Source organism: Mauremys reevesii, linkage group 15, assembly GCF_016161935.1.
Source record: "Mauremys reevesii isolate NIE-2019 linkage group 15, ASM1616193v1, whole genome shotgun sequence".
Lineage (NCBI taxonomy): Eukaryota > Metazoa > Chordata > Testudines > Geoemydidae > Mauremys > Mauremys reevesii.
In genome coordinates this window covers 32,796,434-32,933,711 of record NC_052637.1, presented here as the reverse complement: position 1 = coordinate 32,933,711, position 137,278 = coordinate 32,796,434, and the positions used below count along the sequence as shown (strand labels likewise).

Sequence of the window (137,278 nt, the reverse complement as noted above, 5' to 3'; positions counted from 1 at the left end):
ATATAAAAAGAATGCTACAAAATAGGCTTAGTGGGATTGCTTGAAAAGGAACTTCATCCAAGGCTGATAATAAATAAAGTTACATAACCTAGTAGGTCATAGCTCTAACTAAGCATTTTATGGACCATAAATCCACATTTATTTCCTGGATTTTATAGCTTCTGTTAAAAAAAGATACTACGTGACTGGAATAAGCCTCAAAGTCTGTACTCTTGTTTATAGATACAAATACCATTCTATAAAAACCTCAGTTGTCTGCCCATTCTACTAACTTATAAATATGTATGATGGGCATTCCCTTTAAGCAGGCACTTCCTGTAAACTGAGAGATACCAGCAGCAAAGGATTGGAAGCGAAGAAGGTAAACAGTGAAGAGGTATATGTTATAAACAATGGCTTTTGGTCAAAGCTATTAGCTGCATTAAGGTGACATGGAGAGAACACCTGCTTTTCCAGGTTGTGTCCTTACTTCAAATTGTGTGTGAACCTGGAACACTTTGTGTTTGAAGGTAAGATGTTCATCAGAATAAAAGCAAAAACGAACTGACTTTCAGTGTCTTGAAGTTATTTAAAGATCTCAGTGTCTAACTGCACACTGTTTTATGAGCCACTTTGGGGTGTCTTTGTTTTGGAAATTATCTAAAAACATATATTGTCAAACATATTGACTCAAGGATTATCGAATCTGATTCACTGGTAAATGCCATTACAGGGAGAAGTCAAGCATAACTTTAATCCCTGAACTGTAGCTTGCTGTTACAAATGTTAGGGAGTCAAGTGAAAAGCAGGAGTCCAAATATGAACAGGGAAATCTGTTGGTTTTGGGTGAGGGGGAGATCTGACTACAAACCCAGTTTGCTTCCAATTGAGACCACCTACACTGCAGTTCTCAAAGTATCCCACAGGGAACTCCAACACATGCATAGCTTCTAGATAGAAGCTTTTCAACCTTGTGCTGAAGGGCAGAGGATGGGCTCCCATGAAAGTGACCAAAGGTCAGTAGACATCTCTGGACTTTTGAGCCTCAATCCTGAAAACACTTGAGCACACACTTAAAGTTTAAACACGTGACTTCAGTGAGACTCTTTGTGGTTAAAGTTAAGTGTGTGCTTTAAGTGTTTGCAGGAGCAGGCATAATTCTCCAAGCTTCAGCACAAGGATATGTAAGAGAAAAGGGGAGGTAAGGTTTGATCTGAGAATACAATTTGTTAGTTGATTCAGAGTAGCGTTGGCATCAGTCTTGGAAGCGGGGATTTATCTGCCATCTAGACAGGAGGATGAGTGCAGCAATGGCAATTTTAAACCTAAAGGAACTTTTTTTGGGGGGGGAGGGGAGGGGTTTTGTTTTTTCTCATCACTCTTATCTATCTGCTTTTTTCAGTTCGATGACATGATTGATTTACAACTGATTGCTGCTGGGAAATGAGAAAGCAGAGTCTGCTTTCATCTGCGATACAATTTTTTTCCTGTATTCTTTAGTTAGAATACCAATCTTGATACTAGGAGACAACTTGCTGTAGAACAGCAACTGCCATTTAGAGTTCTGGATGGGACTGCGTGTCCTGCGCCAATCTCTCATTACATGTGCTGGCACGAAACTAAACTATGGCATTGAAGTGTGTAATTTGTAAGGGTGCATGAAGCAGGTAGTGATACCCAAATGAAGTAGACCCATACAAGTAGATGCACAGGATGTAAGGAGAGTGACAGCAAGTACATGGATGTTATCAATCTGCTGTGCAGTGCCTGTTTCCTGTACTGAGAAAGTATTATTAAATGTACATCAGAGGCGCCAACTTTCCAATGTGCTGGGGGATGCTCGACCCCGGCTCTGCACCAGGCACCTCTTCCCGCCCTTGCCCCACCGCCTCCACCAAGCACGCCTCACCCTCGCGCCTCCCACTCCCACCCAGCGCCTCCTGCATGCTGCCGAACAGCTGATTGCAGCAGGTGGGAGGTGCTGATTGGTGTGGCGGCTGGTGGGCAGGAGGTGGTGGGGGAGGAGGAGGAGCTGATTGGGGCGGGGCTGCTGGTGGGTACTCAGGCCCCCCCATTTTTTCCCCTTTGTGGGTGCTCCAGCCCCGGAGCACCCACAGACTCAGCGCCTATGATGTATATCGTGTGTAACACTTTGTATCTATAGTGACTTTCACAAAAAGAGCTCTGAACACCTCTGGGAACACTTTCTCACGCCATCCAGAGGAGGTAGATTAGAGTTACCATTATTTTCCAGATGGGGAATATGAGGACGAGAAAGGTGAAGTTGCCCAAGGCAACACTGAATCAGTTCCAAAACCTGGAATAGAACCCAGGAATCCTGAATACTTATCTACTGATCAAACTCTTCTGCTGCTGAACCTGACAGCAATAGAAGGCTGCCCAGCTGACAATTTGGGTTGGTTCAGAACATCTGTAGTGTCTACTTGGACAATTTTTAGGATACATTTGTCTAAAAAGAAAATCATTTCCTGGAATGTGTTGTATAGTGAGATGATTCTGGCTGCGGAGTCAACAAACCTGAATAGAGAACTTTTATAAAGCCATTCAGACTAGAAACTGGAATCCTAGACTCCAACGCCAGAAGGGACCTTTGTGATAATCTAGTCTGATCACCCATATAAAACAGGCCATAGGACGTCCCCAGAATAATTCCTAGATCAGATATAACCATGTATACCTGTTGTGAAATGTGTTGAAGCGATGTTACTTCCCAAAGGGATTTATAGAGGGAGAAATACTGAGACACATACATTTATTCATTGTGAAGCTCTGTGGTTCAGTGACAGGCAAGCCATATGGGATAATCAATGCTATCTTCCATAATCGCAATCACTTGTCCAATTAGACCCATGTCAAGCTTCTTAACAGGCCATATGGAGGAGTTATTCTTCTCCAGAATGCTAATGAAGAGCATTTGCTGAGATAGGATGGGTGTTACTTCACTTACCAGGGGTATAGCCATAAATAGGGAAGGTTAGTCCAGCCTAATCACAGAGGTAAATGTGCATTAATAGCTTACTGAATGTGCTAAAAACTAAGCCTTTCAAAAGTAATAAATGATTTTGGGGTATCCAAATTAAAACATCTTAAAGGGGATCTGATTCTTGCCCATTTGGGGAAAAAAACAGGTCCTCTAAGGTGTCAAGCTGGCACCCAAAATCACTCTCTTGAAAATCTTGGCCTAAATGAATTTTTAGCCTAGTTTACTATTGCTTCTAGAGAGCTGCCATCATCTGGTGGCACTGTATTATGGACAAACAGCGCTGAGACCAAAGGTCTTTCAATAGAAAGAAAAACCTAAAGTTCTCAAATTAGCAGCTTAGTACAGAGGTAACCTTTTGGACAGTACATCTGGACAGTAACTTGGCAAAAGTCAGTACATAAATATTAGAAAACCTGTTTTGTTCCTGGTCAGCAAAACCTGCTCTCAGAGATATGGTTAGGCCAAAACTGTTCAACGGTAGGCACCTAAAGTTACGACCTAAAGAGTGAGATGTTTTCCAGAGGTACTGAACTCTAGCTCAGTGCATTGTCCTAGGTCTTCTACAACACAAAGTAAACAGATAGTTCCTGCCTTGGTCTCCCAATCGACCTTAATTCACAAAATATGTATTGGAAAACTTTCCTTGTCAATATGGACTACTAACATATTTGCTAAAACAAAATTTAAGCTTTTAAAACTCCTTTTGAGTATTTCATCATTTTGTTCCTATGTGCCAAAGAATAAAATATAAAACCCAGCATAGCATGACCTATTGGATAGACTATTCCAGTGGTTCTCAACCAGGGGTTCATGGCCCCCTGGGGGGCTGTGAGCAGGTTTCAGGGGGGCTGCCAAGGCAGGCTAGTATTAGACTTGCTAGGGCCCAGAGCAGAAAGCCGAAGCCCCACTATATGGGGTTGAAGCCTGGGGCCCTGAGCCCGCCATCTGGGGCTGATGCCAAAACCTGATCAATATAGCTTTGCGGGGGCCCCTGTGGCATGAGGGCCCAGGCAATTGCCCAGCTTGCTACCCCCTAACAGCGTCCCTGGGTTTTATATGCAGAAAATCAGTTGTGACACAGGTGGGCCGTGGAGTTTTTATAGCATGTTAGGAGGGGCCACAGAAAGAGGAAGGTTGAGAACCCCTGGACTATTCTTCTTCTTTCCTTGTACAGCGGAAATAAGTTGCATTATATAGGTCCCAACAGAAACTTGATATGGATTAGAAAATCTGCTAGTGCTCTTCCATCTTCACTACCAATGCAGAGTGCTGCTTTCTTAAAGCACAGTTACTGTTCTGTTCACTCTAATGTTGCAAGTCCCAATTCATGGGTCTTCTGTCACTTCCCTAAGGATACTATTCCACAGTCTAATAGATTTCCCCCATAGTCAGCTACTTAATTTAAATAAGCATGAGCTGTCATTCGAGAACATACTCCAGCTATTTACACCCAAACTCTTGGCACAGGAGTATAGTCTTTAAAACAATCACTGAGAGTGGACAGAAAAAATATTTATTTTCCATAGTTAAAGCCTGATACACTGAAGTTGATCAATAGCTTAATCTGTGTCCACTGCTTAGTTTAACTAACATTTCCACGAGATGCCCTTTAGAGGGAGCTCTGACATCTCTGTCCCAGGTCAACCTTTGTTGGACACCACTAAATCAGTAAGAGTGAGTACTTGTCATTTACCTTCTGGGTCTAAATGCTTTCTTTCTTACTGGATGTGTTCTATTTAGCGTTCCCTTTTTTTATTAAAAATTACCACTATACAAAACACATGTGCCTTGATAAAGAAATGGCTAACACATCTCAAAGTAGGGTCAATAGGGTCATTGTAAGAGGGTATTTCTAGTGTTCTGCAGTATTTGTACTAGGCTGAATGCTATTCAATATTTTCTTTAATGATCTGAAAAAACACTGCTGATTAAAATCTGCAGATGACACAAAGACTGGCAGAGTGGTAAATAACGACAGGGCAGTCATATAGAGTGCTCCGTATCATTTTGTAAGCTTGGCCCAGTCAAACAAAATGTGTTGTTGTTTTTTAAATACAGTCAAGTGCAAAGTCACACATTTTAGGAATAAGGAACACAGGCCATTCCTACAGAATGTGGAACTCTTTCCTGGAAAGCAGTGACTCTGAAAAGGATTTAAGAGTCAAAGTGGACAAGCACTTGAACGTGATGAGCTCCTAGTAAGATTTTGTGGCAAAATGGGCTATGTGATCCTTGGATGTACAAACAGGGGAATAGTGAGCAGAAGCAGGGAGGAGTTGATTTATTTATTTTATTTTACTACTATTGGAACAAACTACCAAAGGAAGTGGTGGATTCCCCATCTTTTGATGTCTTCAACTCATGACTGGGTGCCTTTCTGGAAGCTATGCTTTAGCCAAACATGTTATTGGGCTGCTCGATACAGGAATAACTGGGTGCAATGTAATGGCCTGTGTTAAACAGAAGGTCAGACTAGCTGATCTAATAGTCCCTTCTAGTCTAAAACTCTATGAATTTTCTCCAAGTCTGTAAGAAGAAAGCTGACACAATTTCATTGAGTAAGGTTAGCACAAGAGCTTCAAATTTAAGACACCATTGTGGGTTGCCACTTTAGTTTATCACACTATGTAGATTTCCATGCAGCATATGGTTTATATTCAATTGTGGATAATGTAGATCTCCTAGATCTACACTAGACTCAGACTGCGTAATTTTTACTCCCATTAATCTGGCCAATTGAGATTCAACAACAACACTCAGTCATGACTCCTGCAAACTTAGAATTTGGTATAACATGCCCCCTCCAATTTGTCTTCCCGCTTCCACCCAGTGACAATGGCCAACTCCTGCATCATTAGTGGACTCCACTGAGCATGTTCAAGGCTTTCCCTCTGTGATGCAGACAGGGATGCTGCAGAGGAGTAGTAAAGAGGTTTTCTGGTAAGAGGCTGTGTAGGTGCACTTTCTTTTTTTAAAGACTGATCTCAGTTTTACACCTAGGTAACACATTGATTTTTAGTGGAATTCCTGATTCCCACTGGTGTAAGTGGAAGGAGTATCAGATTCTCTCTCTTTGAGAGTTGTAAACACTTTACTCAGCTGAACAGTGCCAAATCCAACCTGCCTCCATTGGCTTCGGAGCCTGAGTTCCAGCCTGAGCTGCGTCAATTTACACAGCTGCTTTTAAGTGCCTTAGCACGAAATGGAGTCTGTAGACCCAGGCTCTGAGACTCATTGCTGCTGGTTTTAAAACGCAGTGTGGATTTACCCACAGACACTTAAGAACCTAAGGGTAACATTTTCTAAAGTCCTTAAATTGCTTCTGAAAATAAGACTTTGGCACTTTTTGAAAATTTTACCCAAGCTTAGTCTCAAAGCTGCTCACTATGACACACATTGGGAGTTGGCAAGAAGAGATAAAAAATCAGACCAAAACAGGATATTAAAGATTAAATTGTGACGTTTGGGGTTTAATTCCCACTTTTTGGGTTGGCACTCCTGTCTAGTATTGGATAGGCAGTCAGTGCAGATCAGAAAGTACTGGTGTCATCTGTGCCCAGAAAGATATACCCTGTAGCAAAAGGAGCTGCTGAATTTTTGTTCTATTTCTTCTCCCTTGTGGGATATGGTCACACTCACTCTATGGTCAGTAATGGAGAATTCTCAATTTGTTCTACCATTTCTGCAGATGAAGAATGAATCCTTTTTCTAAGTGAATGAAAGTGCCATTGAGAGCAACACTATCCTCTTATTTAAGCTACATTTAATTTTATAGGATGGGGCACACACATCTCAAAATTGCCCTTGCAGCCTGATTTTTCAAAGTTGCTCAGCACTCACAGCTCCCATTGACCTGAAGGGTCACTGGCCTTTATGCTACTGAAGGAACTCAGTGTTTCTATAAAACTCAGCCTGAACCTCGCCATACAAGTCCCTATGTCATAAGCAAGTGTTCCTTGGGGACATGGCAGGTTAAAAGCATATCTTTTGTTATTAAAAATCCTTCTTTTAAACCATCGCCTACTATTAAAACTGAAAGGATTTCAAACGTTTCCCCCTCATCCATGCCTCAGGTTCTTGTACTTCTCTCCGCTTTAACAAAGGAAATGTATTAGTCAATTTCACTTGTTTTTATGTTCCATTTCTCATGGTCTAGCACAATGCTGTAATGTCTGAGTTTAAGCTATTCTGTTTGGTTTAATAAGTTGGCTTCCACTGGAAGTGAAGTGGAAACAAACATTTAATGATATGTTAAATCATGTTAAATCCCAACGGGGCCAAATTCTGTGGCGGTAGCCCCTAAATTCCACAGCAACCTTAATTTATTCGATTGCCATAAAATGCCTCTTGTTCCTGTTCCCTCTCCCCATCACATATGCACCTTGCTGAATAGTCATTGACCTAAAACCTGCTGATTGATTTCTGCCATGATAAAGGAGGATGTGTCATAGCTCCACTCCCTGGGCCTCTGCTCCCATGATATTGACCAGTCAGACCACCTCAGAACTACCTTCTTTAGTCTTGGGTACATCCACACTGTAGCTGGAAACATGCTTCCCAGCTCTGGTAAACAGATGTGCTAGCTCTACTAAAGCTGATGTGCTAAATATAGCAGTGTAGGCAGAGGCGTCGGCCCATGCTACACCCAGCTACACTTCTGTTTTTAGCATGCCAGCTAGAGCAGAGCTGGGGAGCACTTTCCTAGCTGCAGTGTAGAGATACCCCATATGTTCCAGGGTAGCTTGTGGGTGACTTCAGCAGTTTATCTCCCCAGATCTCAACTGCTGCACTGTCCTCCGAGCTTCTTAGCTCGCCATATTACACTTGTCTCCTCCACTTCTTGGTTGCATACTGGAGTGTAGCTCATGCTCCCACTCCCTGCTGCCTGGCTCCATGGAATTATCAAGTCCACAGGGCTCTGATTTGAGATAAATGGGGCAGGTCATACCTCTCAGAATGCTTGTTTCAGGATCTCTGCAGATAACACTGTATCAGTTTGCGCTCAGCTCATGTTTGAGGCTTCCTGCAATCATAGGGGCTAGAATTTTTATTTTTTTAAAGTCTGGTTCTGGAGCATGATTTTGCAACTAAGGGGAGAGTTTGTTAGCAAATTTCATGACTTTGGAACACCCAAGCTACTGACTATAACACTTCAGTCCGTGTCTGTCTAGCACAGTGGTTCTTAACCCCTGGCCCGCAGGCTGCTTGCGGCCCAATCAACACGCAGCTGCAGCCCATGTGACATCCTCAGAGCCATACAAGTAATATATACATTGTGTGGATGTGGCCCACATAACACATAGAGGGCTGCGTATGCAGCCCACAATGGTAAATAGGTTGAGAACCACTGGTCTAGCAGCTTTTCTTCCTTCACAACCGTCTAGGCCTGTCCACACCTAACCATATTGCGTAACCATGATTTTTGAGTGGTGGGACAGTCTGGGCAGCTATCCTTTAATACTTCAGCCACTGCTGGTCACCTGAAGGACAAAGTCTTTTTTTCCCCCCAAAGCCACCTCCTACTACCCAGGATTATGGCATTTTTAGTGAACTTTAGGGGTCTTTAATCACAACTTCTAATGACTTTTTAATGGGAGCCACAAAACTAAAATCCTGCTCCATACCTAGAAGTTTATGGTTAGTTCTCATATCCACACTGAAGTTCTCTGTAGAAAGTATGGCAGGCTAAACATTTGAGTTGAGGGGATGGCAGTTGCTTCTATGTTTAAATACTGCCACCTTTCCAAAAGGGTTTATAATTCACTACAGCAGTGTTTTGTGTATCATGGAGAGCCAGTTATGGCAGAATCTTTGCTGGAGAGATTATAGATAGTGCTGTTTCATTTGTTCTCTCAGCTGGATGTGCAAGGGGCTGAAAGTTTGCCTGATATATACCATATATGCAAGAAGACTGTCTGGACATGTCAGGAAGTCACCACCTTAGCCCAGAACTCATCTTGCTTTTTTCAGTTTACATGTCTCTTTAAAATGTTAAGTGGTTTAATGTTTTGTTTGCTTCAACTACTTGAGCGGTAACTTGCATTTCAACAAAAAGCGGAGTCTAAAAAACCCAGTAGCCCTCCCATTTTGCATGAGGGTTGGGTGGGGGTGTATGGCCTAAAAATTTGGAAATATTTTCTACCTGGAATATTGGCATTCTAGGAAGCACCAACCACACTGCTTCCACGTAATCACACTTAAACGTTGCCGGTGCTGTGATTTCCTAGCATACCTGAGGCTAGGAAGTATTCACAAAAGCAACTGGACTGGCTCAGGCTCATCTGTACTTGCTTTTCTCCAGTTAACATGAGACACAAGACTTGCATTTTTGAGCACTTTTAATAGCAAAAGGCAGCTGGCCTGTGCTCGGGCTGAAAAAGTGAATTCCCCTCGGCGGTGGAACCTGCCAAATTCACCGTGGCTCTTACTCACCCCTCCAATTAATTCCTAGGAGTGTCAGCAGGCTCGAATCAATGCATTAGATTAGCTCATCTCCCTGGTAAGTCCTGATTCCCACTGCTAGAAGAATTAAGCAAGTGTGGTGATTCACAAATGAAATTAAGGAGGCGGGTGGGGGAGGGAAAGAAATGCTTGTTCTGTAATGCTGCCTGGAGTCAGTGTTGATGCTTGACATCAGCAGGCTTGGGGCCCAGCCATACATAATCTATTTTCAGCCATGGAATGTCAGGAGCCCAGGACACACTGTCTAGGTCATTAAAACCATGTGACTTTCCTATTGCTAGATAGACACTCGCTAGATGTCCTAAGACACTCAAGTGGTTAATTCTGAACTAGAGTATTAAATGGATCATGTCACTGTTATTTTTGGTTCTCTCACTTCTAGTGTGGGGCCTGTGTTTTGTCTTTTTGGTCCTGTGCAGTTTATTTTCAGTTTCTTATTCCCTTTTCCTAAAGTCATCGCATGCACCAGGTGGTCAGCAGCTGGTGAAGTATTTTAGTCTCTGCAAAGCTAAACTAGATTGCTTTGAGGGGAGTGGGGGGGGGAATGAGGGGTTCAGTGGCTTAGACATCAGTGAAACAAGCAGCTGAGCTCTCATTGGGGTAGCAGGTGGATCCAAAATAAGAGCTGAAGTGGACTTAGCAAAAACCCAAGTGCAGTGCAAGTTCCAAACATTCAAGTCTGTTCTGCTGTCTAATTTAATAAGAAGAGAGAACTTAGTCTGTTTCTCAGCTGCAGAGGCCACTCACTGTATCTAAGCTTAGCTGTCTCCATGGCTGAATAGTTTCTGTTGGAAACCTAGAGATGTGGGCGTGTTGGTCTTGGCTGTTTCCAGTTGCATTGGGCTGAAACAAAGAGGTCAGGAATTTTTATTTATTTATTGTAATAGCTTGGGCTGATACAGTTGCGTGGCAAACTCTGCAACTGTCTCTGTACTACATTGCCATGGATCTGCAGGGCTGCCTTTCCTCCTAGCTGCAGGGCAAATGCAGCACCAGGCTGTGACCAGTGCATGAGGCTGGATTATGTGAGGGAGAAATAGGGGATGGTCAATGTTTTTGAACACAATGCCACTCCCATCCCCCCAACTCCAGCCAGTTACCTCAATGCTGAGTCATTGCCTCCAGGATGTTAGGATCCTTGGCATAGGCCTGAGAAGCTGTGCTGGATGAGATCAGGAAACCCAAGCTAAGGGCCAGAGAGACAGGAATGGAAAAGGAATACCCTGCTATGCCACTGATGCACAGTACCAAAATATCTGCAAGTATCATAACTCACAAGTAACCCTGCAGGATGGGGTGGGTGGCTTGTCTCATAGATGGTGCGGGGAACCTCCTACTAAGAACTGCCCCTCTCCAATATTCAGCTGACCCTCCAGTCTGGTTCCCGTCCATGCTCCACCAGTCCTCCCAATTGCTTCCCTAACCCATCTACATGGTTGCCAGTCTCTTCTACCCGTTACTTCTAAGCTCCCTTCTGCAATTGCACTGTAAGATTCTTTCACGTCTCACCCCACAATTCCCCACTCTCAGGACAGAAGTTTATCTGAAAATTTCTAAAAAGATTTAAGACATTGGCAGTGGAATGAGACTTTTTTGTACAGAGCCAAAGCATCTCTTCTGGTCTGTACAAGTTACTGAGTGCTAAATATGCAGGACTGAGGGGCAGGCTGAAATCTTGCTGTAAAATTTTACAGTACAAAAACCTATACTCCATTAGTGTCTATTGCTATATATAGGCTATTGTGTGTGTTTACAGAAATATCAGTCAGACACGTAACTAGCCATTCCTATACATAATTAACCATTTTGCACATTGGGGAATTATGCACAGGAATGTCCTGTTTGCGCCCATAATTATAATAACTGCACAAGCAAATCAGGTGTGCAGATGCACTTGCATTTTTGCACATGTTTAATTACATACAACTGGTTTCAGCACCAGAGCACAACAGAAAAAAACTTAATGGCTTAAGTGAGTAGACAAGACAATCTGTACATGCATGGGTAACAAGCAACGAAAGTTGCGTCCTCTCCAAATGTATAACAACACTTCAAGAAGACTTCCTGTAGAAGCTTTGGAAAGTCTGTTTCTTTAGCTAGCATAGAAGAATTTTGTTGAGTGAAGCACGTCCATTCTATCATAATACATGATAGAAAACAGTGGCTGCACATACCGTATGCATTGAATGACACTTAACCATACTTATCAATGACTCTGTAATTGCTACTTAAGGAGCTTAAATATATTTGAGGTGGCACATGACGTCTGATTACCTTGGGAATTTGGCTGAGGCTTACCTAGCAATGAATTTCTAAACTGTCTCCTGCAACATATAGTTTAAGGCCAGAAGGGATCACCAGATCATCTGTCTGACCTCCTGTACATCACAGGCCACCAACACCACCCAGCACTTGCACACTAAACCCCGAGGTAGAAGAGGATGGGACCAATTATAGATTAAACAAGCAGATGCAACTGCAGGAGTGGGGTGGAGGGAAGTGGAGTCTAAAATCGTAGTGGTGTTTGTGGCCTGTATAACTGACGGTAACATTTTAGTGCCATGAATGCAAGATTACATAGGCATGTATGTATGGGTGATAATCTCTATCGCATGTACCAGTCATACTGGGGAAAGGACTCTCAGTCATCATATTTCAGTTAAATCCTCTCATATCAGCTTCAAGAACTTCTTTCCAGTTTTTTCCTTTTTATTGCCTCTGATTTTTATTGCTGTTTTATATCAACTAATGCTGTAGATTGGGTTCATTTAGTGCAGTTTCTATGATCTGGCTTCCCTGCTGTCTGCTGCTGGCTGTTGTTACAGATACAATAGGTGAGACAGTTTGTATTTTCTCCACGGGATTATACCAGCTGTGGGACTCCATCAATCTTTGTGAAGTGATATTCAAGTTTTAGGAGCAAGTATTGGATGGTTATGATCCAGATAATATTAAAAAGTAGCATAGTATTATTCTTTATTGACTGGTACATGATAGTGATATTAACCCTATTAAAACTGCAAACTTATTTATAGCACCAATAGCACTGAGACGAGGGCACCACTGTGCCAGGCACTATATGAACACACAGAATAATCCCTGCCCCAAAGAGATGCAATCAAAATAGGCAAGACCCGTAATTTGCAGAGGAGGAAACATGCGCAAAAAGCTGAAGCTGGTAAAATCTAAGTCCCTGGGTAGTTCCCTTATCTAAACTTCACTTCACTATGAGGTCCTTATAATAGACAGAACAATAGGTCCTTTTGGGTGGCATAGCCATAGCGTTCACTATATGCATTGTAGTCTCCTAAGAATTTGTTAGAATAGCAGTCTGGAAAATGCTGATAAATAGCAAAGATTTATTTGCACTGTAGTAGCATCTAGGACCAAATTGGACGAGGCACTCAAAAACATAGAGTAGAAAGACTATCCCCTTCTTCGAAGAACTTACAAGCTAGGTTATTGAACAGAATTAACAGATGGATGATGTTCCCGATAGGAATGGGGAATTAGTTTGGGTAAAACACAAAACGTGCTGCACATCTCACCACAAAATTTTGCTCTAAATGCCAACATAAAACTTTTGTAGGTCTGAAAATTTAACTCTGCTTCTTGCATCTGGAGCCACTTCCAGATACTGGATGAATCCAGAGATTGGAAGAGGGGGAAGGAAAAAACAAACAAGCGACCAGCCTGACCAGAAACAGGAAGTACTAGAAATCCCATGGGTTAGTTTCACCCCCAGTTCTGCTAAGAGCTTCCAAACTTGGACTTTTGTCTGCAACCTTTGAGAATGACCCAACAAGAACTAGTTAAACTGCTCGCTACCAAAGCAGAGGCAGCAAATGAAGCAAGTCAGCTATTTTTAATCAATGAGTAAAATGAAAACACACATCTTGAAAGGAAATGGTTACTGATAAATAACTCCATGCTCTCATCCAGAATAGAACCAACTGCTTAGCACTTAGAGCAAATGAGAGAGATTTAGTATAGCATTGATCGTCAAAGAAACATTAACTGAACCCACAATACCTGGGAGCAGGTATTACACATGCACACCCTTCATCCCTAACCTCTTTTCAAATAAAAAATAACTATCAAAATACATTCTAATTAAGATATTTTTTGCATGTGTTATCAGGATTAAGGCATATTCTAAACCAGGCTGCCTAAAGCCATATTTCTGAGTGTTGCTGACTTCACCTGTTTCTCTACTCCTACATTAGTTATCTCTAGTCATGTTAGTGTCTCAGGCAGAGAGCAAGTTTTGAGAACTTGACTGAGGAGGCGGTAAAGCAGTGGTGGATAAAACCAACACCTAAATAGCAATAAATCATTTATGAGTCCTTTTAAGAGTAGGGTAGGAGGAATCCATTCCACTAGGATCCCTGACTCCAAGAGCTCTGATAGCTACCGGATAACTAGTTGACAAGTGCTGTGAAAAACAATAATTCAGCCCCCAAGAGTGGAACTTAAATATACATTCTGGCTCAGTAAACATGCTTTTCTTTGGGATACACTTAAACTTGATTGACATATTTTACATAAAAGGGGATGTGTGTAGGTAAAAAGAGAGAGCTTGCAAAAAAATCAGGGTAATTAATGTTTATCATGAGTCTCACAGTAGTTTTTCTTAAAGCTCTAGCTCCTGGAATCATGTGATGGCATCAGAATCTCTGCTTTTATTTTTAAGTTAGTTTCTAGCCATCATAGTTAGAGAGAGAAGTCTTGAAAACAAGAATGTCCAAGGCTCAAACAGAAGGGAAATAAAAACCCGGAACTCATTTTAAGTCTCAGTTATTAGGAGGCCTGACTCATGACTCCTGAACGCTCTCAGTTGGCCTTGCTGAGAAATGAAACCCAGTCACTCTTTCTCTTTCAACCCAGTGACCAGGGCATATTTTCAGGATTATCTTTGTAAGAAAACAAGCTGGGTTGGTTTTTTTTTTTGTTTGTTTGTTTTTAAATGAAAGTGAGATTTTCCTTCACAAGTCCCAAAAGCCAAGTTCTGCTAAAGACTCGCAGGCAAGCTTCCTCCAGCTCCTTGGTCAAAGTTATAATTAGTCTGGCCTGATCTGGCCCTAGCTTGGTCTCTGAAATCAAGGCCTCCTGCAATGGAAGTTTATTACCATAGCATCAAAGTGGGATCAGGTTGGTTTGTTTGGATATTCTTTCTCTAACTCCCCTCCCCCCAAATCAAATGGCCTTTTACAGACAGCATGAGCAGTGCCTGTCAGTGCTTGCTGTTGAGTCAGCTGTGTCTTTTTGGATCCAATAGCATGATATACAGAGTCCACAAGTCTCATTTTCCCTTGTCATCATCACAAACAGCTGTGCTGTATATCACCAGAAAGAATAACTTAAACATATAAGGGTAGTAGGACAGTTCAGGAAACACTTGCAACTTTCAACTAAATACAGTAAGAATAGTCAACTGTTTACCTACAATTTCAGCTATCCAGTGGGACTGGAGCAAGTCACGGAACGCAAATATTTGGAAAGATAGCTTAGACAGTGCTCAAAACTTCAGCATGAAGACTGGTCAGCAAAATGCAAACCAAAACAGTTTTCTGTATTATAATGGGTCTCATTTCATGTATTTATCCAACCAATTACCAGTGTAAATGTTTCTCACCAAACATCACCTTGATGCTACTTAAGAACTGACTTTGCACTTCATACTGTTCACATTTCTTAAGACAAAGCTGTGGCCAGAGCAATCCACTCGTTTCAAGCAGCCCCCAGAATTTTGGAGGTGTTTAATCAGGCTCTCTATTGTGAGCCAAACTAAAACCCTAGATCATCTGATCTTCTCTGAATGGTGGTGAAATGTGGATCTGTGTCTGTTTAATATGGAGCCATTTACTTCAGATGTATGATGAGTGTCCATGGAAAAAGATTTCTCTGGGTATTACTTCCAAACCAAGCATAACTTTTGAGTGAAGAATTTGGTCCAGACAAGTTTTATGACTCCAACTCTTTTGGCTTTTCAGAGAAAATGAATAACTAGAATGAGACAGTTTTATGAAGGCGATAAATAACCTCTAATTGGTACCATAGTAAACCTCAAACAAGTGTCTGCTACTATGGATAACCTGAAAATTGCCTTCGTCTGAGACTGCATATTTAGTAGCTGGAATTTTCCAAGGAGCCAAAGCGTTATGCATCCAAATCCCACTAAAACTCAATAGGAATTGAGCACCAAACTCCTTTTAGTCTCATTTGAAAAATCCCAGACAGTCTTTACATACAAAAGGGAGGTAAGTCTTCCACATTAAACACGGAAATAAAACTACCCTGATTTATTTGTGGGAGAGGATAATTATATAGTGAGTTAGTAACAGATGATGATCCAGCAGAAGAAGTTATCAAGTCTTGCTTCTGGGCTTTTTCCTGGCTGGTTGAAAGTGAATTCCACTTTAAAGAGGGAAGTAAGTTTGAAAAGAACACTAATATGACTGGGGATGACTTTTTGGTCCTGCCTGCCAAGTACTGTACTGGCCACCAATATTGTTTGGCATAAGCCACTTGTTTGAGGTGGGGAAGGAAAAGAGATTAACCTGGTAAAATCCTCTTTAGAAGCCACCATCTGTGTCACGTAAGCATCCTAGCTCTGCCTATGGTCAGACATTGATTGTTGTTAACATTTCATCTGTAGCTCCAGCGAGGAAAAACCTCACAGAAGGGCTAGTATTTTCTCAAAACTACTTCTTAGTTAATGGTCTTGAGGGTTGAATTATATAAAGCTTGTGAGGAAGCAGGTGGACTGCAGCTTGCTCGTTGCCTGAGAGGGAAAGAAAAAAGTTTAAAACCACCCCTCCCATCTTAAACTTATTTTTAGTTTGACACATCTGTGCTCACCAAGGCTTTTGCCTGCATCAGCCCTCAGTAGTGCAGCAACCAGCCCAGAACAGTAATGGTGGTAAAGCACAGGTGCTAGTTGCTCTGGGCAGAAAAACAAGAAGTATATTCTGCTCTATATGAAGTTCCAATTTGTGGATATGCGATTCTCCCTCTCCATTTTCCTGCAACCCCATCAGAAGGAAACAGGAGTAATTTGTTAACTTCCTTCCCCTTGACTGATTTCAACTACATATATTTTTTATAAATAAAACTGCATAGGTGCAACCAAATTAGAAACAACATTATGGAGGGGGGGATATGAATAAGGAATAACATGGCATATAATGTCTACATTTAGGATTATGGTTTGTTTTTAAAGTAAGGAAAAGATGGAGACCATATTTCACATTGCATAAGATGATAATTTGCATTTCACAGCACCCTTTCAGAGTGTTTTACAAACACTGACTGATCTTCACAACGCCAGTGGGAAGTAGGTAAATAGTTCCCCATTTTAAAGACAGACAAACCAAATGCTACACACACAATTCTCCCCTTGTGGAGAGGATGAGGAACAAGTTCATTAAGTGACACGAGTAACATTTGTCACGACTGGAAGGCGCTCAGAATATTGTGGTGATGGGGGTAACATAAGAATCTACATAGAATAGAATTGGGCATTATAGAATTTTAGAAAAGTGGAACCCATCTGAATTATACATCTGTTCCTCTAATTTACATTTCAGCTGATGAGCTGATGGGGCATCAGCAGGACTCATTTTAATAATTTCTTTATAGACATTTTCCAAGTAAGACTGCTAGTGATGGGTTGATTAATCTCTTTTTAATGATAATCCCAATTCCCCCTCTAGTCCCAGTGTCTGATTGCTGATCTGCGTGCTGGAGAGACACAGCTGCCATGCAGGCTAGCTCCAGTCCATCTGCTGAACACTGCACATGCTGTTTGCTTGACTTGGGGTGGATTGAGAGGAAGAGATATGAAAATGGATGAGTGACGAGACCACAGGACAATTAGTCATTCCCCCCCACTTTTGTCTCCCAGCAGACTCTCAAACTGCAGTAGCTTTTCTCAATTGAGAGGAAACTATATATAATGCAGTACCTAGACTCCACACTCCTTGGGGTGGGATTGTGTCTTTACAGAGAAGAAAGTGTTATAATGCTGTGGGCAATGAGTACAAATCTTCAAAAGCCACCTAAACCCATTGATGTCAATTGGAATTTTCCTGTTGATGTAAGTGGACTTTGAATTAGGCCATTTATATTTTGGAATAACAGGTTATGCTAACAGACCCTCATTCTTGCGGGTGCAGTCTCAGTTCTTAGCAGGTATTTTTCATAAACAGGTCGATTTCAGTGAATAATTTAGTGAACACATTTTAACAAATCTAGCCCTTGTAACAGCTCAGAGAATATTCATCAGCAAACTGCCATTTTCTTGAGTTTATTTAACATTCAATCCAGAGTAAAACATTCATCAAATAAGCTTGACTGTGAATGCCAAATTCAAGATCAGTTGCAATTGATCAGATAAATCACATAGTATTTCTGATCCCTATTTGGACAAAGATATAAATGCTTCTGGAGTAGGATTCCAGGTGTCCGGTTTTCGGGTAAACAGTGAGGTGGCAAAGTTTACAGGTGATACAAAATTACTTTTGATCCTTTAAAGTATCTGGCACTAGCTACTGTCAGAAGACAGGATACTGGCCTAGATGGACCATTGATGGGACCCACTATGGTCATTCTTATGTTCCTAAATCAAAACATAAAAATAGCACAACAATTTCAAAAAGAATCCTAAGAGCTGGCAGAAGTAAAAAAGTAAGTTAAAATGGCCTAACAATGATTCCATTACAGGCACAGAGGAAGAATAAGCAGCCTTCTATAACTATAAAATATCAAACAGTATTCACTGGCAACACATTGATTCTCCTGAAAAGGAAACCTAGGATAAATAGATGCAGTCATGCAGCATGTGTGCACACAGGGGAGGGTATAACTATGACAGCATTTAAGAAGTATCTGATCTCTAAAAGCTCAGGGCCATGTGACCTTTAACAGCACTCAGGATTAAATGTCTGTTTGGGATGTTGTTAAACAAGTCAGGCTCCTCAAAAGGACTAGAACACAGAAGTAACCAGAACTATTTTGAAGCGCAATCAGAAAGATGTGAATGAGGAACATCATAATGCAAAAATACACCCTAGGATAATGATTTTACTGGGCGTCGGGCTTACTGTTCAGGTTTTCTTTGGTATGTCTTAATTGAGACTGATGGTTAGTTTCAGCAGTTCAGGTTTTCCCCCAGTATTCCAGGGGACACTGATTATGAAGGAAAGTTCTCTCCTCATGATGACTTATAATCTTTGATGTAATAATGAACTGATAGCCGCCTGACTCAATGTACTACACAGCCTGGCATACAAATAACTTTGAATCTATGAGGCAAAACTAGATCAACTGGAGTTGTCCTTAAGACCTTGCGTCCTGGCAGCTGAACTTTGCACTCAAATGACTTTGTGATAGCTCACTAGGCTTGAATCTCAATCCCAGGTTTGGAAGGTCAGACTTTTCCACTATCCTGTCCATCGTCTATAGTCTAAAACTAAAGATGAGAGAGTCTCGCATTGCTAGGCAACTTACAGGAGGTGCATTTAAAAAAAAATCTACTCTATATATTTACTTGGCTGTAAGCCAGACCACTTAAGGTTCTGCCATGTACTCTATATATTGTGGCCTTTGTTACATAAAACAGCACCATGTAATGTAACCAAAGCACAATGAATTAATAAATTTTAAATTACAAGTCAGCCAGATTTGTTTAATTAGTAGTAAGTATATCCGTATGATCATGGAAGGATGTCGGTGTATTTTCATCACATCATAAAACTTAACTCAAGAGTCAACAGTGAAAGGCCAGGACATCTCTTCCAGTCACTGATTCCATATGAAATCTAGGCAAGTAGCTTTCTGTTACTGTGACTCAGTTTACTCATCTGTAGAAGGAGGCTAATATTTCCTAAGTCACAGGGTGTTGCAAGGCACCTTATTATTTAATATTCATAATAATCCGGGTTATTTCAGAATTGCTGAAGGACCAAGCAAGAACAGGCCCCCATTTTGCTAGGCACTGTACAGAGTAGTAGATAGATTAGTCTTTTCAGAGCAGAGACTAAATAGACCAGACAGACACAAGGGGAGGGAAGGGGAAGAACACACTAGCAGAGTGAACAATGTAATGGCAGCAACACGTTATTTCCATGTTTTGTTTTGTTTTTCGGGAGGGCATAGTTAGGAGGGGGCAATCTAAATAGAAAGAAAAGTCAAGGGAGAGGAGATAGGGAAGGGAACTGAAGGGGCAGAGGGGCAGCTATTGAGTGAAGACAAGGTGAAGACTGTGAGGGAGGGGGATGGTTGGAGCAAACAGCCAATCAGCACAGGGCAGAGATGGTCCAGTCAAAACTATAGAAAGTTCTCTGAAAGCCCCTGTGTTGGTTGGTTCTGCAGCTGTTTATGCAGGCTGGAGTTTCGCAGGTTCTTCTCTGCACTTATTCCACAAGGTCACATGGTTGGAGGGTGGTGGGAAGGCAGACATCTCCTGGGTCCTAGTTTTTCCAGAGTGGAATGAGGGTGGGATCTCCCTTGTACAATTCTGTTTTTGGGAGGAATGCTGTGAGGAAGGCTGGCCCTGGCTGAGTCCAATTCACAATATTCTTAAGACACATTGAGAACCTCCAGAGAAAGGGTCCTTGAAGTGTGAAGTAACTAGCACAGCTCTTCATATACAGTGCAAGAAGATTTTCCAGTTAATTTGACACACTGGATACACCAAATGTACTTTGCATAACAGGAGGTGGGAAGGAGAAAAAAGAAGTAATTTATTGGTTCAGTGACAGTCAGTCTTCAAAGTTCCATGAGGAAGGAACCATGTCTTGCTCTGGTTTGTATAGCTCCAAGAGGTGGGAGGGATAGCTCAGTGGTTTGAGCATTGGCCTGGAAACCCAGGGTTGTGAGTTCAATCCTTGAGGGGACCATTTAGGGATCTGGGGCAAAATCAGTACTTGGTCCTGCTAGTGAAGGCAGGGGACTGGACTCAATGACCTTCAAGGTTCCTTCCAGTTCTATGAGATAGGTATATCTCTATATGTTAATACTAAAACTCCTCATAATGGTGAATGTTTACAAGCTGCATTATATGTAGTAAACGTGGTATACCTCTCTGGTCCAGCCTCCTTTAAAGCCATAGCCTACTGAAAAAAAGCTGCTTAAACATACTCTTTTAAATAAAGCTTACCATTTCAGGACAATGCTATTGCTAAACTCCAAGAACTGATAAGCCCGGAGAGCTTTTAACCTTTGCCCTAGCAGGCAGACAGCAAAATGGGGAACCCCAACATCTCAAACTTCTGATGATCCCAGAGACATGTCTGTCTATGAGTAAACCAAATTCTCATAAGCAGTTTATGCTTTGGGCTCAGCTCCACCAGGGTCTTCATTCTAACACAGTGGAGAGCAGCATGGTTGGTTATTTTCTAAGGGGGAAGAGGGTGACTTTTGTCCATATGTTAAGGAAAGAAATAGGATGCACAAACTGTAGAAAAGGCAAAAGGCAGACGAGTTAAATGTGGCACAGCACACAAGGGTGGTATTGTGGAACTGTACTTGGAATAGGTGTGCACTTTGGGGTGCCTCAGTAGATAGACTGTTGAACTGTAAGAAGGCAACGATAGATAAGGAGTTTCATGGTAGGTAGGAAGACTGACATTCATTGAACAGTGGCTCTCTAACCATGGTCCATGGAGAGACCTCTTAGAGGATGGAAGTGATAGCTATTGAAGGTGGGGAAAATATATAAGGAGGGAAGATATGAATTGCTGGACTGAATATGGGACTGGTAGTGAGGAATGAATGCTGGTTCCAACATGGACTCCCTCTGACTCTGAGCAAGTCTAAACCCTTCTGCCTCTGTTTCTTCTTCTACAAAATGTGGCTAAGAATTCTTTGGCTCACAGGAGCGCTGAGAGAATTAATTTGTTGGTAAAGTGCCTTGAACATGAAAATGTAATCACATTTACCAAAATGGAGTATAGATTGCCTGCCTTTCTAACATTAAAGACTTGTCTTAGGAGTCTGGTTTGATTATTATGGGTTTGGACAAGCCATGGTTTCAGATCTATTGTTTGAGTTTTCCCAGGTTGGTTATCCTGATGCCTATGACTTGTTAGTTGGAGGCCCTTTGGTCCAAGTTCACTTAAACACTAGCCCAAAATCTAATCTTAAACTCCATGGGACCATATCCAATTTCTATTTTATTATTGACTACAGAAGACAATATTGCAGACTCCCCAACATTCTTAGGAATCTTTTAATTAGTGCCGATCACAGAAACTTGGTAGATGTGCAATTAATTCTTTTAAATGGTCAGAGCAAGCTATTTCAAACAACAAAAGCCAAAACACGAATGGCACTGCATCTTAATGAGAACAAGTGCAGCACAGCTGAGTGTCTTTGTTCTTGCCTTCCTTTTTTTTTTTTTTAACTGGCTTCTGCTTAGGAAAGTGAACACATTCTTCACAATGTTGGCAAGGTTCTAAGAAGGAAATTCCTCCTAAGCCACAGAGGTTGAGCCAGCTATGCAATCCCTCCTTCCTTTGGATTGTCTAGTCTCTCATTTGCCAGCTCCCTTGCTGCTTATTCCACCCCATCACACCACCAGGACCAGTGGTGCTGTTTCTGGAATTCCTTCTCCAATGGCCTTTATTCAGGTTCCGCCCTGGGACCACACTGACAAACGGTACCAATTCAGCAAAACATTGCATGCTTAACTCGAATTGACTGAGATCTTCAGCATGTTAGAAGCATGGAGAGGAACAGTCTCTTCCTCACACCTCAACAACTGACTCCGTTCTCCAGTTCAGTAGTCCACCTCTACTCAGCAGATCACTTGACTGTCTAAAGTTAAGCACATGCTTAAATGAGCCAGACTGCTGAATTGAAGAATGAGGCTCTATCCATGTTTCTAAACAGGCCAAGAATCATGCTGAAGATAAGCTAATCTAACAAAGCACACTGGATAACTTGCAATTCTATAGCACCTTCCATCCATAGATATTCATTAATTAAGCTTCTCACCACAGGTTGGTAGTTATTGTGCTTTGTTTTCAGACAGGGAGACAGTGCTGCAGAGAGGTAAAGAATTTGATTTTTCAGGACTGCTGGACCTGTGTAGTTGCAATTGAAATCAATGGTTGCTGTAGGAGCTCAGTGGCTTTGAATTTCAGGCGTAAGCGATATGTAAATGGTTTCAGAGAGGGGAATCAAATGCTGGAGTGGCCTCCCAGTCCCCTGCTCTAACTGCTAGACTACACTTTCAGTGTAATAATATTGGACCTGTCCACTGATATGGAAAGTTAAATGGAGCCCTTCTAGAAAAGACGGGTTTTAAATCAATTCAAATATTTTGGTTCTGAAGTTTTGATGGGAAAAGTCTTTTTAAACATGTAAATTAAGAGATTTGTAATTTTCCCAGTTTAGATTTTGTTTCTTAAATGAGAAATCATATCAGTGCATCATAATCAAACAACGCCAGCTACAGAGCAGCAAAGTGCTGCACTCATGGAAATAAACAGTGCATCTGCAAAAGCCATAAAGATAGTAGAAAGTACACAAATGCAGACAGGGGACTGTGTGAAATACAGACAGAATAACTGAGAAGCCCCTGATAAAGAACTGAGGGATGTGTATAGGAGGAGGGGTTGCTTGTGGACAAAGGATTACTTATGTACCGATAGAACACAATGTGACAGGGCACTGGGGGAGGGAGGGGAGCTGAAAAAGCTATAGAATGTGGCAATCCTTCCAGTATAGGAAACTCAATATCAACACATGCGGATAGTGAAGTTCTGAGAGATTTTCTCAGAGAGCTATATGAAGTGAGACCCACATACTAGGTGGCTTCAAGCTTTCCCAGTATAACAGGAGCCACCTCTTTGCCATTAAAAGACTTAATATTAGGGGCAACATGTAAAGTACTAGGATGTAGGCCCAAATTAGCCATTTTTGCCGTGGTGATAATTGGAACATAATTCTTATTGCTGGGTGCTTTCACCACAGTTATCTATCACCAGATGTCCCTTCTCACCAGTAATCTTTAAGCCCTTCAGTGATTTAGCAGTTACCTGACCTTACTTCCAACAGTAGAAGTTTTGCTATAGTTCAGGACTGCATAAAGACTTCAGAATTTAGCCCTAAATTTGCACCAGAAGCAGAGAATGTGGCCACGGTTGTCAATCAGTAACTAGGATATGTCTACACAGCACACTAAACCTGGGCCCGCATGACCTGTGCCTAGGGTGACCAGACAGCAAGTGTGAAAAATCAGGATGGGGGGGGGAAGGGGAATAGGAGCCTACATAAGAAAAAGACCCAAAAATTGGGACTGTCCCTATAAAATCGGGACATCTGGCAACCCTACCTGTGCCTGCACACTTGGTATTTTCAAGCCTGCCTTTGAGCATCCACACTGCATGGGAAACCTGGGCCTTACAACCAAGCTGGTGCATCCATACTGCACAATGCAGACTTGAGTCAGAACTTCAGCTGCTGTGGACATATACCATCGTATCCCAAGAGTCCTTGGTGAGTTGTGGGAGAACTTGTCTGTTCTGAGAGAGTTGGCTGGAAGTGCGTTTAGCCTGCAAACACATCCAGTCAAGCCATTTTGCATCTGCATGCCCTCAGCAGCCACAGCCCAAGATGGATCCTGACACAGTGGAAGAACTTCTCCATCTTATACTCTGTCCTGGTTTGGGAAACATGCAGACCATCTGCAAGATGCTGGAGGACATTTCACTGGCAGTTTCTGAACTGCCCAAGGCACCTCTCAGAGGGGGATACTGACATGCCAGCTGCTACCCAGCTGATGCCAGTCATGCCTGTTGCCTTGGTCACATTCCCCTTTTGTAGACCGGCGCTTCTGGAGTGGGGCCACAAGCACAGACTGGTGGGACCATGTTGTCACATGCACCTGGGATGACCAACGCCTAAAGAAGCAGACATTCCTGGAGGTTTGTGATCAGCTTGCACCAACCCTCCAGCACCACATGAGGGAGGACAGGCCAATTCAGAAGCTGGTCCTTATAGCCATCTGGAAGCTGGCTTCTCCCAGACTGCTACAGGTCTGTGGGTAACCCGTTTGGAGTTGACATATCAATTGTGGGGGTGGTTGTGGCAGAGGCTTGTGAGGCGATCAGGACTGTGATATATCCAGAGGCGATGGGTGTTACAAATGTTCCTGAAATAGTTGCTGGGGCCACTGATGTAGCAAGGAGCACATGAATACATAAACCACCAAGGGTATTATTCCATCATTGTGCAGGCCCTGGCTGACCAAAGGGCAGATTCATAGACACTAATGTGGGATGTACAGGCAGGGCGCATGGTGGCAGGGTTTTCTGGAGATCAGGACTTGACCTTCATGGACAAACTGAGACATTATTGTTAGAAACAGAGTCACTGTCCTCACTGTTATTCTAGGGGACCCCACTAACCCCCCGCTGCCGGGCTTATGAAACCAGACCTATCTTTCAGAAGACCTGGCAAAACAGAAAGTTCAGCTACATGGTCAGTAGCTGTAGGATGGTGGTGGAACATGCATTTGGCAGACTGAAATCCTGTTGGCACTGCCTTCAAAACTGTTTGGATGCCAGTGTCATCAATGCAGTCTGCATTATTGTGGCCTGCTGTGTTCTGTACACTGTCTGCCAGGACAAGGGGGAAGCCCTTTTCACCAGGAGTTGCCTCAAGACACTGCTGGATTTCTGAACTGGCGCACACAGCTTGACAGTGCACCTGTCATCTCACACACACACACACACACACACACCCCAACCAGAAATCAGGGATGCTTTGTGTCCCCACATAATGGGTTTGCACGGTCCACGCATGAGGAAGAATGAACTGGTATTTAAGGTGATACTTTGTATGGATGTGGCAGCTGTGGGGTGTTTTTTAAATGTGTTGGTGTTATCTATTAAGAATGTTGTAAACCCTTTCATGAAATGTCTGGAGATGTGTTGTGCATTTTATAAATACTGGCCATGTGCTACAACTCACAGTTTATGGGTTACTGTGATCTCATTTTGTAAATATTTATAAGGAAATGTATTGAGAATGGGCACATGATGACGTTCAGTACCGTTTGTGCTACTTTTAACATTAGACATAATAAGCTTTCTATTGTATCGTGTGCAAATTCAACACTTTTATTTTACACACTACATATGGGCATTTACATACCAGAAAAGCAGACCAGTTGCCGTCAAAACGTACAACATAATCAGCTCACTGCCAAAACAGTGAAAGGTGAATGTTCCCAAACATATCCAGCTATTCCTGGATGTCCCCTGTCCCTCTGTTCTCCTTGGCCCTTCTGGTGCATTTTGCATGTGTGGGCCACAAATAGCCTGGCGTGGATGAATGCACAGGGTACATCTGTCCATTCCATATGCTACTGTTCATTGCACATGACAAGGTGCAGCTACTTCCCGAATTGTCCAAAGGCTGCAGGACACGATAATGTGGAGAGTACTCAGACTGCTTTAATTCAAGGTCAAAAGATTTTTTTTTTTTAAAAATCAGTGAGCTTTATTGTATTCACACAAAACACCAGCCACTTCAGATATTCTTTGGAGCAGCACTGAAAGCCATCACACATCATGGGAAAAATTCAATTGAAATGATTTCTACAACCTCTTCATTTTTGGTGGGGTGAGGGGGAGGGGGACAGGGGGGACGGAGAACTTATGAGTGGCCTAGTCACCAGCTGTGGTTTTTCAATCCTGTCAGGCAGGGGAAGCTCTGGAGAATATGGATATTCTGGAGGTCCCCAAGTGGAAGTGTGAATTTCAGTTTCAGGACAGCCATCCATATGCACTAAGGGTGCATATTTAGGGTCTAGTGACGGACCAGCACATCTCAGAATGGGCGGGGGGGGGGGGGGGGGAGATGGGGGAAGAGGGCTTGTGAGTTACAATGTGGCCATGGCTGGCTTATAAAGTGCGCTGAATAGACAGGAGGGGTATGTGAAGCTACTAATTGTGAAGCTCCAAACCTTACTTATAGCCATCAGTAGCTAGTACACATTTCATGATAACTGCTTGTTTAGCGTCCCCGCCCCCTGCTCTTTTCATGGTGTCCATTTTGAATCTCCTGTGGTTTCAGAGAAAAAGGAGAGGGTGGAAGGGGAATGTTCCACCCTAAATGGAAGCACACCAAACCCACGGTTTGTGTTAATAACTTAATAGGCCCAGAAGCTGGAAATCTCCCATCTACATATTAATACAAACAAACAGAAATGTACCAGGCTCCAGCTCTGGGGCTTGCTTTGACACCAGTTCTGCAGCCTGCTTCTCCCCAGGGCCATCTCCAAACAACTCCTCTGAGTACAGACCTGGGATGTGCTGTAGCTGCTTTGGCAGTATAGCCAGGGCCGCCCAGAGGATTCAGGGGGGCTGGGGCAAAGCAGGGGAGCTGCGGCACTTGTACTCATCCGGCGGCGGTCCGGGTCTTTGGCAGCATTTCGGCGGCAGGGGGCCCTCCAGTCACTCTGCGACTTCGGCAGCACAGAAGCCCTCCCCTGCCCCCGCCAAAGATCCGGAGCGACTGAAGGCCCCTCCCCCCCCCGCTGCTGAAATGGATTTAAAGGTTGCAGTGGCAAAGCTTATACAATGAAGACGCTTGTGGATGCTAAGCAACATGAATGCAGATGTTAGTTGACTAAAGATCCAGTAATAATTCCTAGAATCAATCCAATGAACAAATAAGAATAAGAAAGCAATTCTGAGAAGACTGATGCATTGAGGTGTGGTGTGTGCTGCTTGTTTGTTCCCTGCCCCCACTTTTTCTTCCCCACTCCCCACTCCAGAGTAGCTTTCAGATCTACTAAGCCCTTTGGAGTTTTCAGAAAAATCGGTCTTTTAGGATGGCTAAGTGATTTCCTTAGAGAGGCTTCACTGCACCCAGCTCCAAGGAACACTGGCCAGATGGCTTGCAAAACACTCTCCCAATCAACTATTTTCTAAAAATTAGACTGAAAAGGTGGAGTTTCAGGGACCATGGGTTATTGTAGATCTCGATTACATTCTCCTTTGCTCAGAATGAGGCTTTTGCTGATGCTAAAAGACAGCTTTGAGACCTGAGTGTTGCCTCGAGAGTACAGTATTCAGTCAAGAGGCGAGTGAACTATGAAGAATATTTTTATGTTCTAAGGAGGCTGAGATTTTTTTTTTTAAAGCCAAGAAACCTGAAGCAACAGTGGCAACTCTGTCATCCGCTTGAGACAAGACCGAAGCAGGCTAATTTTAGTCACTATGCACTATGTAAGCTGAAAAATAAAATAACTGAACTAGAGAATGTTAAAGTGCTGACACTGCTGAGCTCTGTGCTGGACCCAAACAAAAAGGCCTTGCCCTAAGGCATTTATAGACTGAGTTACAAAATTAGTTTGTAATTGAAAATAACATTCAGCTTCCCTTTGTGATCCCCTCACTACTGTAAAAGAGAGAGTCCCTGTGGTGTGGGCCCATTTGAAGTCTACATAGTGTACTGGAAATTGAATTGGACGTATCAATGACTGCAGAATGTATATTGCCTAGTTTGTAACTGAAAGTAACATTCTTGTCTGTATGGTCAGACACACACTTTATCTAGCTATCTTTTCCTGTCATTCTATATAGATCACATCACAGTATGAAAAGTAACATTAACCAATTAACATAGATAAGGCGTTCCTCAGTTATATGTGCTCACTGGCTATTTTCACACAGCCATATAGTAAAGAGATCTGTACAGTTTAACTGTGAATGTTCAGTAGTTTAGTATTAACAATGGATTTTCCCCTGGTGAAAAAAGAATTAAAGAATATTCCAGGGTTAGGCTAGTTGGGCAGTGGGTGAACAGTATTGCCAACTCATGGTTTTAAAATCATGAGTGTTCAGTTCCCAGCTCATAGTCAAGTGTGAATCTCAGCTTTCATTTAATAATAATAATAATAATAATAATAATAAAAAATAAAAAATTCTAGCCTTCATTTGTGGAGAAAGGCTTGAAAAAGTGACCTGAGTGCACACTAAAGACTCAAAAGAAAGAAAAAAACCCCACACCAAATCTTACTATATTTTAAAATCACATGTTTTTTCCATCCTAACTCATGTTTGAATGCTTCAGGTTGGTAGTACTGGGTTTAAGGTCACTGGCAATTGAGTTTCCTGAAGGAGGGCCCTGTAGCCCACCCCCTCCCATTCTAGTAGGCAGCCTAGACACTATATACATTTTTCCCCCCAAAAAATCCTTCTGATAAGTTAGATACATAATAGGCACAATACTGCTCCCAGTGAAGACATTGGAAGGGTTCCCATTGACTTCAGTGGTAGAAAGACAATGCCCATTGTGTGTGTATAAAGGAAAACAAGTAGCTCAATGTTTTGTTTTAAATAGTACCGTCCACATATTTGGTATTATTACAGAGTCCTTAGAGAGCTTTTATCGATACTGAACTTTGCTGGTGACAATATTTAATCTGATCCTCTTACGAATTGGTGTGTTTAATTTTAGCTTTGTTATTAACCAGGGCTTGACAGTATATGAGTAAAAGATTGTGGCAGATACAGAGGGATGAAGTACAGTTGACGTAATGCAAGTTATGGGTTACAGTAAATACACAACTTTATTAAGGGTTATCAGTGATCTATTTTTACACAGAGGGGTTCAGAGTTCAGTGCATCTAAACACAAGCAGTAAATCATTCTCTTTAATAAAGGCCCCTCTAATATTAAAGTTACCAGAGGATCTGCAATTCATATTGTCCCTTCTGTCAAAAGTCATTTTATGTTTTTTTTAATTACTTTGTATTTTAAACAAACTACTTCTCTATTCTGTACTTTCAACATTGTGAATAGATTTCAGATTTTTTTTAAACTTTGCTAATAACCGCTTCCAAGTTCAAATATTTCCCACCCAGACTATAAATGACATTTATTCTTTCACTCATTCCGTGAGGACTGCATCTGTAGTTCAAGTGAATACTAGAGATCAACTCATGCAAGGAAAAGGGAATCCAGAACTAGGCAGTGAGCAAAAGGAGGAACTGTTTTTGAAATATAGCATTCTCCAAAATGTAATTTACAATACACACCTACATTCGGTTAGTGACGCTGGACCTTTAAGAGAAGTTCTTGGAAGTTTGGTAAACGATCTTTGTACAGTGGTCAGAATTTCTTCCTAAAATGGGGGAGGGAAGGCGAGAGAGAGAGCAATCTTCACTCACTCTAACGTAAGTCAGTACTCTAGCTGAGTGCTCAGTCTCTTTCTGTACCCTAAGTGTTAGAAAAATGTTTCATAGTATCCTTAACCAAGTCATGTATTTTAGGCACATAGCCTCTCCCAAGGTCAAATTTCTCCCTGGTTATGTTTATGTGGAATGTCATTGCTAGAGAATTTTGAGTTTTATGGCCATTGTTCCCGATGAAGCTCACATTGAAGGACCCATGCAACCAAAGTTAAAACAAATATAGAGCTATATGTAATTCACAAGAATAGCAAACGGAGCATGCTCAGTAGGTGCCCAGCTACCACAGAAGTGGGCCTGGAGTAAGAAGCTAGAGGCAAGATATGTTTAACAATAATGATTCTAAAACAACAGGACAGAGTTGCTATCAACCCATGTGAAAATAAAGCACCTGTGCTTTGGCAGAATTGTAAGGAATTCAGTCACTCCAACTTGCCACTGGATGTCACTGGTCCTTCACACTAATAGCAGAGCAGGGACTGTATTGTTGAGACAGTAGAATATAATTTCAACACTTGGGGATTTCTGGAGCACCTCACGTAGACCCACATAAAATGATTAATCTAGTTATCCACAGGCGCTTCTGAAATATCATTAGGTGTAGGCAGCGTATTCCGTGTCCCAAACCTAAGAAGACAGAGTACGTGAGAAATATTCAAACTGAGATGAAGCTTTCCATTCCATTGGATGTTTTAATGAGACAAATCCACCCACTAACCTTGAAGAATGCTTGTGATCTATTTCTGTACACTCGTCTGTCTCATTTCATTATCCTCTGGCTTCTTGTTCAGTGTGATCCTACCACCATTTTTGATTGGGAAGAGCTTCACCTGCTTATGCTTTAAAACCATATACCAAAGAACTCAACAGATTCACAAGTGTGTCTGGGAGTAAATGTAGTCTAGATTCTGCACTATCATCTTATCCTTCACAAGCACACTTGCATCTGCTCATATGGCTGTGCCTATGGCAATTTGGCAGTGCCACTGCTTGCAATGTGGGGCCATTGTCGAGCTTAAAACCTAACTTGTATCTCATTCCTTCATATAGTCATGGAAGTTAGAAAATGAAAATGGGCTAGTAGGTCCCATCTAGTCCTTCCTCCCTGTTGGTACAGGAACGAGCAGACACCATGGTGATCCAAGCCACGAATACATACCCCAGAGAACAAAGTTACTTACAGCTCAGATTCTCCTTTCCTGTCGCACAGATACTTAAAGCCATTCTTAGGAGAAGGTTTCTTGGGAAATGAGGGTGGGTGGGGAAAGTTGCTTTCAGTAGGTCAGGCACCATCCAGGGCTCGCAGGATTGGGTTGAACTAAGTAGGAAACTAGTTGTTTTTTTGTTTATTTTCTTATTTTGGTAACGTGTCCCTTAAAAAACCTTGCCGGCTGATTTTTTTTCTGCTGAGTCATTCCGTATATTTTTCTACTGCTTTATCTGGTCTCGTTTGAAACATCAGCAGCACTGGGGCTCCTTTCATGAATTTCTTATGTGACTTCTGGTTGCTCTTGTAATAGTCAAATTTAAAAAGAACAATGCTAAACCTGTTGAGCTTGGTGAATTCCGACTGAGCCAGACGCTGCGGCTGGATTTAAAATAAAGATTTTTTTTTTTAAAAAAAGTAAAGAATATGGATAGGAGTCACAAGACGTGTATTCAAATCCCATGCCTCAAATTGTAAACCGATTTGCCAATGGGATCAGGTAGGAATCCTCTTCACCCCTATCTGTACAACTGCCTATCGGTCTAATTTAAAGTCCTTTGAAATCAATGGAACAATCGCTACTTCTCTGTACTTTGGGTCATAACTTATGAGCATTAGTGGTTGGGAGCTTGGCATCTTCACCTTCCTCTGAAGCATCAAGTATTGGCCTCTTCCCACAACAGGATATTGTATCTACCGAAGGTACTTATATGGCCTCCCTTACTGTAGTATCCGAGTGCCTCACAAGCTTTAATGTATTTAGCATCTCAGCAGTGCTGTGAGTTAGGTGAGTGCTATTATTCCACTTTACAGATGGGGAACTGAGGCAAAGAGAGAGACTAGTGCCTCACTTAAGGTCACATAGGTCATGTTTATACTATAGCTGCTACAACAGCATAGTTACAGTGCTGCTGCTGTAGCACCATAGCCTAGATGGTCCTTACATCAACAGAAGGGTTTTCTCTGTTGCTGTAGTTAATCCACCTCCACAAAAGGTGGTAGCTAGGTCGATGGAGAAATTAGTCTGTGGACTTATATGTATTTACCACGGGGTAGATCGATCGAACTAGGGCGCTTAGGGTGCAAAATTTTCTACAGCCCTGAGTGTCACAGCTAGGTTGATCTAATTTTTAAGTGTAGACCAGGCCAAAAGAAGTGGAAGAGCAGGAAATCTGACTGTGGTCTAAATCCCATGCTAATGCCCTAATTACTGCATCAAATTTCCCCTCATATTGGACTTGAGGGACTAATGGTTTGATCCAACGTGACTACTCCTAAAAAGGTGGCCAACACTTCAGGGAAGAAACAGTTCCCCTTCTGTGTAATTTTCCAGTGTGTCTTTATTACCAGGTACTAAGGCTGGGATTGTCAGAGGGATTAAGGGAGTTTTATGTCCAACTCCCATTGAATTTCAGTGTGATGAAGTGGGTATTCACCCATGAAAGCTTATGCTCCAATACTTCTGTTAGTCTATAAGATGCCACAGGACTCTTTGTCGCTTTTTACAGATCCAGACTAACACGGCTACCCCTCTGATAGTCTGAGTTAGACATCTAACTCCCCAAGGCTCCTATGAAAATCTCAGACCCAAAGATAGACTTGTGACTAAGGCCCTACTTGAATTGTGGGATGATCTCCAAATAACTGCGGCTGAGTTGCGGACAAGACATGGAAAATCGTGGAAAAGTAATAATGGACCTTTATTAATAGTGGTAATTTGGAAAAGCCAGAGTAGACCTATTGGCTTAAGAAAAATTTGCTGGAATGAAATAAACACTCAAATATTATGTTATGCCTGCAAATTTTTTTTTTGATAGCCAGACATTTTGCTGTAATTTTTTTTTTAATGAAAGTAATACAAAGTGACCGGTACAATATAAAATGCAGAAGACTAAAACACAACTGCAGTAGAAATTGAGTCCAATCACTTTAGCCTTCTCCATTTTACAGGCATTGATTGTTAGTGCCGCGCTGGTTGTATACTCAAACTGTATGCAAAACTGTGGACTCTGCAAAGTAAGCTAATTAAAATTAAATGGTGGTGAAAGCCTAATATTGCAGGAGCTGCAATATCACAAATGAAGTAGGGCCTTACTCATGGCCTATCCTGGTAATAGCTGAGAAAAATTCTCCTTTAGCTTGAAGCAGAAGGAGCAGACTTCTATCCCAAGTCTAAACGGGTGCCTTAAAATTCTGTGGCCATTGTAGTCGCTTACTAACAACTAAAGTCTTAGATTTCTGATAAATTAAAGAAGAGCTGGATAATTTGTGGGGGAGGAAAGTGTATATATCAAGGTACACACACAATAGTTAGATATGGACCTAAACGCATAGTTTGGCTACTTTCTAGCCCAATATGTTGTGCAATCCTAAACACCAAGCAACTGCAATTAGACTATAATCTGCTTTATTCAAAATAACCACCAGTTAAAGGAGATTTTACCACAGAACTGCAGTCACAAGACATCATGGTTTTCAGGGGGGAAAAAAATGCATGTAGTTTTAAAGCAGAACTGTAGACTGACACAAGCTGCTTTGTATTCAGCTTTCCTGCAGATCCACTGAGCTTCAAGGGCATCGTCTAACTAAAGTAATTGCAAATTACATGCCGAACATGAACGCTAGATGGGAACTGAAAGTTTAGCTTTATTAATAAAACAATTAGCACTCACATGCTTTATCTTAAAGCACATTTCAAATAGTCACTAGTCTTCCTTATTCCTGTGAAGAAAGTCAGTATTATCACCCCCATGTTATAGAGGAGGAAATGGACAGGCAGTTTAAATGTGTAATTATACTAGCAATAGATTGGGGGCAAAGGTGCTTTTTAAAAAATGACTTGGCCAACAGGATTTGAAACATAATTTAGCACGGACGCAGTTTAAACAACTTTATAGTAAATTTAGCTGATTGTCACTAATGGGAGCCTAGATTCAACACAAAGTTAACAGTTGTAAAAGGTGGCATTTTAAACACTTTTTTCCTCTAGTCTATTCCTTGTACAGACAGAACCTAATCAGCATTCAAGAATATAAAGGTCAGGACAGGATTAGTCACAGCCAGGATTAGAATAAGGGTTTCCTAGCTGCCATTCTTGGGCCTTGTCTACACAAGAAAGTTTCACTTTTTTTTTTAAACTAAGCTGATTTAGAAACTAATTAAACTGATGAACCCTCCTGTGTAGACACTTCTTTCATTTTAGGAGTGCCCTATATTTTAGCTGAAGTTGGTAAGGAATCAATGTAAAATAATTTGATATGATGCATTCTTCAACCGAAGTGTTTCCCTACAAGGGAGTTGCATCAGTTTAACTAAAGTTGGGTTGGGGGAAAAAACCAAACACACTTTTAGTTAAAGTGGGGTAAGTTTGTGTAGACAAGGCCTTGCACTCAAATCACTAGCCAACACCTCTTTCCCACTCTCATGTCTGACTTGTTACTTGTCCTATTTAATACACTATTGTTTGTGTGGCTTGGGTGGATCACTGATTGAGAATACACTTCCCTCTTTGCACTAACATTCATGAATTGTTGCAGAAGACACAGTTGCATGCACAGTGATGTGCCACTAATCTTTTCAGTTACAGCTTTGACCTTAAAAAAAAACAAAACAAGCCAAGCTATTTATAGCTGAGCTAATTATTTTGATACCATATGACAGTGTTGGAGTCTGTTTTCCCTTCACTCAGTTAATGCCAGTGGAAAAAGCATTCAGTACCCTTTTAATAGCACACATCAGCTATAATACAAAGACTTTGCTTGATGTTTAAAACTGCAGGATTTTGCAGTACAGCAAAGCATGCAGAAAAGAGCACAATGTGTTGTATTTCTGGGTTGCTATAGGAGAAAGTACAGTCTGTGTGGATGTGAGTAAACAATAATGGGATTGCTGTGTGTTGGGGTTTTTTTTTAAACCCTCTTTATTTAATGAGAGGATAACAAGGACCAAATCTGTGTAAACCATAGATTAACATGGCACTAGAAACTGTCTGCAGCTTCTAGAGTTCTTTCACCTGTAGATCTCAAAGCATTTTATGAAGGTGGTTAAGCTATTGCCCCATTTTACAGATGGGAAAACAAGCACAAGTGAAATGAGGTCACACAGGGATGACAGAATGAGGAATAGAACTCCTGACTCCCAGCCCTCTGATTAATCAATTGAGCCTCTTTCGGGGGTGAGGGGGTGTTTGCAGGATTGTGTACTTTCATCACACAGGGCCCAGTTCTCAGTGCAACAAAAAAGGTGCCTGGACAGGTCTCAGAACAGAACTTTTTAAAAACCAAAATGCCGAATTCCTCCTTTAGGATTAAGCAAATAGTGTATTTTTTTCTCCTAAAAGGAAATAAATGGGAGACTGATTTTATCTTGCACCAGAGCATTTCAGCTTACAAAGAAAATATTTCCTGCTGGACTAAATCAAACTAAAAATTGCTGCATTCCAATGACTCAGCAGCGGCCTATGGGGTGATGAGTTTGGAGCTCAGTCTAGTTGGCACCAGTTGAGCTCCCTGCCTAATTTCCTTCCATACACTGTCCCCTGTGCAGTTTTAGCTGAAAAATATAGGGCTGAGTGGGTATGGGGTGGTGACAATTATGATAGAGGCATATTGGTGATACATCACGGGGGTGGCTTGCCCTGCTCCTGCCTTCTGCTTTAAGTTCTGTGGCTAAGTATTTCAGACTTTCAATACAGCACCTGTATTGCTGAAGCTTTTAAATAAAACCAGAGCCAAACTGAACCTGACAATGAACAATAGTTTGCAAGAAGAGAGCGTTCATGCTGTTTCTGAACCAGTTCACCTACTCATAATTTATTCCAAACCCTTACTGTACTTTCCCCAAGGTGCCACGTGTGTGAGCTGCATTTATTTGCTATGTTATGAACTTGCTGTCGAAGGACCTTGGGTTCTCATACACGAGAAGACGATGAGAAAAACAAAGCGGGGTGGGGAAGGGTTGAGAGGCCCCTATCCCTCTGGAAGGGAGAAGAATGGATTCAAAATGGCATGTTTTCTCCTTCCCTAGAGCTGGTGGGTGCCCATCTACACAAGTCTGTGGTTTCTGGGATTGAAACTTGTAGGGGCAGCAAACAAAGTCATTTAAGCTCAGGCAGCAGAACAGGGTGTCTATGCAGCATGATCCCCCACCAACCCACTGGATTTTCTTTGTAGAAATCTGCAGGAGAGTTAGTGGGCGTGGGAGAGTTGTGTGTACTTTCTAGCCTCCTGAGGCAGTAAGGGGTAGTCACAACTATGGAGGAAAAAGCTAGCAGCCCCAGCAACATGAATCTTGGCATCCAAAGATAAGGACAGAGGAGGTACCTGTGTTAGAGTGAAGCAGGACGCTTTCCCCCATCCCATGAGAATGATTCTGAAGACTTTTCCCACCCTGAATTGGGATAAAAAGTAAAATTTTCACAAACCAATAATCCAAAAAAGGCATTTCAGATCACGTCAATCAAGGCATTTCATTTTGATTTTAATTTATAGTGTTAAAAAAACTAATTAAAATTTTGGAACAGTCATTTTGAAGCAGAAAATGAACATTTTGAACTGTCAACATGGGACATTTAGACAATTTTGAAACTTTTTCTCAAAACATTTGGAATTGAGAGATTTGTCAAAACAGATTCTTTCCTGCAAACAATTTTGGTTTTCGATGAATTGGCAGTTTCTGAAGAAAAATGTTCCAACGATGAATTCCTGACTAGCTCTATCTAAAAGTAATGCCCTCTCCCCAAAATCTGTAGAATAGCTTTTCCCATAGATCCTTGCCCTCTGCAAGGCTTGATGGTCATCATGCCTTCTTCCCCATTACAATAACCTCCCTCTGGAGGATATTCCATGAATTAGAAGTCCTAGCACTCTCCCGCTGTTGCAAGAGGAAAATAAATATATACACAACCTTTAGGCTTTAACAGACCTTTACGTTCTGTGCCTTTCCTAGTTTGCTATTTGTGGCCTTTCAAGCTTTCAAAAAGCAGGTGCTGTTTGTGAAGCCTTTCTGTGAATATTGCTTTGTTTTCATTTTATTTATCTTTTTAAAATCATGTGGGTCAAGCAGCTGCAGGTACCGTGCAATATTCATGACAGGCACTGATTTATGTAGGCATAAAGCTGTGCAGCAGAATTACAGGTTCCTGAATGTTATATGCAGATTTAATTTCTTTTTTATGACCACCGGATACAAGCAGATTTTCTTGAGGGCAAAATTTATGAGACATTCATTCATACGAGTTTTCAGGGGGCATCGCATTTATTCCTGGCAAAGGGAGAAAGGCAGGCAAAGTAATGGTAGTCCTACTTCCTGCTGAATTTGGGTGACCAAAATATGATACTGTACAGAATGTGTCTGAGGAGAACCTGTAGGAGAACACTTCAACCTCCCTGGCCACACAATAGCAGATCTTAAGGTGGCCCCCCCCAAAAAAAAAAAAGGACCAGACTAAAGAGAAACTGCTGAGCTTCAGTTCATTTGCAAATTTGACACCATCAGTTTAGGATTAAAAAAAAAACAAAGAAATTGCTGAATGCAACCAACCAGTTTCTCCTCCCTCCTCCTTCCTCACTCACAACTGCTAGAACCTCATCCTCCTCTCCTCCTGATGATTGATCTAATCTCTAGCTTGCTTCTGGCTTGCTTATTATGCTTACTGCCCCTGGAATCCTCCCATCCGCACATCCGGAGCATTTCACCCTCCACACAGCTCATGCTGCAAAACGTCTGTTAGTCTATAAGGTGCCACAGGATTCTTTGCTGCTTTTACAGAACCAGACTAACACGGCTACCCTGATACTTGTCTGAACAGGGATAGGGAGATTTCCTAATATCAGCTTTGCAACATGAACATTTTAGCTATATTCTTAACAGTGCTCACCACTGGAACATCTGAACACCTTTGGAGTATTTGTGGCTTTACTCTCTCAATCATCCTCTGAGGTAGGTTTTATCCCCATAGTACATAAGCATAGCATCCATTCCTAATTTCAATTTTGAGTATGAAACTGGATTGGATATAATTCAAGTTATTAAATGCAACCACATGGCCCAACAACTTGTGCTTGTCTAATGTGGTGACTTATTTATACTGCCCTGTGAAACAGTGCAACAGAGAGAGGGAAAAGGTATTACCCCTTTAAGGAGCAGGCTGGAGTGTATAGCCTGAGGATAATCAAGGCCACCCTGCCCTGGGGTATGAGCTATATAAACAGGAACAGGAAACAGAACAAGGAATGAGAGGAGGAGCTAGAGCCTGGTAGGCTGCAGCAGGTGCACTCGTAGGAGTCGGGTACCTGGAGACAAGCCTACTCTGATTCAGAGACTTGATGTAGACTGTAAGTTTGGGAGCTGTGAACCCAGAGCCTGATGAAATGTGTGTTGTAAGGATTCCTGGCCTGACACCTGATTAAAAGGAGATGGTATTTTGTTGATATGTATTGGCTTCTCCTTGACCCTGAGCTGTTAAACTGAAACCTATTGCTGCTCCATTTGGTGACATTAAGGTGCACAGGGCTGCAAGAGTGTGCTCAGGAACCACCTTTACAAGCCTCTTCCAGCCTCCTGGAGCCCTAGTTTCATATACTTACACCTAGCTTCAGTCCCTGAAGTCTGTTCCATTCTAGGAAGGGGAGCTTTTGTATTTTTAGTTGCCTGGGGGAAACTGCAATCCACCTGTCCAGTACTCTCCCTTCCCACTGGGGTCCTGCTCAGAGGTTCCCACTAAACACTGTCTGGTCACTGTGTTCAGCTGCTGCAACCTGGGGGAGGGAGGATACAAAGCCTATTCTAGTTTCTGCTTCCCTAAGCGAAATGGCATGTGTCCGGTTTACCAGCCAGTTCACAAACTGTTAATGCACCCATCAGACATTGCTACCTGCAAGGCAGACAGTCCAGTTATGTCCGGTGCTATTATGTCTGCAGGGGCCTAGTACAATTCAGTGTAACCCTTTCCTGGAAAGGGGAGTGAAGCATGGGCTCTCAAATGGGCACTGACCCCCATAATGTTGCTGCAGTAGATCACAGAAATGTGGGGCTGGAAGGGATCGTCAGAAGTGATCAAGTCCAGCCCTCGGTACTGAAGCAGGACCAAGTAACCCTAGGAAAAAAAGCAGTGCCAAGTGTGGTAGCTTACTAGCCTCTCTGCAGTTATCACAATGAGTCTGTATTTCTCCAGAACAAGGGGAGCTTTCCCTTCACTCTCCGTTCTCTAGCGTGCTATCCAAGACAACAAAAGGAACCGTTAACATTTGTTTTTCTCTCCACCCACGTGCAGGCTCTCAGTGCTCTATTAAAGCCCCTTCCTACACAGGGTGTAGGCAGGCTTACGCCACATACATCTCAGTATATAATTTTTTCCTATCTCTCGGGAGCAACATTTGCTATGGTGACTGGCAGGGGGTTATTTTTGTTCTTTGCCAGGACTTTTGTTAACATGCTTCTCAGTCTCTGATTGCACCCACTCCGCTAGTGATCGTACCGTATAGCGTGTAATGGCAGGTCTATCATGGAAGATGAGGGAGATGCTGAGAGTGGGTGGAATTGGATTGGGCAACGTATGTAGAAATTTCACGTTGTTAAAACTACACTCAGGTGCATTTACTTTCACCAAGAGTTACTAAGGAAACAAGGAACTGAGCTGCAAAAAAGAGCAGGCATTTCTTCTGATCAACAATAATCTATCCTGTATGCCAGAGTCCTTTAGATAGAGGGCTTGATCTCCGGTACCAAGCGGAGCAGCAGGCTTCTCAGCTACGTCCTTGTGCTCTTGTAGCAGTACTCCCACTGCGCCCCATAGCTATGGCAGCCTGCAAAATACATACCATAGAAGAGGTGAGGTCTGAGTAATTAGGAACTGAAAATTTCACCCTCAAGCTTGACACATTCTGCTATCCTCCCCTCCCCATGGAAATGGGATCACTTAATCAAAAGTTAGTGTTAAACTGATTTTGTTGCAAACAGAGAAAAGCACCACTGTGTCAAATTTGGTAGAAAAATTTAACTTGACAGGCATGAAACAAAAGGGCAATGCCTGGCACGTAAGAAGCTTTGCAGAAAGTTGTTCACTTGTTTCCCCAAGCTCTAATAGAGATCACTGACTAGCTACTCACATACTGTGCAATTTAGCATCATGGTAGGATGGTAGTGTGGAAATAATTGTGTGAATTCCCTCTCCTGCACTGTAGGGCCATAATACCTTGCAGTAGATGGTCCCATGTGTGTTGAGCGTTATTTTGCTGTAACAATGCAAGAGCTGGCAAACATACAAGCAGCAACCCAAGTGCCCTCTGAATTAGTACACCTGCTCTGTGTTGTCTCAGCTGTAAACTACCCTTTGGAGTCTAGTTTTTCCCCAGGCTATCTGTGTTAACATTAGATTTCAGCTAAGGCTTGTTTTAAAAAAAAAATTCATTGACTGTCAACGTGGCAGGGAAAAGAGTAGAGATCTGCCTGCGGGGTACAAAGTGTTAAAGGTATATTAGACACCACAGTCTAAAGTTATTGCTATGAGAGCCTCTCCGTGTGAGGTTTGGAGTCGAATTTTGCAAATTCAAGGTTTGCATAGTTCAAATAAGTATCCAAACAGCCTGAACTCTGACCCTTTGAGGTTCACCCATCAAACTAGTAGAAACTAGTGTATAAATAACGAAGAGTACTTGTGGCATCTTAGAAACTAACAAATTTATTTATAAACAATAACCAGAATTAGACTTGGAGATACACCAATATGATTAGTAGCACCAGGCATTGATAGCAATGCCCAGAATTTTTAGCCACATCAAACCAGAACTGACTTTAAATGATACAGCCTATAAAGAAAAGCAACCTCTTATTACATCATGAACCTTTTGTTGAGCAGTCATAAATCTAAGTAGCTTTTATTGCTCAACAGCAAATTTGGGAAGTTCTATAGGGAAACATTATCAGGAGCAACATTTTTATTATGGAAGGAAGAATGTTTTGAAAAGAAAGCATAATCCCTGACTAAAGTTATCCAGGATTGTAGCAGAGAACAAACAATTGGATTTACTTAATGGACTGTTTAGTTTCTGGGGATATGACATCCTAGTATATTTTCCCACCATGTAGAAAATATTCTCACACAGATATTAAAACAAACAAAAAAACCCACATAGTATCCACTGTAAGGGTTATGCCACTTTAACCATACCAGTTTCAAACAGATTTAAACAAACAAAAACAAACAAAACACCTCTGTAGCCCTAGCCCTGAATTTCTCTGATATGGACAGCCATCCCCAAGGAACTGGTGAGATATTAACACTACATTTCATATAGACTGCCAAATGGCCATCCCATTGTGGCAAGTTTTTGGTCCCTGACAGGCTGGGAGAGATTAAAACTAGTGACCTAGAGGGAGAACAGCTAAAGAAAAGGCCTCTTCTCTTGGCAGCCTTGTTGCACTACCTCGGTATTCTAAATTTTGCTCTTTGGGAGGTACTTCTCCACATGAAATGTCCCATGCAGTCACACAGTAGTTCCAGACATGCAAAAATCAGATCCAAACTATGTTTTTTTCCACAGGATATATCAGAATGAGGAACCTACAGTGGTAATTCTTTGAATTTAGTGGTGATTGTGTAAGAAATTTAACTTATACTGTCGGTTTGGTCATTTTTAAATGATTTATTACCACATCCTTTATAATCTAGTCAGTGTAATGTGTAAATATTTCCATAGCTCTGCCAACATTTTACCTGATCCTTGCGCAAGCAATGAAAGTTACAAATCAGTGAAAATTACAGGATCTCTATACTGACATCTACTTTGGCAAGCTAGCAAAAGAAAAACCTGCTGAATCTGTCAGACCTCTAGGGCTTTCAGAATGAGCGGTGACTGAAACATTTTTAGGTGAGCTAGGATTCCCATTGGGGATCCCAAATATTTCAAGAAGTCCCACAGTTAAAAATGGTTTCTAAATTGCAGAACCAAATACTGTGCCATTAACACCTAGATGGCCATCCACTTTTTAGCAGCAGCAGATCAATATGATGCAGGGTTGAATGTCAAACCCAGAGTCAGTGAGAACATAAATTATGGTTTACACTTAAAACACTAATGAAGTTTTCATAAACTGATTTTGTAGGTTCTTTGTTAGAACCATGGCACTTCTAGAGCAAAACACAACTCTAGTCTGAAATTGAAAAAGGGCAAACTTTTCAAGTGACTTGGCCTCCTAAGTCACTTTTGAAAACAGGACTTGGTCATTTTGAAATTTTTACCCTGTATCTCTCAATGAATAAAAAGACAATTGTCTAATGAACCAGTTATCTGAAAGTGTGGTGGTCTTGCAGAGATGACTTGCAAAGTTGCTATGATTTATGCGGACTGTCCCTATCCATCCAGCACATACCATCTTGGATTCCATCCATTTGAGGAAGGGAATCCTTGACAGATTTTTAGAAACTTTGAGAAGATTCATGTTAGTTTACAAGTGTCAGTGAGTACTGCCTCTGCTGAAAGAGGCATTTTAAAATAAAGCAAAGCTTTTAAACCTTCAAGAAATGTCAGCAGAAAGAAAAGCTGCCATCTGCTGCAGCTTTCTCTTCAGGGAAAGCGTTTTAATTTCACCCTGACAAACGGTGGATCTACACACTCAGCTATGCTGCCCATTTGCAAAGATTCCCTGACCTGGGATTAATCACATATACCAAGCATGTGCATTAGCAAAAGCCTTAAAACACAAACCATGTAACCACCTGTAAATCTTTTAAAGCCATTCTATTGATACTACATTTCAATAGTTCTGTGTATTTCTGTCTCCATTTGCTCATGTTAGATTTACTTTTACACAAGCTTTCTTCAGAGTTCTTCTGTTTGCTATTTATAACATAACCTTAGCAGCCATCAATTTGTTAAGAGAGATGATGTGGATGATGGACTTACATTATCAGGTAGGGGACAGGCGCTAATGTGTTTATGAAACAGACTCTGTTTTCATGCACATGACCCCTACAAACGCAGTGACTGAAAAGCTAGTCAGGTAACATGCACTAAGCAAGCAGAGCTGTCCCTGATAAATATGGTTTTCAAAATCTTTTCCATAAGAAAGTGTAAAAGGGACTTTCCTACTATGGCAAATGTGAAAAATGTACGTAAGTAATTTACTTGGCTCCCAGTAGAGATGAAGAGTACTGAAAGAAATCCATGAATATTTAAATAACTGACTGAACAGGCCCCTTTTGTGTTTGCCTTCCACAAAACAGTCTAGTGATCAAGTTTACTGACAGGATGTTTGTGGGAGCAGTGAATTTTAAAACGAATACTAGAAAATATTGATTTGAGGCAAATTTAAGTTTGCATTCCACAAGCACATGCAAGAAAACCCAATTCTAAGATTTATGTCCAGCCAGAATAGAAACATAACATGCAGCTTAAGGTTACCAATCACAAAGATCATTTTGATAATATCAAATATTCACAACAATCCACTCACTAATGAACTCCACACCAAGAATTTTTCATAACAGTCCCTTGGTAAAATTTCAAAAGCAAATTTTGAGAAAACAGATCTATTGGCAGACAATTCTCAGTCAGAAGAAAGGTGAGATCCGATAAGTTATTATGAATTCAAACAATATATAATAGTAAATGCAAGTTTCTTTTTAAAGAAATAAAAATATTCTTCCTCTGCCTGAGCCTATATCAGAGTCATTGATATAGTGTTACAGGAAAGAGTAAGAGATCAGTGCATCAGAGTAAGAGGACACATGTCAAGACATGAATCTGGCCCATGATTTTTGCCTCTAATTGCCCTCTTCCCCCCAGCCCCCCAAGTTGGGACAATTCTGCAGGTATTTATACCTTGCCTATTTACATCAGGAGATACGGTACAGAAGTTAACTTGCTGGAAGAACCGATTAGGGTTTCTTCCAGCCAGGAGTTAACTACTGACCCAATTGCTACACAAACATTATGTACTAGGTTAAAACAAATCCTGGAACAGCCACGTTTTGTTTCGTTTCAGGTCACCGAGTCTTTCCCTCCAAGCTCCACATCAGCCCAGGTTTGCTTGAAACTCTGACAACCTGGCATGAGACTTTGAAGTGTGAGTAACCAGAGACTTTTGCCTTCTTGTTTTAGTTCCATTATGAAAGTGTTGCATGGTACACTGATGGAGGTGGCAAGTGCTCATTTACAATAGCTTGATCTTTCATAAAAAACATGTAAAAATATATAACTAATTATAAAACACTGGTCAATTTCATGTCTAATCAGTCTAAATGGAACTATTTTGAATTAAATTACATGAAAGATTGCTAGTCTTGTATGTCACATTTTATATACTGTACAGGACAAAAGCCTGTATATATGCCCAACCTTCTACCAAACCGTGAAAAGTTAAGAATGCAGCATATATGAAATGAATTCTCATTGGTACACAAGAGGGCAGATCTGGATATATTTTCCTAGGGAAGCTCACTGCCAGTGTACATCTATGAAAGATCAGATTTTATTTAATCATCTCAAGACCAGCACCACTTGCTTGTACGTGGCAGTGTCTGACCAAAGAGGCTGTGCAGACTGAATGTAAACATGCTGGTTTCCTACAGAGGGCACTCATTATCACAGATGTGTTGGGTTAGGAGTCCATAAGACAGAGTGTTATTTGTTCAGGGAGTGGGTGAGAATGATAACTTTTGATTGGCTCAGAGTTGGTTTGCCGGTGCTGAGAAATGAAGGTCATGAGGTAACTATATCTGGAGTTATTTATAAACCAGGTGCTCGCTGCTGAGAACAGCAACATTTGATCAGTGACCCTTTTCATTGCACAAAACCCCCAGAATGCATCGATCACCAGCAGTTAAACCTCCATTCTTCACTAGCAGAACGGCCTCCTTTCAGGACCTTACCAGAGGGCTAAATGCGTGAGGCAGAACTTGTCTGACCCTACAGCAGCAATTCAATGGCATCAGTGATAAAACTTAAAAAATAAAAAAAAGGCCAGAATCAGCTCTCTGTATCTAAAGCATCTTTCATCCGTATCCAAACGCTAAACTAGCACTAGTAACATTTTCTTTTTTTAAACCCCACAGATCTCTTGCCCTCAGTTTAATTATTTCCTCAGGGGTTGTTTTTCTTCCTCTTCTCTAGACTTTTTTTTTAAACCACTTTCTAGAACTGTTTTTTCTAAATGTGTGTTTTGAATTTACCGCTTGTGAAAGATGCCGGGCTTTGGAGACCTTGCTACTAGGTTCTGAGTACTAACTGGCCCCCAATTCAGCAAAATGCTAAAGCATGCGCTTATCCTTCAGGATGATTCCGCAAAGCGCCAAAGCATATACTTACGACCATGCATGGACTTAAATCCATTCCTATTCAGCAAAGCGCTTCACAATTAAAGTTAAGCGCAAAGGTAAGTCAATGAGACTTACGCACATGCTTAGGGCCCAAAGAACACTGGCTGCCTGTCTATACTACCTCCCTTGCCATTGACAGCATCACTACAGCTGCAGCACTGCTAGAGCAACAAAGGGAAAATTTCATAGAAGTCTGTGTGTAAACAAGATCCTATTTTGCTGGAGAATAGGTCCGGCACAAGCAATAAAAGTGCAAACTTCCATGCACCCATCCTCAACTCTGACATGGAGGAACTGTTCCCAGTCAGTGATCACTCAGTCTCAAGTGACTGTAAGCTCTTTGGGGGCAGGGACAGTGTTTTTATTCTGTGTTTATACAGCACCTAACACCAGGAGGTATCCTGGGGCCATGACTGTGGCTTGTAGGCACTACTGAAATATAAATAAGTGTTTCATCTGATCCTTTACCCCTTTGCTGGAATTGCCTGTTGTGGGGGTACTCTCCTGTAATGCAGCATTGTTTAAGCATTTATACTACTTGTGTGTTTCGGTGTAGGACCTCATTAGTCAAACAGGTTGGGAAAATTCTGGCAAAATACTGTCGGAATTTGTGGATTCAAAACATTGTGGCGATTGTTCAGTTTCGATGAAGCTCGGACAGAACCCTGCCTGGTTTCCTGCCAACGTGCCCATCTGTTTCTTCAGCAGCCTACCTGCTGGATTAATCCATGCCTGGGGAGTCAAGGTCTTAGGCTGTGGTGCAGCTCTGCCAGGCTAGCTGCCCTGACTCCTGGGAACTGGCTGCCTGAAATCCCAGCAGGCTGCTACAGAGTGGCAAAATATCAGAACAAGACACTACATTTTTGGTTTGTTCTTTCTTTTTCAGATTTCTGCTTTGGAGAATTTCAAAGTTTTGTTTTAATTCCAAATCAGAATGAAAATTTTTGAAGTCTCAAAATCCTCCACAAAATGGAATGATAATTCTCCATCCAGCTCTATTCATTAGTCACTTAAAATTGCTGCAGCAATAGAGATGGAGCCAAGCTTTTACCTTTGTATGGGAAATCTTTGGATTTAGAATCATCTGTGGTATTTCTACTTTTATATCTTGCCTTAGCTTTTGGGGATTCTTTTTCCATGTCCTTTGGAAACTCCCCAATATTATATTTTCATAGAAAAATCTGCTAGGTTTTTCCACGACTGGTGTTTCTTATGACAGTATTGCCTGGGTTATGCAATGGCAGTGAATTCTCAACACATCTGTATCATTCAAATTGGTCAAAACTTAGGTGGCCATCTGGACAGCACACTAACTATTGCAACAGAACAAGAAAACCATGCAAAACTCAAGTTTTAATTTTTCAGAGGTTCATGCCGCTGTTTTCTTTGGGTTCAGTTGCAGTGAATGTGACATCTCAATGTGAAACTCTGTTGAAACAATCAAAACTCCACAAAGCAGCTAAATTCCAATTCTTATTTCTTATTCTACTGCACCCTTTAGGTGTATAGGGCATCCACATGTTTCTGACACTTATTTTGGTCTTGTACTGCTCTGTTCAGGCTTCTGAGTGTCATGTTGATGGATCTAGTTTCTTTCTGTATTGTTCTGAATAATGTTTCTCTAGATCACCCTCTCTCTTTCTTTTTCCAGGTAGTGTCCATATTATCACTTGATGGGGAAGTCATGTTAGTGGCATCCTCAAAGCATGACCTAAATATTTCCATCGTTGTCGTCCTACCGTATTTGATTCTGTAGATTGGTGTGCTCTACCGAGAATTTCTGATGTTGTAATGAACTCTTTCTAATGAGCTCTGAAGATATTCCACAGGCATTTACTTTGGAATGAGTTGATCTTTTTATTAATTTCTGTTGTAGATTTCTATGGAGAGTGCTCTATATAAAAGAACAGACATGATGCCAGTGTTAAAAAAAATAATAATTTTTGTGTCCGTGCCAATTATACTACTTTTCCAAATCTTTTCAAGTATGTGAAAGTTTGTTGCTTTTTGGGGGAGGGAGGTGTTATCTAGCATGTCGTCACCATCACCGCACCTCCCTCTCCCTAGGTAGATAAAGTGACTTACTTCTTCTGTGTTTCTTTATCCACTCTAACGATGTCCATATACTTCGTCTTTCCTTTGTTGATGAAGAAACCAACTTGTTTTGCGGTATCTGCCAAAAGTTTCCATTAAGTCATGTGTTGAACTAATCAGGGCAATGTCATCAGTAAAAATGAGGCCATCCAATGGTGCTTTATCATTTGTCCATACAAATTCCTTGGTTGCCTTCTGTGGTTACTTTCCTCATGGCATAGTTAATGACCAGTGCAAACAATAGTGGGGACATAATTCACCCTTGCCTTACTCCAGTTGTCTCTGCAAACCATTGACGGACATCACCATCGCTGACTGTACACTCAGCATTATCATATAGATCCTTGATGATTCTAATTATTTTTGCCTACACTGTGCTATAATTCTCCAGAGACTGCCTTTGTGTATGCTGTCAAAAGACTTCTGGAAACCTATACAATTTATCACAAGAGGTGTTTTCCACCTCACACTCGGTCCTAAAATATGTCTGAGAGCAAAAATATGGTCTGCACATGATCTCAGTGGTCGAAATCCTGCTTGTTCCTCTCGAAGTTTAAGGTCTATTTGTTTCTTGATACATTCCAGGATGATGATGCACATGATTTTCCCCAGGCACTGAGAGTAATATGATTCCTCTCCAGTTATTGCAGATGGTAGGGTCAAGACCATGCATCGACAGGGCACAATTAAAAGACCCAAACACAAAAAGTGCTTTTCATCTTGAACTGAAGAACTGGTTTAGTGTTCTTATGGAGTTAAACTGAAGAAAACCGTGACATTGATATTCTGTGGAAAAACAGAATGTGCCATCTAAAATGTACTAAGAAAGTTTTTTAACAAACACCACCACCATCTTAAAGGGAAGAATGGACTTTGGTAGTAGTGGAAAAGTAGTATAAAGCAAAAACTCATGGATGCTAAGTTGTGAAGAGACAAACAAGTGGCAAGGAGAATACAGAGCTCTAGACAGAGGTAAAAAGGAGTGCTACAAGAGGCTGAGGATGCTAGCCAAAGAGGTGACTTTATAACCTTGTGTAAGACAATTAAACAACTGACAGGAAACTTTAGCAATACTGGGTCCCCTATTAAACATGCAAATAGAAACTCTTAATACTGAAGAACAAAAGAAAAGATGGCAAACCATTTTCAGGCTGTTTTAAATAGACCAAGTCCTAGTCAACTACTACAAATACATGATGAAGACCTAGCACTAGAGCTTGATATTGATTTAGGAGATATTAAAATGGAAACAGTTAGAAAAACCATCAGTAAACTCAAAAATAGGAAAGCAATGAGAGAGGATAAAGCACATGATGAAATAGACCTCCAGGCTTTCATTGTGTTTTTAGATAGAATATGGAAAGAAGTAAAGAACTCAACTCAGTGGAAGAGAGACCATATTGTATAACTGCTAAAGAAGGACGACCTTACCAATTGCAATAACATGATTACAGTGAAAAACCATAAAATCAGCCCAGCTTTGTTAAAACAATTTGCTAACTTTCAGTGAACTTGATCTGAATTCCAGTGAATCCTGAAACTAGGTGAGTGGTTTCAGGTACTACCCAGCTTTATTCATTAGTAGGTATAATAATTAGGGCTCTGATATTGCCCCCAATAGACCCCAGTGCCCAAGTGACGTGCCACTGAAGTCAACAGGGTTCTCGGCAGGTATCAGAGACACTCATCAAGATCCACTTGCAGGGTCAGGGTCTAAATATGGTAGCCGACTCAGATTTCATGGACTGTTAGTAATGTTTTCCTTCTGTGGTTTTATATGTAACTTCTTGGCCCTTCCTTAACTGAGTTAAGGATGTTATTTTTGAAAGAAAATTTGTGGTTCAAACTTTTAAATCAAGAATTGCAGCACAAAGCCTGTTGTCTAACAGACACCAGAAACATGACTGCACTGGCTATGAAGATGTGTCCCCCTACCTATTCTTGTCTGGTATATCCATAACGGCGATAGTAAGTACAAACTGAAAGGCACAGTGTGTAAATGGTCATGCATGTCAATACAAGAATAAATAAAGATTTTCTTCTGTATTAAAAATCTCTTTATTAACTGCACACCTAACACAAATAGCACAAGACATCCTTCCTGCCATCTGCTCCAACTTTGAGATCCTGGACTGTGTGGATGAATGTTGCAAGCATTGGCTATCCTCCTACATGTCCTCATGCAAAATGGTATTAATTGTCCCCATTGTCCCACTTCAGAAACATACAGCAAACATGAGAGGTGAATTGTGTTCACCTGCAGGTGCCAACCTCTGAGCTCAGGGTCTGATGTTCCTCTTGCAATAGCAACAGTACTACTGTCTGAAAGAGACCTCAGCGGGTGTTTCCCGTGCACTTTTAATGTTAATGAGATTAGCCAGTGTTGCAAGAGAAAGATTTACATAATAGCTATTATTCAGTAGATTTTCTCTCCCCCTTGCTTTCCTTCTTTCTCTCTGCCCTGCTCTCTGCTACACTTTATGCTTTTTCCCTGTCCCACTTAATGTCCCCCTTTCACACTCATTGCTTCTTTTGCCATCCTCCTCCCACTCCTAAACAGAATATCCACCACCAACCCAAGACAAAACACACCAGTTTCAGCTGTGCTTTGGGTTCATTCCAAGCACAAAATATGGAACTCCATGGAAAACCCACAGTAAGAGTCCCATCAACACCCATGAAGCAAGGCTGGCAACGGCCATGCAACTCTACCACTAACAAAGGTCTCCAAAACCAAAGAAAGGGCCGGGGGTAGCAGGAGGGGAAGGAAGATTAAGCAGGTCAATGGGCCTGCTAATTTTCAACTAAGGATGGGTCCAAGTACAACCAAGACCATAATGAAGAAGGTCAGATCTCATTCCCAGCCTTGCAGCTGACCCTTATCTCTATTAGCCCTGGATTCTTATCTGTTGAGCCCTAGATCCAAATATCCTTGAACTTTTTGTGTCCAGGCTCCCTAGTTTGCAATTCAGGCTCCATCTCCACTTTCGACTAGTCTCCTGTTTGCCTTGGTTGTATTAAGACAAGGCCCTTTTCTTTCTGCTGAAAGACAAGGTACATTCAGCAAGTCTCTGTTTCTGACCATATTGCCTCATTGCAAAACTTGAGGCTATATCTATCTTTTAAAAAAAAAAGGAAAAAAAAACCCTTAAAATAAAAAAAGCTGGTTGTGGTGTTAACACTATGAAATGAGCTAAATCTTTGCCATTTTTAGCAACCCTGAGACTGAGAGAATCAGAGGAACTGAAAATATATGCTTCATCACCCCTAGGAAACTCTGCCATAATATTTTTGGTTGCATAAGCAAACTAAACTGGAAATCTGGAATATGTTCAAGACCTTTTGATCAGGGAGCTTTGCAAGTGCAGAAAAGTAAAAACACAGACAGATGGGGATTAGAGTTGAGCATCAGGAGAATAATTTCCTCTTTTAATTTCAATTCTGCCAACATATAAAAAGCATTAACAATCCAGTTACATAACCCACATCATCAGAACCCCTCTATACTGAGCAGTAACGCTCAATGTAATTAAGCCATTGCATATTCTATGTTTGCTTCCCAGTGGTAGGCATCTTTTCACATGCGCAAATGAAATGCACTTTGAAAATCTGGACAGACAGATGGATCAAAACCAGAACCATTTATTCAAACCACCAAGAGCTTTGGGAGTTCAGATAAAATGGAAACAGGTTCCAAGCTATTGCTGGTTCTACAAAACCTGACTGACAATCTTTTGCAAACCCCAAGCCACCCCTGTTTTTGTCAGTCTCTACAATTAGATTAATGTTATTGGAGGAGGAAGGTTAGGTTGATGAATAAGCCTAAGTATTTTCACCAAGCGCTTGCCCTTTGTAAGGGTAGTCCTCAGTATATTTTGCATTATTCTACCACCGAGTATGATCTTTGAGACAAGGCAGCACAGTATTCAGAAGCTGGTAATAATGCCACAAATTTAGGACAGGCAGACTATGGATGATAGAACAGGTCAAGTTTTAATTCTTGCCAATGTGTCTCTTACCCTTATAGGGAATACTTTTCCAATCTAGTCATTCCCCTCATGACCAAGCCTATTGGTGAAGCTAGTGAAGCAGTGAAGAACCCAGCTTTTGTCAGCTCAGAAAGCAAAGAGTCAAGTAGCTTCCTTCATCACCATTAAATTCCAGGATCAACTGTCCTGGATGCAGTTGACTTCTTTTGAACAGGTTTTGAAGAACGGGTGATATGACACCTGCATTGGGAACCATTTCCAATAGGGAATGGCCATCTTAGCAATCAGCTCACTATATCGTTAGGCCACATCTGCTAAGCAGCTGATTTTTTTTTTTTGCAGATTTTGCTTTTACTCAGACTTCACTGTAGTTATGTGTACTCAGCTGTTCAGGTGGGGGAAGCGAAGAGGACTGAGCTTTCTCAGTCCATTTCAGTTAACTCAAATAGCAAGGTATTCAGTTTCTTGGTTTTGTTTTTATAACCAAAGTTTCAGAGCAGCCTTAGTAAAGTCTTTGCAGAGCTGTTCTAAAACCAACATATCTGCCCACGGGATGATTTCCCCTGTCGAGGAATCCCAGATTGGCATAGGCCAAAATATTGTGACTAGTGTTGTTGGGTGCCCAACCTGAGAAACCTTAAAAGGGGCCAGATTTACAGAAAGAACTGAGCACCCACTTTTGCAAATGAAGCCCTTTTTAAAGTGTCTCATGTTGGATATTCAGGAATGGAGGTGTTTAAAATCACAAGTCACTTTTAAAAATATTGGCTCCAGAGTTTAGTCCAATGTTGTATTTAAATGTTACAAGGGGTAGTGCTTTCATTACTTATTTTCACTGTCTTAGGGGAGTTTTTTCATAGCAGTCAACCTAAACAATTTAAATTTCTTCCCATCACCAATACTCAAACTCCTTGTGCCTCCTTAAGTAATAATCCTCCCTCTTCTGTGTTTCTACACTGCAGATATGTTCCTCATCCCCTGCTGTTGCTTACCCAAGCTATACATATTTAGCTCTTTTAATCTTTTCTCATAGGTCAATCCTTTCAGCCACCCTCATTTTTGTTGCTCCACAATGAAATCAACAGAGATTAGTATTTTAATCTCAATTTTCCCATTCAAAAACCAGGAACTTTATAAATTGAATGTCTTGCTGAGTTTTGCATAGTAACATTTTTTAAAAAGTTTAGATTTTTTCCCTTCTCTAGTCTGTATCCCCTCCTCTCCCTAATTTTTCCTACTCAATGTTTATTCCCTCTGTGGCCCCATCTAGAAACTGCATTTGTTCTAGTTTTAAACCATGCTGAAATACAGTTGTCAGTTAGCATGGACAGAGTTAAAACTACGAAGAGTCCTTGTGGCACCTTAGAGACTAACAAATGTATTATGCCCAAATACATTTGTTAGTCTCTAAGGTGCCACAAGGACTCCTTGTTGTTTTTACTGATACTGATACAGACTAACACGGCTACCACTCTGAAACCTGTCACCATACAAGAGTTAAAACTGTACTTAAAGTGTATAGTTTTGGGCCTGTCCACACTGGGCAGCAGCAGATTTAGCCCGAACCAGTTTTAAACCAGGTTCGTCAGACAGTTCCTGGCCCAGTGCAGACTGGGGATTTGGGACAGTACCATATAGGTATTAAGGCAAAAGAGTTAGTACCATAAGGGCTACCAGTAGTAACCTCACGTGTGCAAACAAGAACTTGTTCTTACCTTGTTTTCTGCTAAGCAGGACAGCATTCAGTTGCTTCTATTTTCCTTCCAGTTAGCATCCCCTTTCTCCCAAGCTCCCAGTTGTAAAATGAAGCCAGTGAGCGCAGCCTAAGAATTACTGTTAACAATCACTAAACTCATAACCGCTGTTTAAATTACAGGGGGAAGGGGGTGCTTACAGAGGCCAGGCCCCCTTATTACTTTTAAGGACTACCTCACTTCTGTCTCTTGGACCTCTTACTTCTGCTTACTGTTTAAATTAAAGCAAGACACTTGACATTCAGCCTCCCCCCGCAACACTTTTCCCCATAATTCAAGCACTGCTCATAATCCTTTCACCTTCCCCTTGTCCCAGTCAGACTCCTCCTGTACTGGTAAAATACAGCTTCCTAAGCCTTGCCTGGGCCCAAGTTCAGGGAGTTGCAAACAGCTTGAATTATCACTAAGGAGCCTCACAGTTGCCAGTTACTGTTTGTTTAGTGACTGCCCTGGGTCACAGAAGCCTAGGATAGAAGGGGCTGCTAGTTTCAAACAAACAAACAAAGAGACATCCCCAGAGTTAGAGGTACTGATTTCTAAGCAGGAGGTGCCTGTCCCTAATATACCAGCTTCATTTGATGTACATGTGCTGTGGCAAGGAGGCCAGTTCCAGTCTCATGCTTCCTTTGCACTCTCTCTCCTGCTTCCCCACAACCCATCTGAATTATTCCCATTCTCTCTCCTCACCCAGTTACCTCTTCTCTCTCCAGAGCTGACATGAATTACAGCCCTTGATACAAGTACTGGTAACATGAGGGGCTGCATGACTGTAATCTTGGAGGGTATCGTTTGTACAAGCAGCATCTTGCTTGTAAAAGTCCTTTCCCCTCATGGTCCTCCCCTCCAGGCATCTCTCCAGCAGTCCTAGTTCACCACCTAGGCCTTTTCTATACAACTCACGTTCTTGGTTGCACGCCTGGCCTTCACATTCCTCATCCCTGTATCCTAGCTCACGCTCCTGTCCTCCCTTGGCCTCCTCACCACCCCAATTCATACTCCTGGTCATGTCCTCAGGAATTGCCCCCTTCCCTCTCAAACCCCTGGCCTCTCCACAGACGCTTGACTAAGCGCTTCAGCTAATCACTCTCCAAGGTGCTTCCTCACACTGCTGCACTGATTCCCACTGTGGAGGGAGTAAGGGCGGAAGCTGCTCGGTGAGGCCTCCTCAGGCTGTGCATAGCGTCTCCCAGCAGGGGCATAGCAGGAAGTGCTGCGGTCGCTGGTGCTATCCTTCTTTGCAACTTGCTTTGTTGGCAGCATGGATCACCAGGCCTTGGTCAGTGGCAGAGGGTGAGTAGATGGGAGAAGGACACAGTAGGTGGGAGGATGGGGAGGATGTTCAGTTTTGTCTCTCCCCCCACTCAATTTTTCTAATAGAGTTGTGGGGAAGACAGTACTGGAGGGAAGGAAAGTTGGAGGAGTGGGGGATCTCACCCCTCCTTCAATTGCTGTGCATATGAATATAGCCCATAACGGCTTCAAAACCACGCTCTGCACCTGAGAGACCTTGAAGTCCCAGTTCTGTGAAGGCTGTGCCCATACAAACCCTTACTCCTACGCAGAACCCCATCAGCTTCCTAGTGAATGGCCTATGTGTGTGAATCCCTAGGATCGGGGGCCTAATCCAGAGTGTGATTTATTTTTTTTTAAAGAGTTCTGATATGGTGGTGCGCCGGCAAGCCGTGGGAGTCAAACCAACCTTAAGCGGTGTTTGAAACCAGTTCAGTTAGTATTGTTTTAGCCCCACTGTACACAAGGCCTCTGATGGAGACTCCAGCCCTTCCCCTTCTTTAATCATATGTAAATGTGGTTTCCACAAGAGTGGGGATACACAGTTATTTTATTATTTTCTATGGACAAGTAGTAATAAAAATGTTTTTTTAGGTAATACCCACCATTAACACACTGCCAGCTAAAATACCCCCAGCCACCAGCAACCAAGATTTTCTCAACCCCAGTCCCCCCAGGAAAAGCCTAGTTGAATAGGTGGGCGTTTGCAATGTGGCAAAATTTGGACCTAGGTGGGAAAGCAAATTCTAGAGTTCAGGGCTCTCCACTATCTCCAGCCCCAAGATGTAGCTGTCCAGTGTGCCTGTCCATTCCAGCACCAAAGTTGACCTCCACTGTTGCAGTATAACATGGAGAGAGCCAGATTCTCAGATAACGGGGACCCAACATACAAAAGAGTATTGCATAAAAGTCTGATTCCGTTCTTAGTGAAGTCCATGGCAAAATTCCCGTCAGTGTGGGCACAGTTCCTATTGACCGCTCTGCCAAGGCTTCTCAGTCCTAACCTGCATCTCTCCTATCTCCTATTACAGTTCCAAACCTATCTTTAGCTGAGACTGACAGCTGAGCTAAATTGTTCCATTATGCAGTGACTTTGTAATGAGGAAAAATGTATTGTGAAGGGACCACTTTCTAGATGAGATGGTAGTTAAGTCTTCATGACCAATTCAATCATTGACTTCTGATCTGAGGCTTCTGACTAGGGCATAATTGCAGGGGTGATTTTTTTCTTCTTTTTTTTTTTTTTTTTTGGTGATGCGCATACCTATTGATTATGAAGCACATTGCTTATTTCACTGCTTGCTTATTTCATGTAAACTGCCATTATGGAGAAAAATGTTCCAGTCACTACTGAATTCAGGCAGATTTGAACCAGTGACTTGGATGTGAAAAGTTGAGAGACTAGTGTCCCATGCTATACTTTCTCCCACCCCTGCGATAATGATGTCACACAGTGCTTGTGTGCTGATTTACATGCTCAAAGTACTTCAAAACATCAATCTTGAGCCATAACAATAGGACCATCACAATTACATTTATGGAATAGGACATACTTTTAAATACATCAGATGAATTCCAACCCACGCTTTGGAGCATTAAGACAAGCTCTTAAAAACTGAGATTCTGTCTGCTCTATATGGACATTAAAGATCTATGGCACTTTTTTTAAGTTGAGATGTTTGCCACAGCTAAAATTTCCCTGACCACTCCCCACCATTATGCAGCGTGCCATGTGCCAATTGTCCATCTGGCTGCTATTCTCCACCCCAGGAATAGATGCATTTGAGTGCTGCATGAATTGATTCCAGAATGTCTTTTGTAAAATGCTTTGAGATCCTTCTAGATAATTTCAGTGTGAAACATTACTATGAAGGTACAGCTACAAAAGCAATGGCATGAGGGCCAGGATCATGAAAGAGATGGAAAAGGTTTTCAGCAAAACAAGCTTTTAGAGTTTCTCTCTGTGTATACTTTGAAAGGGGTCAAAGGTTCATTGTATGTTGGCAAGCATGTGAGTGCTGTGTGTACACCACAGGCAGTAATTAGATCATCTTTCTAAATTATGTTATCAGGAAATATCTATAATATTTGTATGGGTCTAAAATGCTCTAGATTATACTCTGAGAATAGAATGTTCTCTGCATAAAGAGTGAGCTTGTATTAAATCAATGAGAATGTACTCAGCAACATCAATTAAAGTTAATAGGATTTTTTACCACAGCATCAGGAAGCTGGAATAGTTTAAAATACTTAAGTCTCCTAACCCTCTTTGCTTCCCTAGGAAACTTAAAAAAAAACAAAAAAACCCCAAAGCTTCTGGGACATTCCTAAGATTTTATAATAAAATGCTTTTTTTCTCTTTTACTCAGGATTTTATATATTGCTCATCTGCATAGTATCTGAATCCTTTATATAGATATCTTTGCTTTTCATCCATAGATCTCAAATTCTAGCACATTTTTTGCAGACTGAACTGCAGAGTGATTAAGGTTTCACGTTTTCAACAGTGTCCACTAATATTAGACACCTCATTCTTTAGGTGCCCACCTTGAGATGCTTGAGGCCTGATTTCTGAGTTGCTGAGCGCCCAACACTTTCACTGACGTAAATGGGAGTTGTGGCTGCTCAGCAGTTCTGAAAATTGGGCCCCAGGTGTCTCAAGATGAGCATCTTAAACATTCCACCTTTCCAAAATGAGCAGACACTTTTGACTAGAAGGTCACAAAACAAATCCATGACAGAGCTGGGAATAGAATCAAGGTCTTCAGATTCCCAGTCCAGTGCCTTACTCACTGCATTCAGTTACAGAAATGGCACAAATCTGGGTACTTTGAATGTGATTAGTGGCTGTTTGTAGTACTAGCAAGTGGAGTTCATATTTAAATGCCATACAAACAATTATCTGTTGGGTCCAATGGACACTTGTTGGGGCACTTGGGACACTAACCTTAGTTTACCTTCATTATAATTTCATGCACCATTCACAGTGATTAATTCAGCTGCAAAATTTGGATCTGGATCTAGATATGAACTGCCCCTAAGCTCAAGGCAGTTCATATCAGAGTGTTTTGATTCAGGCCCAGCTCTAATCTCCAAGTTGCTCAAATAGCATGGTGATGAGCTTGTGATAGTTGGATAGCAAATCCCCCCCCTGGATACTTGGTAGAGAAAGGGCCCTCTGTAGAATTAATAAGCTTTTTCAGCTGAGCTAATTATTCAGCTGCTGGTATTTCTCATTCTCTGTATTATACAGGACAGCAGATTCCATTCACAACTCATACACCAAATGACTTTAGGACCTTCAGTTTTAGTGGTTTGTTTTATTAATATTTGTTTTTTAAAATGCTTTTTCCCTTCAGGCAAAACCTGCTCTCTTTTCGTCACAATCCCTGTAATGAATTGAGGTATACAAAGCTGGTCATACAATACGTATCAGCAGCGCGCGGAGAAAGACTCTTAGGGAAGAGTTTCCATAGAAACACTGACGTCCTGCCCTGCTAACAGGACATCGAGTTCCTTGAACGGGAGGTATGTTTTTTTTTTAAAGGAGCAGTTAGATGGCCGAAAGCCAACCGAGCAGAGCTATGATTGCTTCTCCCAGCAGAATAGGATTTGTAGTTGGGGAAAAAAGAAGCTACCCTTGTATTATAAAATTTATGCTTTGATGACTAAATGATACAATATGTATCATGGTAAATAATTAAACTGCTGACCACACAGTGATCAATAGAGAGAGCCAAAAAATGTAAAAACGGTATTTGAGGCTGTGAAATAATGCTTCTAAAACCCTATCAGATTTTGTCACAGATTCCATCCTTAGGTGCCTTAAATTCAGCACAAACCCACATGACGCAGACAAAAAAGCTCCAAGGGGCATCCAAGGTTGCACCTCAATGGTACAGCCTCCCTGGTTGGCCTTGGATTGAGACAAATGTTTTGCTAATGCTCTAGTTCTATATTTTAAATGGCCTCATGCTTACCAGGCTAAACAGTGGCAGAGCAGCTGTGTCTGGAATATATAGCTTCTAAGGGGAAGCACAGTCAAAGGAAATATTTTTATTAGCAGGGTCAGAAATCATGCAAAATAAAACTGGATTATGCAAAAAATCCACCACTGAAAGCTTTCTGGCAGGTTTGTTCATGCTAATGAGATATTTTGGTACAGAGAAAGACACACAGATAATCGTCATAAATCTGACAAACATAACCTTCTCAGAAAATATGGCCTGGTATCTGCAGTAGTGACCTGATTGAAAGCTCATTGAAGTCAATGGGAGTCTTTCCATGGGCTTCAGGAGACTTTTGCTCAGATAACATGCCTGATCCCCAGTCTGAGAAAGAGAGCAGCCATCTGAGTGAATATCCTTTGGCCTCAGCATTATTAACTTCCTTAGGCTATTTTTGCTTAAACCTGGATATCTTTATCAGAATTCAGACAACTATCAGATGCAGTAAAACACATCTCTATTCAGATTCTTATACTTGCCTAACTCCAGAATATCTGAGCAGTCATGATGAGTTATACAACGTGAGGAATATCTGTCATTTACAGTTCTGTCTCCATTCCTCTCCACAGGATGATATAGTGCTTGTGTGTCTTTTTGTTAAAGGTGATGTTCTATGCAGGGGCGGTGAGTTATATGGGCCCGTGGTGCTTTGGCTCCTGCAAATTCAGGGCCCGGCTCCACCTATGTTGGGGGCTGGGTCTCTTCCCCAGCCGCACCTGCCGCCCTCACACGCCTCCCCTGGAGCATCCCCCAGCCCCGTGCGCCTCTCCCAGGCAGCAGGCGGCTGCCCCCTGCAGTTCCACACTGTGCTCCCTCTCTGGCCGCTGCTGGTTACAAGGGAGCAGTGCCAGGGGCAGGCTGAGGCGGCTGCTGTGCCTGCAGAGGGAGGAAGGGAGGAGGCGCATGGCAGCCCCCCCCAAGCCCCGGCAGGCAACTCCGAAGTGTTGGGGAGGGCTTATCCTGGCTGGACCTCCTGAGCAGCAGCCTGGTGGGAGCTTGGGTGAGGGTCGTACTGGGGGAGCTGGGGAGGGGCCCCCTCTTCCCCAGAGCTCACTGCTGCTGGGGAGAGGGCTGGGGGAGTCCTCTCTGGCCCCCAGCCCTGAGGCAATCTCCCTGCTGCACCCCAAACTCCTTATCCCTAGCCCAGCCCCATGCCTTGCACCCCCTCCTGCACCCCAACCCTCTGTCCCAGCCCAGAGCCTGCAGCAAGCACCCAACCTCCCTCCTGCACCCAGCACCCCAAACCCCCTCCTGCACCCCAACCCCCTGTCCCAGCCCAGAGCCTGCACCCAACACCCAAACTCCCTCCCAGAGCCCGCACCCACCTCTGCACCCCAACCCCTGTCCCAGCCCAGAGCCTGCACCCAGCACTCAAACACTGTTCCAGAGCCCGCACCCGTTCTGGGCACCACCAAAAATTATACAAACCTGCCGCTCCTGGTTCTATGCGGTATGCATTTTTATTTGTGAAGACAAGGTGGAGGAAGAGTCTTTTGCATTTGGACTGGAAAGTGTTGAGGTTTCAGGTAGTTTCTACTTCCTGCAGAAGTGGTTCCACAGTTTGGACCAGCCCCAAGAAGGTTCTGTTTCCTGTGCAAACCATGTCCATTTTATTCAAAAATATTTAATAATTTTGAGTGCCTCAGTTCTTGGGCACTCAACTTGAGACACCTTGATTATTCACCTTGATGATTATCAGAGAGTGATGAGCATCCACAATTCCATCAGAAGTTAATAAAAGCTACAAGTGCTTGGCATCTCTGAAAATTAGGCCCAAATTGTCTCAAGTTCGGCATTCAAAATCAGAGGCCACTTTTGAAAATGTTGGCCTCTGTAGCTTTGTACTTGTCATGAGATGGACCAAGCCCATTGGCTGCAGCCCCTGTAGAGTATGTTTTTTGCATTATTATTGTAGCTACTTCAAACTGTATGGTGAAAATAAAATTGCAAACCACTTCAGAACCCTAAGTTTGTGACAATATTTAAAACTCCTGTTAGTGAATTATAGGAAAGGCTCCCATTGACTTCAGTGGGATCAGTCCCTGTCTGCAGAAGGTAGAACTGCTCTATTTGCATAGGGATTGTTTTAATAAAACCTGTTCAACAAGGTGTACTGCAGAAATGGACACACAAAGGAGGACCAGCAGCAGGTATGTGTCTGAGTTCTGGCAAAACATACCTATTGGCCCAAAAAGGTGATGACAGTAAATATTTTCAAGGGAAAGGTAAGAGAAAGAATCATATTAGATAATAGACAAGACTGCCAAACCTCTTCATAGCAGCTGAAGTGTAAATGTTTCTCTATACATTAAAAGAACGACTTATAAATAATCAAGATAACATGGAAGAGTCACTTTATGTAGAGAAACTTCTCTTCTAAGAAACCAGAGGGATCTGAGGGCTAATTATACTCTATGTTAGATTTTATGTCAGTTTGGAAGGTGTTCGTATATATCTGCATGACAAGTGCAGTTTAAATACTTAGACAGCTAAGATGCATGCACACCATGAAGGGCACGCTCAGACCTAGGAATGCACTCTCCCACAAAAACAAAACAACTGAGTCATGGGTGGAGGCTAAAGGAAACACCTTGAATTGTGATCTCATAAGCTAGGTAGTCAGGTGTGGTCAGTATTTGGTTGGTTGCCACAGGGTGGTGTAGAAAGTCCTGATGACTAGTTAGGTGGCACTCTTCCTTCTAAGAACTTGTCTATGCACACACTGCTTTTTCTATCTTGGTTTAGAAACTTAATACTGTTAAAGCGGGACAACTCCCTGGTGTGAATGCGGGCTGCATGCGGCCCATCAGGGTAATCCACTGGCGAGCCACGAGACATTTTGTTTACATTTACAATCTGCAGGCACGGCCCCCCGCAACCCTCAGTGGCCGTGGTTCGCCATTCCTGGCCAATGAGAGCTGCAGGAAACAGCAGCCAGCACGTCCCTGCGGCCCGCCACTTCCCGCAGCTCCCATTGGCCGGGAATGGCAAACCGCGGCCACTGGGAGCTGCGGGAGGCCGTGCCTGTGGACGGTCAATGTAAACAAACTGTCTCACAGACCGGCAGCGGATTATCCTGATGGGCCGCGTGCGACCCGCGAGCTGCTGGTTGCCCACCACTGCTTTATACCATATAAACTATAAACAGTTTGGTTACTAATCTAGGGCCCCAATTCAGCAAAGCACTTAATCTCATGCTTAAGTGTAATTGAAGCCAATGGGATTTAATGCATATACTTAAAGTTAAGCATGTGTTTAAGTGTGTTGCTTAATCGGGGCCTAAAGCCAGATGTGAAAACTCACCAGCAATTGGCAGCATTGCTCAGGGCCAGCTCCTTTTTCTTTGTTTTTATTGGGAAGTGCTGCTTCATAAAACCCAAAAGGTAAAGCGCCAGAATAGGCATGAGAATGGTTATATGTTAAAAAAGGGTAGATGGCAACAGGAAAACAACATGAGAAGAGGAGGTCTCATCTCTTAATCCTTTTCATATATCTATAACTGTAATAGGCAACTAGGGATTCTCATAGTCCCAAATGCTAGTTTATGTGTCTGTCTAACACTATCCCCTGAAATCTATCTCTTTTCGTGTAGGCCCCACTCCATGTCCATTAACTGCAAAAGTCACCATCTATTTGGTTATGAAAATAATTTACAAGAGGACTTCCAGCTTGCCTTGATTTGTAGTTTTCTCCCCTGCAGTGCAGTCATTTCATGTCACCGTTGTTGAGTCTATGGTCGGCCTTAGAGAGACCCTGTGCGTTGATGACACCAAGCAGCATAGATTGTGTGTAGTTAGTTTGGGAGCTGGAGAATCAAAAAGAGCTGTGGGGTCCTATCTGTGTCCAGGTGCATAAATAAATTATTGCATTTATATTCATTATAGCTGAGTCCTGGCTCTTTTCCACTGTAGGCTGCGTGGCCATCCCTCCTTGTCAGTCTCTGGGGGAGGCCAGGCCTCCCTCACTGTCACATACCTGCAAAGGTGAGCTCAAAGGGGGGAATTAGCTACAACTAGTCTTCTGGCTCTCCAGCTGGGCAGAACAGTATAGCAGCCAACAGTTAGTAGGCTCTGACCTGCCAGCAGGGCAGCGTGACTAAGCAGTCTATGAGCCTCAGGCCCAGTCAGAGCGGCGCACGAATAAAGTCTAGGGGCTCAGGCACAGGAGCCCGAGGTGTGCAGGCTTCCGGGCCTAAGGAGGGGGAGTACTGCCATCCCCAGGGGAGGGTTGAAGGGGGGACATGGGCCCACCCAACTCCACCACATCCCAGCCCAAGGCCCTAACAGTGGTGGAGTCGCCTGCCACTGGGTCAGCAGGTAATCCACCCACAGCACACTGACCTTGTATCTGGCCGTTTCCCAACCAGATGGTTGTCTGGTTTCCATGGGTTGCTTCCTACTCTCCCCCTCAGGTGTACCTGTGTCCGTTGACTCAGGGATTGCTGGCCAATCTGCAGGCAGCAGCCCCAACAGCTCGTCAGTGTCTCACTCGGCTAGCAGCCCGGGGAGATCCAGCCAGGGAAGCCCTGGCAGCTCCTCGGTGCCTTGGTCAGCCAACAGTCCTGGGAGTTCTGACCAATCCTCAGGAGGCAACCCCAGGAGTTCCTCTGCTGGCTTCAGCAGCAAGCGGGACGCATCTGTCTCCTATGGCAGCTCCCACCCAACTGAGCTGCAAGGCCCGCCTTTTGGACTTCCCCTTCCTGTCCCACCCTTCCGTTTCAGGCGGGGCAGACATGACTCTTCTGTTTGGCCCACCAGGGAATGTGTTGCGGTCCCTCCTTGTCATTCTCTAAGGGAGGCTACGCCTCCTCACTACATCCACATTCATCCATCAGCAATGTCAATGATTGAGGGAGCCATCGTACCCAGCCTCATACTTAGTTCCATCTTCTGATCTTTCATCCACAAGATTTGCAAAATGTTTGCGATATCTGAGAATTATTGCAAACTATATGCATGAAATGATTTACCATCTGAAAAGCCTTGGCCAGGAATCATTTAGTCTTTGATAATTTTTTGCTACTGTCAGAAATCAAAACCGTTTCTTACAATAAAGAAAAATAAGTTGCCATCGCAGGCTTGTAAACAGAGGTTTTTGTTTCCCAAACGCGATACAAATGTGGGACATTGAACCATTTTGCTGTGTTACAGTTACATTCATCACAAGACTATTGCAAAGTCATCAACCTCTCACTTCAAATAACAAACCAGAGGTTGACAGGACAGAATGAAAAATAACAAAATGAAGATTACAACATCTTAAAGACAAGAACCTGGAAAAAAAATTAAACATGACAGTAACAATTACAGCCATCTAGTGGGCAAAGTTAAAAAAATAGCTGATAGAAAAATACATGTACATTTTTTAAAAAATTGCAAATGATTTTTTTAATGGGCTGGTGCCATTTTTTTTTTCTTTCTGATGGATAAATAAGACCTAAACGTTTTTTTAAAATGCGCTTTTTTCCTGCTAATTTTTGACCTTGGAAAGCTCAGGAATGCCAGCTTTGGTCTGCCAATTCTACTTTTGTTCAGAGACTTGAGGTTCTCAGAGGATGTATATTGTTAGCGCTCACATTTTAATTGAAAGGACAGAATTGATTCTTTAACAGAGACTTCCTTTCTCCAAATGGTCCATTAAAATGTGAAGTTAAATATGTGCTAACTTAATCAAACAAAAATCAACAAGTTTTAAACAGTGATTACAAATCTCTTCTCCTTTCAGCTGCTTTACTTTCATTCTCTTGGCTGTTGACATAATCATTTCAGAAGACCTCCAGTCATCATAGAGTCTTTCCTGCGAGACCGGATGTAAGTCTCTAAAGTGAAAAAGCAAATAGAATTTATTTTTTTAAAAACCCTTAAGTTTTTTTTGTCTATCAGAAGGTTTTTATAAAAAGTACTAGCCTATTTATTTTCTTTTGCAGTTCACCTATAAATACAAAACATGGGCCCACATTGTAAACTTAAGATCTGGATTCCAAATACCCCAGTGTTTTTATTTGGCCCGTTATAAAGTTAGGAGCCATCTCTCTCCCTCTTCCCCTTCCCCCGCCCCTCTAGGATGACCAGATGTCCCGATTTTATAGGGACAGTCCTGATTTTTGGGTCTTTTTCTTATATAGGCTCCTATTACTCCCCACCCCGTCCCAATTTTTCACACTTGCTGTCTGGTCTCTCTCTCTCTCTCTCTCTCTCTCTCACACACACACACACACACACACACACACACACACACACACACACATATATATATATATATATATATATTTGGGGCAGTCCCTCGGAGTGGAATAAAGTGCTATAGGATTTTTAATCTCCATGACAAGCAATAACTGACTGTGAATTTGGGAAGTCCTCCTTGGCATGCATTCAAGCCAGTATTAATGGAAAACTCCACATGCCAATCTCATGAGTCACCCCAAACAGCGGTTTCTAATACTCATTGCGCATATTGGCTTGACTTCTCGTAAATAAATAAATAAATAAGCAAATTCACACACAATATGTGCATCACCAGTGATTACAAGTCCATAGTTGTAGAGTCTGGTTACTGTTCCTGTTGACTTCAATGGGGATTTTGTCCTTGGCTCCAACTGGAGCGAGTTTGGGCTCTTAGTCAAGTTACTTTACATCAAACTTATTGATTTCCAAAACTTTACACTGCAAAAAGCTTTATGGTGCTATTCCCGACAGTCCCTATCCCTTCATTTCACATTCTAGGCAGAAACCTTTTGCAGAAAATATGTAAAGTTCTCTGTGCACCCATAATACACATTTCTCTGGAGGTAGATCTACAAAGATGTATGCACATGATGCATCTAAATCCCCTCTGTGTCCTGTACTCCTTTAGCAAAAACAAATATCCAAGTAGCAATTTACCCAAAGCTAGAAAACATTTGGCGAGAGAGGGGGAAAGCTATTTAAATAGTGCAATCCCGCAGAACCTGTTTGGTGTGTTGGAAAACATCTTGGCTCTCCCTTGTACAAATTGTGTGGGTGTCTTTTACTTCCTCCTACAGGACTGTAGGGGTGGGGTGAAGGGCAGAATGTCAGTTACCTGAACTGTGAATTTCCTGGCCTTTGTCATTTTTGAATTGCAGCCCTATTTCGGCTGAGGTAACGCAGTGCAACATGTCATATAAACCCCTAGATAGGCACAGAGCTAGATTTTAGATGTAGTCGCTGAGATTTAATTAACCTTTGTCTTGACAAGTGGAAATAACTTGCTGTGACTCAGGGTGCATTTTTTACAAAGAAAAATGGTACTGAAGGTGGGATCGGGTTAGTTGTATAAGTGCTGACCAGCGTGAATAAAACCCAGTGAGAGTGCTTTTTAGGAGGACTGGAATAAAATATATTATTTATTAGACTGGGAAGCCTTTGGGGCAGGGACTGATTCATAGTTTGCATAGTTTTCAATGTAAAAACCATCCCGAGCTGCCATTATTGGTTAAAAATTATTTGTATTACAGCGGTGCCTAGACGCCCCAGCAAAGAATGTGCTAGGTGCTGTACAGACCCATAATAAGGGATGGTCCCCATCCTGGAGAACTTACAATGGTATGCAGAGATGAAGTGACTTGCCCAATATTGCATTATAGGTCAGTGTTAGATCCAGGAATATCACCCATTTGGCTTCCTGAGTCCCAGTCCAGTGCTCTTCCCGCTATAGTGGGCCACACTATTACAGTAACTACGTGAATCTCTTATCAGCTCCTTTTCTTTCTTTAAATGTAAGTGTATATACAGTCCATACAATGTACCCTTCCAAGTGGAAGGAAATATCTGCAGAGCATGTGTGTGCCCTGCTCCTTGGAGCATTGTTCCTGGCTGGAACACCATTTGACAGCAGCGTCTGTTTACTTTGTCAGTTTTCTATTAAAATGAAAAGTCTGAACACACACAAGAGCAGTGGAATCTGAAACCATTTGAAAATGGGGAGGCAAGGCTGCCGTGTGCAAGGTACTTTCGGAGCTTGGACACCGCACTGGGTAAAAATCCTACTGCCTCTGATACACACAAGCTCTCTTTTAGCCCCTGGGGCTGTGTTTCTTGTTCCATAGTCTCCTCTATGCTGGAGAGCCCTGATATAAGAAGGGTCCCTGAGCAGCAGCAGACACAAATCCCTGCTAGTGGAACTCCACTGGGCCATGGTCTCAGGGGGTGGATGCTAGAGCACAGAACCTCCATGTGGATTGCTCCTGCTTCCTGGCCAAATGACAGGATCTGCCACTTTGTTGGTCCCGTGGTTCATTCCTCAGCTGGGAAGCCCTCCCAAATCCATTGGAGGGATCAAGGAGAAGCTCTGCTAGGGGATTCTCATGTGTTTTTCCTCTTCTTTGATGCCTCCTTCCTTCCTCCTCCTCCCTAGGTTTTACTGCTAGAATGGGCAATCTTTCCGTTCTAATGCACGCAGAGCAGTACACGTGCATGGTAGTTGAGAACCACATGCAAACCATGATCCTTGAACTTAATAAAATATAAGGGTCTAATCCTCTACCCACTGAAGTCGATGAGTGCTTTGCCTGTGACTTCAATGGAAAAATAAAAGGACACAGAAAAGCAAGATGACAAGGGGACAAAGACTGGCCTGGCGATCAATACAGAAAGGCTTTGCGAAAGGGGTTGGGTTTAAAGAGGGATTTGGAATGAAAGTACTTGGCACATATAAAGGCAATAGCATGGAAGAACACATGGGTGCTGGGAGTAGGAGTGCTGAGGGTGCTGCTGCACCCCCGGCTTGAAGTAGTAATAACCCAAATACATGGTTCCCACCTTCAACACCCCCAGTATAAAAATTGTGACAGCACCACTGGAAGAACATGAGCTACAGAGAGTGAGAGAAAGCACAAGGAGCACCTAGGAGAGGAGAGTGAGAGGAGAATAGGAATGAGGTTTAAACTATAGATTTGTGCTAGCCAATGAAATATCTGTACTGAACATATACAATTTGTGTAGCAATCAGAAGTTCTACATAATAACCGAAGACATCCCATCTTGCACAAGGTGAGAGGGGGCAAACTGGCAGTGGCTTGGGAGCAAGGAGCCAACATAGAAAAGAGAAACATGGAAAAATAGCCATAGTATGCACTTACCTGGCATTTTCTGTGCTTATCAAAGTGCTTAACAAAGTGCTTAACAAGCATAAATGGGTTAATTCTCACAACGCCCCCGGGAGATAGGCAAGTATTATGATCCCCATTTGCAGATGGCGAAACTGAAGCAGGGAGAGGTTAAGTGACATACCCAAAGTCACACAGGGTTTAGTGGCAGAGCTGAGAATAGCACCCAGCTCTCCTGACTCTCAGCTCCACGGGTCTCATTCTCTATTGTGCAACTTTACCCTGCTCTCTGGAAACATAAAGGGGAGAGAAACAGGATACTGAGAATATCCTCTGGGCAGGCACTTTCCTAACTGGCACAGAGCTGGCAGAAGGGCTCTATGTTGGTATAGGGGACATATCAAGGGTGGTCCAGGAAACTGGATGGGAACAAGCTCATTGCACTGTGGTTATCCTCGGCTTCTTCGCTGAAGCAAAGCATAAATTACAGCAGCCTCCGGCTGCTCCGAGGCCAAGCACACCGCTTAATTTGTCATGGAAGAGGTACCAGGGCTCAAGCAATTTTTTTTTTACTTTCATAACTGATGTGGCAAGCTCAGAAGTGCTGGGGCTATGAACCGCCAAGCCTAGAGGTGCCAAGGCTCAGCCCTGGCAAGCCCGGGCACAAATTAAGCACTGGCCAAGCAGAATCTCTAGCTACCCCAAAATACATGGAGCACAGGGGTGACTTGGAAAACTCTTTTCCCCTTCTCCTGCCTTCCAGTTATTGCCACAGAATGCAGCCCATTGTAGCTCCATGGTCAGCTCATTGACCCAGTAAAACTGGTAACAGCCAGCAATTTTTATTGAGAAAAAGTGACTCCATTGTCCACGATGGGTGCCTTGGAATTAAAAAAAATATATCAACATTTGGCGCTGGTTGCCACTTTCTGAGCTAAAAACTGAGGGCCAGATGCTCACCTGGTGTATATTGCAATGAAGCTATGTCAATTTGCACCAGATGAAGATCTAGCCCCCAGATTGTCAGCTATGCCTATCATAGACAAGATTGGCTGAGGATTCTCCCTACACAGAAAAACGTGACAGACAGGCAGTGCTGATAGAGTTTGTCTTAACCAACCCCAGCAGGCAGTTCAGTTCAGAAAGACATGCTTGGCAGTTTTGCCAATGGTGGCTCCCTGAAACAAAATCGACAGCCATTTCTCAGAATTATTGCCAGGGTATTAGGACAATTATTGCTTTCCTCTAGCCATGGATGTGTAAAAACGTGATGCCTCTTTTTGCAAAATTCTCATCTCCCTCTGTGGCAAAATTTAGTAACTGTCAGTCATTTCTGCCTTGAGGGGTGGGAGGGAATCCTCTGTCATATCAGAAAATGAGAAAATTGTCAGTATCTTAAGTGTATGTGAAAAATAGCAGCCTTTTACTTCCATTTGGGAAAATGGATCCTGGTTGCAACGATTTGCAAATGTTGGCAGCGTCTTATAGTTTTAAAAATGTTAGTGCTTCTAGGTCAGGGGTCGGCAACCTTTCAGAAGTGGTGTGCCGAGTTGTCTTTTATTCACTCTAAATTAAGGATTACGTGTGCCAGTAATACATTTTAATGTTTTTAGAAGGTCTCTTTCTATAAGTCTATAATATATAACTAAACTATTGTTGTATGTAAAGTAAATAAGGTTTTTAAAATGTTTAAGAAGCTTCATTTAAAATTAAATTAAAATGCAGAGCCCCCCCGGACGGGTGGTCAGGATCCGGGCAGTGTGAGTGCCACTGAAAATCAGCTAGCGTGCCGCCTTCAGCACACGTGCCGTAGGTTGCCTATCCCTGTTCTAGGTATTTAAAAATTCCAGAGTTCTCCGTATTAAAAATATTATCTTGCTCTCAGCAGCATTTCTCAGAAGTCTCTGTCCTTATCAAAGATGAACTAGCCTTGTAGGATACTGGGTATATTTGGAAACCAGTATCTGAGCTGGTGTTTTTATGCAGAGTAAACGGATTTTGATAGGACAATCTCTGAGGATAGCCTGTGTATGTGAATTTAGGATAAAGAACACATGTCTTAGATGAGGCATGAGTCTCATGTTTATAAATATTATCAATTTCCTCTCACTAGAACCAAGAACAGAAAATCAGACAATAAGTATATATTTTTTAAAAGTACCTTGAGTAAGTCATCAATCCCCAAGTGCAGGGGTAGGCAACCTATGGCATGTGTGCCGAAGGCAGCACACGAGCTGATTTTCAGCAGCACTCACACTGCCCGGGTCCTGGCCACCCGTCCGGGGCGGCTCTGCATTTTAATTTAATTTTAAATGAAGCTTCTTAAACATTTTAAAAACCTTATTTACTTTACATACAACAATAGTTTAGTTATATATTATAGACTTATAGAAAGAGACCTTCTAAAAACATTAAAATGTATTACTGGCACACGTAATCCTTAATTTAGAGTGAATAAAAGACAACTCGGCACACCGCTTCTAAAAGGTTGCCGACCCCTGCCCAAGTGCATTACACATACTCTTGGTGACAGACCGGTAGAGAGAACAGGAACTTACTGGGCACAGAGCCAGTCTTAGAATTGGTCCCTCCTTTTTCAGGGCTGAGTCACTTCAGTAGGCTCAGTTTTGCCTACCCCAAGCATTCTAAAATCATGAGCGCTCCTCCTCCTCTCCCAAAGAGGCAAGGGCAACAGCATGGGGTCCTTTCTATGCCCAGAAGTGACAGCACAGGCTGACTTCCCCTCAGGCATAGCAGAGGTGGCAGCCGGGATCCCCTCTAATCCCCTGGCGAGGCAGAGGTGGCAACAAGAGGTTCCACATCTTGTTGCAGTATTTTGGAGGGTATTTGTTTAAACGGGTGGGCCAGACCTGTTGCATTCTTCTATTCTGGCCATGCACAGAGTTCTCTCCTGGGATGGTTTGGGTGGGGAGCCCCAGAGCAGAAGATCTGGGAGTTAACACCCCACTGAAATGCATGGGGCAGCTCATACCTCTGAACTATCATTTCAGGCTGCCTGCAGACTCAGTCAGATATCACAGTATTGGTTACGCTCTGTGCACGCTGTGAAGCTTTAAAGTGAAAACTGAGATTCTGATGTAACCGCATGACTCCAGTGGCCTTAGATACTGCCTACCATGCCTGTGCCTTAAACGAGCCCTGCTTAACTGATGCAAGGCAATGGAGAGTCAAGGCCCAGCATCTCATACCTGGGGATGCCAAAGCGTGGTTTAATTCAAGCCTGAAGCTCAGGTAACTAATACCACCTAGAACCCCTAGTGTTAAAAGTCTAAATCTTGTCTACATTCAAAGGGGTTGGCTTGAGTAAGGTGTCAGGAGCCCGGAGTGACTATTCCTGCTATTCGCGCAGTATTATAGCAGCTAACCTTCTTGGTATCCTTACATTTTGCATCTCTCTGTTGGAATATGTGTGCCTTTTGTTTTTATGATCCATCTCTTATTTTTATTCCCCCATGAGATTTGTTTGCCCTGCTCTTTTTTTGCACTGGGCCTCTATGAGTGACTAGAACTCAGGGCTCTCACTGTCAGTACAGTAGACATGACAGAGCAAAACTAGCAGTTGGCATTCAATGGACACCTGCCCTGTGGCCCCCACAAAACACTTAAAATAGCTTTTGTTTGATAAAATATAGTACCTGTAGCTTGAACAATGGACTATGACAAGGTACATGCTTAATGTGCTTATTGTGCCTAGCGTGACTATCATATGCTAAGGTGAGTGTTTACCTGCCAGACTGAAGGTAGAGTGCTGTAAATGGGCCTAGAAGGCCTAATAATGCCATTATAACATGTGCTTTAAAAAATGATACCAATACACTAAATAAAATAAAGTTTGTTTCATTACTTGGACCCCAAAAGAGTGTCTAAGGGAAACATTATTTAAAATGTTTCTTGAACGAAAATCTGAATGTTGCCAATAAACAATGCAGCACTTTACAGGCGTTCTGTGTCTGTCATCTGTTGATGCTGCAGGAACAGTAGATGGTGCTGTGGGAGTGCTACTACACTAAGGAGATTCAAGGGAGTCATTTGTTTGCTATGATAGTGATACTGGCAGCTGGGCGGTTACTCCTCTGCTCTCTCTCCTTCAAAGAAGTGGATATGGTAACAAATGGACCCTTCATTTCCATGCTTTGGGGCAGATGTGATATTTCTGGGCTTCTCCAGCTCTGAAGCTGAAAGTAAGCGTATAGCTGTATGTCTCAGAGACAGATCCCATATCCAGTTCTGCTTCAGTCTCATCTCAGTGGTTTCTACATTGCACTTGTTCTCCAGCAATTCCTGCTTGGCTGGCTGTGGATGAAGAAGAGCAGCATTTTCAGGAACTGTAGTGAGCCGTTTCTCAAAGCTTGGGCTGGACCTTCCACAAGGGAACTTTGTGCAGTTTGCATGTTTTATTTCAAAGGCTTTTTGTCCATCCTGTGTGTTCTCAGTGAACGAAATAACACATTTTATTTGCATTCATTCCCCAGTTCTGAAACTGAACTGCGTTTCTGATCTAATTATCCCGCCTTACCCAAACAAGTGTAATGGCTTTGAAAATTTTCCCTGTCTTATTTTGACACACCCTACATCTGGGTTTTGGTACAATTGTGAGAGACTTTAAACACTACTTGTAGCATGGAAGAAAAGAGGGTGATATTTAGTAGATCTTCGCCTTGACTTTTAAGGGAAAAAAAACCCCAATCTTCAAACTCATTGCTGGCAATTGAGAATGCTGTTAGACTGAACTCTCTTCTGAGTGAACAAACACTTAAAGATCTATTTATACCTGCCCTTAAGCAGACGTACTGTAGGTGGAAATGCTATAATTATTTCCTGGTACTGGTTTCCACTGTCCTATAAAGGTCTCCTGGCAGCAGTTTGTTAAAGAGCTACTGCCAGATGTAGGAAAAGTTAAAACAAACCCAAGCTAACAACTAAACTGATTTGACTAATACCCAGTTTACCAGCTGTAATAAAGGTAAAACACACAGGAGTGCTGCTAAGAGACAGGTCTTTATTGTCTAGCCCTGGTCACTTGAAATGGTTCAGGATTACAAACTGTTCACATGACAGGGATCAGTATCCAATGTCTCCAATAGCTACTGATACAACAGCCCAATAATTTTTCTGCATTCCCTTTCCCATCAGTGCTTATTTTCAAGTTAATTTTGTTTGTAGAAGAGCACCTCTCCTTTAATCAGCTTCCCACTTCTCTTATTACCCCGGACACCTGGCTTATATCTCTGAGCTGAGGACCCACTCCGCCCGCCACCATGTTAAACAAACAAGATCACAAAAGCTGAAAATAACTTTTACTGGCTGCACATTACAACACAGAAGCATCTCGTCACCAGATAGGAACTACAGCTGCCTCCCAGGCAGCTTATGTGAGAGTTACACACATTCCAGTACTCCCAATATTATGGCCACCGGCCATCATGCTGGATATCAGTTCACAAGTTTTATGGAATTGATTGCAGTGTCATAAATACAGTAGATTGTAGGCCAGGTAGGAGGAAATAATTAACAAAAGAGGAAGGCGCTTCTGTTAACACATGGTGGTAGGCCAGCATACACTATGGAAGTAATTTTTAATGTTCTAGAGTGGGATTTTTGTAAAGGTGTCCGGCAAGTTGATTGATTTGTTTGTTTTACGCTACGGTGTATTACAATGAACTGGCTATTGATTATGTTTACCACTGCCCTCTACTGTGTGGAGTCCAAACTGCTCAGCTGTTTGACATAAGACATATACACAACTAAAGATGATTTTCCTTTAGTTCAAATGACGAGAGCCTGTGTTTTTGGAGCTGTAGGATGTGTGTTCTATCACTGATATTGCCATGAAGTTCTGGCTGGTGTGATGTGCAGAGCAGTGGTAACTGTGAATTACTAAAAAAAGGAGCAATTTAGGGTGGTTTTAGTAAAATATATTTTGGAAGATTTGCCAGACGGCTGGCAAAAGCTTATTAAACTCTTGCATTTTTCAAAGCCAGCCATATTGCCATCCTTCAGACAGTCACTTAGGACTGACATTGCTCAGTAAGGCTGTCTTTTATGTTTGCCTTGTTTCTATTTATTTCTAGCTGCAGATACAGATGGCATGGTTTCTTTTGTTTCATTAAAAGATTCCTTGAGCTAAACTTTAAAAGATTTGTCTTCAGAGATCAAAGTCAGCCAAATGTATGTTTGCCATTTTTCTGTTTCTCAAGGATATAAGCTTTCAGTTCAATCGGGTAAAGGTGACACTCTAACAGAGCACCAGATTGAGACATCGGGTGACTTGGCTAAAGTAGTGCTGATCAGCAAATTACAGGATAATAATAAACACCTATATCATTGAGATTATCAAATGTAAATTTAAACCAAGGACCAATGGAAAATTATGCCCCAGCCACCACCAGTTTACACAGTTTACACAGCTGAGTGAAGGCACTGATTACTAACTTCGGAGCCAAACGCTTCCAAGTTCTAAGTCAGGTCTGTCACAATCATTTGCATACTCTTGAGCAAATCACATACAGACAGTTTTTCAAAAGTGGCCATTGATTTAGCTGCCTCGTGCATTTAATGTTTGGGTGTCCAACTTGAGACACATTGGGCCTGATTTTTTAGATTGACTGCTGTATACAACAGCCAGGACTCATCTGTGTCACTCCTTTACATTGCAGGGGAGTGTGATTTTTTTGGGGGTGCGCTGAACGTATTTTGCATCCTGGCTAGTAAAATTATTCCTTGACCTAGCTGGTGCCAGGTACATTTTTCAGAACCTACGATTTGATGGCGCTGCTGAAAGGATTCAATGTTTGTAAAGTGCTTTGCAGATGTAAAGCCCTATAGAAATGCTGAGCATTAATATGGATGGTTTGAGTATGTCTTAGATATAAATCATCTTACTCTGTCTGACCTAGTCTCCTAATTGAGAATCATTTATTCCTTGGCGACTCATCCGTACCACTATTCTACCTTTTCACAATAGAGCAGCAGCATCAAGCTGCAGATGTTTGCCCTGAGGACCCTGATGCCTCATTGCATGACAAATTAGAGGGGATTTAGTAATCTGACATGCTGAATTCTGGTTCCATCCCTAAAGGTGACATTCAATCCAAACCCCTGAGTTTTGCATTTCTTTTTGTCTTAGATTCAGACTAGGACATGGCTCTTCAGTTGATTGTGTGAATTCTGCTTCTGTGTATGCTCCAGTAGGATTAGAAGGCCTTAGAAAGGGATTCTGTTCAAGCCTTTTTGTCTCTGTCATTGACTTTAGACACACTAGCTATATTTTAGGGCATGGAGCACAAACCACAAGGCATAACCAAAGCCGTTGCACTCATTTCATTCTGTGGGTACTGCTGCAAAAAACCTAAATAACCTCCTAAGTCCTTACTAAGAAATGCTGCTACTACTGCTGCCATTGTTTCTGCAGCACTAATTTTAAATACATTACTTCACCTGGATCATGCTGCCTTTTCCTCTGTTTGCTATGGAGGACCGTGGTTTAAAGGACATTCTCTCCTGGAACTTAATTTAACTGGATTCATCACTGCTCCAAGACCACCCTGGGATGAGACCCTGCCCTTTTTGCTCTGGGTATTCCCCTGTATATTTGAAGAATTTCTTTCCAAGGGCTGGTTTTCACTGCAAAATTAACTCAAGTTCTCACTCGAGTCCCGTCCACTCACCAAAACCTCTCATTTGTGTATGATGGTGCTTTGCATTCTAGTTGGCTGGCCCAACAGGGGGTATAGGTTAAAGCTTGAGTGACGCTAGACCTCCACTGCCACCCCACAATTCCAGAGAGGAACAGAATAAAGGAGAGAGGGGGGTGAGGAAGAGGAAGCAGAAGCTGTGATGGAGGCTGCAGTTAGTGGGAAGCTCCTGCAGGAGACCCTTGACCATAGAATCATAGATTATTAGGGTTGGAAGGGACCTCAGGAGGTCATCTAGTCCAACCCCTCAACCAGTGGAAAGAGTTTTGTCCTGGAAGCCAGAGCTAGAGGACACTGTAGAGAGATTGCAGAGAGTGAGAAAGGCTTCTGCAGGGAAGAGATTGGTTTGTTAACCAAGCTTCTGACTTGCTTTCCCTAGAGTGAAAAGAAGATGTATTTGAACACTTCCCCAGACACAAGCAAACCTCCCAAACAAGAAAGTACAATTCACAGCTGCAAAAATACGCCCCAAAAAATGCAGATGGGTCTGAGCTATGAAGTTCAGAGTTTAGTTTAGAGCCAAGTCAGAACTTAGCCAAAGTTCAGGCATACATTTAGTGTTCTGGTTCAAAATCATCTCCGCAATCATTGGCCAATAATTTAGAAAACCATGACATGATAAAAAGACATTTTAAAAGCATCAGGGAAAAAAGAGGAAACCCATATGATGGGGAAATACCACATTCATTGAGATAAAAGACTGTCTGAAGCTTTCAAAAATGACAGAGGAGAGATGCAAGTACATACTCTTCACACCAGTAAAAGGGACACATTTCCAGTCCAGGCTGCATTTGACAGAGAACACACTCATATTATAAGAGGCCTGTTTTCAGCTTCACCACCTAAGACTAAAGAGAGATTCAAGACCCTGGTTTTTTCTGTGTAGTTCCCTTTGCTTACAAGTCCCTCTGCATACCTCATACCCTTCCAACTTTCCTATGTACACTAATCATTCAATCATCCAAACATGACAAGGAGAAGTTTAACTCTCTCTTGTTCTTTTGAAGAAGGGAAATGGGTAGATGACAAGAAAATATGGCCCAGACGTGCCATCAGTAGACTGAGCCATGGCAATCCTTAGAGTGTGGAGGACACCATTTTGCTCCACATGGCGCACGCAAGGTAACAATGCCTTGAGGATGCCATTTGGCTGTACAAAATGACATTCTCCGTGCTGTCTGGGTTCCTGGGATGAAATAATTCATTAAAATGGAGTCATGCCAGCAAAAAGTTTGGGAACCTTCAATCTAGGTATATATTCATCAATCTTAAAATCACCCAAATTAAAGCTTAACTAAATTGTCAGTGTTGAACCAACGCTCCTCAAGTGGCAAAGGAATTCAAAGTAACCCACAGGCAAGTGAGGCCTGTGTGAATAGATAGGCTTCCTTCCATTTCATTGCAAAACCGTCCTGATTTTATGAAAAGTACTCATATTATGTCTCAGAATACAGGATTACAATGAGGGGGCATTTTCAAGCAAAAGGATATTTCCAATGAAAACATTTGGAAACATATTTGCATTTTCACATGCTTTTGAATGGAACAAATGCATTATGAGAAGCTTCACAAATTAAAAATTATGTGACTCAAAATCAAATGATAAGAATGAAATGATAAGCATTTCTAGGGAAAAGAATTAAATGTTGACATTCATGAAGTCTTAGTTATTAGAGGGTTATGAGTCAGAGTCCAGGGAGAGGAGATGAGTTTAGAGAGTTGGGAGTTTGAAAGACCACAGTGGGGGGAATTGCACCTGTCAAGATGACAGATAAATGAACAGATAAGGTTGCAGCAGAAAATTGATCAAGATAATGCAGAAGGAAAGTGAAGTCTTATGACAGCAGGTGGATTTGTAGCATCTAGCCCCAAGAAGTGGAAATAGGACTATGGTGAAAGTAAACAGTAGATTTATTTATTTGGAGCACAGATAGCTAAATCAAGAGCTTTCAACTCTGAACATGAATCTCAAAGAAGTTCCAAGACAGTTTAAAATGCTCCACCATTCACTCTAATCAGAGAGTGAGTCAGTACTCAATTATATTCATCCAATTTTGTATTCCATTTTCTATGTGTTGGTGACAAAGCAGTTGAGATAATATGGTCATATGGCAGAATCATCTTCTTGACAAAAGCTGAGATATATTAGCTAAAATAAAAATTATGTGGCTCTCAATCCTAATGCTCCAATGCATAAGCTAATCATCAAAAAGAATCAGGAAGAAATCTCTCTCTCCCATCCCCAAACCTGGTCTGGTAGTGTATCATAGGGTAGGGTTTATATGCCTTCCTCTAAAGTATATAGTTATTGTGGATAGTTCTCTGAAAATATCCACTCAATGTGCAGTGGCAGTCAAAAAAGTGAACAGAATGTTGGGAATCATTAAGAAAGGGATAGATAATAGGACAGAAAATATCATGTTGCCGCTATATAAATCCATGGTACGCCCCACATCTTGACTACTGTGTGCAGATGTGGTCGCCCCATCTTAAAGATATATTGGAATTGAAAAAGATTCACAAAAGGGCAACAAAGATTATTAGGGGTATGGAATGGCTGCCATATGGGGAGAGATTAATAATACTGTTGGAAAAAAAAGATGCCTATGTGGGGCTATGATAGAGGTCTATAAAACCATGACTGGTGTGGAAAAAGTAAATAAGGAGGTGTTATTTACTCCATCTCATAACACAAGAACCAGGGGTTACCAAATGAAATTAATAGGCAGCAGGTTTAAAACAAACAAAAGGAAGTATTTTTTCACACAATGCACAGTCAACCTGTGGAACCTTGCCGGAGGATGTTGTGAAGGCCAAGACTATAACAGGATTCAAAAAAGAACTAGATAAATTCATGGAGTATAGGTCCATCAATGGCTATTAGCCAGGATGGGCAGGGATGGTGTCCATAGCCTCTGTTTGCCAGAAGCTGGGAATGGGTGACAGGGAATGGATCACTTGATGATTGCCTGTTCTATTCAATCCCTCTGGGGCACCTGGCATTGGCCACTGTCAGAAGACAGGATACTGGGCTAGATGGACCTTTGGTCTGACCGTTCTTATGTTTCTTATGTGCTTGTGGCTACTGTTAGATACAGAATATTGGACTAGACTGGCCATTAGTCTGTTAACAATATAGCAATTGCTACTGTGTTCAAGTTTCTACTTGCTTGTCAATTCAAGAGAAAATATTCTGTTGTAAAGAATGAGCTGGCTTGTGTGTGTGTGTGTGTGTGAGTGTGTGTGTGTACATGTATCACTGCCCTGCACTGGGTAGATTCAGAATTGCTCAGCTATGTATTATAGGCTCTTTACTAGTAATGACAAACAAATCTTCTTCTTTGGTTGAAATGGTAAGGACCTGTGATTTTTGGAGAAGGAGGATCTGAGTTTTATCCTCACTGCCACTAAAGTACCAAGTAGCCATAATGTGCAAAATGGTAGTCATAAAATCCTGGGAGACCTAGACTGGTCGCAACAGATTTGACATAGTGTATTGCCATTACAGGAGGTTGGTGCAGGGTTAGATGGACCATTCGTCCAATCTAGTAAGGTAAATACAGCACTATGTTAATTTGGAAAAAGTAAGAATTAGAAAGAATTAGGGGGTTGGAGAAGAGAGTCAGTGGGTTCACTATACTTTGGAGTTGTTGTAATAAGTGGATGATTTAGTCTGAGTGACCAGTGACAGATTCAGTCCTCCTGTAGTGATGCCTTATAAAAATTGGGAAATAGGACCGTGTTAGAACCTGCTTTTCACCTCTCAGGAAGAAACATGGGACCTGAGTCTTCTCTCCATTACACTAGTTTCACATCTGTGTAACTCCATCGTTTTTAATAATTAGCGGAATTGTGGCCAGATCCGAAGCCCACTGAAGTCAACAGGAGATTCCCATTCACTTCCTGGGGCTTTGGGTCACATCCTTAGAGAATTGGGACCAAATCCTCAGCTGTTGTAAACTGGTGTAGCTCTATTGGGTTCAGCTGGCTCTTTATGTCTGCAGTGGTTATTTCAGACATCTGGAATTTTTTTCTCTATCCCTCACTCATTTCCTTCTGCAACCTGTTTTATCTGCACAGCCCTCTAACAAAGGTACATTTTAACTGGCATGGTTTCATAAAGCAGAGACTCCAGTTAGTCTCTCCTCAAGCTAGTATCCTCTTTGGAGCTGGAAAGTTTGATGGGTTCACAGCAGGGGGAAAAGATAGTACCTACAAAGGAGTCTTAAGTGATGTTCAGTCTTGGAGGAATTGTCCTTTGAAATTTAGTGCCCCAAGTTCAAATCTCACTTTATCTGGATGGAGACTTCCTCATTTAAGGCAGCTTTGAAAGCCTGTTCCTCTTATGAAAACAATTTCCATGCTGTGTGTTTTAACGAGACATTGACATTCAAACTCACTCTACTTTGAAGTCACCATCATTCAAATTGTCACAGCTTGACAGCACAGCAGGTTACTGGAGGCTTCTTGAATTAATGCTCTAAGACTCAGTATTAATGAATGTAACTATCAGCTTTACTGACTATGTCTACTCTGCATGATATCTATTAAGGACTGACTAAGCTACCAAATTCCTGTTCCAGCACACCCTGGGCTGTATATAAAATACTATTAATTATTATTATTTATTATTTGAATTGCAATAGCATTTAAGAGCCCCAGTCATGGACCAGGACATTGCACTGTGCTAGGTGCTGTACAAACACGGAACCAAAAGATGGTATTTGCCCCGAGATCTTACAATCCACGTAAAATACAGGATTAATTCTTTAGGGGCTGTTTCAGAGTGGAAGCCGTGTTAGTCTGTATCAGCAAAAATGTGGAGTCCTTGTGGCACTTTAGAGACTAACAAATTTATTTGGGCACAAGGTGCCTCAATGATTCCTCTTTAAGGGCTGTGTCATCAATAGTTGTTCTAAGATATTGATCAGGAATGTGATGAGATCTCCCATGGACATTACAATTTTTTTTATTTTGCTTTAGACTTTTTTTCTTTTAAATAAACACTGTACAGCAAGAATTCAGTCATCAGTGCTTAGGAAAAGGTCATAAAAGCAGTTCAAACAAGGTGTCTCTTTTACAGACTACATTACAGGAGCAGTTGACTAACAAGCAATGCTTCCTTTTAAAGGTGACGTGAAAAGGAGAGCGGGAAAGAAATAGCGGTTTTGCCCTCTTTTCTTCCCAAGATGAATAAGGCCAGAAGGTTGGGGTTCTCCCATCCTTATACACAGCCAAAAGGTTAGCTTTTTTTTTTTTTTTTTTTTAACATGACAAATTCAGGACATATTTACCTTGTTTTTCCTGAAAGACTAGAGAACAAGGAGAGGCTGATCCTCTTCCCACTGGCTTTATGGGAACGTTGCTAGTGGCTTCAATTGGAACAATTGAAGACTCGCGGCTTACAGGATCAGATAGTAAGGAACTGTTGAAGACTTTTATTCATATTATTTAACACTCTTTGGTTGTTTTATTTTTCTGAAAAAGGAGAGGTTCTGCTTAAAAAAAACAACTCATAGAAATGGAAGGAATATCATGTCTTGTCTGGTTTCAGAGTAGCAGCCATGTTAGTCTGTATCCGCAAAAAGAACAGGAGTACTTGTGGCACCTTAGAGACTAACAAATTTATTTGCGCATAAGCTTTTGTGGGCTACAGCCCACTTCTTCGGATGCATAGAATGGACCATATAGTGAGGAGATATATATACACATACAGAGAGCATGAAAAGGTGGAAGTTGTCTTACCAACTCTGAGAGGCCAATTAAGTAAGAGAAAAAAAAATGTCTTGTCTGTTTGTTCTAGGTCTCTGATGGAGGATCCAGAAGTGTGGACTGAAAGCTCACTGTTTTAAATGAAGAGCCAAGGGTGTTAAAACTTTAACAGAAAAGCTTCTTTCTCTTCTGTTTTTCAGGACTTTGTGCTAAACAGATGTTTAAAAACGAACAAAAATGAAGAGTTTAAAACGTCTGAATGAAAATCACTTTCTCTTTCAGTTATTCAAGTTTCACAACCTTAATATCTTTGATAAACTTACTAGTTTTCCAGGAAAAGAGGGTTTCCATCAAAATACAGCGTAGATAAGACCTGAATTCATAATGTTGAAAAACTGACTAACAACCCCTGGTTCCCTTTAAAGGTGATCTGAAAGGAAGAAGAGACAAGAAATAGGGGTTGTGCCCTTTTTTGCTCACTGAATAACAGTTAGACAGTCACAACTCCATAATTTGGACTATAATCAGGTACCATGGAACTAACTGACCATAAATTGTCATTCTTCCATTTAAAAGGTGCACTATAGAAGAAAAAACATCCTGAGTTTTAATAAAATTTTCCTTAGATGCTGGCCAATCTAGTGGATAAAACATTTAAATAGCAAGCCTTCTAGAGGTGGTTTTTAAAAAAAAGTTTTCTTTCTTTCTTGGCTTGTTTTCCTCATTTTCTACAGATTTTTTTTTTTGCTACTCATTAACAATTCCCCATTTCTTTTTTTATATCATTAATCCTGTAAATTTATATACACCTCTACCCCGATATAATGCGACCCAATATAACGCGGTAAAGCAATGCTCCGGGGGGGGCTGCGCACTCTGGCAGATCAAAGCAAGTTCAATATAACGTGGTTTCACCTATAATGCGGTAAGGTTTTGTTGGCTCCCGAGGACAGCGTTATATCGGGGTAGAGGTATATATATTTCTCTTTGTTATTTTTCTTGATATTTTTATTTATATTCCTCCTTATTCCCTACATTCTCTCACTTCTCTTTTTGGCTGGCCATCCCAGGACCTCCTCCAACACTCAGATTACCTGAGGCTTTCCTGTTGGCCTGTTACTCTAGGACAGATCCTTCCCAGGGAATAGAAAATATGGGAGCTGAAGCTAAATGGGGAGTGGGGCTTTGACCCCTGATCTTCACAAAAGGATGTCAGGTTTGTCCTATTTTTATTCCTCTCTCTTAGCCAGCAACTGAATTCTGTGTCTTGCCCAAGACTATAGTGATTTTTCCCAAGGAAGAGGCAAACTTTGATACATTTCACTTTAGATTAACAGAGAACACCACCCCTACCAGCACACTGCTGATGAATGACAGATCACCTTTTCCTTATAGGCACAGCGGTGCTTTGTACAACAGAGCATATTCCATAGTGGTGTTTAATGGCATTTTATAAAAATCAGTTGTGCCTATCCTGCAAAGACAACACAGGCTTGGAGAAGTTTTTCCATAGTGAACTGATTGCAAGGGGCTGGATGTAACCATACTGGGGTATTGAGGCCTGACCCTTGATAGTCAAGCTCTAGCTCTTGGTAACAATGCATCTAGAATGTGAACCAATGAAAGACTCTTATTGACTTCACTGGATTTTGGAACAGGACCACAGAGCTTCTAGACACTGGACAAAGGTAATTTTTTCTCTTTTGGATACAGTAACCCAATATAAAACCCAAATATAAATCTTGACCTGAAGAAGGCCCTGAAATGAATTGTTTCTAGACCCAAATAATGATCTCTGCAACAGAATCCAATCACTCTGAATTACTTGTTTGAGTGACAATAGAAAATAGAAAATAATGTCTTCATTACCCATCAGTCCTGCTGGTGAAATCTTTAGTGACAGCTACAGAAAAATCACTTTTTCCACATTCCAGAGACTGTCTTTATTTATCTCAGTTCCTACTTCATTATCACCATGGCTGCTAACACCAGCAAAGACCTAAGACTGGATCTCACAATAAAGTCAGGACTTGTCTCATGCAGTCCACCTCAAATCCCTAGAACATCACCACTTTGTCTGAACTCCTCTGCTGTTAGCTATTCCACATTTTATGGGCCTGATTTTTCACTTTGTTAAAGCAGTTTTACAGCAAGGTTCTTCCACTGACTGAGCCTGATCAAAGTCCTTCGGAAGTGGTGGTCAAAGATCTCTTGAAGTTAAGCAGCATCTGATGCAGTCATGTTTATGGAGAAGTTATTGCCTGAGTTGATGAAGTTAAATGTAAGAGAATCTACTCCACATTTCAGGATCACAGTAATAGGAGAAATGTGTGGGAGAGCAATCAGGATGCATGACGGTGGTCACGTTTTAGATAATAGGGATAAGTGTGCTAAAAGCTGCTGCAAGGGTAGAAATGTGTGTGTTGGGGGGGCATACAGGGGAAATACATTCAATATTTTCCAAATCCAAGCTCCAGTCCCGGCTGAAAGGAGAGATTTGCTTCCACAAAGAAAAGCATTTAAAAAGAGACTGTGTCTGCTTCAGTCCTGTACCCTATAAAGCTTTGTTTCATTGTCAGCATAAATGTTATATACTCTGCAAAAATCAGCATTCACTCAGAGGAGAAGATCAAAAGAAATATAGTCACTGAAGATGTGGATAGTGAGAATAAATTCTGTGTGTATATCAATATACTGACAATTCTGAAGATGTTGCTTCACTTAAGCTATCAGTATTTATACAGCACTAGTAATACATTTTCCCAAGATAGTGTAAATCTTTTAACTTGTAATTTGGTACTTGTGGGTTTACCAGTAAGTGAGGACCCAGAACTCTATAATCCACAAGTACCTTTAATATTAATTAATATTTTATGTAAAAGATGCACTATCAGTTATTTTAGGTACCAAATTTAGATTGTATTTTGGGGGGGAAAGAGGTAGGTATTTTTGTTCTAAATGTACACAGTCCTTTGCTGTGTTACATGAAGCCAAACAGCACTAGGCCAGTGCCTGCACTGGAAAGTGACTAGGATTAGAAACAAGCAAAGGTGCAGATCCTTCAACTGAATGTATGTGGGGTAGAGCGCTGTGCCCTTGCTGAATTTCTGGGGCTCTATGTGAGGGTAGGACCTGATCCTAAACCTAACCAATCTATTTATTTATAGTTTGTCCAGTTTGAGGGAAATGTAAAAAATACACACGTTGGAAAGATGAAAAATAAAAGCCTATTCAGGACAGCACTTCTGCATGTGCTTAAATCCCACGGGCTTCAAGTTAAGCAAGTGCTTAAATGCAGTTCTGAATCAAGATGTTTTCCTGAATTGGGGCCTTAATAATTAATGGTGGTGATAGTATTTCTCATTGACAATGTCCTTTATTTAACAAAAAACAAACAACAGTCTCCCTGAAGATAATGCTTTATCCAGCAAGCTTGTGTTCTAGAAAAGTATGTTTGCTGCAGCCATGTTTGTAAATCAATATCAGAATAAAGGCGGATACACACTGTGAGCTTGATTCTCCCCTTCCTTGTATGTCATAGAGTTATTTACATCTTGTGCAAATTGGGTGTAAAACCATTCTGATGTTGTAGCTCTTTGCCCCTACTTTTCACAGATGGAAATGACTACACAAGGGCAAGGCAGTGGAGAATCAAGCCTAGTGTATTAAGCTGGCTCTGCTGAGATTCCGTATTATTAGAGTTCTTTTTGGTTTCCTTTACTGCCATTTGCTATAAGTAAATGAAGTCTCAAGTTCCTCTATCATAGAGCTTGGGTCCCACCTTTTCAGAGACCACCTCTCTCCCTACGCTACTGTAACCCATTGGTAACTGTACATTACAGGTCCCTCTCTGAAGATGTGAGTCTGTTACAACTCTCCACTGTAGAGCTTAGCTCGTTAGTTCAGACTGTAGCGATTCATTTATTTTAGCTCTAGAGGTTCCTGATTCAGTCCCTGGTGTTGGCCAAGATGGCAGCCACCACATGATACTGCCACTGTTGTGATTGGTGGCTAGGCTCAAGATGGAGCTCCCCCCTTTGGTTTAAGAGAGGGAACTGCTAATAGGGCCTCCCCTGTGGCCTTTGACTCTCCCTCCTCCCTCCCCACATTGGTCTGAAATAGCTCTCATATTGTGCTGGTATGTTAGGGAAGAAGATGGGCTAGGTTTTTCAGGAAGGAAAAGGCACTACACATGTTTTCTCTTAAAATTAATCATCTGGTTGGATAACCTTAGTAATGTGGGTGAAGTTTCACTACTGGACTTATTTTTTATTGGTTTTATTTTTAAAGATTTCCCTAGAGCATAGGGATAGGTGCTTTTTTGTTGTATATTAATAAAAATAAATAAAAGACATTGCAGGTGCAATTCCACGTTCCTCGTGAACCCAAAACTCTTGTTTAAAATCAATTGAGGAGTTTTGGTGTGCAAGGAATGCTGGATTAGACCCTGTATCTTTTAAGATTCTGGTAATTCAATATTAAAGCATTATGGAACCCTACTTATGATGTACTATATGTGGAAGGCATAAAATAGTCACTACAGTGTTGGAGTCAGTGTTCTCTTCCTAGACAGATGAAGGACAATGTCAAGACTTCCTTTGGAAGTGGATTTCATTCTTGCTGCTGCTAACGCATCCTCTGAAGAGGTTGAGGTTATGGTTATGGTTAGCGTCTTTTCTTGCAGTGAGAACCATGTGTCCCAAAGAGTAATGATTTTTTCTATAGTGTATGATATTTGCATTACTACATTAAACATTTTCTTTAAACTATAAAAATGTCCATCTCTATCTTTAGAGCTATAAAAGAGTTAAGGATCCCACAGCTGCCTTAATTCTGAATCTGTTTGCTTTGTGTATTTAATTCAGATCACAACAGTTTCATGTATTTAACGTTAGAAGCACTTAAAAGAAAAAGCTTCCATTTTTATAACCTTTTAAGGCTTGATCATCAAGATTTTGTTTAGCAGCCCACCAGCAGAATTCTTCTGTTTTTCAAGACCACTTGCTAAGCAGATTTCCAGTTGGTGACTTATAAATGCAGTGAAAGTACTGAAATTTAGAGGCGGAGTGAGGGGCAGCATTAATAGGGTTAATTCTCATTCCAGCCTCCAAAATCCTGTCTTCACCATTGGACCTAAAAAGAAGCCATTTCCTTTATCTGATCCATGAAGTTGTGTGCAGCTTTTTACTGCTCCCCAACAAGCTGCTTAGATGGGGAAAACTCCTACTTCCATCTCCATTGAGACCAGAATCTTAAGCAAAATAACATGATGGAATGTTTATTGAAGCAATTGACACCTGCTAATCTGTTGCAACAACAATCAATTCCATTTTTTTTGCCCCAAGTAGCCCAATGATATTTTAATTTAAAAAATATAGCTTTGTCTTTTTACTTGAAATTGCTTTTTGCAATTATTTCACATTATTTTTAAATCAAATTGTAAAAATAATAATACCTCCCCCCTCCCCCCAAAGCCCAAAACAAAACAAAACCACACTGTCCTTAAGTCGCATCTGGGGACTAGATCCTGCAATGATTACTCATGGTACCAATATTGCAAAAGCTTGCAATTTTATCATGAGTCTTGTGATATTTGATGATTTTTTAAAACCCCAGCTCCTGGAGTCTTGTGATAACATGAGAATCCCAACTTCTAGACTCCAAAGAGTTAAGAGTCTTGGTGTTTCCTCTGACTGGTACTTTCAAATCTCTCCTGGGACTCATGCAGCCTTCATGCCAAAATTCTGTGTTATTACACAAACACAGAAAAGGAGGGGGAGGGGGCAGCTTATATTTTGTTTTCTAAAGCCTGTCCCTGCTCATTTGGCTTATTGTCAGGTTTGAAGGTATCCATAAAAACTCAGGTTTAAAACCACAATTGGGGCCTAATAATACACACGACTGATGTTAAAAAAACAAGACAGCGGACTGACTTTTGAGGAGCCTGCATACTGAGGGCCTGATTCTCCACTCACGTAGAATGGTTTTAATCTGATATGACTCCATTGAATTAAATGGTACTACTCCTGATTTCCATTGGTGTGTGAGGAAAACCGCTTCTGAATATTTGGACTCTTGACATTCCAGTGCTGCATTCTCTGTTACATGCAATGATTTTTTTTTTTCTTTTTTAGTTGTGGCAAGGCCCCATCTAAAATCATATGCTTCTATCATTAGTCTTTATCCAGTTAAGAGGTAAACAAGTGCTCTGTTTTACTATTGCTTTTGTGGGTAGTGCCTAAAGGCCCAAATCAGGATCTGGGCCCCATTGTACTAAGCTCTGTACAAACATTTTGGCATCTGCCTCTGTTTTCACTAGGGCACACAGCTCATTTTAGATTAGCTGCTGCTGAACTTTCTTAACCAGTTGTGTGCTGCTTTCCTTGCTCCTGGGCAAGTCAGCCCAGTGGCTGGTGTTTTTCCATGGTGTGCCCCTTTAATGCCACTGAATATGGAAAGTGAGGAGATGGCTTCTCCATTCACTGCTTCTTTCTTTCTCCCCCCTCCCTTTAATTATTTCCCCTCCAAACTGGAGTTTGACGTATTCCTCCTAGATACTGAATGACCAATCAGATGGTTACTAAGGAGTGAATCTAGCCAATCGGCCATCGTTGCTACCTGTGGGTAATATTTTTAGCAGGGGGAAAAAAAAGAGAAGGAGAAAATAAATACACAAGACAATTACATTCCAATCACCTGGTGTGTTCCTGGGTGCTGGTTGTGGCTCCCCTGCCTCCCCCACCAAAAAAACTGGTTTTGAACTCTGCCCCTCCCACTTTCCCTACACTTCTGGGGATGTAACTCTCTCTCTTCCCCCCTTCAGCAGGGTGGTGCCAGCTGCAGTGAGCCTGGCCTAGTGTGGCTCATCGTCACGCCTATAGAAACAGGATCTCTGCCTGCTCTCCTCTTTCCTCATCTCCTTCCTCCCAACCTCCGCTCTCTGAGCGACAGTTTTCCTCACCCAATGGCTTTTCAAGGATGTCCCTTCCCACCTTCTCTAGCCGTCTTTCCTCCCTCCTTGCCTACCCCTCTAACTCCTCCCCCTCTCCCTCCCCTCTGACTCTCTCAGTCTCTAAAATGCCGCAAGAATTCCTTGTTTTTGCTGATACAGACTAACACGGCTCCTACTCTGAAACCTTCCTCCTTTGTGCGTTCCTCACCCTCCCTTTTCTTCTCTCCCTGCCCCCCCTCCCAAGGTGACTCAAGTGGCAGCCCAGCCTCACACTGGGAGGAGGAGGTGACACCAGTGGGTGGGGCTGGGCCGGGCCCTTGGTGACTGACACCTCTGGCAACCAGTGGCAGGAGACCAGGAGGTGTGGCTGCTCCCTGCGTTACCACCCCCCCCCATGTCCCTTCCCATGGAGAAGGGAGATAGGGGATGGAGGGGCAGGCCCAGGTAGCCCCCTTGCCCTTGAGGTGGCCGCGAAGGGGGATAGGGTGGCCTAGCAGGCAGCCTCCGCAGTAACACTTCTGGGGGGTGGGGGTGTTGTGCCACATTCACCTCACCAGCTCCCTCCTCCCTAACTGGTTCCCCCCTCCCACTGCCTTCCAGGGCGCGTCCTTTCCAGGCACCCCAGAGATCATGGGAGATGTAGTTCCATGCTAGCTGCCCCCATTACTGAAGGGGTGGGAAAGGGGTGAGGTAGGGTGTTGATGCAACCAGGCTCTGAGACTGGGAGGGGAGAAAGGTGCGGAGGGGGTGAATGAGATGACATAGCAGGCACTCCTCCCTGGCCCCTGAGATGGGGGGGGGTGGGACACAAAGGGAATGGGGGGAGGGTATATGGAACTGGGGTGTGTGCGGAAGCACAGGGAGGAGTAGATAGATAGAGCGATTAGATAGATTTAGGGGGAAGGAGAGAGCTGGGAGGGGATATATAGGGAGGTAGTAGAGAATGAGATGGGGATGGGAGGGAATGTATGGAGAAGGGGAAGGGATAAAGAGCTAGGAAGAGACATGGCTGGGATGGGATGCACAGCAGTAGGGATGGGGGAGAGGGGTATATTAGGGAGGAATTAGGGGATAATCAAGGGACAGAAGCAGGGGAAGGGAGATTACAGGGGGAAGGGAGATGGAGGCAGCAAGGGAATGGCAAGTGAGGAAGGGCCAGCAGGGCAGTGGGAGGGGGAATAGGGAAGGAGGAATCAATCAAGGTGTGGGAAGCAGCATGGGAGAAGTAAGGCAGAGGTAAGGGATGGGGATGGGTGTTGGGTGGGAAAGGCAGGTATATGGGAGAGGGAAGGAGTAGGAGGGGGTATAAGGGTTGGGAGGAGAAGGGGCTTGGGAGGGGGAGGGCGTTGGGAGGGACAGACAGGTATATGGGAGAGAGGGAGGGGGTAGGCAGCATCAGTGGGGTTGGGAGAAGAAGGGGCCAGGCAGAGTGGTGGGAGGGGGATGGGAGAAGCAGGGGGCAGATGGGTTGGAAGGAGAAGGGAACAGGCAGGGTGGGAGTGTGAGGATGGGCAGGGGTAGGGGATAGAGATGGAGGGGCAGTCAGGGAGAAGGAGGGGTAGATGGGTTGGGAGGAGAAGGGGCCAGGCAAGGTGGGGGTGTGAGGGATGGGCAGGGGTGGGGGGCTGAGTGAGCGGGGCAAGCAGGAGATGGGAGAAGTAGGGGATAGATGGGTTGGGAGGAGAAGGGGCCAGGCAGGGTGTGTGAGGGATGGGCAGGGGTAGGGGTCTGAGTGGGAGGGGCAGGGGCAGGCAGGGAGATGGGAGAAGGAGGGGGTAGATGGGTTGAGAGGGAGTGCCAGGCAGGGTGGGGGTGTGGGGAAGGGGCAGGGGTATGGGGTTGAGAGGGTGGGGCAGGCAGGGAGATGGGAGGAGGAGGGGGTAGATGGGTTGGGAGGAGAAGGGGCCAGGCAGGGTGGGGGTGTGAGGAGGGGCAGGCAGGGAGATGGGTGGAGGAGGGGGTTGATGGGTTGGGTGGAGAAGGGGCCAGGCAGGGTGGGGGTGTGAGGAATGGGCTGGGGTAAGGGGTTGAGAGGGAGGGGCTGGCAGGGTGGGGTGTGAGGAGGGGCAGGCAGGGAGATGGGAGGAGGAGGGGTAGATGGGTTGAGAGGGAAGGGCAGGCAGGGTGGGGGTGTGAGGGAGGGGCAGGCAGGGAGATGGGAGGAGGAGGAGGGGGTAGATGGGCTGGGAGGAGAAGGGGCCAGGCAGGGTGGGGGTGTGAGGAATGGGCAGGGGTAAGGGGTTGAGAGGGAGGGACCGGCAGGGTGGGGGTGTGAGGGAGGGGCAGGCAGGGAGATGGGAGGAGGAGGGGGTAGATGGGTTGAGAGGGAGGGGCAGGCAGGGGAGTGGCGGAGGGAGGGTGGTAGGGGGAGGGGCGGCGCTGGCAGTGCGGTGGGAGGGGAAGGCAGGTCATGGCGGTGAGCGGTGGGAGGGACACGCAGGGCACGGCAGTGCGCGGGGGGCGGTGCCCTGAGGGGCGGGGCAAGGGAGGGGATATATATGGGCGCGGTGGGAGCCCCGCGCAGGAGAAGGAGTGAAGCTGCTGTGGCGGAGCTCGCCTGTCCCGGGGTGTGAGCAGCGCAGCCCCCCCACCCCCTTTCCCCGCAGCGAGCCGGTTCTCGGACATGGGGGTTCGGCACTGAGCCCCCCGCACTCTCACTGGAACTGTTTGCACTACCCCCTGCACCCACCCCGGGTGAGTACCGCTCGCCGGGGCCGCGCTCCTGCAGCCGGGTCGGGGGCGAGTGCCGGCTGGGCGGGCTCGCTGGGGCGAGGGGGAGGAACAGACTCGGTGAGGTGGCTGTGAATGAGCTGCCGGCACAGCCCGGGAGAGGCAGTGGAGCGGGGGAGGGGGGGGCTGGCACACCCCTGGGGGGAGGGCTGGCAGGCACACTGCTGGAGGGGAGGACGGCGGGGTGGGCAGGTTGGCACCCCTGGAGGGGAGAGCACTGGAGCGGGGAGGGGAGTTGGCACACCCCTGGGGGAGGGAGGGCAGGCACACTGCTGGAGGAGGACGGCGGGGTGGGCAGGTTGGCACCCCTGGAGGGGAGAGCACTGGAGCGGGGGAGGGGGGGTTGGCACACCCCTGGGGGGGGAGGAGGGGTTGGCACACCCCTGGAGGGGAGGGCGGTGGGGGGGAAGGTTGGCACACATCCATGGGGGGAGGGCACTGCCCCTGGGGGGGGGGGAAGCAGCAGGACCAGGGGTGTGGGATTGGTGGTGTGGTGGGGGGATTGACCCAGCCCCATGGGGAGGGGATCGGATCGGAGGGAATCAGGGAAAAGCGAACGTAGGTAGGGCCTGACACAACTGCATAGAGGAGAAATGGTCCTCCGGCTGGGAAGGAGGTGCTTCGGTCAGCGGCACAGCCAAGGCATGGGGGGTGAGGACCTTCCCAAAGGGGTTCATTGTACGCATCATGGCTCAGAGGGAGTGAGTTTTGCATAAACTGACTAATATATATCGTGCTGGGCATTTTAACCAGTGCTAACAGCCCTCTCCTCTAGGGCCCTGCCAAATAAGAGAAGGTTGAGAGGTGTCACAGGAGTGGGGTGCACAGGAGAACTGGGTTTGGCCTTGCTGGTGCAGGAGAGAGTGCTTGCAGGAGAGAGTGCTTCCTCTCCACTCATCCCTCTTCCCCTTCATTTTGTCTCTTGTGCACTCAGAAAATGCTCTTCCTCCTTCTCTTGCTGCTGGAGCTCCCAGGGCTGTGAGCAGAAATCTAATGAGACCAAACTGCCTGGTTATGTAACTCCCCACACACTGCTTAACGCTCTTGTTTTTAACCCCCACCGCCATTAGAATAATTAACATGCTTAGATACCTTAGAAATGGCGTCCTCCTTTTTAAAAAAACAAAAACAAAAAACCTGTTTGCAGTGTTCAAGCTGTTTGGTTTATTCAGTTGCTTGTTCCAAGGCTCAATTCTGAGGCTTACAAGAATTTGTAGTTTCTGCTCAGTGTTTTTGAGGATCCTTTTCTCCTAAAGGACATTGGGAAGGGGAGATGAAACAGATGGATTAATAAATCATTGTAAGTGTCCCTTTTAGTTACCCCAATCAACTTTTCCATACCGAATTAGTCCCCTTTTGTAAATATCTTCTGTTTGCCCTTGATCTTTCCTTATCCCCACCCAGTGCTGATCCAGCAAATGTTTAAAGGTCGCCTTATCATACAGCCTCTCAGGCTGTTCCCATATCATGTTTGAGGGGGAAGAGGGGGGAGATGAAAGGAAGCTTTAAAAATGTGGTTAAACTTTGCAAAACTACCCAATTGGGGCAGGAAATAAAAATGGGATTGCAGAATTTGGAAATTGGCTTTGACTTTTCCCATTCCTTAATGACTGATTTACTAAATTTTGTAAATAATTGTTATGCTGTGCCAAACAAAAAACTTGAAGTAAAATACTGCTGTAGGTGTTAACTCAAAATGTATTGTTTTTTTCTGCTTAAGCTATGATTGAAACTCCATCTTTAAATCAGACTGTTATACTAAGGTATTGCAGGATTTTCAGTAGTGAGGCATGTTATTTTATATATTGCTCTTGTCCCTTGTTTTATTGTATATTTATGTGAATTTCTGTTATACCCTTAATGAAGGAGGGACTTCCATGGCTCCATTTTATATATAGTATAAAATCTGAAGAAGGAGAGAGGCAATCTCATGAAAATGAGGATTGACCCTATTGGCTATAATAGCTTTATAAAATTCCCAAATATGTTGACATGTTTTAAAATGTGCATTTCGCTGATATTTAAGCAGTTTTATAGAAGATGAAAATTTTTGAACCAGTAGATAGGAATGGATTAATTGACCATTACTACTAGCCATAATTAAGACAGAAAATGTGTATTTGCTCTATTGTGTGTGCACAGTGTGTATTTAAAGTATTCTTATAATAGTTCTAGAGGGAGAGGAAAAGAATCCCTGTCCTTCATCAGTAGACACTTTCTTCAGTTGTATTTTTCATCAGATGCACAGTTGGTGCAGGTGTTTGGCTTTGACTTAAAAAGATATATGTGACATAATTAAATTATCCAAGTGCCAAAATGCATCTAAAACAACCAGTAGATTTTTTTTTTAGTATATCTGTTACTTAAAGCCCAACTGATATGTTTGCAAACCTTAAAATGAGAAGTGGTTCTTTGACTGAGACCTTTTATGCTAAATTAATAGCTTGGTGCTAAATTTTGCAGCTGAGTTCTATAAATCACCCAGAATAGGGGGTTGGTAATTGAACCCCTGACAGGGCTGGCACGGTTAGCATTGCTATGAAGTCGTAGACACACACTTGCTGCTTTGCAAATAACTTAAGGGCTGAACTGCAAACTCAAATGATTTTTAAATTACTTATGCTGTACTCATTAAACACTTTCCTAATGCATCTTCCATAGTATTGTTTGTAAGTTCTGTGGAATGTATTTGAGGCCCTCTGTTTTGAGTCGTGTTGAAGCACAGTATGTTACAAATGTCTTCTGATGAGAAATAACCTATTCTAGGTAGAGTATGAGGCCAAAATATTAGGCCTTGGAGCCTGATCTTATGCTTTCCTTATTTGGATATATTTGCTTTTGTTTTTTCTTAAAGGAACAAGAACACTCAAGGTGAAGGATAATAATCTACTAGAATCAGCACTTTGAATGAAATTTTGTTTCCCTGTGGCATCTTGAACATTTTTTCTTCTTCTTTGGGCTTTGAAACAGACGTTAAACTTTGGCATAGCAGCTATGCAGGTTGAAATCCAAGTAGCACTCAATTTTATTATTTCATATTTGTACAATAAGCTTCCCAGACGCCGTGTCAACATTTTTGGTGAAGAGCTTGAAAGACTTCTTAAAAAGAAGTATGAAGGGCACTGGTATCCGGAAAAGCCATACAAAGGATCAGGGTATAGATGTATACATGTAGGGGAGAAAGTGGACCCAGTCATAGAACAAGCATCCAAAGAGAGTGGTTTGGACATTGATGATGTTCGTGGCAACCTGCCTCAGGATCTTAGTGTTTGGATTGACCCATTTGAGGTTTCATATCAAATTGGTGAAAAGGGACCAGTGAAAGTGCTTTATATGGATGATAATGAAAATGGATGTGAGTTGGATAAGGAAATCAAGAACAGCTTTAACCCAGAGGCCCAGGTGTTCATGCCAATTAGTGACCCAGCATCTTCAGTGTCTAGCTCTCCTTCTCCTCCCTTTGGTCACTCTGCTGCTGTGAGCCCAACTTTCATGCCCCGCTCCACTCAGCCTTTAACCTTCACCACTGCCACATTTGCTGCCACCAAGTTTGGCTCGACCAAAATGAAGAATAGTGGCCGTAGCAACAAGGTCGCCCGCACTTCTCCCACCAACCTTGGTTTGAATGTCAATGACTTGTTGAAGCAGAAAGCCCTTTCCTCCTCCATGCATTCGCTGTATGGGCTTGGCCTAGGCAGTCAGCAGCAGCAACAGCAGAAGACGTCTGCCCTTTCTCCTAATGCAAAGGAGTTCATTTTCCCTAACATACAGGGTCAAGGTAGTACCAGTAGCATATTTCCTGGTGACAGCCCCCTTAACCTCAGTCCTCTCCAGTACAGTAATGCCTTTGATATGTTTGCAGCCTATGGAGGTCTAAATGAGAAATCTTTTGTTGATGGCTTGAATTTTAGTTTAAACAACATGCAGTATTCTAACCAGCAATTCCAGCCTGTTATGGCTAACTAAAAATAAAACAAATGAAATACAAATAAATCCTATTGTATAAGTTCAAATGCACGTACCCAAGGGTGTATCTTTTTTCCACTTCTTGAGACTTTTTTAAAGCTTGTAGTATGAATACATTCAAGCTTGGTTAGATAAATACAACATGCATCTTTTTTCATTTGCCAGCCAAGCACAAAGTTATTTTATACTGACTGTACATTAAAAAAATATACTCAAAATATGGCCTCTTACAGTATTTAAGATATAGCAAGGACATGGCTGATTTTTATATATATATATAAAAAATTGGCACTAATAAGTGGGTTTATTGGTCTTTTTCTAATTGTATAATTTAATTTAGTACAAAGTTTGTAAAATATCAGAGTATATATATTGTTTCTACAACATGGTATTGCATTTATATCTTTTTACTACAGTGATCTGTGACAGCTGCAGCAGCTTCATGTTGTATTTTTTTTACTGAAATTGTAAAATATCCATCTTAGACATCAATTATTCTAAAAAAAAAAAAAAAATTAAAAGTGTACAGAATATTCCTTAGTGGTGGAATTAAAATGTACAAAATATTTGCTTTTTTCAAAAAGAAACACAAATTGTATTTTCTGTTAAAAGTTTAAAGATTTTTGCTATATATTATGGAAGAAAATGTAATCGTATATATTAATTTTGTACCTACATTGTGCAATACTTGAAAAAATGGTATAAAAGTATTTTGAGTCAGTGTCTTACATGTTAAGAGGGACTGAAATAGTTTATATTAAGTTTGTATTAAAATTCTTTAAAATTAAATGGCTGTTGTGGTCTTTGTTTTACTATTGTGCTGAAGATAAGAGCACTGCAGTTATTGTGTTGTAAATGCTAATGATGCAGAAAGGTCTGACTCAGTGTATCACAAAGGGATGATGGAAAGTGGTTGCTGTACTTGACACACCGCAATAATGGGTTGCTTTACCTAAAATAGTTCTGGAAAAGCATACAGCTTGATTAAGTACTTGCCTAGCATTATTTGAACAAACGTTCACAAACAAATTTTCCATATATGCAGTCCTTTACAACTGGATCAGGTGGTGGTTTTTAGTTTACCCTTGAGAATTAAGATTACAAGTTTTTTTAATGTTGAGTTACTGTGTGATATGACATATCTAGAAAGGACTCAGGTGATGCAGTGAAATTTACTTCCCATGTAATCTGAGTGGATTTGAACTATTATCTCTAGAGGTCATAGACAAATGCATCAGCATTACGTTTCTGTATTAAGAAGTAATAGCTCAGAAAGTAGAGTGAATAAAATTTTTGATTTACAGTCAAGTAAACTGGTCCTTAAACTTTCATTTTATAATCTATTAAAAATGAATGTAACTACAGTATTTGACAATGAATAAGTTATATTCCAGAAATAGATGGAACAACTGCTGTTCTAATTTACTGGGCTTCCAAAGCATGAACGTTTTACTTGAGTTGTCCGTATGAGTGGCCAGAAGAAAATTCAGAGGCTGTTTGACTAGCCTGCTGCCTTGAACTGATAAAACAGGTGGACTGACAATATTTTGGAGGTATTTTCCCCCATTCTTGCATGTTCTTTTGAGCATTGATGCTCATTGATTTTCTTGAGGGGTATTGGAACTGTCTTGCATTATTTTTAATCCTTGAAGCAGCTAACAGAATCAACAGTTCGTAAAACTAGAATTACAGTGGGCAGTTTAAACAATGGGAGCAAGTTAATAGAAGTATAATTGACGGTATAGTTCTTCATATTAAAAATGCATTTTAAGCTAAAGCTCGATAGTTAAATTTGTCTGAACCTTGATTTTTCTAAAACCGGCCTTTGTGAATGAGGCTTGGTCCTAGCCCACTTGAGTTTAAAAGACCTGGGCACAAAATCACCACACGGTTTGGTTTAAGTAGAAGAGTCTCGCTTTTTCTGGGAGTAGCCAAGTAGTGGAAGTAAAAACAAGGATGTCTGTTAACACTATGGAGAGGCGTTTGTCCTGCAGTGGAGAGAATGGGGCTATGAAGAAGTATTGGGCTAGCAAAGGGATTTGTTAGAGATGCAGGACTGACAATGCTATCCTAAGTCCCATGATGACTAAGTTCAAACGCAGTAATGGTGTGGGGTTTTTTTAGGCATTCATTCCTCCCTATGTTTAACTAGCTTGTTTGTATTAAGTTCACCATCTGGCTTACCTTGACACTAATCAAGCAACAATGAACAAGTATAAATGAAATTCTGCAGCTTAGTATCCAATTTTAAATGGTGCTTATTTTAAAAAGGAAATAAGTACCTCTCAAAGGTTTTCAAATTCAAATCTGGAAAATGTCAAGTAAATAATACCCTGAAAAATGCACTCTTTAACCTAATAATGCTGTTATGTATTATTCGTGTTCATGTGTCTAGAGTTAAGGTGTCTTTTTTAACAATTATCCAAACATTCAGCCTGAATGATCATTATCTGAGCTTCCTAGGAATAAGGTGGAAAGACGTGCAGCTGGTTTAGGAGGCTTGGATAACTGGGATCATAATACATAGTCGAGTTTTTTCATTCCCCATGTTTTAAATAGGTGATCTTTCCTATTTCAGGCTATTGGGTTTCTTCTATCCTCTGCCCATTCCAAGTCATTCACTTTCATAGTATCCACCTATGGTGTTTTATAGATGGAGGATGATACCAGGTGAGGAATAATCTGCAGGAAGGAGAGACTTTTTTTTATAAAAATCTGGTTTGCGGCCTATTTTATCCACTTAGTTGATCATGCACTAAAGTCTTGGAGTTCAATGTTACATCAAACATTTACATTGCAACATTCTGTCCTAAATGAGTGCCAAGTAAATCTTCTCTTCTTCAGTTTACACATACCCAGTATTCTCCCATCACAGAAATACTTCCTTGTGAATACAGTGAAAAAATTGCCAAAAGGGGGTGGGTGGAGGAAGAAGAATTTGCCCATCTGAGCAAGTTCTGCATATTTTCTCTTCTGAATGTGCAATTTGTTCCTTTAAAATTGCCATCTTTCAACTTCCAAAGATGCCTTTAACATTGAAGAAAGGGGCAAAGGTGTAAGTCTGCTTCTTTCCTCTGTGCATGAGTAAGTCCTGATCTTCTTTTGAGATACTACCAGCACAAGCTGGAAAAAAAATTCCCATGTCCCACCCTTAAAATATTAAACCAATCCAAGGTAATAGAATCCTTAGATATAACTAAGTTTTATAAATTGTGCAGGCTTGCAATTGTCTTGATTTTTGTATTGAATATGCACTAATTAATGCTTGTATAATCACCATTTGTGATGTTTAAGTGCAATTTGTTATTTTAATAGTTCTTTAAAATACTGGCAGGCTGTACATATTTTTCCGTGATCTCACAGACATAAAATATGTGGAGATCCTAAGCACCTCCCCAAGCAGGAAATAATGCAGGCATTGCACATGTGATACTTATATCCTTGTTCAGCTAGAATAGCATCTTTTGTTATAAACAGATTGTAGGACTTCATGGCAGTGAAGATGAATCTGATTTGTGGAGATAAAAATAGAACACCTATCCTCACATATTAGTAGGAAATCTCAATTACTCTAAATAATCACCTATTTTGCCATCCCTGTCCTTCAGGTTGAGCACCTGATGTATCTCTTTATTTAGATCAATATTGTGCTTGTTTTGTACAACTGGGACCAGAGTCTGATTGCCGTTATGTAATCAGATGGTTACCCTGGTGTAAACCTGTAGTGTATCAAAGTAAGTGAAATAACTCCAGATGTACTGGTGTTATCTCCATTGAAGTTACAGGAGCTGCTGTGGTGTAAATGAGATCACCCACTGCTAGAGTATCGTGCTGCAAAGTGCCCACAAAGGGCACTCTGCATTACCACAGTTGGAGCTATGGCATTTTTTCACTCGGCTCCTTGGGGCTGCTTTAGAACTGATTTTTGTTTTGCTTGCACTCTTTTCTCAATCTTACTTTTTTTAATTACTCGAGTTCATTTCAAATATCTAGCTTTTTACTTTCCATTACTTAACATGTTAAGTATCAGACTAAATTTGTAATTTAAATAGAGCCTAGACTTCAGAGTGACAAAAAGTTGAAGTAAGATTATTATTGCAGAGCACACAGGAGTTAAGAGCAAATCCTGTCCTAGCCTTCAGGCTCTCAAAGGCTCCCTTTGCAACACAAGGTGGGGAATAATTTGAGGGATGCGGGTGCACACCCCTTTATGCAGTGTGAAGCAAAGTTCTAAGCTCCTGCTGTGTGGCAAGGGTGTGCAGGCCCAGCATGAGATGGATACAGACTCTACTCCACAGATCTTCCATGGTGAGTGGGTTTTTGGGATAGAGTAGGTTGTGGGGGCTGCTGCAGAAGGATTTCCTTCTGCCCCCAAATATCTGCTTCGCTCAGTTACTTGGGCTAAGTATAGTATTTTCCCCATATATCATGTTAAAATCAACTACAAAACCCCAGTGGAAATAAGTTCAGGACTGTAGCAAGTATCTTTCTAGCGTGATGACCCTTAATTTTATTTTAACTTAAAGACAAGCCTACATAATATTTTAGTCTTTTAAAAATAAGCTTTTAGGCTGGGGCTTGGCAAGAATTCCTCATATTTTATGAATTTCTTTTGTTTGTGCAATAACTCAAAATGGGTAAAGGTCTGAAGCCTTTATTTTATTAAATGGATCTTGGTTAATAAATTTTAGCCACAAGTTCTTTAAAAGAATTCTGATGATAAACCTATAATTTCAAGGTTTATAGTGGATATTCTGGCATAAATGTAAGTGGTGCACAGAATTCCATAATGAAACCAGAGCCTAGCAGGGAAAATATTTTCAGGACAGAATTTTACCCCATTTAATAGTATTGTAAATGGAGAAATAATTTTGAGGGCATTTTTAAAGGTTAATTTTAAAAAATGCTGCATTTTTGCAATGTTTTTTATTTTTTCATTGAAAATTTTTCTGATTTAAAAAGCTATAGATTCTAAAATTGGAAAGGAACATTATGATCATTTAGCCTGAGGTGCTGCATAATACAAGCCAAAGAACCTCATCCTATAATTTCTGCATCAAGCTATTGCATATCTTTTAAGAGATGCTGTATAAATAGGGCCCTATCAAATTCAAGGCCATGAAAAATGGACTCTCAAATCTGGTCTCCCCTTCTACACCCCCCCACCCCATCCCGGTGAAATCTGGTCTTTTGTGTGCTTTTACCCTATACTATACAGATTTCAAGGGGGAGATCAGCATTTCTCAAACTGGGGGTCCTGATCCAAAAGGGTTGCTGCGGGGGTTGCAGTATTGCCACTCTGTTGCCTTCAGAGTTGGGTGGCTGGAGGATGGCAGCTGTTGACTGGGTGACCAGGTATGAAGGCAGCGCCCCGCCAGTAGCAGCGGAGAAGTAAGGGTGGCAATACCATACTATGCCACCCTTCTGCACTGCTGCCTTCAGAGCAGGGTGGCCAGAGAGCGGCGGCTGCTGACAAGGGCCAAGCTCTGCAGGCAGCAGCACAGAAGTAATGGTGGCAATGCCATGCCATGCCATCCTTGCTTCTGTGCTGCTGCTGGCAACGGCTCTGCCTTCAGAGCTGGGATCCTGGCCAGCAACCGCCACTCTGGCTGCCCTGCTCTGAAGGCAGCGCCGCTACCACCACCAGCAGCACAGAAATAAAAGTAGCAGTACTGTAACCCCATAACCTTGTGATTCCCCCCCGCCACAACTCCTTTTTGGGATAGGACCTCTACAATTACACCACCATGAAAATTCAGATTTAAATAACAGATTGTGAAATTTATGATTTTTAAAATCCTAATGACCATGAAATACACCAAAATGGACCATGAATTTGGTAGGGCCCTATGTATAAAGCTATCTTATCCAAATGATTTATTTTGCATTTTTGCAAAATTGATATTTACCAGTGTCTCCTCCTTTCACAATACAGTCAATATAAAATATATTCCTGCTTTACTTGTATAGTGTAGGCTCAGACAAAAATAAGTATCAAATGTGAGCAAACGGAATAAATTTGCAATAAATCTGACAGCATGTATATAATTTGACCAAAACAACAAACTTGGCCAGATGCACAAAGGCAATGAACAGTTTTTAGCTGAGACAGACTAGTACCATCAATAATGTAGCAAATGTTTTAAAAAAATCAAATCATAAGTTTAAAATCAGATTAACTTATAGCTGATGGCTTAGGGACTGGTAACGGCAGACATAAGCTTTCATTTTTAAGTCTATCCCAGTCCAGGATGATAGCATTTAAAAAGTCACATCTGAGGTATTTGTGAAATGAGATTAGAGGCTCATTGGCATAGCAGGGTGTGGAAGATTCCACAGCTGATGCCTAGTTATGCCACTTCTGTGGATAAAGGATCTCACTCTTCTGGGCTGAAATCCAGCACCTTTCACCAGCACAATTCTGCTTTTTAGTTTTGCTAAGAAGGAGATTCAGCTCATTTACTAATCATACAGCTACTCTGTGGTGCTGGAACAATTTTTATAGTGGGGGGTGCTGAAGGCAGAAACAATGTAGTTGGGTGGTTATTACTACTTCACACCAGGAGATGTGCCCGTACCCCTATTTCCAGCACATATGCAGCTATTTAGACAAGAAGTTACTAGGTGGTATGTCACGTGACTTCTTGGGGACTCTAGCCATTGTTGTTACAGTATCTTCCAGTCCATTCTAAAATCAACAGTGTGAACCAAGGGGGATGATGGCACTCGGAATAAAGAGGGAATTGAATGGCAGCAAGCCAGATCTTCAGCTGGTATAAATTGTAGAGTTGCCAACCCTCCATGATTGTCCTGGTGTCTCCAGGAATTAAAGATTAATCTTTAATTGAAGATTGTCATGTGGTGATAGCTCCAGGAATACCTCCAACCAAAATTGGCAACCCTAGTTGTAGCCTCAACTACAATTGATTTGAACTATAATGATAAGTCCACATGTTGAGGATCAGTCCTGATGCACATAGGGATCTGCCTCCTATATATTCCCTTTCCATTTTATTTCACATAACAATCTTAGGCTGCTGCACAAAATAGCTTTTGGTGTGGCCAGCCAGCCATGGCAGATGATTACCCCGGTTGCTATAGGAAAGTCACATGGCCAACAGTCTAGTACTTTGTCTGTGCCACTGCTTTGATTGAGATGTTTACCAACAAAAAAAAGGCTGTGACTGGTAAACCATCCAGTTGCATTTCTGAAATATCAAGTAACCAAACAACTAGTTGTTAAATCAGCGGTTTGAACCAACATGGGACCAAATCAGAGTTCACTTTAGAGCTCTAATACCCTAGACTGTTCTATTAATGTTTCAGTAATAAATACCTCAGTTTGTATCCCTAGTTTTGAAGCAGATGAAGCAAACTGACAGTTCAGCACTCTTTTTTCATATCATCAGCAAGTTGATTTAAATTGATTGTACAATGTTGGCTGCATTCCTTTCATGAGCTGCATAAAAAGTTTGCTAAATTGAAGTGTCAGAATTGTAAAATCCTGCTGAAGTGATTGTTTCCAGAAAACAGTAATGGGACTAGTTAACACCGGTACTGTGGTAGCGTGTGTGGCTTTTGTCCTGCTGGCTTTATTTTAGTGCAGGTAGTAAGGAGGTTTGCATTACAGAACGGAAAAACATTTAAGACATATCGATAAACTGCATTCCTTTTGGCATTATATGAGTTCTTTACCTCACTGATCAGTGTGCACAACTGAGAACAGGTGTAAAATATTTTTTAGAAAAACCTTGGCATTTAGTACAGACCTCCACCCCTTTTTCCTATATTCCTCTTTTTATTAAAAGAAACTTCATGGAATATTGATGTTTGTAGATTTTATGGAACTTGCTATGTTTTATTGTGTATATCTGATGATATCTGTGTCACTTCATCAGAGTAACTGAGACTGGCGTGACCTCTCCTCCTCCAGTTGTTCACTGTGGCTATTTTAAAACTAACTTGTTATCTACATGCTTTCATACAGTTTACATAACTGCATTTTCTTTCCTCCATTCCCGAGAAGAAAGCTAAAGGAGAACAGTGGCATCTTGGTTGGAAGCTAATTGTTGGAGTTAGCTCAGCATCCATATCAGTTTCTATGAACGGCTTATGATATCAACAGATCTGGGCAATGCATTTAAGTAACTTGACATCATAGACTTTAAAGCCAGAATGTGCCATTGTGATCATCTAATTTGATCTGCACATCGCAGACCACAGAACCTCACCCCACCCGCTCCTGTAATAGACCTATAACCTCTGGCTGAGTTACAGAAGTCCCCAAATCATGATTTTAAAGACTTCAAGTTACAGAGATTCCACCATTTACTCTAGTTTAAACCAGCAAGAGATCCGGGCCCCATGCCGCAGAGGAAGGCGACCCCCCCCCCCAAGGTGTTTGTCAATCTGACCTTGGGGAAAATTCCTTCCCAACCCTGAATATGGCGATCAGTTGAATACTAAGCATGTCAGCAAGACCCACCAGCCAAGCACCTGGGAAAGAATTCTCTGTAGTAACTCAGAGCCCTCCCCATCTAATGTCCCATCTCTGGCTGTTGGGGATTTTTGCTGCTAGCAGTCACAGATAGGCTACATGCCATTCTGGGTATCCCATCATACCAACCCCTCCATAAATTTACCAAGCTTTGTCTTGTCCCCACTGCTGCCATTGGAAGGCTGTTCCAGAACTTCACTCCTGTTTAACAATACACTAATTCCCAGCTCTTCCCCTCAAAAGTCTTCTCTTGCTTTTCTGCCTCTCCCTCCCAACCCTGGTAAGGACTTGCTGGTCTGGTGCTCCTCTCATTCAGAAACTGATCTCCAGTTGCTCTGCTTCACTAGGATCACTTATCCTGCTACTCTGCTCATCCCGACCTCCTTTACGCTCCATTTCATCCCATTCTCATCTCTTAAAACCAAATGTCCTGCCAGCCCCACACATCCACATCAGAAACTGTTTCAACCCTGACTAGCAGCATCAGTAAGAGGCCTGGCATTAACTGGTCCATGGAGCCTGAGCCACACTTTCATCCCAGTTCCTCCAAGTTGAGCCACAGTGGACTTCAGTTTCTCGGCTGTTGAGAGAGCATCCAGTCACCAGCACTCCCCTAAGTAAAAACAAAGCAAAAATCAACGCAAGCTTATAAGGATAATACAGTGCAAGCATGGTAGAGTTAAGGTATATACAGACATGATGAGTGCTCTGTGTCACTGATATAAAGCCCAAGTGCACTTGGTGTCTCAGAGCTCCAGGGTTCCCCCGCCAACTGCACCAGCTCGGAGCTCCGGGTCCCACCATGATGGCTGGGAGCTGCGGGGACCCCCACCACCCATAGTGGCTCAGAGCTCCAGGGCCCCTGCCGGCTGACAGCTCCAGCCCTGCCACCCCGGGGCTGAAGCAGAAAATCTCACAGACATAATCTTAACCTTTCCTATAAATGAAGGGGCCCATTCAGGTATCTGTGAGTGCCCTATTAAGAGGGTGACCAGATGTCCCGATATTTGGGGCTTTGTCTTATATAGGTGCCTATTACCTCCCACCCCCATCTCAGTTTTTCACAGTTGCTGTCCGGTCACCCTACCTATTAATGCTGAGACAAATCAAGGGAGGCAGTGTGGCATAGTGGATAGAGCACTGGCCTGGGACTCAGGAGCCCTGGATCTGCCACTGGCCTGTTGGATGACCTTGGGTAAGCCACTTCACCTCTCTTGTTCCTCTGTTTCCCCATCTGTAAAATGCATTTAATGATACTGACCTCTTGTGTAAAGCATTTTGAGACGTACTGATACAAATTCTATATAAGAGCTTAGTATTATATTATTAGTACTTTTCTGCCGTCAGTAGTGACCTTGTACTGAGCTTGTCCAGTTTTCTCAATACCCAGTACATTTCCTCAGTGGCCAGCCTGGCATTCTCTGCTTTCATCTCCTTAAAGTTTTATGGCCTTTGATGGTCTATTTTGCATCCTGCAGTTCAGCACATTAAGATGACCTTTAGTTTTCAAAACAAGAAATGAACAAAATAAGCAAAGCACTTGACTTCCATCATTGGTCGTGTGCAAGAGCCTGACTCATCCACCAGTGAAGCAGGAAAGCTCCCACAGTAGCAGGATCTGACTCGTAGTCTGTTGTGTATCTATATTTATGAGCATTTGTGTGTGTGCATGCAATGCACCTTTATGTATATAAGTGTAGCAACTTGTATGGAACTTGAAGGGAGGAGCACAGATTACAGGAGGGAAGGGCTTGGAGGAGGTATCAGGAAGTTAGTCTGTATGTACATGGCTTGAATGCTAGCTGCACCTGCAGCATCTCTGTAAACAGTTCTCTTAATAAAGAGCCAGTTTAGTTTAAGAAACATGGAGATCTCGTGTTTTTACCTAGCATGTACTACATGAAACAATAAGTATATATATTTTAAGATAAATTATGTGAAATTCCTGCACCAGCATATATACTGAAACTGCCTGCAGACAAATAAAAGATTAGACTCACACGAACATTCTGCAGAGTAAAAAGAAAATAAAAAAACCTTGTGACTTATATGAGATTCTTAAGGTGCTGCCCCCCACATGTGGGCACAGAACAGGGAGTCGGGACTCTTGAATTCTATTCCTGGTTCCTCTGCTGCTTCCCTGTATGATCTTAAGCAAGGTATTTGGCCCATTGTCAAAAGCTGCCTATGATTTTTGGGCATCCAACTTGAACCTGATTTTCAGACGTGCTGGGCACCCCCAACTCCTGTCAAAGTTAATGGCAGCTGTGGGTTCTCAGTCACTCTCAAAATCAGACATTTAAAGTGTCTCAGATTGGGTATCCCAAAATCAGAGGCCAGATTATAAACGTTACTCATCTGGAGGTAATGCCTGCTTTACAGGGATTTGTGAATCTCACATTATGCAGAGTCACGGAGTTTAATGCCAAAATTAGTCCAAAGTATTACAGCCCACATACAGGCAGACAAAAGGAGGGACCAAGGTGCACCAATGCCTGAGGCCTGTGCAAAGGCAGGAATTGATAAAGTCAGATATATTCAGATGATCCTGGCAAATGATCAGAGGAAGCTGAAAAAACCCTAAAGTCACTGCCAATCTGACCCAGGAGAAAACTTCTGCCCATCACCACAGGAGCAAGGGAGAGCTCAGTGGTTTGCGCATTGGCCTGCTAAACCCAGGGTTGTGAGTTAAATCCTTGAGGGGGCCATTTAGGGATCTAGGGAGTTGGGGATTGGTCCTGCTTTGAGCAGGGGGTTGGACTAGATGACCTCCTGAGGTCCCTTCCAACCCTGGTTTTCTATGATTCTCACATCTGGTGATCAGTTATGCTGTGAGCAAAAGCCAGCTAAGCACCTGAGAGCAAAGCTAATTGGTGCCCCTGCAGAGCCCAGGTCCACCCCATCTCCAGCTGTGACCATATCTGATGCTTCAGAGGAAAAAGGAGGGGGGAAAACCTTCCTGACCACTGCAGGTGACAAGCTGAAGCCCTGAAGCATGAGATTTGTAAAGTGCTTTGAGTTTCTTGGATGAAAGGTGCTGTTTACCTTAAGCACAATTTCTTTAGTATGTAATGCATGATGATTACAGCCACAATTTTGTCATAGCGGGGAAAAAGTTACAGACCGTGATTTTCCCATTAGTCCTGGCTTTTTTGTGTGTCCCTGACTCACCCCACAGCAGCGGCTCCTGAGGCTCCTCTCATGGGGCTGGGCCTGGCTCCCTGCTCCAGCTGTTGCAACCATGCATGTGGGGTTGCACTGCCACTCAGGTTTGGCCCAGCCACCCCTCCATCTGACAAGGGGATGAACAAATGCTAAGCAGCTGTGCCACCTGGCACACAAGGTCACAAATTACAATGCCCAAAGGGGAGAGCCAGCCCTAGCGCTGTTGCTGTCTGTGCTCAAGGTAAGTGTGGGGTGGGCTCTCAATACCCCTCCCCTCCCCACACCAGCTGGGTTGGGATTCAGGTCGCAGTGCCGTGGCAAAGGGTTCTGCTGCTGGTAGTCAGTTCCCCCTCATTTATCAGGGCTTTTTATTTATTTATTATTTATTTTTTTCCAAAAATCATGGAGCAGTCTCTAAGCCTGTGACTTTTACTAAATTTACCATGACTGCTCCAAGATTTTTGGATAAAAGATGCTGCAGCCCTAATGATGATATTCCCTGTTAGTTCATTAAACCATTACAATGCTGTCCTTAAAGACTCATCATTTCAGTATTGCCAACCCCATCCGATCAAAAATCATGATTCAGGCCTTGCAAAATCATGAGATTAGTTTAAAAATCTTGAGATTTTAAAAAAAGCTTTGGAGGAATTCAGAGTCTGATTCTAACCGTTGTGCCTTTTGGGCCTTTCTCTAATATTTTTATATGCTTAACTGTTCTTTCTCCCATCTGGTTATTCTTGTATGTTTCAAACCATCCAGCTCTCTCTCTTTTCCCATCTCTGGATTTTATGCCACCTTCAACTCCTCCTTCTCTTCCACAAATTCCCTCCTAAGTCTCACTTCTTTTACTTACATTTCCGAAATCAAGCCCCTCTCCCCATACCACACCAGCTCCATGATTTGTGCCTGATCATTTATAGTTTGTTCCAGTTTTGTCTGAGCTGAACTGTAAACTCCTCAGAGCAGGGCTCTTCCTCTGTTTCCAGAGCCCTGTGTACACCTCTGCTGGTCTGTTGGGGAAGACTTGGAGAAGTGAACAAACACTCTTCAGTAATCTGTGCTCTCGTTAACACCATTCAAGGAGCAAATGTTGCAAGAATGACTGTTATAAGCAATACCGTTTACATAATATAATTAATTAATCTCGTAATCATGCTGTAATAATCTCTTGTATGTATATAACCCCTTCCATCCCACAGCATCCCAAAGCACTTTGCAAACTGATTCACAAACTATATATATGGGGATTATGATGCCGGCTACTGAAATGCAGCCATCTTGTGGGTGGAATGCCGCAATACACAGCAACGTGATACAACAGTTTCTGATAGGAAATGAAGCTAACTCTATCTACTTGGAACTGCTGGAGCGAATTTAGAGAGTCAAAATATAGCTATTCAAGTTGGTATTTGCCTAGGACACTGAGGTTAATTCCCCTTCTTTTAAGATGAGTTTTGGTGCAGGATTTTTTAATAAGAGATCAGGACTTTGGTTTGAGATCTCATCTGAATCTGGTATTTTGATTGATGCACAAGCTGCTTCCTCATGCTTAAACTTCGGACTGTGATTCCTGTGCTGAAATAGAAGATGAACTATGTATAAGAGGAGTGGGGATGATATGTGAAGTAGACTTAACTCTGATGCTCCCCAAAATTCAGGGTATTTGGATTGAATATCCTCATGTGGCCCATTATAAAGGTAGGCCTAAGCCATGCCGTTCTGATCCAAATCCAGCATTCCTGGGCTTTGGCTCTGGAATCCTTATATCTGCAGTTGCTTGAACAAAAGGGTTCATTTTAACTGGGTGCACTGAGGAGGGGCTCTCTTTTCACGTGATTCCCAGTTGGCTTTCTGGAAACAACTAGCTGTGCTAGAGTACTCAGCTTTGAATAACTTTGGAGAGTGGTCCTCCATAGGACATTGTTGCATCAGATATTTTTGTCTTTTGTCAGATGTAATTATCTATATTTGCTAGCAACAAGTCATCCAGTAGCTGGAGCAGGGTTGTTTTTTGGAAGGGGGTCAGGATCATATAACTCTTTCACAGCCAGAGGGGAAATGCCCATAGCTGTTGGCATTTGTCAAATTACTGCTGTAATTATCTGTTTGATCCATAGACTCTTCTTTTATTCCCCACTCATGCTCCTGGACTCCAATCCTGGGTCACATTCTTCAGCCTTCTCCGTAATCCCATTTATTTTAGGGGTTTGAAATCAGACGGGTAGCAAAGACTGAATAATTTTCTGGCAGTTGTTTCTTTCTTTACATATTTTTTTCTTAGCCATGTAATCTTTCTGTGGAGACAAGACTGCTACTTAGGGATGAAGGGATATGGCCTATTGATTGAGCACAAAGCTCAGTGTCTGTTACTGTCCTGGGGCAAATCTCTTCACCTTGCTGTGCCTCAATTTCCCCATCATTACAACAAGGTTATAATAATGTTTACCTGCTTCACAGAGGGGTTGTGGGGTTCATTTAATGTTTGAGTTCCTCAAGTGAAATCTATCTATATGAGGTATTTATATGGCCCTTATCATCATAGTATCTGAGCACCACACAATCATTAATGGATTTTATCCTTACAACAACACCATGAAGTAATAGCAGTCTCCCCATTTTACAGATGAGGAACTGGGTAGATTAAGGGTAGGCCACAGATCACCTCGGAAGTCGGTAACTTAGCTATGCATTGAACCTTTGCATGGTGAGTCCCGTCCAATGTCCTGTCAAGTATCCTTCCAAAAGTGACTACAGAAGTGACACTATTAATTTATTTTTCAACTGTACCGTATACTCCACTTAATCAGGAGGTACTTAATTGGGACAGCTCCTTTATTGGGACAGCTTCATGGGAACTGATGTAGCGCCTAACAAGTTAATGGCAATGATTGCTGCTTAACTCAGACAATAGAAGCATAAATTCTTCTCAACAGGGACACATTTGGCTGCATGGTGCCAAGGGCTGATGTAACACTTCATCAGGTGTTAAGTCGGTATGTAACTCTAAACTCCAGCTTTTCTGTACAGGGTTGGTAAGAACGGATTAAACGAAGAAGAGATTAAATACAACTGGAATTCTGTTAATATTATTTTCACCCATTGGAAGTCCTTTTTTGACTGTTTTCTAAATGGTTTCTTTTAAATGGCCACTCCGTCAGTGCAATCGGCTGTCTCAGTTAAAGGCATTCTGTGGTGTCTGGTTTGTTCTCATGTTGCCAGCCAGCACTGACCTTTTGCTGTTTGTGGCATAAGAGCTGTCTGTTTTTACATAGATCAGGTGCCAGTGATGCTAAGCAAAGCACTAACAGCAGCAGAAGCCTTGATGACCATATGTCTCTCTGGTTCACATTTTGTTAGTGAATGAGAAGAACCTGAAACGCCTGTGAAACAGGGATTCATGCAACCACTTTTCTCTTTGGATATTTTCCCCTATATTTAAAAATGACACATGATGTTTTTTCGGCTGATCCTTTTGAAAAGGCGATTAATGCTGAATGCTAGTCTGAGACCTGGTTGAGATGCAGAGCAACACCAAAACATATGTGACAAATATCCATATGTGCTGTATCAACGACTCATTCGCTGAGGTACAGCTGTCCCATTAGCTGTTGTAATGTACTGGAATAAACGATTATTCAGCCATGCCCTGATATTGCAGAAAGATAAGGGAGAAAATATTTCCTTCCCTTTTCCTTTTTTTAAAAAAACCCTAATTGCGCTAAAATTATACAAAGGTTCACAAATAAAAGTGGCGAGAAGTTTTGGGGGTTTTTTAGTCAGTGATAACAGCATTAAGCAAGTAGTGAAGGAAACTAGAGAGAAAGAGAAAAGAACTAACAAAGAAAAGAAATAGAGAGGAAATACAGAAGAGGGGAAATTTCCCCAGCATTCCCCTAAGCTTCCTCTTTAGTGAACACTCCAGTTTATTCCTTTCTTTTTTATTTTATTTTTTACAACATTAATAAAAATGGAATGTCAAGGAAAGATGTTGGACTGACAGCTCTGCAGACTAAGGGCCTGATTTACAGCCCGTTGTAGTCAATGACTGAATGGACTTTAGCTCAGGCGCTGTAGTCCCCTGCCTATCCACAGCGCAGGCAAAGGTGGCAGTGCAAGCTTTCCCCACATCTCTGGGATGGAGGTTCCACTTCTAAGGGTGAGAGCGTAGTTCAGTTTGCATGCCTGAACCATACCTGGCTTCTGTCTTATGACAGCCAACAAGGGTGTCCAACCAGAAGATTTTTTGAATGTGTTGTTGACATCTGTGCATTAGGAATGGGGTTGAAACCACCAGCTCATTTGATGCAGGCAGCTGACCAGCCACTGGATAGTACGGTGACCTAGGCCTTCAGTGGGGCATTTTATTAATATTAATGAATGGCAGTATGTTCTTGTGTGTGAACTGACTTTTTCAGCCAAAGAAGGAAACTGATGATGGAGGATGGAGAATTGGGTTCATATGAGGGTCAATACCATCTAGGATGCTCGGTTCCCTCAGATGAGACAGGGGAGTGGATGGTCCTATCTGGGGTGCCAACCCCTAGGTGGAGGAGCAAGAGTCCAAGCTCTGCCTGCTCATAACCTCTGCAGCCCACCTCCAGCAAAGCTTACCTTCTCCTCCCATTCCATGGAGAATGCACATTGAGGCTGCAGAAACTTTTACCCTGTGGAGCAGAGCAAAGCAGATACTTGGGCTGCATGCTACTGCCTAGGACTTGGTCCCATGGGTCTGAACATGCACCAGTCAAAGGCCGTGACAAATTTTGCATTGACCTCAGTGGGAACAGCTTCAGACCCTATGGGTCTGTGTCATGGAAAGAAAATAGACAGTAGTTGTGTGATGCTGAAGAAGCCTTGTGATGGATGAATGGGCATGTGGGGGTGGGAGGAGAAGGAGATAGCCCTGTGTTTCCACACCCCTGTGTGACAGTAGCCTAGGGCTGGCTCACCACTCTGTGCACTCTATAATGCCCATCTCCCCCCACCACTCTGCATGGGCCAAATTGGGAGATAATTGATTAGACTGGGTGATTAATTAGTTAACAGAGGGATTCAGCTGTCAGCGGGGGACTGTTAAATGGGAAAGGGAATGGGAAAAATGGAGGTTGAAAGCAAGGGTAAGGAAGCAGAGATCTCAGAGAGGTAAGACCTCCCTCCCCTGTGCCACAGGAGCACCATTGGGGTCTCACAAGTGGTCGGAGGGGAGGTTGCCAACAGGCCCTTATTACAAGGGACATCCCTTATTTTTTCATCTCTGTACACCAAGATCGGGAGTTGCTGAGTGCTGCAAAAAGCAGCAAGAAATATGCCTGGTGAATGTAGGTGAATACTGCTTAGTTTTATTATTTATTATTAATGATGACGATGATAATAATATCAGGGGGGGTGCTAAGAAAACAGGCCCTTATTTTTGAAATACACTACAATGTTGGCAACCGGGTGAAGGTGAAAAGACATATTGAATATTTACTGAAATTTTACTGAATAGTATAAATTTTGCAAGCTAGCACAGGAATTTTGCAGCCTATGAAGAAAGGGGTTGGGGGACAGGCTTTGCTAGGTCTGATCCTGAGCCAGGAGCTTGAGTTGCTGAGTGGGGTTGGTGCTTTTCTGTGCCATCCCCCTTCTCCACCCTAGTGCCTGCTGGCGACTGGGCTGGGCCCTTTGCTCTGGCCACATGCCTGGTGCTGAACCAGCCCGGCTCTGCCCTGCCCCAGGCGTTGTTAGGAGATGGTGGTGCAGTATGGGCTCCTCGGTGGGGCTTGTGCAGGCTGCGCAGCAAGGCCTGGCAGTGGCAATCCTGTTCCCTTGGCAACCACTGCTCCTCCCTGAGCCAGCTCCTCGGCCTCGCCCCCAGCGCCCCCAGAGCCAGCATCGAGTGCTCAGCATCCTCCCTCCTGCTCAGGCAGCCTGCGGGGAGCCCTGGAGAGGCCGTGTCACCCCCGCCAGCTGGCAGCAGTAGCAGCCTGAGCTCCTCCGCCACTTCCATTCTCTATGGGTAGAGGGAGGAGACCCGCCTGTGGTGGCTTGGCACCACGTTGCCTCTGAGGCCACCGCGGCAGCAGCACTACCAGCCAGGGGACAAAATTTTACCACATCTGTTGGGTGGGCTTTTCCCCTCTCTGCCTCCCCCTTTGGGCGCCCCTACCAGGGGCACGTTGAAGCTTGGGGAAAGCCTGATGGTGATAGGGCCTGAAGCAGCATAAGACATTGGTAAATAAAGTACACTGGTGAACTGACATAACAGTGTGTGAGGACTGCTGGCAAAGAGAACTCCAGAGTGAGGGAGCGCGGCCTGTGACACCATCACAAATCAGGGTTGTTTTGTTTTTCAAAGCCCCCTGAATCTGGGATTGTCGTAGGAAGACGGCATGGCAGTGGCATAGTACAATGCAGCCCAAGGAATAGCTGTATCTAAACAGAGTAAGGCAGTGGTTTTCAACCAGGGTTACGCGTACCCCGGCGGGGTACATCAACTCATCTAGAAATTTGCTTAGTTTTACAACAGGCTACATGAAAAGTACCCACAAAGTCAATACGAACTAAAATTTCATACAGACAATGACTTGTTTATACTGCTCTGCATACTATACACTGAAATGTAAGTGCAATATTTATATTCCATTTGATTTATTTTATAACTATATGGTAAAAATGAGAAAGTCAGCAATTTTTCAGGAATAGTGTGCTGTGACACTTTTGTATTTTTATGTCTCATTCTGTAAGCAAGCAGATTTTAAGCGAGGTGTAACTTGTGGGTATGCAAGACAAATCAGACTCCTTAAAGTAGTCAGGGGAGGTTGAAAGCCATTGCAGTAATGGGCCATCTCGTCTGGCCACCAATGCCAGATATTGCAACCCCTCAGCAGCCAAGATTAACTAGGACACTCAAGCTGAGAGTGGTTTTTAATGTGGGTGGGGCTGCAGGCAGGGCATTCCCAGGCACTGGTGTTGGAATTTAGGGTGCTGCCGCACCCCCTGGCTTGAAGTGGTTTCCATTATATACAGTACAGCCTTTACAGTTTGGTTCAATGGCTCTCATCACCCCCTCTATACAAATTGTTCCAGCGCCCCTGTTCCCAAGGGGGATCCTGAACTTGGGAACTCAGAGGCATGTATTCTGTTGAATTTTAAGGTATTCTGCAAGGCCCATCTGTATCTCTCACTTTGTGAGTGGGGGTTGGGTTAGAAAGGGGTGTAGTGGCTGGGGTAGGGGTGGTGATTTCTAGGATGCCACAATAACACTTCCCTCCTCTATATACAATGCTGTAGCATGCTGCTTGGGGTTGGAAAGATGGAGTATTATGGCTCCCTCTAAAACCACCCCCTCCTAAACCCATTTCTTTGAACCCCAGCCAGCGATGAGCTAACAGCCTGCCTGGAGCATAAGCATAGATAGGTTTCATAATTTCATCCTAGCTCCTATAACTGCAGATGCTGTTCATATAAATCTCTGATCCTCTTTTTAAAAACGTGCTAAGCTATTTGCCACTCAGTAATATCTTGTGGCCTTCCAGCTTTCACACCACCCAGAGAGCAGAACCTCTGTTTCGCAGCCACTACTGATCTGTGCTATTTGAGTGGCCATTTAGCTCCAATGCTGATTGAAAAAACCATAAAGACCAGAATTTTCAGCCACAAAAAAAGAACAGAAACATACTCAAAGACATTTCCCCTCAGGTCCTTTAATCAGCTGATGGGATTTCTTTTTTCAGTTGCTTTTTTTGGGGTGGGGAAAATGTGGCTTTTCCTCTTTTTTATTTTACTCCCTGGATACTGCTCCCAACTCAAATGATACTTGGGAAACACTTGCCCAGGATTGCTTAAAATGGAGTGAAGTCCTACGTGATGGTCGCCTGCATTTTGAATTTGCTCGCCGACAAGCTGACAAGGACAAAGAGGCGCAGGAGGAAGGAGAGACTGGTTTCCAGTCATGGTCAACAACCTCCTGCTGAGCCTGAAAACATCTGCCCTCATTGTAATAGAACTTGTGGTTCAAAGATTGGCCTTATTAGCCACGTGAGGACCCATAACTCCCTCGGAAGATGATCATACTCGGTAATGAGTGATCGCCCATCACATCATCATCACTCACTGCTAGTTGAAGCCTTCCCCAATCCACAACTCAAAAAATCTGTCGCCTCCAAAATAAACACACCAGCACAAAATTCTGCCTTCAGTTTCATGTGTGTAACACCCTCTGGACTTTAATGGACGTCCCATGTGACTATCTTTATTCGTGTGATCAGTCCAGGTGAGATCAATGGGTCTGCTTGCATGAATAAATTTGCTCCCCACTTCAGTATTTGTGGAATCAGACCGTTTGAATCTGTTTTCACCCAAGCCCATTTTGTACTGACAGGCAGAGCAACATACTATCGCTGATTCAAATTAATATTAAATGAAACAACTGCCTTGCACATAAACCACTAATGCTTTATGTAAACTTTACAAATACGTAGTGGTTCTAGATCCACATTTGAACAAACAAATTTATTTTTTAGACAAACCAATATACCCTGCATGAAAACGAAGCGAACTGAAACTCCAAGCCAGTAACAGTTTTGGATGAATGCAGGTTCTGGCCTCACTACATTATATAAACAAACTAACATGTTTGAAAGCAAAACCAACAGAGTTTGCAAACATTTATTTTAGCCACAAACCCATCTGCTACTACCAATAATGGATTCACAAAATGATTGTGTATTTGCTCAGTTCACAGTCCGATGAGTTCTGCATAAATAGCATGATTCACATAAATCAGTAACACACACACACACACACACACACACAGTGATGATAGGCGTTAGCATTGTCATCTGTGCAGCATCTAATGTTGTTTGGGTTTTAGAGCGGATATATAAAGTTTTTAAAAGCCCTGTGATATTTTAATAGGCAGTCTATAAAACTGTAACAATGCACACTTAATAATTTTGTACGACTCCTGCAGAATGGAGCTTCTGTTAGCACCAGTCCTGGAGCTACTTCCTAGCAAGCTACAGCTATAAGTGAAGGAAAACTCCAAATTACAAAGGAACATAGGCCAACTAGATCTAATATCTAATCACTGCAAGTGAGTACAGATACTGTTCTTCTCTGGGTGCACTAAAGGAAAAGCTTTAGAGGAAAGGAGAAAATATTTGGGCTACAATATGAGAAACATATAGAGTGATTAAAAAAGTTACCTACTGATAACGTAGAGCCTGATCCTGCAAAGTGCTGAGTTGTCAGTGGGAATTGAACCCAGAATGGCACACACTATAAAGCATAGACCTCCACTGGTATGAACGAAATACTGTAGCAGACTTATTCAGCCACTAGAGGGGGGATGTTGTCCCCTACAGTGGTAATGTGGGCTACTCTGAACGCTCAGCTCTTACTGAAGTCATATCCCCTAGCTTGAACTGGAGCTGAGCAAAGGGTGCAAAATACTATCTGCAGATGTTTGGCTGACTCTTCGTGCCCCTGTAGCATTGGCTGTTCTTTTTTCTGGGAAACTAGTTTCCTGGCAGGGCTGTTTGTGGAAACAGCACATTTTTTCTGTTTAGTTCAGAATGTTTCTGGAAATTAAATTTCAAATTCACAGTTGTGATCATTTACACTGGAATTGTGATCCAAAGAGTTATGCTCATCCGGTCATACAAAAGAAGCCAGTCCAGTCGAAACAATAGGTCAAGGGAATATCAAACAGTTGAAACAATCCCCATTATGGTTATTATGATCATTTTATTCTTTTCAGTTTAGTAGTGCCCGGTGGCCCAAATTAGGGATCAGAGTCTCATTGTGTTAGGTGCTGTAGGTATTTATAATAAAAGTCAGTCTCTGTCCAAAAGTGCTTACACTCTAAACAGCCTGAGAGTAGATCATGGGCTGTAATGTGTCTCCATAAAACATGCATGGAATAATTTAAAATACAGCTGTAGAAAATAAAACAAACAAACAAATAAAACAAAGCTGTAGAAAGACAAAACAAACAAATCCCCGCCCCCCCAAAATCCACCAGCTATGTGTGAATAAGAAAACAGACTCAATTTGTCAAATACTTCATTTGTTACAAATCACTTGCTAGTGAGCAAATCTCACCACCCAACAGTAGTAGTGGCAGCAGCAGCAGCAGCAACTCCTCCTGAACTTTTCTTCCTTTTGCCTGCTTAAAAAAGTTGTAAAGCTAACCCTGAAAAATAAAATTAATAAGTAGCTGGCGTTCAGGTGCATCTTGGGATGAATAAATTACACCAACCCATGAATGAATGACTCTGTGTGTGTGTGTGTGTGTGTGTGTGTGTGTGTGTGTGTGTGACAAGGTTTGTGTTTATGTGTCAGCTGTCTAGATATATGGGTGTGTTTGTGACTGTCATGCAGGACTTATAATTTTGCAGGATAAAAGCCGGATCAGGAAGACCCCGTCTAAAGGATGAAGGGGGGGAAAAAGGCACACAGAATCTTAAATTAAATCTTTTTTAAAAAAATAACATAAAGTCTAGAGGCAGAGAGAAGGGCACAATGTTGCCAACCCTTATAATTTTTTTTTATCAGGTGTCTTGTGATATTTGATGGGTTTTTGAAAGCTCCAGCTGCTGGAGTCTTGTGGCTAGGTGAGACTCTCAGCTTTCATTTAAAAAAAGTTTGTAGCCCTTGTGGTTGCAAAAAAAGCTTGAAAATGTGACACCGCCTGCCAGTGGCCCAGACATCTTAGCAGAACTGTATTTAAATCCTGTTTTATGCCAAAAAAAACAAATTACTAGAGTAGATCTGATCAATCAGTGAACATTTGTTTGGCCGTGATCACCACATGTGATCACCACATGAACATTCAAGCACTGGAGCTTTGCTTACATTAATACTTCTGAAAATCTCCTTTTTACCATGAGTGCCAAAACCAAAGGGAGAATTTTGTCTTTGCCATTTACCCCGTGCTGGTTAGTTACATCAGACACAAGATACGGTGTTCATCCCCTGATTAAAGGACTCTTTTAACTCACTAACACAGTGCAAATTGTGAGTTGCAAATATTAAAACCAAATATACAATTTGAAAGTCATGGTGTGTTAGTTAATTACCTGAGTCGGACACATCTGTTAGCTACAATAAGTTGTACCAGGAATTGTGAATTTGATTGCAGTGTTGATCTTTCAGATGATCTGCCGATCAAAGATTATTCACTGAAGTGATTCATGAATAACTGGGCCAATACAGTTAGATATTTTACTACCCATTCTCAGAAAAATGTGATACTTTTGCCTCCCGCTCTGTTCAGAAATAAATTATTCATTGTGGATTATTTCCCCAGCTCTAGAAATGTTTGATTGGCTCATTGTATTTTCTAATGAGTGTTTTCACAACACACCCCAAATCTCTCCTTCCATATGACAGAGCAGCTAAAAATAAAGTCAATGAAATGGGAGTTTTGCCCCAGATTTCAGTGGGGCCAGGATTTTACCCTGAAAGTATAAATAATTCAGCAGAGTATCTAAATATCAGTTCAATCAATTAAAGCAAGACAAATCTATTCATAATTTTAAAAAATCTTCAATTTAAAGGGTTAATTAAATAAACAAATACAAAGTCAACAATTACAAAAATAAAAGGTCTTGCTAGCAATTCATACTGTGATGTCAAGTGCCACCTGGTGTTAGTTTTAGGGACAGCAACAGGATATTGCCTCTTGAGCACCATGGGGTGTAATTTTAATAAAATAGCAGTAGCACGTTTAATTTTTTCCAGAGTTGCAGAAAGGAATTTTTAGCTGTGCTGGGGACTTGGGCCTCCTATATGCTGGGATCATATTTGCTGTAGTAGCTGCACATGACACTTTTCAGCTGATGGCATTGTATTTTGCCATGAGTAACTGAAGTCATAAATGGTTAGATTTTGTTGGACAGACCCAGAGCCTAATCCTACCTATTTTTATTCAGATGACTAGTCCCATTAACCTTAATGAGATCAGTCAAGGGTTTCAGGATTGGGTCCAAAATGACCTCACAGCATGGGAAGGGATGGTTAGGACGAGGATCCATATTCCTCTGCTTGTTTGTACTTATCACACACTCATCAGGCAGCACCTTCTCTACACGGTGATGATAATACTTTGTGCTTCTAGCGTGCCTTTCATCCAAGGATCTTTAAAAATGGATTAAATCTCAGAACACCCCAGTAAGGAGACAAGATGGTGAGGAGATGAAGTGACTTGACTCGTTATGTGACTTAGCAGAATTGGGAGGAGAACGCAGATCTATCAAACACCTAGTTCCAGCTCTACCCACCATAACACATGCCCTATGGCGTGATCTGGTCCGGTTAGACTGAGGGCCCCAGAGTGTGAAGCTTGTGTGATCATGGCTATTGCCATTCCCTTTCCTCTAGCTGTAATGTGTGTATTGTATTTTTGGGGACAGGGAGGACAGCATGGTAGGAGATTTTGTCTTTAGCAGAATTGAACTTTATGGGTTTTGGAAAACTCATGGATAAAGCTGTCCCCAATTTTTAAGGGAATCCCAGTTTGCTGGACAGCCCCCGACTGGATGTGGGACTGTGAGGTCTCTGTCTGCTCAGGTTTGTCTCTGTTCATTACTAGCATCTACTGGATGGAATAGCATTGAACACTGTTCAGCAGATCCAGCTATGTAGCAGATCTATCAGCTGCAGCCGATCTGAATCAGAGTAAAGATTTGAGGAGGGAAAGAGAGCTTGGAGGTGAGTGGCACATCACAAGTGACCTTATTGGGGGCACCCATATTCCAAAAGCTGGCCCTGCTCTCACCAGCTGTAGTTGTTGCATCGTTCCCTTCAGGTCTCTACTGAGAATAGCTTTCCTGCTGCTCCTATGACTATCAGTGTTGGGCTGGTAGAGAGCACTGCAGTCTGCATTCTTCTTCCTCTACCACACGTTCCCCATTCAGTGTGATTCAGTCCATCACTTATGTGAAAAGCTTCTGTGAAAAGCTTGGTCTTCACCAGCTGAGGCTCTGGAGTACAATGGTCACCCCTAGTTCCTAGCTATCCTCATAGGATGGCACAACTTACTGTGGATAAACAGAGAACTACAGAGCTGATAGTTTGACATCTTTCACTAGCTCTGAATTCTCTCGCCTTGACTCACATGCACACCCAGAGATGTATGTCCCACACACGCGCACACTTGCTGAGCCTCACAGTTTATTCTCAGGACACATGGATTCGATGTGTAGATATGTACATACAGTTCTCAGTAAAACTGGCATTAGGTGCAGGATAGACTGTACTTCTCCAAGAGAATTTGCATGTATGGATGACATCAGAGAGTACAGCAGCTGGTAAAACGACAGGACAGCCTAGTGAAGCCAAAGCCCTGGGAGGGTGAGTTGTGGGATAAAGCAAAACCATATGAGAGTTTTTTTTCTTCTTCTTCCATGACAACAGCTCCTGTCCTCTGCAAATGGTTCAGCTACAGAGAAATACATGTGGACTTCACAGGCTGAACCATCTCTGACACAATGGGGAATGGGTTCTTCATGCTATAAGGAGTCCTTTCCTCTTTGCAAGCCTGCAGGGACCATGATGCTGCAAGCACAAAGGGAAGCACTTATACATTGGCATGCCAGAAAGTAAATTTGCAGTTTGTGGGAGGCTTGCAGTTTCATTCCTGTGTGGTACTCCTCCAGCACAAGCTTTTCTTTTCCTGAAGGGCAGGATATTTGTTGTTCTGAAAATACGAGTTATTCGTGCATGTTCTCAGCTTGGTTTGGTTCTCATGTTTTCTGACAAAGTTGGCCGCAATCTGAACTGTGTGGAGCATAATATGCAGATGTGTAAGTTTCACAGAAGGATGAGAGATTGAAAAGAAATAGCTTAATGTAAGGGCAGATGCTATGATAAACAGCACAGCTCAGATTCAACCCTCATGTAACTTCATGGACTGAAGTGGACCTACAGCATTGATGGATTTTGCCCTCTTAGATGATGCTACAAAGACTAGAGGTCTCGACTCTCTTCGCACAGAGAAGCAGTGCAATGAACTGCAATGTCTGACCTGGCAGCCCTGCAGAGAGGTGCTTACAAAAGGCTCCAGGGCTAGTTTTACAAAGCTGTTTAGGTGCTGAAAGATGAAGATAGATGTCGAGTGAAAATCAATGGGAGTTAGGCACCTAGTCTGCACAGGCACTTTTGAAAATTCCACTAGGCACCTATCTGCATATTTAGGTGCCTCGACGCCTCTGAAAATCTGGACCCAAGTGACTTGAAAAACTTCAGGAAACATGGGGCCCAATTCTGCTCTAGGTTACTCTGGTGTTGATCTGGACCAACTGTGAATTAGTCAATTGAATTCAGCCTTTGAGGAAGTCACATATGAATCTGGATGTGAACTTTGTGGCTTAAGCCCATCTCAGAAGATGGATCCAAACCAGTATTCCAGATCCAAACCCGCACAGACATTGTGGAGAGTCGGTATGAATCTAATTCAAATTTCATGGCTCAGAGTCATCAGCCGACAGTCTTTAAAGCCACCAAACTTCAAAACCAAGCCATTTTTTATTTAGCTATCAAAAAAGATACAAATCTGAGAATCTGAGGGTGATGTGGTGTTTTTTTTAACAAAGTACGTACATTTCTATGCATACGAATTGTAGCCCTCAGGTTCTCAGCAAGTGTTTGGAGTGGCCCTCAGAGCTGTGATATTAGGGCCTCACTTCTTCAACCTGCACAGCTTGATCTGCTGAACACTGCTTGATTATATTCTATCCAGTAGAGGGTAGTAATGCACAGAAACAAGCTGACCCTTTACAATCCTAATCCTTTTTGGATATGGTAATCAATTCAGCAGCTACTCTTCCATTCAGAGCACTGAGCCCTTCATGATTCAGGTCTAGTATGCTTGGGCTGAGAGACAGAGAGATTGAACAGGCCTGAAACTCTATATAGTTAGTTTCTTTCCAAGTTCCTTTTCCGCCTGCACGTAGTCAGCTCAGCCTGACTCTAAAGTGCTTTGCCAAGCCAGTCCACAATGAGTATTGGAAAGCCTGAGATTTCTTTCAGGATGGATCACTGACTTCCTCATTCTCTCCTGCTCCCCACCCTTCCACCTGCATTGCTTTGTGGCCTTGGTAAAATCAGACACCAATAAGAGTATAGAAATTACTAGACCAGATCCATGGTCTTTACTATCCTGTATGCTGTCTCTGACAGTGGCCAGAACCAGATGCTTCAGAGAAAGGTGCAAAATGCCCCCAAATGGAAAATTATGCAATAAAATGCCCATTGGGGAAGTTTCTTCCTAACTCCAAACAGGCAGTGCCTGACCTATGCTCTGAAGCAGGAGAGGTTGTATTCATCCTCTGTTCTAATGAATGTCACTTTGGCTCTGGCCCCTGCAGAACCCACAGAATCATGGCCCAACAAAAGTCCTGTGAGTTCTGGAGGAAATCCAAAAGCCTGTGGGTGGGCAACTGCGCACTCTGCATGCTTTATTAAGAAAGTTCTTCTGTGGGACTAATGAAATACGAGCAAGTTCGGGGTCTCATTGTAGCCAGAAAGAGTTTCGCTTGATTAAGGACCCCAGAGTCTTACCTACAGCACAGCCTTAAATGCCTTTCTATTAGGTCCCTTAACTCTCAGATTTGAATGTCACATCATTTGTCCAGCCATAAATAGCTGTGAATTAAACAGGCTGTGCTGTAGATATGTGCAGTAACATTGTGGTGTTATCTTCGTATCCCACCAGTGTTTGCATTAGTAGGTCAGGAGCTGGAGCTGACGTTTTTGATGAGATTTAGGAAGTGGGAAGAACTTTGATTCAGTTGTATAATTTCCATTCAGAACATGTCTCAGCATCTGGGCCTGGGTTTCATTTTTTTTTGTTCTCTGACAGCAACAGTAAATCAATAAGGCAGTTGGAGGTCAGGTGTAGTCAATCATTAACCACAGCCTGCTTTGGGGGAAATATTTAATATTTGACTTTAAAGCACAGGGCCTAAACCTGAAGTTCTCACTGATAAGGCCTAGAAAAGCTTTGCTGGCTTAGTTATACTGGCAAATACACTTATACAGGCATAAAAGTGCTCCTGCTGGCATAGTTTACACCAGTTCCCTGAATGCTTGTCTACACTACAGAGCCTTAGCCAGTATAGTTATACCAGTAGAGCCCCCTAGTGTAGCCACAGTGTAAGCAGGCAGGAGTTCTTTTGTGAACATAGCTACCCCACCTCCCCCAAACAATATTGGCTATGCCAACAGAAGCACTCTTTAGTTGGCATAGTTGCATCTACACTGTGGGTTCTAATGGCATAGTTTTTCCAGGTAGGGAGTGTAGGTAGGAAGGTAGCCAAATTTTGTAATGTAAATCCGGCCCAAGAGATATACCAACAAAACCACTGTTCAGGATAGTGTAAGTGCGTTAATGCTAGGGCTTATGCCAGCATAGATATGTCAGCTAAAAAAAAAATCTCACCCTCTAGGTAACATAGCTATGCCAATATTTTAAGTGTAGACCAGACCTCAGGGTCAGGTTCTCCCACTCATACTCACACTGAATAGCGTGGTGCTCCGTGATTGGGCCCACTGAAAGCAATTCTTGACATTACTTGGAGAATGAAATACAGCTTAGTGTAAGAGTTATGGAATCTAGGCCTCTGTTTTTATTCAAGCACAATCCCATTGATCTCTCTGAGAATTTTTGCCTGAATTAGAACTCAAGAGTTCAGAGGATTGGGTCCTCAAATTTTCAAACCTGGACACCCAGAGATAGATACTTTTGAAAATCCCACCGTAGGTGCCTAAGGTAGTAAGGTACCCAAATCCCACTAAAAGTCCATGAAAATCTCACCCCTAAATTCATATTTAGATGCCTGATTAAGTGGCCTCATTTTCAGAAATGGCTATCATTTGACTTCAGAGGTAAATCTGGGATCTCAGCACCTTTGAAAACCATGCTCCATGAAGTCTGGCCTTAGGCACCCAAGTCTGAAAATGTTGGACAAATTCACACGGCATACACCCCAAGCTCCAACGCCCCCTTCTGCTTTGACATACTCATTTCAGTTTCACCTTCCCAGACCCCCTCCTTCTGCAGAAGTACATCTATGTGCCTGTTGAAGTCATTCATGTTCTTTGTTTCAATCACCTTCCCTAGTGTCTTATTCCATGGATCTATTGCATTCTGGGTGATTGGTCTTCATTCCTACTTCTTGAAACCGTGTCATTTTCTGATTCATATGCTGGTTGGCTTCCATTTAACTGTAGGCTCATTTTGTGAGGCATAATGTATTGCCCTTCTCATTCTCGCAACAGAGGAGGAGGTGAGTAAGTATCACTGGCTTCCATTACTCTGTCTGCTTTTGGTTCTCCTCCTACCTCTCTAATTGCTCCTTCAGCATGTCTTTTGGAGAGTCCTCTTTAGAACCCCCTCCAATTGTCAATAGGGGTTCCACAGAACTCTGTTCTTGGTCTCCTTCTCTTCTCCCTCTGCATGTTATTTCTGAGTAATCTCATCCACAATCACAAATATAGCTACCATCTCTATGCTGCCAACTCTCAGATCTATCTCTCTACCCTAGACCTGTCTCCTTCTGTGCAAATTAAAACCTCAGCCTCTCTCTCTGACATCCCTCATGAATTCCAGCCAACATCTCAAGTTCAACGTGGCTAAAACAGAGTTCTTAATCTTCTCCCAAAACCTGCCCTGCTACCTCCTTTCTCGAACACTGTGGACCATCATCCTGCCTGCCACTCAAGACTAAGGGAAAATTCACTAGCCTTTTGTCATGTTTACGAGACAGGTTAAAAAAATTGCTAAAGTCACAATAAAATTGCAAGAGTTGGCAATCCTGTAAGCCCTGACCTTGTGGTTATAGATGGGCCCCGTAGCACTTTTGGAAGAACAGGGATTCTAAACCTAGTGTTCCTTCCCAATTTCAACTCAGTCAGTTACATTCTGCCTGTCTTAACTTGCCCAACAGTTTCAGGCCTTGTCTACACTAGAAAGCCATACTGCCTTAACTAAACCAGTCCAGTCCAGTCTAGTGCAATCTATACCAACCCAGTGCACGCTCCCTACTGTGGATACAGTTATGCCAGTATAAAGATGCTTTATACCAGTATAGCTATTCCCAGAAAGGAAAGGGCACAGGCTATACCATTATAAGGCACCATTAGCCAGTATAACTATTAAGGTGGCAACGTGTCCAGGTTTTCCTAGGATCGTCCCTCTTTTGAGTAGCTGTCCTGGGAAATAGATAAGGGTGCTCAGTACCCACTTAGGGTTGACACCTGGCCAGTTTTTGTCAGTGCTGGGGTTTTTGTTTCACTGGGGACACATTACAGTGCTCTAAAGCTCATACCCGCAAAGTCCAGACAGTGGTGCTGTAGGTAGGAAAAGGTAAGAAAAATTATAAAAGTGTGTGTGTGTGTGTGTGTGTGTGTGTGTGTGTGTGTGTGTGTGTGTAAAATAGTTATCTCACATTGTAGACCCTTTTTCTTAGGGAAGATTGGGGTGCAGCCAGTGGCTGCTTTTTGTTGGTGGAAGGTTGGCCAGTGGGTAGTTTTTCTGCATCAAACAGCCAGCTGTCGAGTTTTGTGGGCTCAGAATCATTTTTTTGTACTTCAGAGGTGGCAATCCTAAAAACTGTGTGCATACTAGGGGTTGCATCAGTATAGCTGTATCAGTTTTAAATAAAATCATACACTCTAACCAACATAGTTATACCAGCATAAAAGCAGTGTGGTGTAGACTAGGCCTTAGCTGGATACAGTACTACTCCTCATGTCCTGGTCTAAACTGTTGTCTAATAGCACATAGAAACATTAAACAGCTGCCAAACTGCCCCTCACAGCACTTTGTTGGTAGGTGACCTGATCTCGATAGACCCCTTATCTACACACAATGGAGTGTTGTGAAGTTCAATTAACTAATATTTGGGAAGTGCGTTGAGATCTTCAGATGAGATGCGATGGCTCATTCCAATGCTAAGTATTATTAGTGGATTGCACCCCTTTTCTGGGATCCGCAGAATGTCATAATGATGTTCTTTTCTTGCCCAAAGATGGGGTAGCCAGGAGACATGACAGTATTTTATCTTTTTTAATAAATGTCAGAAAGGAGCATAATCCTGAAAGAAAAAGTGGGTGTATTCCATTTGCTTTGGTGCATATCCAGATCTGCACCTTGCCAGCAGGTTTGTAATTTAAAAAAAAAAAAAAATCGCCACAGATGAATTCTACAAAACCTACTGCAGTGCAGCCTCCCTCATATTTTGATCATAGCAACTCCTGTCACTTTGAAATAATCAGTTGATATTGCTCTCTGCATGACCCCCACAGCTTTCAGTGTTCATTTTATTGTCACATGGGCCTTGTACGGACTTTGTTTTAATTCTGTCTCCTTCCAAATTTTGGCCACTCCCTTCGAGCCGGCCTGTCCTGACCATTGTATTGGTATGCAGCAGGGGAAGGGTTTCAAGGGGACTTTCCCCCATGCACCCTGTGCAAAGGTTAGCATCAATCACAATCTCTGTGCAGGGGGGAGCACAGGAATTTTGCACTCCCCTCGGCAGCAGTATGCCCCAGAGTGCGACAGGAGGAGGTGGGCCACACACCCTCTTTACCCTGAGCTGTAGAGCTGGTGGGTAGGGCGGATGGAGGAGGCCATACCATACCAAGGGGTGAGTAAACTGGCACAATTCTACATGCTGGCATAGGGACCGAGCCACCAGCACTCACACTGGTGAGGGGCACCTCCACACAGCTCACACTGCAGGCCAGATTTACTTACAGTCTGTCCCTTAGCAACCAGAAACTGAATTATCCCGTAATACATGCCTGTATGGAGGGGAGGGGTGGAAACAATTAGAATAAATGCTGAATGCTATTTTTAATACCCATGTTTTTGCTCCATTTGATTTCAGTGGAGCTATTCACGGAATAAGGTAATCGGTGTTATCGTTTTTATGAGGCTGATTCATCAGTCCATCCCTAGTCATCAGAGTTCACTTTGCACACATGCACTTAAACACATGCTTAACTTTAGGTCACACTGAAGTCAATGGGACTTAAGCACATACCTAATAGTTAAGTATGTGCATAAGTGCTTTCCTGAATAGTGATCCTGAGATTAGTTCTGACACCAGATTTCAGGGCTTTAATCTACTACCTGAAAGCAGAAACAATTGCCTGATATTTGCTACTCAGTACATTTTCACCCCTCAGAGTATGTCTCCAGAGTCATTTGATCATTCCCCTATTTGCAAAGAAATCCTCTAAGCTCTTGGAGAAAATAACTGTAGAAACCCAGCCTTTATTAAACATTCACACTTAGATTCCTTCATGTCAGAAAAGGCAATTCAGTCTGGAAGGAATATGCCAGACCTTATTTCCTGGCTGCCTGAAAAATGACAAACAAGCTGCAGTAATGTTGGTGAATGACACATAGCAGAATTACCTACAGTAAGTGCAGAACTTCAGTGGAATGCAAAGCATGACAGACATTGGCATAGCCCAGCCCATAATACGATCCTCACAAGAATGTATGTAAATGTTATTATGTTTTTATTGTAATTCTTCTTACATCCATTTAAGAAAGAGATAAAAATCATACAGTTATTGTGCTGGACAATGTGCTGCTGTAGAGACCAATAGCACACTTGGCTTTTAAAAAAATTGGTAGCTAAGAAGAGCCTTAATACTGACTTTGTTTTTTGAAACCCTTCTGTCAGGCTTTGCTTAGAACGTGCATGTTGATGAATTGTATCCCAGACCAGGGTAAAACAAACGGGTTTGATTCTCACTTACACTAAAATCCCTTTACACTGTTTAGGAGCCTTAAGGTGGGTGAAAATGCACTTTAAGGCATCTTCATATTGCCAGAGTAGCGTAAAGGAGCCCTAGTGTAAATAAGTCAGGCCCTATATTTAAAAGTTGCATCAGGCCATATTTAAGCATTCTTATTGTCCATTAAATTTCATCCTTGAAGTCTATGTTGCCACTTGCAAAATATACAATATATGTGGATTTTAGGGATTAGGAGTCTCCAGTGAAGTGCTTAAATTCAGCATCTAGCCAGGTAAACTTTTTACACAGACTTCCCCATGTCTTATTCATAATCAGACCCAACATACACCTGCAAGAGTGTGTGTGTGTGTGTGTGTGTGTGTGTGTGTGTGTGTGAGAGAGAGAGAGAGAGAGAGAGAGAGAGAGAGACTGCTGTCTCAGGACCTTTTACCATCTGGAATGCAAGGCTCTAGCTACCTCCTGCTGGCTCTTGGATTAGCCAGTAGATGGCACCACAGAGTAATATTAACAACACCCTCTTACCTTTAAGCTAAAACATTTCTCAACCCAGATCCGTGCTTGAGCTGGTCTTTCGTGCAACAGTAGACGCTATTGTTGGAGCTCACTTAAACAACTGAACAAAGAGAATAGTAATAATGATAAGAATGACATATGTAAGCATATACGCGCATAATCTCAGCTCAGTGACATTCCTTAACCGAGGCAGGGTATTTCTGAGATCACCCTTTTTGTTATTAAAAATTGTGCATATGCAAAATTTACCTTTTAGACACATAAGTATTAGTAATGATCAATAGTGTTTATACACACATGCCTATTTCTTTCTCTTGCTGCATGCGTATTTATACATACACATATATACAGTGGCCATACTTCGAATGTTTTATCTGATTTCAGAGAGATTTCCTATATATAATGGGGAATACTGTTGAGAATGGGGGGGAGTTCAGATTAATTGAAGCTTTTAAAGTGCACCCACTGTGTGTTTGTTTATGAATGTGTCTATAATGTGTGTACGCCGCTCTGCTTTTCTCTCTGGCTGTGTCACATAATTGTTAGAATGTGTATGGCACTTTTCTATCTTTAATTGTATTCTGACTGCTATAATTCTACTCTATTACCTGGAAAATCAGGCATGTTAACAATTAAGCAATAGATCCCCACACATGCTCAGATGCAATGGCCTTCCAAAACCAAGATGGCAGACATCCCACTTCCAAAGACTCTTCACATTAGCTTTACACCACATTGATTTAAAACAAAAATAGGAATGAATGGTGTTGATGTTGGACTCAAAACATTGTGAAATCGTGGTTTTGCCTTTGGACGTGTATTTGTTTTCATGGTTATTAGACCCAGGATGATTGCCCAGTTTACTTCAATGTTTTTTTCCCCGTGAGTAAGGACTGCAGGCCTTGTATTCAAAATTGGCACAATCCAGAGAAAATTGCTATGTGGATTTCTGTGAAAAGGTGAGCAAATTCATAATGCATAGATTGACTTGACATGTATAATTATAGTCAATATAGACAATCATTTACAATTTCTTCTCTTGTAATGTACTTAGTGTTACCATGAGGAAACAGAAGTTTGTGACTTATTTTTAATGATTTACCATAACATTTGCATGCTGTAAGTGAGACAGATTAAATCGACAGTACGTGCAATTTAGCTATGTATCAATTAGCTACAAAAATGCGATGAATTTGGTCATTTATGTTGGAAACTACACAAAAATATATAATTATTGCATAAATCCGCTAGTTAAATGGCAATTCTATACAAACAGGTTGATTTCAAAGTAAGATTAATAGCCATTCATTGATATTTTATGTGCTTGCCAAAGGGCATACTACATTGTTGCCAAGCATGATTAATGGATTAAAATAAGGGTTCTGCATATTACATACATTGTATCTTCAGACAGTAGCTTGTCTTTAGTTTCCACACTAGCCTTGCTTTTGTTAGCCCTATATAATAAACAGAGCTGAAAGGCTGACACACGTGAGTAAGGTTAGTGTAGTCCTAAGAATTCTTTCAGAAGCTCACAGGTTTTCTTGTGGATGACTTCACGGAGCTTCCGTACACGCCGGACACTGGAAATGCCCACAAAGCTGTCTGGCTGCAGCACGGCCATCCCATTGTGGACATCACCCATGATGATAAGCTGACCATCCACTGTGGTCATATTGGGGCATGGGCAGCTCCAGTCCATATTTAAAAGGGTGATTTCTAGAGGTTCCTTCCCCAGGAATTTTAATCCCATTTTTTCATCTTTTAGAATCTCCTCCACTGTCACCAATGCGTGTCCCGAGTCTTGGTCTTCAGTTAGTTCTGTTATACGGCCCAGGATAACAAAGTCGCTTTTGCAGAAGCTCGTCACCAGCTTTTGGCGAGGCTTGCAGGCTTTGCAGTGAGTGTTTTTAGGGAAAGGGCACATCTCTTCGCAGGCCTCTTTGCTCTCAAAGTTATTCTCATTGCCTCCACAGCCACCATAAATGAAAGATTGGCATTGCTTTGTCAAACTGTTGTACGCCCATCTGGGCTCATAGGCTTTGCAATGACCCTGAAGGGCTGGCAGGTTGCAGATGTTGATTGGGCCATTCATACATGTTAACATACAGTTCTCATAGGTCTCAAAGTGGTTCAGGTTGCTATTACAGTTCCCATAAATGAATGTAAAGCAGTTGTTTTTCTTTGCATCATAATACCACCTCGTCTGCTCTTCCCCACAGTCTTCACTGTCTGGCTGCTTTAGACACTCATCAGTTGGGAAATGGGTTTTGTTTTGGGATGCTTCTTTTGATGCAGGTTCTCCTTTGACAACTGACAATGGGAAATCAACTCTGAGAAGACCACCGATGTTTTTTGCAGTGCATGTGTAAATGCCTGCATCTTGCAGCTGGGTGTTATAGATTACCAGCTGGGCAATGTTGGTAACCACGACATTCCCCCTGACGTGATTCGGCCTCATAATGATTTTTTCCTTACTGTCTATTTGCTTCTCCCAAGTAATTTCTGGTTTGGGTCTGCCTGTGACATCGCAAAGAAAGCTCACAGTCTCTCCCACATAGACTGACTGATGGACTGGATTGTTAACTAGAGCGGGTGGCAGGATATCAATGATGGTTGTCTCTGAATAGGCTGTGGTAGGGCGCACTGTAGTCTCTGGAGGGATAGGGCTGGTATTTGGCCAGGTGAGATGGTACCGGCAAGTGACTACATTTAGAGTAATGCCTTTGGTGCAAGCTTCTGCATCCATATAACACTTGTTGTAATAGGTGAGTCCATCAGAGGCACAGGTAAAGCTGGGCTCTTTTTCACACCTATCTTTGCATTTGCATACAGGCTGTCCATCCCAGATATCACACTCTGAGCCTTGCTGGATACACATGAAACGGTCACAAGTTGCCTCTTTAGGCATCCCGACGGGTCCTTTCTTCCCCTTGATGTCCATGTACCGAGCTGCCACGCAACTCTTTGTCCCACAGACATTAGGACAGCACTTCTCAAAGGTCTCACATTCCTAAGGAAAAACAAAACAACCAAACTGTTATTGGGATGGTTTATCATTTGAGAACTACAGACAGATGGAGAAATTCCTTCTTGTGGTGACAGGGTGCTTTTGTGATTAAATCACAGGGCTAGGCTCCAGGGGACAGGGGTTTTATTTCCAGTTCTGCTGAGGACATCTTGTATGACCTAAGGTAAGTCATTTCATTTCTTTGAATCTCCACTTGCCCATCAAGAATATGGGAACAACATCACTCCCTTATCTCAGCGGGGGTGCTGTGAGGCTACATTAATTGGGTTTGTCAAATATTTTGAGATCTTTGAATGGAAGGTGTGAGAAGGGCCAGGGGCGCCAAGCACGGCGGCACGCCGCGGGAGGCGCTCTGGCAGTCGCCGGTCCCGCGGCTCCGGTGGACCTCCTGCAGACGTGCCTGCGGAGGGTCTGCTGGTCCCGCAGCTCCAGTGGAGCATCCACGGGCATGCCTGCGGGAGGTCCACCGGAGCCGCGGGACCAGCGGACCCTCCGCAGGCACGCCTGAGGGAGGTCCACCGGAGCCGCCTGCCACCCTCCTGGCGACAGGCAGAGCGCCCCCCGCAGCATGCCGCCCCAAGCACGCGCTTGGCGCGCTGGGGTCTGGAGCCGGCCCTGAGAAGGGCAGTATTTCTTAGCACCTAAAGCCATAGTAAATCCTTCATAAAATCATACTGAACATTTGGTTACAGACGTAACAGCAACCCCCACCCAAACAAACCCTCTTTTAGTGCCAAAGGACAAGCCCCCTGAAGTAAGAGCAGGTGGAAAGTCTTATCATATGGTTATAGTCCTTAATCCCTTGGATTGTCCTCAGAAGTATGTAGAGTATTATTTGAATTCCCTGACAGTAGCAGAATACTCTTTGAGTGGAAATTGCCAAGCATCTTTAATTGTTCACAACATATTATAAATGGAATAGCTCAGAACTAAGGCAAAACTAAGTTTTTGCTCCAAAATTATTTTGTTTTCCATGGAAAATAAAGTATCCACTTATGGGCTTGCCGTCACTTATACGTCTGTGTCAGTCTTACTTTTAAATGTAGCATCCGTGTTAAACATAATGTTATATCCAGTGTTGGTTATGGTCATTTCTAAATTGTGGTTAATTATATTCATTGTTTGCCTTTCTAAACAGAAAATGTATTTGTTGTGTGGTTTGTAGAACTGTAGACAATACGTTGTTTGTGGATTATTTTAATGAAACATGAACATTGTTACCCTATACAGAATAGGACAAATTCTGCCCTTAGTTACACGATTTTGATCTCACTGAAGTCAGTTGGGCAAAAAAGGCTCAGAATCTGAATGAGGCTCTGTGCTACCATGCTGCAAACCTGATTTTTTTTCTTTAAGTGGCTTCTGGATTTTCATTTTTTGACCAGGAAGCTATGAAAGGAATGCCCACAACCTTCGAAAGGGAGTAGTAATCATTCTTTAGTGCACCTGATGGTTGAATTTAAAAGGCAACTTAATATGCCATTGTAATCAGAAAAGTAATATAAAAATAGCATCTTAATATATTAGCTCCTTTTTTGTCTTTAAACAATATCTGCCTAATTGACTGCCAAAGATAAGTATTGGCTACTTTTAGCATTGCAGAAACTATCCAGTTAGTGGAAAGTGAGCTGAATCTTTTCCTGCATCAGACTGTCAGCTTGGTTCTGACTGCAAAATCTTTCCTGCTGGGGATGTTGTAAGAAGCAGAAAGAGCAAGCGTGGATTTTCAGATGCCATTGAGTGGCTATGCGGGCAGTTTTAAAAATGACCTTTTGACTTGTAAGCTATGTGAATTTTGATCTGGAGGCATCATATGAGAGAGCATCTGCATGGTTATTTTTACCATGTTATTTTTGGACTACAGTCAGGCTTTACATTTCAAGTGTAGCAAAGGCTGGTGATGTGTATGCCAACCCACAGGCATCATACAGAACTCTCTCTTGGGAAACATAACACTTGATGATGGCAACAAAGAATGATGAGGTTGGTGAAAATGCTAAAATGCAGTGAGCTGGCCAAATAACATGTCAAATTCCCGAGTCTACGCTGTTGAGATTCTCTTTGGTGAGGCAGTGAGTGAGAAGGATGAACTACGGAAGCCATGTTGTCACAAAGTCATATGGTCAGTTAAAGAAGTGATTCCATTAAAATACCTCTTGACTTAACCATCAAGTCATCAAACATTTTTTATAAACAGAGTTTCAGTTAAACACGAGTTGTCTGGATTGGATCATGTACACATTATCAGTGCTCTTCCATTTATAATCAAAATAGACTGCAACACTATGGAGTAAACAAACTAACAAACCAACTGACAAAAAAATCCATTTCCCATGATGAAGCATATAAAAATGTGCATCACTCACCAGGTCTGTATCACATTCTCTCTTGCAGGTGCTCTGTGCATCTACCCACAGGTTGGGGTTCATCTCATTTGGACATATCCCAGCGTGAGAATACCGTATTGGAGGTAAAGCGTTACCCTCTAGAGGGACCTCCAGAAGCAACAGGACAGTGGTCTTTCCCAGCAAGATCCACATCCACCGAGTGAATAATGCCAACAACATCTCAGAACTTCTCCAGAGAAACGTCAACAATTGGGTTGGGTTTAGGTTTTTTTTGTGTGCCTTATATTTTCAAAGAAGTCCAAATCCACCTGCCCTCTATCAAACTTCTGCAGGTTTCCTTCCTGTCTTTGTTGGTAGTGCAGTCTGGTCTAGACTGCACTGGATTAAAGGTCTTAGGAAGTAACCCCCTTATTTTAAGAGAAATGCTAATAGTCCGTACAGAGTTAGCGGTATTTATACCCTGCCTCCGTTTAACAAGTCGGAAAAGGTAAACTTGATTTCTTTGACAGGCACACGTTTCCTATGTCCTGGTGGCAGTCAGGCAGATTTGTTGCAAGAAAAAAAAGCTGGAAAGAGTTTAAAAGGCTGGAACCGGCACGGTGGGACCCCTGCATGTTTCTGAATGCAAGGAGGCCTTCTTAACCCCTTTAGACCTAAAGTACTTCCCTACGCTAGGAATGGCATTTACTACTGAAAGAGTGCTTGTCTAAATAATATGAAGCCACAATCAGAGGGATTTCTGTACACCAAAGGAATACACAATCACGTGTTTAAAAGAACAACTAATAGGATTGAAGCAATTAAAGCTAGGATACCACATTTTAACAAAGGAAGCGGGGGAAAAATAACATATTTAAACTTAGGATCTGCAAAGCAATATGTCTTTGCAAATTGCCCCTGGACTCCTAGGCTTCTTTCTTCTCTGCAGCACTGGGATTTCCAATGTGCTTTTTTTATACTGCACTCCAACCCCACCATCTACCCATGAAAAGTTTCTCTGAATTCCTCCACATTTCATGAAAGTGAAATCCCATTGTACAGAGCTTTGCTGACCTCTTTAACAGGAAAAAAAAAAAAAAAAAAAAAAGGAGTAACAGTTCAACTCTATGGAAACCTACCTAAAGGAATGTACAGCATTTTTGCATAGGGGAAAAAATGCAATCCAGCTATGGTCATAGTTCCTTAGTTATTACAGTAAGGGGCTGATCCTGCAAAGTGCTGAACACTTGCCAAGAGCTAAAGGGGAGTCATAGAAGTCCATGGGGGATGAGGTTGCTCAGCACTTCGTAGAATTAGACCCTTTGGGGGCAAGATTCTTGTCTCGCTTAGGGCCTGATCCTGCAAGATCCTGAGTGCTTGGAAGGCCCTTAACTCCCATTTGATTTCAGTGTCTGAGGAGGGCTCTCAGGACTATGCAAGATTGTACCTCTCTACCAGACTTACACTGTTGTAACCCCATTGAGTTCAGTCAAGTTACTCCTGCTTTATATTGCTACTAATGAGAGCAGCATAAGGTCCTGTGTCAGGAGGTTTTCCTATGGGACTTACCACCCAGATGTAGTTTTTCAGTGCACAGTTTTGTCCGATTCCCCTCTGGCTTACACTGGTTTCACACCAATCTAACACGATCTCTATAGTGTTACTCCTGAATATAAGCAAGCTGCCCAATAAATACAGGGCCCGTTCTTCAGCTTTTGTACATCAGCAGAGCTCCGTTGTCTTGAATGGAGCAGTGTCTCTTTGCATTAGTTGAGGAGCTGGCTTAATTTTTTTTTTAAAAAGGAGAAGGAGAAAAAAGCAAATTGGAAAAAATAAAATAAGACACAGCTGTGAAATGCATGTTCTTCCCCATTCCTAGTAAACAGTTCTATCTGCTATGGATTGTGCAAAGCCACTTGATAATATGCATAAAATTTGAATTTCATATGAATGTTCAGAAAGGAGTGGGTTTTTTTTTGTAAATTAGATATTCACGAGTAACTGTCATGCAACATTTTACAATTGATTTATTCCCTCTGAAACTTTACAAACCTATGTGATGCTTGTACAAAACATGGCTGGGATCAAAATGTTTTATTCACTAGTCGTTTACAAAGACAAGTACAACACCCTGTGATGTCTAGAAAAGCCAACTAAAAATGACACACTTCCAAGAGGGAAGTACCAAGCAGTACTTAAAATTCTTACAGCTCTATTAACAACAAAATCATTTGTATTAGTGCGTCTATTGACTAAACAAAGACACTTTTTATATTGTAAAACTGAGTCAGGAAGGAATCTTGGTAAGCTTTGAGACTGATGTTTACATGCAAAATTAGAAAGAAATATAATAATTATTATTTCTATTACAGGGCCACCTAGATGACCCAAAGGAGATCAGGCTCCCTTCTCACCTAGTCATACAAACAGGAGAGTTTAAGTGGGATTTAAGAGTTGTTTGACAATAGGGCAATAGATTGGAAAACTTGAAGGTTCCTGGCTCTGCCCTGATGTGTAACCTTGGGTAAGTTATCTCACCTTTCCATACTCAGTTTCCACTGCTACCCTTTGACTGTCTTGTCTGTTTAACCTGTAAGCTATCTGGGAAAAGAACTGTCTCTGACAATGTGTCTGTACCCTGCTTAGCACAATGACAATAAGTGCCTAGACCTTGTGTTGGCCTTCTGCATAGGAGTGAATTTCACCCTATGTTTGGAGATGCTATATTTAGCGTCTATGGTGCCTAAATGTCTCCTCCAAGGTACAAACTGATCACTTCCTGGGAGTAGGAAGGAATAAAATTTCTTCCATATGCAGTCCTGCCCAAGGGCATAATCTGTGGGTTGCGGAGAGGCAGAAAGTGTACCTTCCTCTAAAGAATCAGGCATTGGCCAGTAGATGCCAGACTTGGTCAATCAATAGTCTGCTTCATTGTGGCAAATCCTATGTCTCCCACAGAGTTTCTGAAAATACCCTACTGCCATAATGAAATAGAGCTCTGGAAAATATTTCATTCTTCTTAGAGGTGCCCAGATACTCCTGGCATGGGTGTATTCAAAATGCATAAATAGACAGACTGAGCTATACAGCTAGAAAGATTAGGTGGAACTCCATAATACACAGAAGAATTCTATGAAATGTTTTGGGAATGACTTGAAAACATTCTAAAGATCAATGACTCCATTTGATGTGGTGATTGTATCAAATATCCATCCCAGCTGACTTAGATGATTGTCTGTTGCAAGTCTATTGAAATTTTCAAAGAAAGTCCATTAAAATGTCTACACTTGATGTGTTTATGCCCATGATCTTGTGGGCGACCACACTAAGGTTGTAAATGAAGTATAGGAAATAGGTGTTTGCTGAGAAATCAGCCATTTTTAAAAAAGCTTTTACATAGGGAACCTGTGAGAGAATCAACTCACAGCCCATTCCTCTAAGGTGCTGAACATCTTCTACTTAGACTTACATGAGTGGACAGCCCTTGGATTTGTATCTCAGCTGATTTTTTCCCCCTGCTGGACTGGAGCAATAATAGAGATGCACTAACAGAGTGACCCAAAGGCCATTGACATCAATGGTGTGTCTCCTGTTGAATGTCGTGGGCTTTCCTTAGATTCGGTGGCAGAGTAGTGATGAGTTCTGTTGAGCAGGTCTGCACTACTTGGGCATCTATCCAGCACTGACTAAACCTCCCCATAGTCCCATCCCAGAATGCTCTGGGTGATGTGTAGAAAAATTAGGATGGTCATATGCAGAGAATGGTCTCTTCATTTGTTGGTCATGAATCTAGAGGGGGATCTTTGCAAGACATTTCACGCTGGAACATCCAAACTTCCTACTCAACTCTTCATTGCTGCAGGAGTGCCACCTTCCCGAGCGATGGTAGCTAGGTCAACGGAAGTGTTCTGCCATCCAGCTAGCTGTGTGTGTACTTCACGGGTTAGGTTGACATAGCTGTGGTGCTCAGCGGTGTGGATTTTTCATATCTCTGCACACTGTAGCTATGTTGACCTTAAATTTACGGGTAGACCGGACCTGTAATACAATGGCTGTCAAAGATAGGAAGAGGCAAAAAAGTGGAGGAAGGAGAACAGGCAGATCCTCAGGGGTCCATTACAATGCAAATAATTTCTCTGTGTTGTTTGGAAACAAGATCCCTAAGACCGCCCTTGTGGCTCTCCACTCGTGACCTCATTCCAGCCAGAAAAGCTGCTTTCTGGCTCCTGATGTGGAGCCAGATTTATTCTGACCAAAATTCTAGGTTACTCCCAATTCCATGGCTTTTTATGTTAGCCAGTAATCCTCACCCCAGGGATTGCGTTTGAAACTCCACGGCTGTAATGTCAGCAGTGGCAATTATACCTTCCTAAATGCTCTCCAAATGTCCCCCACCTCCCTGAAAGGTTGAATACCCTCTTTCATATCCACAAAGTTTCTTCAATCCGCACCATTTCTGGGGCATCCTAATACAGATTTTCTCCCTCTTTACATTCATGGAGTAGCCAGATAAATACTCCTTTCTCCT

At 42.4% G+C, this 137,278-nt stretch overlaps 2 protein-coding genes and 1 long non-coding RNA gene across 9 annotated transcripts in view; 2 read left to right on the top strand and 1 right to left on the bottom strand.

The window, feature by feature from the left end:
• Positions 1 to 38,108: 38,108 nt before the first annotated feature.
• LOC120383231 lies at positions 38,109 to 81,028 on the top strand. The gene is made up of 6 exons (XR_005588380.1): positions 38,109 to 38,198; positions 43,849 to 43,929; positions 57,668 to 57,836; positions 64,040 to 64,125; positions 80,226 to 80,335; positions 80,898 to 81,028. It is a non-coding gene; the product is annotated as an uncharacterized LOC120383231 (long non-coding RNA).
• A 9,266-nt stretch (positions 81,029 to 90,294) lies between these two features.
• On the top strand, positions 90,295 to 94,975 carry TOB1 (transducer of ERBB2, 1). Of its 2 annotated transcripts, none has more exons than XM_039502428.1 (2): positions 90,295 to 90,452; positions 93,343 to 94,975. In XM_039502428.1, exon 2 carries the CDS (start codon positions 93,483 to 93,485, stop codon positions 94,452 to 94,454), a length of 972 nt encoding a protein of 323 aa, XP_039358362.1. In that variant the 5' UTR covers positions 90,295 to 90,452; positions 93,343 to 93,482; the 3' UTR covers positions 94,455 to 94,975. The 2 variants fall into 2 exon arrangements, with proteins under 2 accessions (XP_039358362.1, XP_039358363.1); XM_039502429.1 differs by lacking the exon at positions 90,295 to 90,452 and adding an exon at positions 92,211 to 92,271.
• A 31,723-nt stretch (positions 94,976 to 126,698) lies between these two features.
• Positions 126,699 to 137,278, bottom strand: part of WFIKKN2 (WAP, follistatin/kazal, immunoglobulin, kunitz and netrin domain containing 2) — a 42,602-nt gene continuing 32,022 nt past the window's right edge. For 4 of the 6 annotated variants that reach the window (XM_039501177.1, XM_039501178.1, XM_039501180.1 and 1 more), the window contains one exon: positions 126,699 to 130,405. In XM_039501177.1, coding sequence (XP_039357111.1) covers positions 128,894 to 130,405 — 1,512 coding nt within the window. In that variant the 3' untranslated portion in view covers positions 126,699 to 128,893. Of the gene's footprint in view, positions 130,406 to 132,789; positions 133,163 to 134,319; positions 134,499 to 137,278 lie in introns of those variants that run through there. The other 2 variants (XM_039501179.1, XM_039501175.1) reach the window with 2 other exon arrangements.

Excerpts from the sequence above, each read along its gene's own strand:
- TOB1 (XM_039502428.1), top strand. The coding sequence starts at position 93,483 with ATGCAGGTTGAAATCCAAGTAGCACTCAATTTTATTATTTCATATTTG.